A 113002-nucleotide genomic window follows, 5' to 3' on the forward strand; every position below is an offset into this window, starting at 1 on the left:
GGCGCTCGCACCCCCTCCAGCGGCCGCGGCGCGCCTCGCCCGCCCGCGAAGGAGGCGGCGGCGTCGCTCTCGGCGCGCGGGGCCGCCGCGGGGGGCCTCGCGCTCGCCAGGCCCGTGCGCCCCGCACGACGCTCGCGGCCCATCCGGCTGCTCGGTGCGCGCGCCCCGAGGAACGAGTAGCGGCGTGAGCGCCGCAGCACGCAGGGCCGGAAGGGGCTCCGGGGCCCGCTTCGAAGCGGAGCGGACTGGCAGAGCGGCCTGCGGCCCCGCGGGAGAGGGCCTGCGGGGAGGTGCAGGCCCCCGTTTTGCCACCGCGCCGGCCAGGTGGACGTCCTAGGTTGGGCAGACGACACCACAGAGAAGGCTTTCTCCAGCGCGGAGACCAGCACCTTGCCCGTCTCCTTCACCCCGACTGATCTGCTTGCCTTGTTTACCTAGAGAGAAAGCTTATTTAATTACTTGTTAGATGTCAAAAACACCCCCTTCCCAGCCATACGGTTCCCTGGGCAGATTACAGCAGTAAAACCAGGTAACACAATATGAAAGCACAATCACAATTACAAGACATAGAAAGAGAGAGAGTCAGGGGGGACTTCCCAGGCCATCTAGTCAGACCCACAGCTCCAGCCGGATCCACTCATGACATGCCCACCAAGTGCATTACCATGCCTACCTAAAGCAATAAAATAATAAACTAATTAAAAACATACCTTCTGGACTGTATTTTCATAAAAGGCATACCTCATTGTTAAAATACCAATTAAGGCAAGTTCAGAAGTAAAATGCAGTCAAAATAAAAAGGTCTTTGCCTGGTGTCAAAAAGAGTACGAAAGGACTCCAGGCAAAGCTTTCTGGGGAGTTTGTTCCAAACTCTGGGTGCCACTCCCAAGAAGGCCCTTCTTGTTGCTGCCCTCCTTATTTCCTGAGGAGGGGGCTCACTCAGAAGGGCCTCAGATGCAGATCTAAGGTGCCAGGTAGGTTTGCATGGGAAGAGGTGCTCCGTTAGATATCCTGCCCCCAAGCTGTTTATGACTTTAAACACTAGTGTTAGCAAGTTGAATTGTGCCTGGACCTCAATTGGAAGCCAGTGAAGAGAGAGAACTGAGGAGAGACTGAGAGAACTGGGCATGTTCGGCCTTGAGAAGAGAAGACAGAGGGGGGACATGAGATCCCTGTATAGGTACCTCCAAGGCTGTCACAAAGAGGAAGGTCGAGATCTCTTCTTGCTGATGCCAGAGTGTAGGGCATGGAATAATCAATTTAAGTTTTGACAACCCAGTTTCAGGCTGGACATCAGGAAAAGCTTCCTCACTGTCAGAGCAGTACAGCAGTGGAACCAGCTGCCTGGAGAGGTGCTGGGCTCTCCCACACCAGAGGCGTTCAAAAAGAAACTGGCAGCCATCTGAGAGGGATGCTGTGACTTGGCGTCCTGCAACAGCAGGGGGGTGGACCCAAGGGCCTTCATGGCCCCTTCCAATTCTACTCTTCTATGATGCTATGAAGATGATAGTGGACTGGCTTTATATGATTGTATCTGCCAGTCTTCATTAACAATCTGGCCGCCCTGTTTTGAACCAATTGAAGTTTCTGGACCATCTTCAAGGGAAGTCCCATGTAAAATGCATCGAGGTTTTAAGGGCATGGAAAACTGCCAGGTCCTGTCTGTCCAGATAGGGTCATAGCTGCCATCTCAGCTTTAGCTGATAGAAGGTGCTCCTGGCCACCAAATCCACCTAGAATTCCAGGGATAATTCCTGGAGGATAATTATTCAGGGTCCAGGAGCACCCCAAGCTGCAAACCTGGTCCTTTCGGAGGAGTGCGAGCCCATCCAGGACAGGCAAGATGTCACCCATCTGGACAGACGGACTTCCCACCAACAGCATCTCCACCTCGTCTAGATTAAGTCTCAGTTGATTAGCTCTCATCCAGTCCAGTATCCCAGCCAGACCTCAGTGCGGAAGGTCCGCTGTCGCACCTGTGCCTGATGAGAAGGAAAGGTAGAGCATCCTGATGACGTTACTCAACAGTTTCACATATGTGTAGATGTTAAAAAGTGTGGGGGAGAAAATGGAGCCCTGCAGAACTCCATGTCAGAAATGCCTTGGCGCTGAGCAAATAATCTCCTATCACCACCTTCTGGACATGGTCAGCCCAGTAGGAGCAGAACCACTACAGAGCAGTGCCTGCTACTCCCAACTCCCAGAAGGAAACCATGGCTGAGGGTATCCAAAGCCGCTGAGAGGTCCAGGAGAACCAACAGGGTCGTACTCCCCCTCTCTCTCTCCCAGCATAGGGCATCCCACAGGGCAACCAAGGCAGTTTCCATTCCAAATCCAGGTCTGAATCCCAATTGAAATGGGTCATGATGGTCCATTTCATCCAAGAGCGTCTGGAGCTGGCCAGCCACCGCCCGCTCAAACACCTTGCCCAGGAAGGGGCTATTAGACTGGTCTATAATTATTCATGTCCACTGGGTCCAAGTTGGCTCTTTTCAGGGGTGGTCTAATAACGAGGCTGGGACCACTGGCTCTCTTAAAGAGGCATTTACAGTCTCCAGGACCCTGGGACACACCTCCTCACCTTGAACAACCAGCCATGATGGGCAAGAGTCTAGCATACAGGTAGTGGGATGAACCAATCCAAGCACCTTGACCACATCCTCGGGCTTCAACAACTGAAACTCATTCAATAAACTTGGAAGAGATGGTGGACTGGGCACCCCAGCCAAAGGAGCTGCATCAGCCATGGAGTCCAACTCCTGATGGATCCAGGCAATTTTACCCTTAAAGTGCTGTATATATTGCTCATGGCAGGCCACTGTGGGTTCCACCATTTCTTTCACTGGGCCAGTTTGTAAAAGGCCCTGAACCACTCAGAACAGCTCTGCGAGACAACAATGGAGGTGGAAAAGTAAGCTTTCTTTGCTGCTTTCAGCACCACAGCGTAGGTGCAGTAATATGCTCTAAGCTGAGTTCAGTCTCATGAGTGAGTGTCGCTCCATCTGTGCTCAAGCCACCTTCCTGCACATCTCATCATCCCCAGCTCCAGAGTGTACTACGAGGCTGTACGGGCTCCGCGTTGGTGAAGAGGGCGCTTGGATATGATTGTGACAACTGCCTAGGCCATCTTCGTATTCCGAGAGTGACCTGGGGTTTGACAGGCACGCCAGCCATATCGGTCCAAACACCCCCAGAGCCCTCTGGAAACCATCTGGACTCATCAGTCTCTGGGGGGCAGACCATTTTAATAGGTCCCCCACCCTCACAGAGAGGAAAGGGGGCCAAAAGCTTAAACCTCAAACGGAAGTGATCTGACCATGACAAAGGGGTTGCTGTTAGCCCTTCCACTTCCAGATCACCCAGTCCAGGGAGTGTGACCCTTTATGTATGCTGGGCTGATGACATGCTGAGACCGTCCCACAGTGGTCATGGTAGCCATGAAGTCCTGAGCTGCCTCGGACAAAATGGCCTCAACGTGGAAGTCGAGGTCCCCCAGAGCCAACATTCTGGGTCCAAGGTCATCTCCTTCAGCTCAGGCAGGGAGTTTGTTGGTGGCTGGGCAAGCAGCACAACACAAAATCCCTAATCGGTCTCGTAAGAGCAGCACAAGGCGTAAACTCTCAAACCTGCCCACGGCTGATGTGAAGGTGAATCAGAGAGGGGGAGGGGGAGGAGGAGGAGGAGTGTAAGCAGCCTTGAGTTCCTTGAAAGGGAAAAGACATGACATAAATGAATAAAGAGGTGTTTCAACCAACAAATAACCAATTTGGTCCTGAAATACCCCAATAGCCTGATGAGGAAATCTGGAGGACACCTGCAAGAACTCCAAACAGAACCTGGGTCCCATTTGAGAGGGCGCTACACATCTGTTCTAGGCCATAGACGTCTACCTGTGCAAGGCAACCCCCAGACTCCAGATTTCATGATGCTGGATCTTTTGGTTGAGTGCCACTTCTGTCCCAAAGGCTGTGACAGCAGGCTGAGAGCTTGCTCGGGAGAACACGGTATGCTTCGCTGCGCTGAGTTCGCCTTTTACAAGAATGCAACAAGGACCAGCTACTTTTCAGCCAGAGCCTCATGGCTGGTACGAAATAGCAGCAGGGAACAGCTTTGGTGCCTGCTCCAATGCCAACCTGGAGAAAAGGCCTTGGGGACTCACTTCCACCATGTGCCTGCAAGGAAAGGGGGGCCAAGAGCATCTTGCTTTGATGCCTCCTGCTTCAAGAAGCCGTGCTTGCAGTATGAATGCTGGTCACACAGCTTGTGTCTGCCCAGGGATCAGCCTCAGCTTCCAGCATGCCGACTGTTTGAAGCCTGAGCCGACATCAGAGCCTTAACCCTGGCCTTCAACTGGCTCTGTATTTTTAAAGTACCAGATTGCCTGAGCTCTAGCAGTTCAGAAAACAACTTCAAGGTTAGGTTAAAAAAGTGGTCCCACTGGCGGGAGCCATGTTGGTGTGGTGATCAGAGCGGCCCGCCCCAGCCTGCTGGGGCCTCTCACTGTGCTGGCCATTAAGCTGTAGGGCAGGGGTCCTCAAACTTTTTCAACGGGGGCCAGTTGAAAGGTGCCAGGGTGGTGCAGGCCGCCAAGGCGGTGCCGGTGGGGGGGCCTGGGCTGGTGAGGGGGCAGGGCACGCGCACACTCACGCATGGCGAGCAGGGGCGGGGGGCGCACGGGGCGAGGCAGCAGCTTGCTTGCACGGAGATCATTTTCTCCAAGTGAGTCCAAAACGATCTCCCCGCGAGCAAGCCGCCACTTGCTCCCGCATGCGCACGGCGAGTACAAAACCTCTGGGGTGGGCCAGTTAAATGGGCATGGCGGGCTGGATGCGACCCACAGGCCGGAGTTTGAGGACCCATGAGCTAGGACTTGGCTAAAGGACGCTGGGATATTTTTCCAATGGTAGGCGCTAAAAGGGTCCGTTTCATTAATGGCTGCGCATGCCAAGGATTTGATAGTCTGTGTTTTTCGTCCAAGCTCAATGCTTGTCAATGTTCTCATGTTGCAACACGAATTGCAACTTAATTTGGCTCTGAGAGAAACTTGCTTCTCTGGAACTTGTCCACATTCACCTGTCATTCAGCAGGTTGTCTGAATCACCTACAAGCCTTCCTTTGTGCTCCTTCTGTGGCCACAAGGCAGCAGTGCGCCTGCTGGAGTGTGCGTGGGGAGGAGGTCCACGCGCCCGCCTGTCCGTCCAGCCATGGGATGAGCTGGGATCCCGCTGGGCCAGGAGCTTCCCATGGCAGGCTACGCATTGGCCCTTGCAGCTCCCAGCCAGTCCCCACGGGCGGGAGAAGTGGCCCACCAGCCCCCCGGAGGGTTAGGCAGCTGTCACTGGATAGCAGTGAGTCAAAGGACGCTGGGAAACCGGTTCCTGCATTTTGCAAGCACAAACTGGAAGGTCGCCTGGCATCGACCACATTCAGCCCGTCAGCGCTGTGTGTAATCCTCTGCTCTTCTAAGAAAGAAAAAAAGGATAGCTATTGAAAGGTTTTGTGCAGAGGCGAGGAAATGTAGGGCTAGTAAGAAGCAATGCTGCCCAAATAAGTCAGTGTTGATTAATCATGTGAGGGTTTTTTAAATTAACTGGTAGCTTAAATTTATTTAGGAGTTAAAACAGAAGCAGAAAGCAAACTTATTTTGTTAATTAGATTGGGAATAATAGGTGTGATCCTATGCATGTTTAGGCCAAAATAAAGTCTGTAACTCCCAGTATACTCAAGAGCTTGCAGCCCCCTTTTCTATCTAAATGTACGTAAGATCGTGCCGTAAAAATATTTTAAGCCACCCTTCAACTGAGAATGCAAGAGGCGAAAAATCCAAAGTAGGTCACAATACAGTGGTACAGTAAAACAGAACATTACAAGGAAAGCAAAAGGGATGCATAAAAAGAGCCCAGCAAACAGACCAAAGACCACTACAGTCCTTTATGAAACCTGGGCAAATGAGCAGCTTTTAACCTAACGCCGAGACCCAGAAGGGGTGGCGCCCGCTGACACAGCCACTTTTGCGGCACTGTGGCAAAGGAACCCTAATACAGGAGCGAATGAACGAAGTAACACGTAAGAGTGCACAGCCAATAATAGGATTTCTAGAAAGAGCGGCCTGATTAAAAAGCGAAAGCAAGTTGCCAGTCCTCGGGGCGGGGGACCAGAAGGCCGCGCCTTCTAGGCCGCGATGGTCGGGGGCTAGCCCTTCTGGGGCTGGTGAGGGGCCCCGTCCGCCCCGCGGGGGCCTGGCTCTGCAGCCACGGGCTGCAGGTTGCTCCCCGCCCCGAAGCCTCCTTTCCGAACAGGCGAGCGCACGGGCGGAACCCGGGGCTCCGAAAGCGGCCGGCCCCTCGAGAGGCTCCCGGCAGCGCCGCGGCATTCCAGTTCTCCGGACGCGGCGGATGCTCGCTTGCCGTGGGCGCCCGCTCCGCAGCCGCCTGCCCGGTCGGCCTGCCCTTCCTTCCTTGCACTGCTTCTCCCCCGCGCGAGTAGCGCCAGGCGGCTGAGACCACCCCGTTCCGGCCAGTCCGTTTTACAACAACCCTGCGAGGCAGGCCAGAGGCTTTTTCACAGGAAGGACAGGGGCTCTGCTGCGCTCCCTTTCGGCCCGCTTGGCCCGCCGCTCCTCGTTGCCTCAGCAGCAGCTTTGAAACGGGAGCAGCGGGGTCTACGAGCACTGAGGGGGCGCGCAGGACTACGCTGCCAGACATGCCCCGCGCCAAGAGGCGGAGTCAGGAGCCGGCGGCCGTAGCGCCCCGCCGGCGGGAGGACAGTTCAGAAATACACCCACCGACATGCGCGGCACCTCGCAAATAGAACGCATGCGCCTGTCGTACAGAAGCTCGCGCTCAATGCAGAGACCACAATCCCCGGCGTGCCTGGCGCGCCGCGCATGCCCATCGGGAGCGGAGATGGCTGTTGCCAGTCGAGGGGCGGGGCTCTGGGGTCCTCGCCCCGCCCCTCTCCGTTGCCGGTACCAGGAGAGCTGCCGGAGCCGCGCGCGCCATGGACTCGGACTCGCGCGCCTCCCCGCTGCCCCCCGAGGTGAGGCCCCTCCCCTTCCCGCCCTCCCCCCCAGGCTGACACGCGCCCCCCGCGCAGGGCAGCCCCGGAGCCGCCTCGCCTCCGCCGGCGGCTCCGGAGCCCAGGACGCGTCCCGCGCGCAGTCCGCCCCGCCCCCGGGACTCGTGCCCGGCACGCGGAGGGCTGGGCCGGGGGGGCGGCGGCGCGCGGGGGAGGGTGCCCCTCCCCCCTCGGCGCCCCCTCCTCGCCGGGGAGCCCCCGGTGGGCGCCGCCGGTAGCGCCGTACTCGGGAACCGGGGCGGGAAGGAGCGGCCGCGAACCGTCCGGGGGCGCGCCCCCTAGCCCGCCCCCCGGCCTCGCACGGCTCTCTCTCGACAGGCCTGCCGCCCGGGCACTCCGCGGTGCCGCACCGTCGAGGACTTCAATAAGTTCTGCACCTTCGTCCTGGCCTACGCCGGATACGTCCCGCGCCCGCAGGAGGTGAGTATCCGGGGTGGCCGGGGGCGCGGGCCACCCGGCTGGAGGGCGGCGGGCGTGGGAGGGCCTGCCGGGCGGTGCTTCCCGAGAACGAGAAGGCGGGGGGGGGGCGCCGCTCCTGCCCGGGGGGGGCCTTTCCCAGAACCGGCGCGGCGGTCCGTCTGCAAACCGTGTCACTTCTGCCTAAAGTGGCTGCCCACGGCATGAAGGTGCATGTGGCCCCAAATCTTGCAGGGCAGAGGCCTGAAATCGTGTGGGTCACCCGGCCCCCCGTGAAAGCTGCAGCCTCCCCTCCCTTCCCCTCTGCCCCTCCCTATTTTGACAGGAGCCCCCCGTATGGAGCAGCCCCAGTCCGCCAAGCAGCACTGGCAGCACAGCCGACAGTGACAGCGGGGATCCCCGGTTTGGGGACCTCCCCGCTGCGCTCACCCTGCCCGCGGAGCCCCGAAGGAGCTTCAGCCAGCTGAGGCACGGGAAGCCATACTCCTCCGTCTACCAGTGGGCGAGCCCTGGCGGCTTCCTGGCGGACAGGAAGAAGATGAGGAAGAGGAGGAGGCTCCTGAGGAGGGACACACTGCCGCTCACCCCTGAGGTGGAGTACAAGGGGGAGCTGCTGAAGGGCGGCCAGCCTGCGAGCCCCTCTTCTGAAGGCGAGGGGCAGTCTTCCGTGAGACGCTGCTCCGCGTGGGACTCGGACACGCTGTCCAGCCCCTCGTTCCACCCTGCAGTGCCACAGGCGGAGCAGAGCCCGGTGCAGACCGTGGGCAAGCGCACCATCATCCGGCAGGGCAAGCAGGTGGTGTTCCGGGATGAGGACGGCAGCGGCGATGATGAGGACATCATGGTGGATTCAGGTAGCCCCAAGGGGGTGGGCGGTAGTGGTGCAGCCAGCCTGGGCATGGCCTGTGCGTGGAGGGCCTCACGCTGCCTAGCGGCACCCTAATGTTCCAGGCAGATCCTGGGGCTTCCTGGTCCTGGCCCATGAAGCTGGGGAAAGGCATCTTCCTTCATCCCCTGCCGGTCCCAGGCAGGTCACAGAGCATCTGGGGAGGCACGAGTTGGTGTGGCAGGAGGGCCCAGCAGTCCAGGCAGTGAATGCCATGTGGCACAGGCCAGCTGGACTGCTGCCCGCCTTCCCACCCTGAAGTGTATCCCTCAGGCACTCTCATCCACTGTTTGCCAATGAGGGAAGCAGGCTTATTTCACCCGGTTGATAAGCAGCACTTTCTTAATTGGCATTTGGGGGTGGCACACGACTGAACAACAACAGAACAGTAACTGGGATTGTGGGGTGATATTACTGGAAGCGATGAAATGCCAGCCCAGCAAATAATTTCCTTCTAGGGCACTGCTGCTCTTTTCTGCCTCACCTGCTGCAGACAGAAGGCTACATGATCAGGCACTGCAAAGCTATTGAGGTCACACTTTCCCAAGAACTTTCACTGGGACTCCCAGTCCCCGCTGCGCAAAGGGTACCAGGTTGGGGAAGGCCAGTCTGGTCCCACTGCAGGGGCCATTGCTGTAAATGACAGGTTCTCCAGCTGTCTTCCCAGTTGTCTTGCACTCCTCCTCATGTGACTGCCTTTCCCATAACTTGATTTCCAGATGATGATTCCTGGGACCTTGTGACTTGTTTCTGCATGAAGCCCTTTGCTGGACGCCCCATGATCGAGTGTGATGAATGCCACACCTGGATCCACCTCTCCTGTGCCAAAATCCGCAAGTCCAATGTCCCTGAAGTCTTTGTCTGCCAGAAGTGCCGAGACTCCAAGTTTGACATCCGGCGCTCCAACCGGTCCCGGATGGGCTCCCGCCGGTGCTTCCTAGACTAGTGGGAGGGACTGGGATGCAAATAGCCAAGCCCTGCAAGGCAAGGGACTCCAGTCAGTGGGGCAGATGCAGAACTGCCGTTAGAAGGGCTTCCTCTCCGCCGAGGGCTCCACAAGCATTACGGCACACTTGATGTCCTACACTGTGGTTAGAAGCGACTCGGCACCCCAGAGCGAGCTGGGAAAGGCGGGGCGAGGCTAAGGAGGGGAAGCACAGGGCAGCCTGCGGCCCAGCGCCCCGTTCTCTCCTGCCTCCTGCGTTTGCCCTGTGCAAAGGCGTGCAGGGCTTCAGACAGGTCCAGGGAGGAGATGCAGCAGTTTGGGAGTTGGACGTAAGAGTAGCCAAGTTGCATTGCCATTCTGGTATAATGGCAGGTGTGGGAAAGATTCAGGGGATGCGAGGTTCCCCCGCCCCATGCAGCAACTTGGGGGCAATAGGACCACCATCCCCTCACTCCTGAATCCAGGCGGATTTTGGTTTCCTTCTGAAGCAGAGCCTCCAGTGGAGAAAGCCATCCCCTTGTGCAGCCGGGGATAGAAGGGCCACCTACCCTGGCCAGTTTCCATCTGTGTTGCTGCCTTCCGGGATAACTCACAAGACTGGTAGTCCCCAGTGTTGGCTTGCCTGCAATTCTGACAAGCTGAGCTTGGAGGATGGCAAAGACACAATGTCTTTCCAGCAAACGAAAGGAATGAGCCCTCCTATCGCCACCTGCACTGGCAGCAAGAAGAGGCAGGTGAACTAGGAATGGGTGGTGGTGGGGATGCAGACTTTGTGGTTTCACAAGCTCATGGTTTGGTCCCCGGGGGCACTTCCCTTGCAGTGACCAAGCAAGAGCAGAGATCTTAGTCCTTGGTTTGAAGAGATATTTTTCTGTGGGTTTCATAAGGCATTCAGTGCTCAGAGCTACACGGCTGGTAGGTGAAGTAAAGAAAAATGGTTCATGTGGAGCTTGAAGGGTGGAATAGTTTGGTGAAACGGAGTGCAGGCTGCAAGGAGTGCAGCAAGACAGACTGTGCATTCCCTGTGGACGTCTAGACTGAAATGGCACAGGACCTCTCCAGATGACAGGGAGAAGCAGAGTGGTACGAAAAGCTGAAGAGGCAGGAAAACTGCCCCCCAGCCAACTACTTGCAAATGGTTTAGTAGGGCAACCTTGACTGCATTCCTGCAATGTTGCAGTTTGCCCATTTGCAGAAGTTCTATAAGGAGAATGGGATTTCCCAGTACAGAAATGACTGCGTGATCTGGCTGCTGGGCAGGGAATGCTCTGGAATGCCCCTGTGGCTGCTGTCTGAGAGCGCAGCCTTGATGAGCGGGCTGAGGAGCCTTGCAGAGTAGCCAAGTTGTTCTGGGGCTGCTGCCTGTACTGATGATGACGTGAGCAGTGAAGCAAAAGGGCTTCTCTTCATTCGGTGACTCAACTCTGGGACCCAGTTGCTACCCTTCTGTTTTGTCATGCCCAAAGATATCTGTTAAGTCACATTAATTGGAGTTCCAAAACAAAAATAAATGCCTGCATGCCTGTGAGTTTATCTGTGTACAAGCTCAGCGGGAGAACTATACGGGTTTTTTAAATTATTTGTTTAATCCCAGTTATTTGTTTTATGGGATAAGGCTTCTGGTTCACCTCAGTTCTAGAAAACATACTTCAGGTTTAGTCCGTGTACCAGGTTGTGGCACCGGCTTGTAGCGTGGCCCACACAGGACAGCAAAGCCTAAGTGAGAAGCCACCCAAAAGCACGGGGAGAAGGGGAGGCGAAATGTGCACGGAGGGGAGGGGACACAGAGAAGGCGCTCAGGCCAGTGCCGGGCATTTCCCTTGCTGAGCTTGGACAAACAATTCTGTGCTAATGTCAGCACCATTTACAATAAAGCATTTTGTCTTCCCATTGGGGTGAAGGGCTGCTTATACTTCCTTTCCTGGGCAGGATCAGTGGAGCAGCTGGCCTTGCCCACAGCAGGCTGCCCCCCAAATGCCCGGCAGCCTCTGCTCAGCTTTTCTGCCCTTTGACTCAATCCCAGGCCATTCCAGATGCCCCTGGGCACCTAGCAAGTCTGGAGGAAGTAGGGGCAGGCACTAGGAAGAGCCCCAGGCATAGGGGTCCCTCCATCTCCACCATGCCCCACTCCACACTGGGGGTACCTTGGCCTATCTTGGAGCCCCTGTTCTGAGCTCACGTCCTTCCGTCTCTCCCCAGCCGTGCTTGCCAGCCGAGTTATGTTCCTCCCGACACAGCTGTCAAAAAGGTAACGATTGGAGAGTACTTGCAAAGGATTATCTGAATGCTTCGGAGCGTGTGGATGTGCCTGCACGATCAATGCATCCCTTCTGAGGTGGTGGGCGGGATTTTGTCAGGCATGGAAGGAGTGCCTCCTGCCTAAGCTTGCCTCCACCAGGTTGCTTGGCTGCAGTGCCCATTGTTTTCATGACAGAAATTGCTGCTTAGCACCCCTGGATGGGGTCCGTAAGGGTTGCAAGATGAACATCCACGTTCTCCATGACACCCATGAAGGGGAGGAGCCATCCATGGTCTGTCGTCCCTGGGGGAGAAATTGCAGCTGCCCCCCCACCCCGTGCCAGTGGTGCCTGCATCTGGCAGCCTGACTGCTCCTGAAACTCCTCTGAAACGCTTGGCTGAGCCTGCAGCCCAAAATGAGAAGGGCCCTGAGCCTGTGCAAAGTGCAGTCACCAAAGTCACTTCTGTACAAAGGAAGGTCTGCACAAGAGGAAGACACCACCTTGGAGGACTGGAGATGGGAATCAGAAGAGTAGAGCTGAAAGGAGTCCAGCCCCCTGCCGTTGTAGGACACCAAGTCACAGCATCCCACTCAGGTGGCTGCCCCGTTTCTTTTCGAAAGTCTCGTGGGAGAGCCCCCCACCTCTCCAGGCAGCTGGTCCCACTGTCATATTGCTCCAGCTGTGAGGAAGCTTCCTGAAGTCCAGCCTAAAGGAGACCTGCAGCGCCCAAGCTGCATGCCAAAGGTCCTCCTGGGCCAAAGGCAACCAGTCTCCCGCCCACCATCTCTTTTTAGGGCAAGGCTGAACATCAAGCCGCATTCAACTAAAGCTCTCCATACATGTTGGACTGCAACTCCTACCTTTCCAGCCAGCGTTGTCATGATGGGCACTGGAGTCCAACCCACCTGAGTGGCACCAGATGGCAAGGCAGAACTAAAAGGACACCGGTTAAGTTTCACCCCCTTTGGACATGTCCTGCAGGTGGCAGTGTCTGCATGGAAGCAGAAGAGTGCTGTGTCCTTCCGTCCTTTTTCCTAGCTCTGCCTGGTGCACTTGAGTTCCGAGAGGCAGAAAATAAGCAGAAACCTTTCAGCCTCTCACAGGCTCTGCTGTCCCGGTTCCTACCAATGTGTTCATCTGCACCCAGGGAAACGGGTCTGCAAGGCTGGTAGAAATCTGACTTGTGAAGCCTTTAGAGGACTGTCTCCATGGGGGAAATGCTGCATCTGTTGGATTTCTACCAGCCTTGCAGCCTATGCAAAGCTCAGGCTTCCCCCCATCCGTCAAAGAGGAAATGCTTACACAAGCAACCCTCTGCCGTCCGGCTCTGGGGCATGCACAGAGACTCCACAGGCAACACACTTCCAGTCCTCCTCCATATAATGTGTAGTTAAACAATGAAATTCATCATCAGGGGAAAGGGTGATGACCACCAATTTGGAAGGCTTTATTTAACTCATTTAAAGTATCTCGTGCATGTTTGAATTAGTGCAATGCACTCAGAATGGTTTACAGAAGGCCCTTCCTTAAAGGGGGACTGGCCAGACGCCGGGGGCAGCGGGCAGCAGTGGCTACCAGCCTAACTGGTGTCTCCATTGCCAGAGGCGGCAGGCCTGCATTCGCCCACTGCTGAGCAGCTTTACGGGGCGCTTACATGGGGAGTTGCGCTGAGGGGGCCCCTGATCTGAAGCATGGCTTCTCCGACGTTCTTATTTCCTGGCACTGCATTTGACAAGACGGAGGATCTTTTAAAACGCTGCTACAAGCAATTCCCTGCCCACACCCAGTGCACACTGTTCTCCCAAGGATGCCGGCTTCACTCCCCCAGTTTTGGCCCTTAGGAAAAACCCCAAGATCTGAACTGGGCTGCATCAGAAACCTGCTGGGCATGCAGTGCACTGGTGTCTTCACCAGATGTTTCATGCCCTCCCTTTCCCACGTTGACTCTACTACCCCAGCGCCTTTGAATGGGTTGCCAGGACCTGGCTCAGCAGTAAAAAAGACAAGTAGGAAAATCATTTTAAAATGTTCCTTGAAGCTAATGCGCAGCAGGGCATATGGCTCAGGCAGGACAGTCCAGAAGCCGCCCTGCACCAGCCACACGCTTTCCAGTTCCTCCCTCCCAAGGATGGTGTGAGGGCAAAAGTGGGCGGAAGGCCCTGCACATCAGTTTGCCCCCCTTCTTCCTTTTCTAATGGGGGAGGAGAGTGTGGAGCTTTGGCCACACGCCACTGGTTTGGTTTATACTTTGCCAGTCTACGCCAGAGGCAGAGTTTAGGCCAAGGGCCCACTCCGATCACTGCCCCCAGAAGGGGCGATCTGAAGTCCTCTTGCATGAAAGTTGGGAGTTGAGTAGCCACTGCAATGCCAAGGGAATTAATGTGAAGACCCTGCTAAGTTCTGCATGAATTTCTACAGCTATGGGACAGGTGTGACCAAGGGTGTTTATACTGATGCGGTGGTTGGCAAAATCGCAACAGTAACACCTAGTGAATAAACACAGAAACAGAGAAACAGAGCTAGTCAGAAAGAGCCTCCCCGGCCATCTAGTCTGACCCCTGGCTCCAGCCGGTTCCATTCATGACATACCTACCATGTACACGTCCAGCCTATCCCTGAACACCCTCACCGATGGGGCTTCAACTACCTCCCGGGGAAGCCCATTCCACGCCCTCGGGGTCCTGACTGTCAGGAAGTGCTTCCCGGCACTCAAACTGAACCTTGGTTCCCTGAGGTTTGCTCCCCTGGAACTCCTCATGCCCTCATCGGCAGGGGAAAAACGGTCATGACCCACATTGGCGTGACGCAGCCCCATCTACCTCTATGTCACCAACAGATCCTCTCGGAGTCTCCTCTTCTCCAGGCTGAAGAGACCCAGTTCCCGCAGTCTCACCTCATATGGCTTATCCTGCAAATCAGCCACCATCCTGGTGGCCCTTCACTGCACCGATTCCAGCCTTGCTATATCCTTCTTGTAACAAGGGGTCCAGAACTGAACTCAATACTCCAGTTGTGGGCACACCAGAAGAGTGGTAGTAATACCTCTCTTGATCAAGAAGCCACACTTCTGGCTATGCAACCCAGGGTGGTGTTCGCCCTCTCGACCACCGCATTGCACTGCTGACTCATGTTCAGCCTGCAGTCAACCAGCACCCCAAGGTCCCTTTCACAAGTGCTGCTCTCCAGCCACTTGTCCCCTAACCTGTACTTATGACACCCATTCCTATGGCCCAAGTGCAAGACCTTGCAGTTACCCCCATTGAATGCCATCCTGTTGTCCCCTGCCCACTTCCATAGCCTGTCCAGATCCAGAGTACCTGCTCCTCAGCTGAAAGAAGCCCTTTTTGTTGCTCTTGGTATTCTTGCAAGTCTCAAATCATCATCATCAGCCTTAGCCTTGTGAAGAATCCTTCTGCACCGGCCTCCTCCTCCCGGTATACCCTTTTGTCTATTTGCCCCTGCACCCATTTCCTACAGAGGTTCCTCTTTCGTCTAATCCCTCTAACCACCTCCTTTTGCACCCATTGCAGCACTCTCCTTTGCCTCCCTGCATAGAGGTATCATCAAGGCTTAAGTAGAGGTATTGTCAAGGCTTGTGGCTCTAAAACCTCCCTTTTGAGTGCCATCCACCCCTCAACTCCCCTGCCTTCCAGTGACCTATCCCAAGAGACTTCTCAGTCTGGCCTCCAATAGGCCAAAGTTGGCCCTCTTGAAGTCCCAGCTTCTAGTGCTCGACCTGCACGTCCCCAGTCCCGCTCTCAAAGCAAAGGATGGAGTCATCACTCGCATCCAGAGCTCCCCTAATCTGTACTTCATCTATCAGCTCCTCTGTATTGGTCAAGACCAAGTCAAGGATGTTTCCCCCCCTCGTCGCCTCTCGGACCCTGTGTGTGGAAAACCCTCCCTCTGTAGCTTCTAGGAAGCGACGTGACCTGGCTGTCACCGCCAAGTGAGTCTCCCAACTAATATCCGGGAGACTGAAATCTCCCATAATTACAGTGTCTCTCCCCGGAGATATCCTTAGAATCTGGTCTGTCAGGACATCATCCAGGGTCTCAAGTTGACCTGGAGGGTGACAACATACCCCCACTGTCAGGTCTCTTTCCCTGTCCCTTCCCTGATGTATAAAGCCACGCCCCCACCTCTCTTTCCCTTCCTGTCCTTTCTAAACACGTGATACCCTTCTATGTTCACATTCCAGACTTGCCTTTCATCCCACCAGGTTTCTGTGATTCCCACCAGGTCATACCCTCCCATTCTCAGGAGAGCCTCAAGCTCTTCCTGCTTATTACCCATGCTCCTAGCGTTGGTGTACATGCACCTCAGCTCCTTCCCACCACTTCCTGTCCTTGGAGTTCCCAGCCTCCTCCTCCCTCCCATCCTCCCTGATACCTGGCCCCTCTCTGTAGGAGTCCTGTCAGTCCCTGCAGTACCTCTAACATGCCGGATGCAAAAACCTGGTCTCCCCTCACTTGTCCCATCAGGACAAGTTTCTGGGGGGCCTGAACCCTCCCCCCCGGCTCAGTTTAAAGTCTTCCGGACGAAGCTCGCTAGAGCATCTCCAAAGGACCTTTCCCCCATCCTCGTGAGGTGTAACCCGTCCCTTGCCAGAAGTCCATTGGCAAGAAAACGAGTGCCGTGGTCGAGGAACCCGAAGCGTTCCTTCTGGCACCACACCCTGAGCCAGTCGTTCACCTCGGAGACCCTCCTGTCCCTGCCTGACCCAAATCCCCAGACCGGTAAGATCGACGAGAAGGCCACTTGGGCCTTTAGCTCCCCGAGTTTCTTGCCCAGAGCCTCAAAGTCCCTAGTGATCCTGCCTGCCTAGCCGTGTTGTTCGTCCCCACATGGAACACCAGAAGCAGTTGGTGACACCCCAAGGGAAGAAGATGCTCTATTCTGTCTGCCATGAGCTGGATGTGTGTGCCCGGCATGCAGCAGACCTCCCTCACCTCAAGGTCAGGGTGGCGCACCACTGACTCAGTGCCCCTTAGCAGGGAAACAGGGCTGTATTCCACAGCGGAGCTGGCTTAGAGCAATTCTCCATGGGGAGGTCCTTGCCAGTGAATTACTGAGCCCAGTTGGAGTGAAGGAGCCGCTATACATGTTGAAAGCTGGAATGAGAAGGGCTGCCCTCACCGTCCTCCGCTTGCCACACCCAACAGTCCACTTCTGAGGCCTGGCTCATCTGGGAAAGCTACCGGGTTGGTGGGCAGGCAGGGGAGGGGCTGTCTGGGGCAGTGGCCCTCGCCAGAGATCTGTACCAGTGGGGCTTGGCTGGCTCTGAGTGACCCTGGAGAGCTTACGGAGTTACTGCAGCTCTCTCATGATTTTCAGGGCTCGATTGAAGCGGTTGTTGTGCTGGTGTGCTTTGAACTTTCTGCTTAACAGGCTGACTGCTGTTTTAATGTTATTTCTTGCCCTGGCAGCTTGCTTTCATTGTGACAGTGTCCATTCAGCTGCGCTGGACACTCTGATGGACACACTGCTGTCAGACAGCTTCTTGGGCCAGCAGAGGGTTTCTGAGCAGAGCGGAAAATGCAGCTTCCATGGATCCGCATTCCTGCCCAAATCTGTCCTCGCATCCTAGGGGACAGGTGTCTGCAACAGCCAAAGAACAATGTAAAACTCTTCTGCACGTTTTGCTTATGGAAATCTCTGCTGGACCAAAAAAACTTTCATCAGGAGAGGGAAAGCACTGGATGCAACCTTTTTTTCGTAACAGATGTATTTTTCTTTAGAACATGTTGTAAGAAAAGAATCTAAAATGGGTTTTAAAAAATGAGGGAATTCTCCCTATGTTGGTACTTGCAAGAGGCAAACAGAAGTATGCACAGGAGAACCTTATGCTAACCTGTGCTGCTTCCTCCCTGGTGAACTCTTAACTGCACCAAGCCTGGTGGGAGCTGCAGTCTTCTCACAGATCGGGACCAGGGGCTCTGGCAATCTCTGCAGACTGCAGCGCACCTCGGTGCACTCAGACTTTAGTACCCCTGCAGAAGGCCCCTTCTTGCACAAAAACACCCTCCTCCATGAACGTGGGCCATTTTATTGTCCTTTTATTACAGAGGAAAACACAGGCCCCACCCCATCAGCAGCTCATGCACTCTGCAAGATTCCTGCCTGCACGAGGCAGGGGGGGCAGGGGGAGACAGCACGGGCGTGTTGCTTGGGATGGGCCGCATTCAGAAAGCTGCAGGTCCTGGTGGGCCGGCCTTTGTCCGAAGGACGTCCTGCGCGAGGGCTGCTTGCTTTTGGCGCGCTCGCTCCAGCCTGTTTCTGGTTCCAGAAGAAACCAGGCATTTACATATGCTGGAAACAAACGCGATGCTTTGCAAATGGGATCGCTGCCATTATGGCCAAGACTGTGTTCTTCTTCTGCCATCAGGTTTAAAGGAGGCAGTGGCCGCTCCACTCATACAAAAGGAAACAGGATGTGTGTGTGCACATGACCACAGGAACAAGACCCTTTACAGTCAGCTGACTAAGGAAATGCACATGACTGGAACAAAAGTTGGTGCCAAGGTGGAAAGAAAGGCTCTGTGAAACTCAGAAACGGGAAGAGCGCCTGATTCGAAGGAGGGAGCCGCACAGCTGGCAAGGGTCCAGCCATCCCGGCATCTGCGATTGCTTTACTCAGGGCAGAGGCTACTAGGAAGCTGCCTGAGGGACTCCAAACAGCAGCAACACCACAGGATCAGAAGGCAGGCTGCACCAGGGGCCCATGGATGTGCTCCAAGGTTGCCAGAGGCTGCCGGGCTTGCCTTGGCACGCGCGCCAGCTGCATACCTGGGGAACTTGCCTCAGGAAGATGCTCCGAAGGCTGCCCACAGCCAACACAGGTGGAGATGCTGAAGCTCCTGCAAGGGCAGAAGCTGAGCACGGCACGGCAGCACAACAGCCCTGCCGGGAGGGAAGAGCTCGGCCAATGCCAGGCACCGGCGCCGAGTTGTGAGCCACCCTCTGCATCGCCAAGGAACAGCAGGGCTGGAGGAGGCTCCAGATGCAGTGGCTGCCCTCTGCCCGTGACACGCTTTCGCTGAAGCAGCCCTGCGCACTGCGAGAGAGGGGACACGCCTTCCGGCCCCCAGAGCAGCCTGGCTGGTGGTGGCAGCTGCAAGGGGGGTGTCCAGCTGGCAACCCTCCCCTGCCTACTCTGGGCAAGGAGCAGGCAGGACAGGCCAGCGTGTCCCAGCGCACACCCCCAGGGGGTGCCACAGCCTGGCCAAAGCCGTTCCCTTTCATTCTGTCCCACAATGTAATTGGCGTAAAACCACCTTTGGTGTCCATCCCAAAGCAAGCGGCGCCTCCGTCAGGCTGAGGACACAGAGCATCCAGGGAGGAAGGGCTGTTCGCTTTCCGCCGACCCTGCGCTCGATCCAGCAGCAGCCACGCTTCCCCATCCGATTAGCTGTCCATATCAATCCGGTGAGCTGTTGTACCGGGATGCAGAGAGAGGAGGGAAAAGAAAAGAAAGGCTGAAATACTGGCAAATATGCAGACATGCCATTGAGGAAGCCGAGGCCACAGAGCCACTTCTGGGCTCCCACCGAGCAGATCTCCCCCTTCACTCAGCCCCCTGCCTATTCAGGGAAGGAGTGCAGCAGAACCAGACCAAGAAACAGGCCTTCGGAACCACCCAAGGTCCTTGCCCACAAATGGTCCCACGTTCAGGCCGGCAAGGCACTCCGGAGAGCTCTGTGCAAATCATGAAATGAAAGCCGAGGATGCGGACAGCTGCTTGACTGCTCCGACCTGCTCTGAGCTGCCAAACGTGGAAAGGACTGGTGGTGGTGAGTGCAGGAGAGGCCTGCGGAAAGGGAGAGCCACTCCCACCTCTCCCGCTCCCAGGCAGCTCTTCAGACTGCTACTCACACTGCTTTGGTATCCGAAGGGCCTCGTTGTCAGAGGACATCACTTGATGCAGAACTCCACGGAACTGATAGAGCACCTTCAGGCTCTTCTCTTCCCCGACACAAGGGTCATAGAAGCCGGGCAGGCCAGCCTGCACAGGGAGAATGCCACAGGCCATTCAAGTACAGCGAAAATCTAGAGCAGCAAAGGGGGAGAGCGCTGCCCTATGACTCCAGTATGGAAATCCTGCTGATCGGCTGTAAACAGAGAGCAGTTCTCACACAGCACCACAGAAGGCCAAGAGAGGGTTCACACTTTACAATTCTCACATACAAGTACCTCCCGAAGGCCTCACAACGTGGGATGTGAACAAAGCAGGCCCCAAGCCAGTCCTCACCCAGCCCGGAGATGCCCTTACCTTGGATGCTTCCGTGAGGATGAGCTTGGAGTCCTTCACTAGGCACTGCAAGGGCACCGTCACGTCAATGACTTTCACCTTCTCGTTCTTCCTGCTCTGGTCATTGACAAACTTCCCATACCAGGCATTCACCACAATCAGGCCTGCATTGCAACCAAGAGGAGCCATGAGTGGCCAAAGGGCTCAGGGAAACGCCTGCCGTAACCTCTGACGCAGCATCACTGGGTGGCAGCACGGCCTTCCCTCCGCGGCTGAAGCTCAGGAGGCAGCCGCCTCACCCTGCGGGGCCGGCAGCGCATGGAGAAAGCCGAGCTCGCAATCAGTTCTGTGCGCCAGGGAGGGCGTGGAATTCTGCAGGGCACTGCAGCGGGGCTGCCTGCCCACGGAAAAGCGGGCTCATGCTCAGTCTTCCCACTCTGCTTCATCATGTTTTGAGCTATCCTGAGAGCCAGAAACTTGAGTAAGTTTTTTTTAAGATGCTGAATCCTGCAACCAATTCTAATCAGTTGGAGGATTGCTGGTTGGCTGTGGGGTTATGGGAGTCATCTGAAGGCCACCAGAGTTGGCCCTCCTCTTAGAAGCTTCCTACCTCACTTCCTTTGGTGGAAGCTCCTGGGGAAGCATCCTGAGAATGGCCCTAAGAACGATGCAGTTGCCTATGCAAATCACGAGCCATCCCACTGAACTAAAGTGCGTTGTCCACACACATGGACTGCATACTGCCCTGCAGCTAAACTGACAGCCTCATCGCTTGAAAAATCCTGTTTTAAAAAGCCGTGTTTTAAAAATCCAACGCAGAACCCCACAGACCCCTAGCTGGTTCATTCTCCTGCTAGGCCAGACACCTTGAGGCAAGCCCCACCCCCCGTGAACCTTACCCATCCTGGCTTCTTCAGCCTCAATGATCCTCCGAACAGACTCCTGCATCAGCCGCACCTACAAAAAGGCGCCCAAAAGAACTCAGCATCCAAGGGCTCTGCTAATCAGAGGCACAGAAGAAAAGTGTGGCAAAGCGGAGAGGAGCGGCACCGCAAAAGGAGAAGGCCCAGGCTCCTACCTTCCCATGAGTAACCTCGAAAACAGTCATGGTGCTGGTCATGACCAAGAGATGCACTGCTGTGAAGAATATTTTGCTAAGTTCTACATTACCGTGGTTAGTGATCAGATTTGCATCACTGTTCAAGAAACACGTGAAGAAGTATAAATGGGAAAGCAAACCAATAAATAAAATGACACCACAATCTTCAGTTAAAGGCAGGAGATGAGGCAAATAAGCTGAAGCTGATTAGCACAAACTTGGACTGTCAGCTTTTAGGACTGAAGAAAACCCCCCGAGGTGGAGCCTGGGTCAGTGATACTAACAAAACAAGCAAAAGGACACACACAGAACACGCAGCATTCTGAGGGAAAAACAAATGAACCAACAAAGAGACGTACGGCAGCTTCCGCTTCCTGCTTCTTCTGCAAAGTGTCACTGGCAGTGCACTCTCGCTGCTTCTCCAGCTCTCTAGTGTGGGAGAAGAGGTTGGCGCTCAGTGCCGAGCAGCTGCTTCCCCTCTGGCACCTGCCCCCCAAGAGCGTGAACCCCTAAGGACGGGGCAGCAAACGAGGTGGCTTGCATAGCTCAGGCACAGGCCCGGTTCGCAAAGCGCAGCCCGCCTCGGAGAACGACTCCCGCCAGAGGGCCCCCGTCGCGTGGCGGGAGCGGGAAGGGCATCCCCCCACCCCACGGCAGGCACGTTGGTCCCTCAGGCCAGGCTCTTTCTTCTCCTGTCACCGTGCGGGAAGAGCCTTGCTGTTCAAGCTGATATGCCTTCCAGCTGAGCAGCCTGCTTCTCATGCCAGCCGGCCAGAAGAGGGCATGAGGAAAGGCCTCCCCTCGGCCGCCCGGCCCCGCCTCAGCCCTGGGGATTTGGCCGCTGGACCAGGGAGCACCGCACAGCCGCTAGGAGTGGCAGGCCTCTCCTCCCTGGGTGGCACGTGCCTGTGGATTGGCGCTCTTCCCCGCTCCCACCAGCTGCTTGGGAAGGAGGGCACTCACTTCTCCTTCTGGGCCCGGAGGTAGGGCCGGATGACAAGCCGATGGATGGCAAAGTAGATGACGAGAGGCCCTGCGGTCGCATAGAAGACTGCGCTGGGCAGCAGCTGGTCCGTCAAGTGGATGGGAAAGAAATACGTCTGGCTGGCCCTGTTCAGCCTGGGGTGGAGAGAAGGAAAGAGTGCGTGCCGGCTGGGGAAACCACACATGACACACAAAAGGGGCCAGAAAGGCTTGGCAATTTCCAAATTCTCTGGACTGCAGCTCCCATCAACCCCGGCTCACCCGGGCACTGGTCAGAAGCGCTGGCAGTTGTAGTCCAAAATACTGAGGAACGCCTTTCTCTCCAGCCCCCACACTGCTCAGCTGCCAGGCAAACGGCTGTCCGGCACTCCCATGGCGAGGCAGAGAAGCCCCCCGGAGCCTGCGGGAGTGCGCAGCCAGGCCCGCAAGAGCAGCCCGTGAGCCCCACGTGGACTGACGTGCAGCCGGGTGCCAGAAGCCTGGGTGCTCTCTTAGCCAGCCCCCAGGCAGATCTCTGATCTTTTGCAGACAGTTCTGCGGAGTCCCAGAGCCTTCTGCTGGCAAAACCTAAACATGTGCCCCAGACTGGCACGCATCCTGCTAGAGTCACCCAGAAGCCTGCATTACCCAGCCCCCAAGCCAGCATTGACTCAGAACCAGGCGGGGGTCCCATGGAAAGCAATGCAATATTCCCTCCTATACTGGGCCAGCTGCTGTCAGTAAAGAGGGACACAGGCAACCACATGGCATACGACTGCCTTCCGCAAACTGGGGCCCTGCGGATAAGTTGGGGTCAAATGGCCCCCATCTGACCCCAGCCAGCATGGCTATTCACTGAGGATTCTGGGATCTGTAGTCCACTGCACCTGGAAGGTGCTGCACTGTGGAAGGCTGCCATAAAGCAACCAAGCCCTTTTCCTGGCCTTGAGTTCTGGGGGGCCTTTGTGCATGGCCCCTGCTCTGCCGCCACAGTCCCTGTGGGCCCTTCCCCACATGGCTTCTTCCCCTCACTCACTCACTCAGGCAGGTGAACAAGGAGAAAACACCGGGGGGGGGAGACCCACCAGGAAGGCCAGGAGGCTCCAGAGCCTGGACGGGGATGACACTGAAGAGGCAGGGCCTGGGGGGGTCCCAGCTGCAGGCCTTCCCGGGTGTCTCCATGCCTGGGGCCCTGAAGTCTTTGCTAGAGTGGCCCAGCAGGGAGCGAGAGAGAGACAAGCACAGAGGACGAGAGAGACCGGGCTAAGATGGCCAACTCACTTGACTTTCAGAGAGACGCCCTGGGGAATGCCGACGCTGACAGTGGCTCCAAGGATACTGTGCCGAGAGATCTTCCGCTCTGCACCGTATTCCACAATGGTCCCAAAAAAGCCAGCCCTGAAAGCAGAGAACTGGGCACAGTCGGGCGAGGGCAGGCCCCTGGCCTGGGTGTAGGGGCTGCCGTGCCGCAGAGCTGCCTGACCACTCCACGCCATGGCTGGCCTCTGAGCAGCTGGCGGAAGGAGATGCGGAGGCTGCGCCCAGGCTTCCCGAGGCCCCGCAGAGGCCCTGCTGCAGCTGCTCCAGGAAGGCGCTGCCTTCCCTTTTCTTCCCGAGAGCAACCCCTGCACAGAAGCGTGTTCAGGCCCACCGAGCCCAGGCTGGAGCCCTTGTTGGAGCACGTCCAGCAGTGCTTTGGAGCAGACTTACTTGAGAGAACCTTTCACCCGAGTCTGATCCTCATCCTGAAACTTGTGCTGGTAACTGACCATTATGAAGGAGTGAGGGATACCCAGCTGAAAAGCCACAGAAATTCAGAGTCAACCGACCACCAACTTCTCTGTTCCTTTCTCTCAGTCTTTGTCTCCTAAAGCAGTGTTCCACAACCTCGTGCCTTTCAGATGTGTTGGACTGCAACTCCCATAACTCCAGTGGTCATTCTGGCAGGGAATTATGAAAATTACAGTTCAACAAGTCTGGAAGTCACTGGATCGAGATGTCTCCCATAGACATCTTGGCAGTAGCTCAAAGACAGCTGGAAGCAGGGTGGGCCTTCTTCCCTGAATGCGTACCAGAATCATGGGTCTCATTGCCACAGAATTTGGTGAGGAACACAGGCTTAAAGGGCTTTAAATGGACATGGCACAAAGGCATTTCCTACACTACCCCAGTCAAGAGGAACCTCCACATTCAAGTGGTTGCCAGACAACTAGGGCCAATGGCAACTGCAAGAAGCAGGGTGGCCAACTAGTTGGGTAACTCCTGCAGTGTCCTCAGGATAGGGTGGGGAAACGTAACAACAGGTGTGGACTGGTTTTGGGATTGTAACTTTTCTAAACTATCTGTCACCCAGAGAACCTCAGTTACAGGGTGACTAATAGTGTAATTAAAAATAAATAAATAAAAGCACATGAATTAGAAATGAGATGGCCTTGCAAGAGCAGGCTATGGCCCACCTCTTTCAGTAGCACTGGTCACCTGGATCCCGGCATGCAGGGCTAGAAGCAGGTGCCCCCACCTTCCGCTCCTGCTTGCAGCAGCCACTGCTTCATGGCATGCTCCCACCAAATGTACAAATTCCATATAGTCCTTGTGGTGAACAGCCACTCAGCCCCATTTAAAGCCAGCTAACCCAGGGGCTGCTGCTGAATTCTGCACATTAAAGATGCACTGGACACAGTGGTACGGGTTGCTGTTTAGTGCAATTTGCTGCTAATCCATTTTATCGATGCACATGAGTCAGGAGACTGACCTTGGGGCAAAGTGACAGGGCAACCAGACAAAGGAAGAGGAAGGAGTGCTGTTCTTTGGCTTCTACACCTGAAGAAGTCACAGACTCGCCTCCACATCCAGAAAGGTAACTTGGGTGAGTGCATGTGTCCTGAAAAGCCCTCTAAGATTACTGGCAAAATCCCGTCTTAAGCCATGCCCCGCAATCAAGCTGCAGATACCCACTGCAAAAAGATGATGGAGGCAACAGGAGCAGGATCCCACCTGAAACGCCATTGTGAAGTGGCTGGTCTTTGTATCCCGGACAAGGCTTGTGTTCATGGCTGACTGAATGCCCCAGCGCCACTGCAGGTAGCCCATCGTGTTCTTGTCTAGGTTCCGTGCCAAGACAGTGGTCAGGCCAGGCCGGATCCCACGGGAGGAGAACTGCAAGGCGCAGTTTGTTGTGATGAAACTGCAAACGAGGCAAGAATGGTGAGATCCTGAGAACAACTCACTCCGCACGGCCGAGACATCGTTCCTTCCCACCACTTCCGCAGGGGACTGCTGGCTGCAAGAGGCCTCGTCCACATCCCTCGTCCACCTCCAAAGGCCAAGGACGCCCCACGAGTGCCTCCACACCCCTCTACATGCATTCTTCCTGCTGGGCTTGGAAGGGAGAAAAATGGGAAAGCCCTTCCTCTACTCTACTGCTGCTGTTTAGCACCCTGCCAGATTCTGATGCATGTCTGGAGCGCCAAGAAATCCAGACAAGACAGAGGAACTGTGGGTAGGTGGCTTGTCTGTCCAGCTGGAAAATATTCAACCTGTCCTGGGTGGCATTGTGCTCCCCCAAAGGACGGGGTTTGCAGTTTGGGGGTGCACCTACATTGCAAGTTGTCACTGGAATCACAGGTGGCCTTGGTGAGCAGAAGCACCTTTTATCAGCTCAGGGTGATTTCCCAACTGTGACCCTACCTGGACAGGCAGAGGCCAGCCACAGCGATCCGTGCGCCGGGAACCTCTTGTTCGGGCTGCAGTGATGCACTCTGTGTGGCGCTGCCTTTGAAAACAGTCCGGAGACTCCAGCTGGTTCAAAACAGAGCAGCGGGGCTGCTAACAGGGACCAGCCAAGATGGACCCGTCATGCTGGCCCTCGTTCAGCTGCACTGGCTGCCGGTTGAAGTCTGGGCCCAATTCAAAGTGCTAACAAAAACATTTAAAGCCCTAAACACCTCCTTCTGTTATGTGCCTACCTGAACTCTAAGATCACCAGTGGAAGTCCTTCTCAGGGAGCCCCCTCCAAGGGAAGCAAGGAGGGTGACTATTAGGGGAAGGACATTCTGAGCTGGGGTGCCCTATTTTGGGAATCAGCTCCCCAAGCAGATGTGCTCAGTGCCCTCTCTTTATTCCTTTCAGTGCCAGGTGAAAACCTTTTTATGTTCCCAATATTTTAACAAGTAGATTTTTATCCTCCTATTTTATTAAAATATATGTTTACCACTGAGATTGTTTTAGCTGTGGTGGCAGAGGTGGATTATTGTATTATTGCTTTTTGCATTATTCTATTTATTAAGTGCATTGTTATGATTTTATCATGTGTTATTGATTATTGTAATTTTGCTGTGTAAATCATCCAGGGACCCTCTGGGTTGAGCAGAAATATAATAACTGAACAACAATCATGGTCAGGCTCACCCAGGGCAGTCCAACCCACACGGTGTCCAGGCACAACCCTCTCCAGCAGGCATCAGAGCTTGTGCAGGGTTGGAGAGGAATCTGCTCAGAGGGATCTGGCAGCTGCTTCCAGTGTGCCTCATCCTAGTATGTCCTCATTTCCACTGCCTGTTGCAACTGGACATTTGCCCGCAGTCCTCAAAAGCGGAGGAGGCAGGGCCATGACCCCGCTGGGTGGTGGGGCAGGGCCCGCTGCAGAGCGAGGCCATGGCTGCTTTGTCCCAGAAGGCTGAGGTCTGACCCCGGGCATTCCAAGCAAAGGCTCTGCTGGAATCCCTACGGAGTCACAGCCAGGTGATGGGGGCTGGACACTGGGCAGGGTGGGCTCTCACTCAGGGTCAGCTGACTTCAGGGTGGCTTTGCCCCTCCCTCAGCTCAGAGTACTCCTTTGCCATCACATTTTAGTTCCAATCACAAACTGAATTTGAAAAGGCTTGCAAAGTTGCAACTTCCATAGTATTTCTGTTTCAAACTTTTGAAGTGAAAAGTAGATTTGTCCATTTTGAAAGTCAAAACAAACCCTGGTTTATGTGAGAGAAGTGGAGTGGGAGGGCCCTGTGTTTCAGAAAGCTATTGGCAAAGGCAAAAGGTATGCCATCTTCTGGCCACTGAGGAACATGGCATCCTGGTCAAAAAAGTAGGCATGCAAGGATGGGCAATCGCAGATGCCCGACAACAGGGTGTGCAAAAGGCAGATTTAGAATGCATCTTCTGCAGGTCTCTGCCAGCACTGCCAGGGGCCAGAAAGGTGGGAGCTACGTCCAGAACCTTTTGCCCTCCCTTGCTCTACAACTTTCCACATCAAGAATACACCTTCAAGCCCACCTGTACATTTTTTTAAAACTGGGGCATTTTTACTCTTTTGCTCCCCCCTCCTCTTCCACTTTATTTTTTCTGTTTCTTTTTCTTGTCCTTTAAGAGAGAAAGCACTAAAATGATATTATGGAAACAAAATCAAGAAGTTCTTGGTCCTGACCCATGACTTGAAGATGAGTGCCCCCCACCATGCAGATCCCCATTAACTACTGCTATTGTGTTGCATGATTAGAAAAACTGTGGAGTAAAACCTCCCCACCCTCCACTAAAGGCCATGCCTGCCCTGATCTTCTGCCCAAAAGACCCCAGCTGTTCCAAAAACTGCACTTGGAAAAATCCAAGTGGTACAAATATGGAGAAAAGAAACATGGGGCGGATCAGGCACCCATTCTGTTAGCAGTACCTGACAGGTTGCTGCAGGGCATGAGCTGCCAGTGACCCAGGGCCAGTCTTAGCACAACTGACTCAGCAGGTGTCAAGGCTGCCAGAACTGATCAGCTGACTCCTGACACCAGGAAGCAACATGGTAGCTCCAAAGCCCAGAGCAGTTCTATTTCCCAAGGTTGCGGGCTCAATCTGTTACTTGGGGACCTTTCACTTTCAGGAGCTAGGAAAACTGATTTGTCTTCATCAACCATTCTGTGCCTCTCCCTCAAATCTTCTGGAACATCCGAGGAAGGAAGGAAGGAAGGAAGGAAGGAAGGAAGGAAGGAAGGAAGGAAGGAAGGAAGGCAGGCAGGCAGGCAGGCAGGCAGGCAGGCAGGCAGGCAGGCAGGCAGGCAGGCAGGCAGGCAGGCAGGCAGGCAGGCAGGCAGAGAGTGGGAGAGACTCTGGTCCCTTCTTAGGCTCTCCCAAAGCACAGGTTCATGGGAGGCTGAGGGATCTTCACCTCTCCAGAAGACCAGGACTGCTTGTAGGCACCAGTAAAGATTATGTCCTGGTAGCAGCTGAAAAGGACTTCTGTGCCGTGGCACTGCACATGGCAAATCAGTACATTGGACTTGGATCTGCAAACCTGTCTGTCGAGACAATTCCTTAAGGGACTCACAAGAGTTTGTTTCTTGTGGAATCACTCAGTACAAAATAACCCAGCCCGCTTCTTTCCAGGAGGGTATGGAAACCATTCCTTAAATCTCACCATCTTTGTGTGAGATTCCGAAACACCTTTAGACCAAACAACGGCCCCTGAAGGTCTCCAGCTCCGAACTCCAGCTGTGTGCGAGAAGGCATACAACAGTTAGAAGGGAAGAGGAACTGCCCAAGTTCCTACTCAATCAAGTTGTGGGGCTAGCCAGACAGCATTCACTATGTTGTTATCAAAGCCCCACACTGGCACCTCTGGGTGCTGCTACCAGTTAAGCCTTGGCAGGAGAATCTGTCTCCCCATCACCTCATGCTCCCACTTATGGTCATCCAGGAGAACTGGCCCCTCTGCTCAGCGCATCCTCTGCGTCTACTCCACAGGCGCATGGCAGGTCCAGGGAAAGAGCAGATGACTCTGCTCCCTTAGAAGACCTGCAGCACTCACAGCAGGAAATGAGTCATGCAGACCATCACTGCGGGCCGGAATGCCTCTTGTGGACTAAAGCAATGAATGCACCAGGAACATTCTGCATTAGGCATGCTGGGGAAATATGCACCTGATTCAAATGATTCTGATTTGTGCAAATCTGTACTTTGGATTCTACAGCAGACCAACTTTAGTTTTGAGTTATGCGGACTGGTTTGTCACTTTTAAGGGAGATTCTGCAAATTCACAAGCACCAAGACATATATTAAAGCAAATACACTTTAGTACAAGTGGAATAAATTTCTCATATATCCCTTAGAAAAATCCAATTCTGACAATGAATAACAGAACAAAAAATGTCTGACAATTCTTGAAGTGCAGATGTAACGGATTTAACTAAACGCATACATCCCTGCTCTGAACACACCATCACTAAAAGCCCAGGGGATAAGTCCCTTCTCAAACTATTGGAGCACCCCTATGCAAGAGGAAGCAGAGAATGGTGGTCTTGAATCTGCTGGTGACTCTGATGGGGAAGCCTGGAGAACCACTGCTGCCAGCCAGCACTGAGTTAGAGGGACCGAGGGCGTGTCCATCTAGGCTGGACAGTTGAGGCAACTGCCTGTGTTCTTACACAAAGAGAGAGACTTCGCCTTTGCTTCGGCCCATGGCTGGTTTAACAAGAGGGTGGGGCTGGTCAGAGTCTCATCCTGAGACTGGGACCCATGCAAAAAGAGAAAAGGACAGGTAACATTACTGGTCTTAACATTACCTGCCCTTTGGGCATTGTAACAAGTGGGCCTCGGTTGCCTTGAAACAGAATTATTAGAAACCTCCCAGTAGCACAGAAGGTGCAGAAAAAGCGGTGGCAACAGTGGCTTCTAGGAGGTTGGCAGTCAACCCTGGGACAGGTGATGCCTTGGAACAAGTTTGCTTACCTCTCCCCATCCTTTTGCAGATGTCACCCGCCTCAGAGCCAGGTTGACAGAGCCACCTCCATTCCCGTTCTGGGTTGAGAGGTTTCCCGACAGGATGGCCGTGTCTGTGGCGGTCAGTGGAGCCTGTGGGACAGACAGACCATAGCCATGCGCACAAGCCCCACCTACGATAAGCCAAGCAGCCAGTGGGGTCGCAGGCTGGCCCATTTCCACTCCTTTCCAGCAAAAGTCTTTTGTGTTAAAACTGACCAGGTAGGTGGGGTTTTAATACCAAAAAACAGAATTGCAGAAATTGGTAACAAAAGAAACAAGGAAAGTCATAATATGTTGAATGCCTCCCTTCCCCTCCAAGCAAGAGTTCTGGTCCCTCCTGCTGCTTATGGCAGATCCTGCTGCTTATGGGCCAGGCATGGGAGCATCTGATCTTTCTCAGTTGGTCTCCTTCCCTGACACCGTATGTCCGGACAAGATTCACAGCCAGTCACTGTTGTGCGCACATGCTCGGATGAGATTTCCAGGTGCGCATGAGAGACGGCTGGTTTTGGTGGGACTGATAGCTCAGACTCAGAGGATGATGTCGGGATGGCTGAACCAGACCAGGCTAAGAGCTCACACTTCAATGACGGAGTTGTAGTTGTAACAGACAGGTCTGTGTCTGCTCACTGCCTGCACCTTCCCCGCAGCGCCAGTCCAAGCTTACGCTGGATGGAAGTAGCTCAAGGACGGCCAGGGGCCCAGTCTCCCTCCTGCCTGTGGGAATGAGGCAGATGAAGGATGGGAGTGGGGAGAGCTCTCGGATGGAGAATATGAGCCTACTCAAGACGTGGACTCGAGGGCCTGTCGTCACAGCCACAAGCTGGCCCAGTTAGGGGCTCAGAGTGCAGAGCACAGAGAGGCACGTTTTCACAGCGCCCCACCTTCCAGAGACAGGCCCCAAAAGGTTCATAAGCAAAGCTCTGGGTAAAGGGGGGCAGAGAGGGATCAGCGCTTCTCCCTGTGTATGCCCAGAGCTTTGTGAATGCTTGGATTTCCTGTGCAGGATAAAAAACTCTTACAAGAAGAGCTGGAGTGACTGTCTTGCTTGGGAGTGGCCTAGCTCACAACTCATCTCAGTTTGCCCCCAGAATTCCCTCCCACAAACTTGTAACTGATTGGTTCTCAGGTAGGTGGCTTATCTGCAGGTCCAATGGTCTTGGCCTTTCAGCTGGAAATTTCAACGCCACCTCTTTTTCCAGTTCTGAATCAGAATCTAGGACAACTGTGTTGGGCCCACTCCCTACATAATGTTCTTAAGGGGCTTGTACACCAGCATATTTTCCTACAATGGAACTGAGTTTCTTTCGTTTTTCACTGAAATTGACTTGTCATGATTAACCCTGGCTTTCCTGCAGCGGTGTTCTGGTGGAGCTATAAAGAAAGCAGCAGTCATGATCCTGGGTGGCAAGCAAACACCTGGGCAGATGCAGACCCACCTGAACAGGTGATATCCCAGTGTTAGCCTTGTGTAGAGTAGACCCACTGAATGGATGAGACTCAAGTTAGTCACAACTAAATCAAGGTTCATTCATTTCAATGGGTCTGCTCTACATAGGACTTAACTCTACATAGCATACCCCATGTGCACCCCTAGCCCTGCCCTAACCCATTCCATAGAAGTGAATGGTTACCATTTCTTTCAATGCTAAATCATGAACAAAATATCAAATACACACTTAGAATTCATCATATGACTGCTCTTTCAAACAACTGACATGAAAAACCTGCCTCACTCGCTCAAGTTCCATGCATCCAGCCAGCACGAAACATGATGCCAGTTGCCAAATTAAGAAAAGGGTCCTTCCACTCACCACAGGCCAGACTTGGTCCATTCGTGAATGCCCTGTGACATCACACAGCTCAGCCAATAGCTTGGCAAGCAGAGGAACCTCATCCATTATGGAGAGAAGATTCCAAATATTTGCCATCTCCAGCACATGCCCAGCAGGGCAGAGCAAGGAAAACCTGGCCAAGGAACCACCAGAGACAGAAGCCACGTGGCACCACATGGAAAGTGCAAAATGCTTGCGCTTATGTGAGATCCCACAGCACATGGCTCAGCTGAAAAGGAGCTGGCCATGCACCTCAGTCACCATTTCCAAACTGTTAATTCCATCCCGGTGCCATACTTCCTTTTCTGTTGCTCTGTGCTGCCGTGCCTCCATAACACAGAAACGGTTGAAATAAATTCTCTCTCTCTCATGCACACACACACACAGGTTACCTCAATGGACTGGGATATGTGCATTTTGTTAATTTCAATCTGGGGGAAGCCACTCCCTGGTACATCTTCGTATTCCTCATCATACCGATCAAAGAGGTCGGTGGCATCGATTCCAACACTAATCGTCCCCTGTGGAAATAAAACAATTTTTCGGTGGTGAATGATCCTAGCGTGGGCTCTTCTAAAGGTTCCTTTTCTCAAACGATTCCATGAGCTGGAATGCCCTCCCTCACCCACTCCCCACAATGACATTCTGGTGACACCTCTCTCTTTCCTTTGAGTCCCTTCACAAGACCGGGCTTTTCCACAACAGGTTTGTCATAACCCCTTCCAGTTCATTCCCAACTGTAGCCAAGTCTAAGAACACATAATTGCGTAAACTCATCCATCCCTCACTTTCCTCTGACTCTCCCCATCTGCTACTCATGCCCCTGCCCTCCTTCTGTCTCTGCCTTCTACTGATTAAACTCCAGCAGCACACATGGGGGGGTCCTTCCACATAAATAACAGCAATAAGCAGGCCACATCTTGTCCCCTCAGTGACAACCCTACAAATGGTCCGCTTGCTGGTAGCTCACCCACCTCCAAAACAGAAGCACATGTTGATAGCAGCACCCCACATCAGCTGTGAGCCCGAAGGATGGAGAAAGCCAAGTGACACGCGTAGCCCTGGACTGCCTGAAGCACAATCACTGCCTCAGTGAAAGGCCCAAAGTCCTGCTGTCCTTCGGCTCTGCCCAAGGCCTCTCTCCTTCCCCCGCTCGGTCTCGGGGACAGGCGACTGGAGGTGCTGCGCAGTCTTTTCTCTTCCAGAGAATAAAGTGCAGTGTGAAAGAGAGGCTGCTGTGCCCCCTTGTAGGAGTGGGTCTGGGGGCTCAGCGGGTGAAGTGAAATGCCTAGGAAGTCAGCGTGAGATGACGAGTACCGATAATTTATTAGTATGATTAAGGAGCAGCTGAAGCAAGGGGAAATGAGCAAGGAGATGATGCTGTAGAAAAGGTCTATTGTAAAACTCTGTCCTAGCAGAGAGGCCTGAGTGGCAACCACCAATAAGCCCCAACTTCAGAAATGGGTTGAAAAAAATAATGGTTCTATACTGACAAAGGCCACACTGCCAACCTAACAGGTGGGAAAGTCTGCTTATAAACAGAAAATATGCACTTCACGTTCAGCTGAAGCTCAGCATATACTCAATTTAACGTTGAAAGGGTAGCATAGAAGTGAAAGTGCAGGCTGAGGCCTCAGCTCAACTTAAATCTCTTTGTTCAATTTTAAAACCAAAGAGTGCGAGTCTAGAAAAGTGCCAATTGAAGCTGGTTTAGGGAGAGTCGGATGCTTCCACTTCCCATGGAACTCTTCCTGCCCCTGATCTTTGCTCACTGTCCATTTCCCCAGTAAAAGAAAACTCTATTCTCAGGGGGTTCAACAGATGAAACCCCCTTCAACATTCTACTCACAGGAATCTGCTGCAGCTCAACAGTAGATTCACGCTAAGATGCCTAAGGAACAGCTACCTGGCTGCTGCAGACTTGTCTTTCCAGGCACAGGGGGCAGGCCCAGATGATGAAGCATCTCATTCCCAAGGGAGGAAACTTCGAGGGAAACATGGAAAAGGCAACCTCCTTCAAATTGGAGCACCGTCTACACACGTTGGGCTGAAACCAGTCCAAACGCCCTTGGCCATACACCACAACAAGCCGGGAATTATGGTGCTGCACCCAAGTTGTCTAGATTCTTATTGTGTTGAATGTCTGCGCTGCCCACTGGACACAGTCTTGACCGTGCGCTTGGTGCAGGGAGCACTTGGCCCTTGAGACCAAGTCAGCTGATCTGAAGCTGCTGAGAGAGTCCAAGAGGTGTGCAGACCAGCTCCTGAGGGGAAGGGGCGACAGCAGCAACCCATTCCTGGGGCGAGAGCTTGGCAGCTGCTATGGAAAATGAGAGCTGCAGGAAAGAAGGGCCCCCCTGAGGGAGAGCAAATGGTCCCTCAGAAAGGACCCACTCAGGATCTGTAAGTGGAGCTGAACCAACAACCTCCCGCTCTGTGGGCATTCCCCCAGGGGCAGGGAGACCCTGGCAGTGGGCAGCTCAGTCATCAGCATCTGAGAAAGGAGGTTTTATGTGGCGCACGTGGGCCACTCTGTGAGCCGCTTGCCTGGCACAAAGGTAGAGAATGCCACACTCCACCTAGAAGGCTGGTCAATGGTGCCCAGGGGAAATCAGCAGCCACGGTACTCGCTGACGCCAGCAGTGGGGGCAGCTGCAGCTGTCCACTTGTGGAGGCAAACATCCAATTGCTCAGTAGGACGTTCCCTCTGAAACGCCGCCTGCGCCCTGCACAGACCCAGCAGGGCAGGTGGAACTGGCCTGTCCCAAGGAGTGCATGAGCTGCCGGGCTGGCAGGGCAGATTCTGATTTTAGTACAAAGAAGTATTTTCAGACAAACCAGGCCTATGCAAAAGGGATGGGCTCCAGCAGAACCCAAAGAGAACCAGGCAATTCTCTCTTTAAAGAACCTTTTGAAATGACTGGGGCAAAAGTCTGCTGGAACTAGGGAATAACCAGTTCAGGATGGATCATCTTTAGGCAACTGGGGTGCTTTTGATCGTCCAACAATGACCCATGCATGAAAATAATATCTTGATTGCATTTACTGCTGTGCCCATGCAAATTAGTCAATACTGCCCTCTCACTACCACTTTCTCAGGTTAGCCTCTGCACAAAATATGTCCTCCATTCCAAGTTTAAACACCTCCCTGAGCAGAAATGGAAAACCTTCAAGAGATCACAGTCTGCTAACTCAGATAACTATTGGAAGTGCCCCCCGCCCCCACAGCTAATTTCTGCAGCTGCATCCCTTCTGGTAGTTGGCAATCAAGCTTCAAAGAATCTCAGAAAGCAAGCTAGGTTTGATAAAGTTAAACATGGCACACTTCCTCCATCAGGAACAGGAGGAAAGGCACACTTACAGATGACCCTCAAGTCACCCAAAAATAAATAACCCAGCATAAGCATTTCCCTGTCCCTTCCCAGCCAGTGTCTGCACAGATACTGCACTACAAAATGGAGGAAAACAAATTGAGAGAGAAATGCAGGTGAGGACAATTCTATGATGGACCAGGCGGGGGGAGAGCAGCTGTTTCTGTGTGCCTGGAGTCTGTTTGAATTGTCATTCCAGAACATCAGCAACACCAGCATAGAAACACAGAAACAGAGTCAGTCAGAAGGGGCCTCCCAGGCCATCTAGTCTGAGCCCCAGCTCCAGCTGGCTCCACTAATGTAATCTCCAACATGTAGCTGTTTGATTTTTCCTTGAAGGTCCTCACCGATGCAGCCCGCAGCACCTCCAGTGGAAGCCCATTCCATATCCTAGGGATCCAACTGTCAGAAAATACTTCCTATCCAGCGTGAGGCCTGGATCCTTGAGCTTTGCCCCACTGGAACATATCCTGCCCTCCTCCACAGGGGAAAAAAGGTCCCACCGCTGCATGACACCCCCTCACATACCTCTATGTCACCAAAAGATCCTCTCGGAGTCTCCTCTTCTCCAGGCTGAAAAGGCCCAGCTCCCTCAGTCTCTCCTCATATGGCTTACCCTGCAAAGCAGCCACCATCCTAGTGGCCCTTCACCGAACCCTCTGTCTAGCCACCTCGAATCCTTGTCATACAATTCCACACGTTTGTCTGGGAGGACCTGTTTTTGTGGAAACCGTGTTGTGTGACCACCAACCTCCCTTCCCTTTCTAGGGTTATTAGATCTCTCACTATTATGAGCCTTTCTATTGTCTTTCCTACAATGGACGTAAGGCTAACAGGTCTGTAATTCCCCATGCCCCTTCTACTACCCTTTTTGAAAACTGGGACCAGTGACACCAGCCTCCAGTCCCCTGGAACCTCACCTGTTCTCCATGGGGCCTCAAAAGTGGAGGCCACCGGGCATTAGAGAACCCCTGCCAACTCCTGAAGTACTCTTGGGTGTAACCCGTCAGGGCCCGGTGCCTTGAGGAGCTCCTCAACTTCTAGGGGGGTGACTCTAATCTGTGCCCCTAAGTTCCCAGCCTCATCTGATCCCCCATGTGGATCTCCCATGTCCTGCTTTGGGGAGAACACAGAGGCGAAAGTCATTTAGCATCTGTGCCTGTTTCCTTGCATCAGTCACTGGATCCCCTCCCTCCTAATTAAGCAGGCCCACTGCCTGTCTCCCCCTCCACTTGCTATTTACATGCTGATAGAAGCCCTTTTTGTTGATTTTGATGTTCTTTGCAAGTAACAGCTCATAATCAGCCTTAGCCTTGCGAAGAATCCTTCTGCAACGGGCCTCCTCCTCCTGGTATACCCTTTTGTCTATTTGCCCCAGTGCCCATTTCCTACGGAGGTTCTGCTTACGTCTAATCTGTCTCATCACATCTTTTCACATCCATGGGGGTGTTCTCCTTCACCTCCCCACCTTGCTAACTAGCATTATCATCAAAGCTTGAGCCTCCAAGAGCTCCCTATTTATTTATTTAGAGTATTTGTATGCCGTCCCACCGCATAGCCTCAGGACGGCTTACATAAATAAGAAAAATAAAACAAAACATAATAATACAAATAAAATACCAATACAAACAGGCCCTTTTTAGTGCTATCCACCCTTGTAGTTCTGCTACTTCTGCTACCAGTTGTACCAGGGCCTGTGCCAACATTAAAATAAAAACAGAGGCTCTGCCAACAGGATACAAAAGCAGACCGAGAGGCAAGCAAAAGCAGCATATTCAACTTATTTCACCCTGACAACATAAGGCACTACAGACTGCCCTGGCAGAACAACCACCAATGGAAGCCATTCTGGGAAAGGAGGGTGGGCTGATGCAGGGAGCAGTTATATACAGTATATAGATTTTTTACTCCCATCTTCAGCAAAATCAGGCTTTCAAAGATTAATAAAAGGAGAACCCTGACTCAGGTCTCCAATCTAACAGATACAGCACACAAGGAAAAAGGAATTGGGAGGAAGCAAAGTACAGGCACCAGTTCTTAGTTTTAAAGTTCCTACAGCTACATGAAAGTGCTCCCAATGAAGACAGCTTCAAATGGGAAGAAGCTCCAAAGCATTCTGACCACACAAACACGACCAACAAGCTCAAGGCACTGAAGATGAACAACAAACCTTTAGCGAGAGCCTTAGAAAAGGGGAAAGAACCCAAAACTGCCTTATGAGGACAGCAGGTGAAGGATGCTGGATGGAGGGAATAGGAAGCAAGCTGGGACAGTGTGGGGGAATGGAATGAGGGCCATGGAACAGGCCACCGCTCTCTTAGCTGGAACCCTAAATAGAAGAGTTCAACGCCACAACTTCTTGCTGCAGCTCTCACTGGTATTTTGCCTTTCTGCAGCACTTAAAAACTAAATATTGTGCAAAAGTTTAATTGAGAGAAACTTCACCCACAGGCGGACAATAATAGTGAGAAAGGAATATAAAGAAGGGAATAGGCAAGGAACTTGTGGAAGGGTACAAGGGCCCATGGACCCTGCCACAGACCTCTTGCGGAGCCAAGTCCAAATCTTACTGAACTATCCACGGCAGCCATTGGCCATGCTGGCTGGGAATGCTAGGAGTTGCAGTCTAATATGTCTGAATGACATGAGGTGGGGGGGGGGTGGAACCAAGGGCCCTGTGGGTGGGTGTTCCTTTCAGCTGACTAGGAATGCACATTCTCTCAGAGACCATGCCAGAACATCGGCAATTTTGGAACACACTGGAAAGGGAAGAGAGAGCCAACATAGCTCAATACCTGTTGTAAGGTACAAAAGAAACAGGGAGGAAAAAGGAATTCCAAAACAACCCTGGAGACTTACCAATGAAGTTAACACAGTGGCCCAATTCTTTTAAGCAGAGACGAACCCCTCCAGCTTGCCAACACGAGCAATCTCTTTGTTGCTTGCCACAATCCTGTAGGAGCAGGGTTCAATGGGACTGTGCAAGCCAAGGATCTCCACTTTGGTTTTATTTAAATAAAGCACATTTCTAGTCCTTACGGTTGTGAAGGAACACTTGAAAGTGTTTCTAAATTCTCAGGACTTGGTGGGGGATGGTCCAAGAATCTCCAGCAGCTGAGAGAGGTGGGCTTTCTGGCCCCTGCACAGGCTCCTCGTCTTTCCCTTTAAAGTGAACAAGTTCTGAAAAAGTTCTGCAAACCGAAGTGCAAAAGAAAAGGCCTGCACAGAATTCAGTGTGTCTTGGCACTGCTGATCGCTTGTGCGGGCACAGCCTGCAGCAGAACTGGCCGATTCCGCCCGACCATCCAAGCCCAACGGAGCACCTTCATGTGGGGATAAGAGTAACTCTCCTCTTCTGCTAAGAACACTTTGAAAACAGTTCAAGGAGGAAAACATACCATGCCAGTGGACCTACCAAATTCTAGCCATGAGCAAGAAGAAACCACCTTGGCTTTTGACTGGGAATTGGGGCTAATGTTGCAGCTGCTCTCAAAGAAATTATGGAGAGAAATGTCATAAACTGAGCCAAGAGCTTGCCAAGCAAAGCATTTTTGTCTCCTCAGACATGTCTGCCACTCAGGTTACTAAGCATTCAGACCCCTGGTGGAGCCTAAATCCCAGCTGCTCCTCCAGGGTGCTTCAGAATGCCACCTGTCAAGTCAGCACAGCTGGAAGCATGAGAAGGAAGGAAGGAAGGAAGGAAGGAAGGAAGGAAGGAAGGAAGGAAGGAAGGGCACCCTGCTTCCTGAACATCTTTTGCTTTCTCCCTGTTAAGGAAAAGAGGAAAAGGGGAGAATTCACAAACTCCTTTTAAGGGAAAAACAAAGTCATCCTTGCACCCCAGCAATCACCAGCAGTCCATTCATCTGAAGGTTTAATGCCCCCTCCGCTTCTGGATGTTAGCAGGCTCCAGGTGGCTCTGTCCAACCCCGTGAAAAAAGCAAAGCAACACCTTTTTTGTGAGCTTCTGCAAGACGTCTCTCACACTTTCTCATCTGGCCACCCAGGCATCTCTTCCTCCCCTCATTCACAATGACTTGGCGCAAGCACATGCGGTGAGGGTTCACCAAGCCCGTGATGCAAAAGGCAACGGTGAGCCGTTCTCTTGTGGGAGATAACCAGAGTTTCACACCCCCCCCCCCGAGTTATGCAACGCTCTTTTCTGGAGGAGACAAAGATCTTTTAAAAATTGTCGAGGGGGTCTGCTGCACCCATTCCCTGGGCCTTCATTCAACATGGACAAGAAAATGGAGAAAAGCTAGAGGAACTGAGCACAAGTCAAGCCCAGTCTTTCTGTTTCCTCCAGAGGTTCACATGGTGTCTCCAGGAAGCACCTGAGGCAGCTGGACTACTGCTAGGGAGGAGGGAATGAGAGAAAGGGTATGTCCAGGATTCACAAGTGCCCCGGAAAGGCCTCCCGAGTCCCCAGAAAGGAGCTGTGTGGGAAGACATGTGATGCTGTCCTTCCCAGCTGTCTGTAGCTCTGTGCACACACTGCTTTCTCTTGATCTAAATGTTTCCAGGCCAGGACAAGGCCCTTGCTTGACTCCGAGGGCCTGGATGCAATTTCCAGTTGTAAAGACCTGCTGGCTGCTGACTTCTCCTCTCCTGCCTTCCTTTCCGTGTATGAACAGCCTCTCCACCTGCCTGCCATTACCACTTCTTCTGACCTTGGTTTTGGTGCACCTCAATCTTGTGTGACTTTGGTCAGAATGCAAAACAGCCCTTTTGCATCTGACTTGCTGCTGACTGGGCTTTGGGCCCCTTTTTGCTGGGATTCTGCTTCAGCACTTGCAAGGTAGCCTTCAAGATACCCAGAGAGGCTACCTGCTTCTTGGGCGGGAGTTCAAGTAATTCTTTTCCCAGTGAGTCATTGGCAGAAGGAAGCAGTCCAGCATATCTATGTATGTTGATACAGAACTCTTCACATCCGAGACAGCAAACAAATCATTCAACTGCCAGGGTGTAAACACTTAAGTCACCTCCTTCCAACAGCACACACACCCATCTGTCACCAAGCTAGCCCAACAAACCTATCTCTAAAAAATTAGAGGCCAACTCACATTTTTTCCCAAGCTTGCTCGCCCAGATGTTTTATCTGACAGTCTGGAATGAAAAAGAAACTGATTCTCCTTCTGTTGACAAGATCCCCTGCCTGATGTTTTGGAAGCAATCTTCACTCATCTCAAGCTCCTAGGCGGATGGCTATTAACAAGCTTTCCTGAGGCCTTGAGTACTGACAGTTTTTAAGCATCTGAGCTGTCGGAATGTTCATTATTATTTTGTGATACTGCAGCAGCTGAGCCAACAGCTAGGAGGTGCTTGTTTCAGTCCATGAAAGCCAAACACCACAGAGGGTTTTGAAAACTGCAGTGTGCTTTTACTTCAGTGTTTTCTTCTGTTGAGTATTTCTGATTTACGGACTAGCCTGACAAAAACACTACTTTCCTATCAACATGGCATATGTTTTGATTTGATGCCTCACCTGTCGGTGACAGCATGCACCGACTTGACTATGTGGCTAGCATGGCACCTAAAAGCCAAAGCTAAAACATGAAAGTGACATTTAATTTCTTTCTGGGTACAATTCAAGGTAATTAGAGCTAATCAGGCAGTATATCTATCTATCAATCAAACAAACAAACAAGGTACTGGTGCTTACCTGTAAAGCTCTATTTGGCTCAGGGCCAGGGTATTTGAAGCATATGGACCTTCCCTGGGAGTTCTATGGGGTTTTTTGGAAAAAAAAAAAAGAACTGGGACGTATTCCAGTGTAAATTAGTTCATTTGCATAGGGACATTTTCACAAGGAAATTTTCATCTTGCATCAGGAAATGCTCTGGTGCCTGTGGCAGGGCAACCTGCCATCACCACAGGTTCTGGCCTACAACTCCAATCATCTCTCACCCTCTGGGCTGTGCTGACTGGAGCAGATGGGAACCATAGGCCAAAACATCAGTAAGTCACCTCGGGCAGATCTGATTTAGCATGTTTATTATGCCTCTATTAAGTAAACAACTAAGCTAGAAAAAGTGCCCTATGCTAGTTTTTTTGTCCCAAGTATTTGACCTGAAGGATGTGAGGGAAAAAATAAGACACAGTGTGACTTAAGTGTTACCCTACCTCAAATTCTTGTTTAAACTAGAATACCTGTAGCAAGTTAAAGGAAGTAATATGCACACTGGACAGATTCATACAACATGCTAAGTCACCTTACAAATAACCCATGGTGGGCTAGTTATTCATGGAGTAACCCACAGAATAACTGGCAATAATCAGGCTTGTTTTCCCCTTCACTTCCCCTTCAGCTCTCCAGCTGGTATCCTAGTATCTTCTGCGGCAGAATACATCTTGCCTTGCCTGCTCCAAACCCTTTCTGCTTGCTGCTGGGCTTTTTTTTTTTTTTTTTTTGAGAGCCTGAAAAAAACGTGCAATTGGAATAGTTTTTAAACTATTTTTTTTAATTAAATTTATCCGCCTTCTAGAAGTATGCAAATATGTGCTTGTAACTTTCTAATAGGTGCAGCATTGCCCAGACAACGTCCTTGTAAATTTCAGCAGTGACAAACAGCAAAGTGCAGTTCGTAGCAAAGATGGAAATTAGCAAGGCAAGAAACTATATAGGCCAGGATGCACACAGTCGCCAAGCTGTCATTTGAAAATCACAGGTAAAGGGGGGAAAGCAAGTGTACTGCAACAGGATGGCTACAAGACTTCCCTCTCCGCACTGCAATCCCCTGGATTTCAGGTGATGAAACGACAGGGTAGGGGGCGGGGCGGAGGGGAGGCAAGTGCTGCTGGGACCAGTGCTGCTTTTGCTCTGCCCTGTTCTGCTACCTCTGAGGGAGCGTGTGTGAACTGTCAAATTTGCACTCTTTTTTTCAAAACTGGGAAATAGATGCAAATTTCATAGCTGGGAACTAAATGGAGGGGAAACTTTCATCTATTTCTCTGGCATGGGAAGTAGGTGATACTGCTACCACCCCTTTTTAGCAGACCTATATTCTCTGCTTTTTTCCCATTTACCAGTACCTTCCAACTGACAACGAGACAAATGACAGCTAATAACAGAGCACAAATTAGCCTGTATCAGGGGTCCTCAAACTTTTTCACCAGAGGGCCAGCTGAAAGGGGCCAGAGCTGGGTGCGGGCCGGAAAGGTGGTGTCGGCGGTGCATGTGGGCCGGCGCAGGGGTGGTGCATGCGGGTGCGTGCGCTGATACGAGGTGGGGCGAGGTGTGCACTGCAAGGGGAGGGGAGGTGGGCCAGGCAAGGTGGGAGTGGGCACGCACGAGGCAGCGGCTTGCTCACTTGGAGATCATTTTCTCCAAGCGAGCAAACCGCTGCCTCCTGCATGCGGGGCGAGGTGGGCAGCGGCGGGCGGGCGCGCGGCAGGACCAAATGGGCATGGTGGGCCGTAGTTTGAGAACCCATGGCCTATAGGCAGTCTTGCCTCCTCCTTCCTTTGAAAGCAAGGCTGCAAATATCTGATGGCCTTGGAGCACCTGTTAAGGAAAAACAACAACTTTTTAAATGAACAATTTTCAGGTGCAACAATAAGACCCTCCAATTCCAATTGTACTTTATTGAGGGTCTGGGGAAAAACATGGCGCTTGGTTGGTACTTGATGCCATCTGTCCTTGCCCAGGCTCAGCCAAAGAGAATGGCTTCTCTTTATCCAAAACAAGATGAAGGTGCACTGGCTGACCCCATGACGGTGTTTGCTACTCCTAACCAGAGGGAGCTCCTTATTGTTTCCGGGGTCAAGCAACCCCACAGCCTCAGAATGCTGGCAGAAGCTCAGGAGGGATACAGAGCTTCACTGATCTCAGTTTCACCAGCTCCACTGGAACAAGAAGGAAATTGCCTGGGGACAGGCAGTTTTCCTGTACTGTTCCATTTCCCTTGCTTTCCTCCAAAATGATGCACTTTGCCAGATAGGCCCAAGTGTCCTGGTCTACCAGAGAGGCGAGGTGCTGATCAAGCTGGTGAGGTCACCCTTCAGAGCCTACATGAATCCTGGCTGAAACTTCAAGGAGAGGAAAAATGACAGATGGCAGGCATATAAAAATAATTTCATGGAATGAGAACAACCTTTCCGCCACCGGATGGTAAGAAGGCCCCTCTGGTCTTGCTGTCCACTTGGCTACCTGTTCTAGGCAGAGCAAATGGAAGCCCCAAATTGGGGGATGGAGCAGGCAAATCGGAGGTCCTAGCAATACAAACAAAACCCTTAAAGCTAGCTTGACACAGCTCCCGTGCAATACAATTGCCCGGGGGGGAGGGGGTGCCCTCTTGAAGCAGGACAATTGCAACACTCACACACCCCTCCCCTTTTAATGTAAACCAAGTGGCTCTGAGTTTATTAAAATTGGCTTTCCTAAATTCCAGAGCACATGTCTGGTTACACTTGGCTTTTGCTTCCTTATCAAGAGTTCAGTTATGACATTGTTACTTTCCCCCAGAGTTCCTGCACCTGTCCTTTTATCCACGAGGTCTTCCCTGTTGGTTAGAATGAAGTCAGGGACAGCTATTTCTCTAGTTTCTTCCACCACTTTCTATAGGAAGAAGTTATGAATGACACACTAGAGTGGGCCATGTTTGGCAGAATTTATCCTCCCAACAGGTACCAGGAAAATTCCATCCCATGGAACAGGGAGCCTCCCAAAACGAACACTCGTCTTGTCCTTGCAAGCCTTGGTAGTGGTAACATTGCCACTCCTTGGCTGACCTTCAGTGCTGCACACTTGACGTGTGGCTTTTCCACAGCAGGCTGCCCTCCAGTCTCATTCTCGAATCACTGAGAGTGGTTCAAGAATTCTTCCACAGCTTCTTCCACTGGTGTGCAGCGTCTTCTAGTTCTTCTGCACCTGTCACCCTTTTCCAGGGAGTTTCCTCCTCGTTTTCTGTTCCTTCAGGAGTCTCCTTTTCTGCCCCAGCTTGCTCGTGTGTTTCTAGCTCCTGTACTACTCTTAGCTGCTGCAGTTCATGACTCTATTTAAAAACTCTTCATCTTCTTAGCTGCTCTAGTGCTCGCACCTTTTCTTCCCACAAGGTTAATAGCTTGCATTTGCTGCACATGCAGGTCATGTTGACCTCAGGCAAGAATACAAACTTAGCAAAGAACTTGCAGGTCGCCATCACTGCAGCGGTCTTCTCGGTTCACACTTTCTGCTACCTCCTTTTTGATTCTACCTTGCTGGTTGTGTTATAACACAGGAGTGCATCCTCTAAAAGGTTAACAACACAACCCTAGCAGTAAATGTGTTGCAAGGGAAAAAACTAAGGGGGAAAAACTAAGTGGAAAAAAGAAAAAAAAGAGGAACTTCCCATGCTGAACTCCAAACCAAACTCTTGTTAGCTCTCCCAATTATTTATATTTATTTATTTGTGATATTTATATGCTGTCCTATTGCAAAAGCCTCAGGATGGCTTACATAATAAAATACAAATATCAATATAAACTATAACAAAATGTAACATAAAAATCAACATAAACAAATCGACCCACTCTGGCTGCAGTTAAAAATATAATATTAAAAATATATTAAAACTTATTAAAATATTGATGAAATAAAAAGGTCTTAACCTGGTGCCAAAAAAATATAATGACAGCACCAGGCAAACCTCTCTGGGGAGCGCATTCCATAGATGGGGCACCACTGCAGAGAAGGCCCTCTTCCAGGTGCTCTGCCTCCTAATACCTTTCACGGAGGGTTCCTGGAGGAGGGCTTCTGCTGCCGATCTCAAGGGGTGGGAGGGCAAATAGGGAAGAAGGCATTCCTTTAGGTGTCCAGGTCCCAAACTGTTTAGGGCTTTATAGGTAATAACCAGCACCTTGAATTGAGCCCGGAGTTTGATGGGAAGCCAGTGAAGCTGGCAGAGGACTGGGGTTATATGCGAATAACGCCCAGTCCCCGTCAGCATCCTGGCAGCTCTATTTTGCACCATCTGAAGTGTCCAGACTGTCTTCAAGGGCAGCCCCACGTAAAGCGCGTTACAGAAATCCAACTGGGAAGTAACCAATGCATGTGTCACTGTCGCTACGCAATTGTTCTCCAGGTAGGGACGCAGCTGATGGGTTAGCTGAAGCTGAAGATAAGCGCTCCTCGCCACCGCAGTCATTTGAGCTTCCAATGACAGCTCCGGGCCGAGGAGCACACCCAACCTGCGGACCTTGTCCTTCAGAGGGAGTGCAACCCCGTCCAGGACAAGGCTCAAGTCACCTACCCAGGAGCTCGAATCACCCACCAACAGGACCTCCATCTTGTCTGGACTGAGTTTCAGTTTATTGGCCCTCATCCAGCCCATTACCTCAGCGAGGCACTGGTTCAGTACAGCCACTGCCTCACCTGGATCGGTTGAAAAAGAGAGGTAGAGCTGGGTATCATCAGCATACTGATGATTCCACAGCCCACACCTCCTGATGACCTCTCCCAGCGGTTTCATGTAGATGTTGAAGAGCAAGGGGGAAAGAATGGACCCCTGCGGTACTCCATGGCATAGCTGCCATGGCACAGAGGTAAAGTCCCCCAGCACCACCTTCTGGAATCAGCCGTCGAGGTAGGAGCGGAACCACAGCCAAGCAGCCCCTCCTACTCCCAGTCCCGCCAGCCTATCCAGGAGGATACCATGGTCGATGGTATCGAAAGCCACTGAGAAGTCCAGGAGGACCAACAGGAACGCACTCCCCCTGTCTCTCCCTGCACAGGTCATCATACAGGGCGATGAAGGCAGATTCAGTACCATACCCGGGTCTGAAGCCGGACTGAAATGGGTCCAGATAGTCAGTCTCATCCAAGAGTGCTTGGAGTTGTCCCGCCACCACCCGTTCCAACACCTTGCCCAAAAACAGGATGTTGGCCACCAGTCTATAATTGGCAGCTATCTCTGGATCCAGGGACGCCTTCTTTAGGACAGGCCTGATTACCGCTTCCTTTAAAGGAGCGGGCACCCAGCTGTCCCTCAGAGAGGCATTAATAACCTCCAGGATCCAGAAACCAATCCCATGTTAGGCTTTGGTCAGCAGCCAAGAAGGGCAAGGGTCAAGTAAGCAGGTGGTAGGACGTACTTGTCCAAGCACCTTGTCCACATCATCAGGCTGCAATAACTGAAACTCATCCATTAATACCTGACCAGATGGAGTCACTGGCATCTCCCCTAAAGGATGTGAATCACTTGTAGAGTCCAGCTCATGACAAATCTGAGCGATTTTCTCCTTAAAGTGCTGGGCAAAGTCATCACAATGGGCCATCGATGGTGGTACAGGATCTTTCTTAGGGCCAGGATGTATCAGTCCATGTATCACTCAGAACAGTTCTGCTGGACGGCACTGTGAGGAGGCAATGGAAGTGGAGAAGAATTTCTTCTTCGCCGCCCTGACTGCCACAGCATAGGCTCGATAATGAGCTTGTAGGTGTGTTTGGTCAGATTCATCCCGTGATTTCCTCCACCTACACTCTAGATGTCTCCCAACCTGCTTCATCACCCGTAATTCAGGTGTGTACCAAGGGGATGGATGGGGTCTGCCCGGCAGGAGAAGACGCTTAGGGGTGATCATGTCAATTGCTCTGGCCATTTCCCCATTCCACAGTTCGACCAGAGCATCAACAGGAGTGCCAGCTTATCAACCGGAAAATTCCCCAGAGCTTTCAGGAATCCATCCGGATCCATCCGGCTCCGAGGGTGGACCATCACAACCTGGTCCGCACCCTTACAGAGGGAAGGGCCAGCTCGAGCTCAAACCTCACGAGGAAGTGATCTGACCATGTCAAGGGAGTCAGACACAAATTCCTCACCCTCAAATCACCCTCTTCCCGCCCCGTCGAGAAAACCAGGCCCAGCGTGTGACCACGTTCATAGGTTGGGCCTATGACATGTTGAGACAGCCCCATGGCTGTCAGGGAGGCCATGAAGTCCTGAGCCGTCCCGGTCAGAACAGTCTCGGCATGGAGATTGAAGTCCCCCAGGACCAACATCCTGGGGGTCCTCAACAACAGGTCCGAGACAATCTCCGTCAGCTCAGGCAAGGAGTCTGATGGGCAGAAGGGTGCACGGTACACCAACAGAATCCCCAGTCTGTCTCAGTCACCCAGCGCCAGGTATAAGCACTCTAGACCTGGTCTCGAGAGAACAGGAAGCCCCGTGAGGGAAATAGAAGCTCGGTAAATTAAAGTGACCCCCGCTCCCCTCCCCTCCGGACGTGGTTGGTGCCGAACTAAATACCCAGGCGGGCACAGCTGAGAGAGGGCTACATCCACCTCTCCCACCCAGGTCTCTGTAATACAAGCCAGGTCGGCCCTCTCATCCACAATTAAGTCGCGGATGAGGAATGTTTTATTATGGACCGACCTGGCATTAAGCAGCAGCACCGTCAGGCCCGAGGGGTGGTTGATGAGCTTACCCGGAGCCTTCTGGTTGGGGGAATAACCAGGAGGAGGAACAGGTGTCAACCATCTGTCCCTCCTTCTTCTATGCCGACATGTTAATCCCCCAATGCCATATCGATCCTTGCCCAACACCACCCCAATGGTGGCGCCCACACGCTCCCCAGGCAATCCCATAAAAGCAGCAGCCAGAAATGGAGTCACTAAAACAAATCCAGTAAAATACAGTTTAAAACCCTCCCACCCACCCACCCACTACAAAACACGCACACGCACAAAGTTCCTGGCCCGGCCCAGCCCCGCACGGCCCCAAACGGCGATGCCGCCCATGGGCCGTTGCCCTTCGGCCACCAGCCTTGGGCCGCGGCAGGCAAATTAATCCCGCAGCCCCTCCCTGCGCCCTGCCCCCAATCCGGCGCAGCTGCCACCCACGCCGGGGGGGGAGGGGGCAAGGGCGGGGCCCATGGAGAACTCGCTGGCCAAGATGGAGGGCCCGCAGGCCAGCAGTGCCCCCGGTCCCGCTGTGACCGCCGTCCGTCCCTCAGGCAGCGTCAGCAGGCGGGTCGGCATGTGCGGGTGGCGGTGGTGTGCGGCCCATTTGAGTTATAGCCTGCCTTTTTCTTAGAAAGAACTCAAAGCAACTTATATAATTTTCCTCCTGCTCTCAATCGTATCCCCACAACAACAACCCTGTGAGGTAGGCTGGGCTGAGAGTCTGCAGCTGGCCCCAGGTCACGCAGCTCCATGGCTGAGCGGGGACTGGAACCCGGATCGCCTGAGTCCCCGACCCACGCTCTTAGTCACCATTCTACGCTGGCTCGCTCCAATCTCTCGCTCCCTGGGGGCTTGGCTGCTTGTATCCCAGAGGCCCAAGACCAGCTGGGGCAGCTTCCTCTGATCTGCTCGGCTAGGAGTCAGGAACCAGAATGAATCACCCCACCCCATACAGTTGCTGCCAGCTGATCGGCCACTCCCCTGAAGCTGCAGCTCCCAGGAGCACAGTCACTTGGAAGAGACAGTTGCTGGGCTCCCCCAGGCCACTCAGCCTTTTGTCCTGCCTCTGTCTCCTCTTCCACGGCATCTTCACCGCCTGCCAGCACTCCCCACTCCCTCTGATCTCCTCCCCCGCCCCCGCCACTGCCAAAAGGCTTCCCTTTGGGGAGTGCAGTCAGCACAGTGTTGGTATCACTTCCTCCTAGTCCTAACCTTCACTGCAGTGATGCTCACACCTCCTGCCACTGCCTCTAAGACTGGCAGGATGCCTCCCACTACAAATATCCCCCACAGAACTGAGGGGGCAAGTTCTCACAAGCACGTGATTCACTTGATGACTGCAAAGCTGAAGATAGCTGGAGTGAGTGGACCATCGTGGAGCAAAGGCCACTTGTGTGCCTCCACAGAGCTGTTTTTCAAGGGAATCAAGTTCAGGCATTCAGCTGGAAGACACCCTGTGAGGAACTTTTTCCTGCATTGGCAAAGTTCAGATTCAGCTACAGCAGGGCCTTTGCCTAGGTACACATGCAAGCAGGGGCACACCAAACACATGTGCACCTGCACACACACACACACACACACACACAGAATTTCTACAGGGCTTGAATGAGAGCAGAGCCCAATGAAGTACAGAGAGAAAGAAATACCAGACTGGCACCGCTAGGAAATGTAATTGAGAAGCAGCACAGCTTTCTGCTAAACTAAATCCACCATTTATGGCAAAGGTGATATGAGAAAGGCAGGTCAAACATATTTTTCACACTGATACAGAAGAAGGTCAGTGTGCAACCTCTGTGGCTTCGAGGTGGCAGTGTGAGATGCACTTTGAATATTCCTGGAACAACCTTTTGGCATGCAGCTGGCAATCTTACTTTAGAACTCTCTCTTTCAGGTAATATAGCTCTGCCCACCAAAGCTCCCCTTTCATTAGCACTAGACTGAAAATTAGAATCTAAGTGTTATCCAAGACAGGTTCTCGTAAACAGCAAGGAAAGAAAAGAGAACCTATGCATATTTCGAACAAGAGACCACAGGATGCAAGTGTGAGAGAGGCACACAACTGAACGTGGTTCTTGCTCACCAACTGCGGAATGGCAATAATAAGGCTAATTTTTCCTCACAAGTAAGGCTGGTGTGACTTAGAATGTGTATATTTTACCCAATGAGGGTATCTGTAGCTGCCCCAGTACAACCAGAAAACTGGGAAATGGTGTGAGTAATTACATTCAAAGCATGTCAGCCTTCCAGGACCTCATGAGATTTTCATCAGTGAGCACTTTGAGCAAAGAAAAAATAATGCAGCAAGACAGAGAGGTCAAATTCATACTTGCTAAGGTGACAACCCTCTGCATTTCAAGAGCAAAGGTGCAATTTTGGCGACTGATGTCAGTGGAACTGGAGATGCCACAACTGGAAGGATGCCTACTGCTGCTCCAGATGTCTCCTTTTAAGTGAGAGTTGAGGGGTCTCTTCTACGTATGACCAAAAAGATGGTTGCAAGCACATGTCCCAATTCTGCTCCCCAGTTCTCAGAGCACTGCTGATGCCATGCAGCTTATCCCAGATATTCAAACATCTGGGGAAGGCCTTATGCCAGCCTTCCCAAACGGGTGCCCGCTAGATGGGCTGCAGTATAGCTCCCATCATCCTAAAGCTGGCAGGGCCAATGACCCATGATAGGACATGTGCTCCCACATGACTGAAGGCACCAGGCTGGGGTGGGCTGCCTTACAACATTTTGTTCAGAAAGTTCATGCCTGATCGCAACCCAGTCTGCATTTCGTTTTTATCTTTTCTCCTAAATCAGGTTCCCACACAGGTGCTGCCAACACTCAGTTGTTATCGTCACTACTTAGATTTATATCCCACTGTTTTTCTTACAAAGAATTCAAAGCGGCTTACATTATTCTCTTCCTGTTTTCAATCTTATCCCACAACAAACCTGTGAGGCAGGTTAGGCTGAGTGTTTGTGACTAGCCCATATTCACCCAGGTGGCTCCATGGCTGAGCAGCAACTAGAACTCAGACCGCCCGAGTCCAGTCCTGAGCTCTCAGCCACAACACCACCCTGGCTTTCTGTTTAGCTTTGGATGGCTGCAGCACTGTGCGCCTCTTCAGGCAAGGCCCTAAATAACGCCGTATTACTGCAAGTCAGGCCAGGAGGCAAACACTGGCCCTTCTGGGTTTCCAGGGACTACTAAAAGCATACCTTTTCCAACAGGCTTTCCCAGAAAGGAAATTCTGTTGTCTTCTCTACGAAGGCTTGTTTGCTTAGAAATTGTTGTTGATTACTACATTATATTTTAATATCCTGCCCATCTTCTTCTTGCAGGTTCTCTCTCCTGAAAGGTAAACTCCAGTGCTAGGTTGTGTGAAACTGTCAGATGTCTGTGTACTGAGCTGAGGGGGAAAGGATGCAGAGGCTTGTTTCACATATCACAGCTTCCATGGCTTGTCTCGTGACTGTGCGGGAGTGAGAGAGGGTGCTGCCTCTTGCCATTTTACCTGCCTTCTGCTTCGCATACAACCCTGGAATGCCTTGATACTGGGCTATTTGCCATGACATCCAATCCCAGGACTCTGCATGCTGCAGGAGAAACGACCCATGGGTTTAGCTGAAAAACAAACCAAGGCTTAAACCTCTGTGCTGTTTCTTCCTCAACAGCTGAGTGGCAGGTTTGGATGTCGGGGCAAGGAACCAGGAAACAGGCCTGCAGAAGCTGGAAAGAAGTTGAGAAACAGAAAGTCCCCACTGCCCAAACCATTCATTATACTATTGTTCTGCTCCCCTTCATGTATTCCCCTTTGTCCAAGCCTGCAGCCTCACCCCGTCCCACAGCAGAGCTGGCTGGCCCTTCTGCACCACCCATGCTCCAATCCTGATCTGTTGCCTTCAGCTCCGTTAAAAGGATAACACAGCTGCCGTCATCAAGAAACTGATGTGTACAAAACTGCCAGGAGGCCTCCAAACCCTCTGTCTTCTGGGATCCCAACCACGCTACTACTTGCAAACCTTTCCTTATTCTGGAATTATTATTCATCTCACAGTGGGTTACTTACTCCCTCCAACCTTCCATTGCAGCATCTCAAAACAGGAGGGAGAGAAAGCTTTTTTGGAAGGGGGGGGGGAGAGAGGGAGAGGGAGAGGGAGAGGGAGAGAACGAGCAAGCAACACGAGTTACTGCCTGCCAAGTTGCCTGCATCTGCTCATCGCTCCCGATTTCTGGTTAGAAATGCTTACTTATCTGGAGCCCATTTCATAGAACTAATAAACCATTGGAAATTTTAAAATAACTTGTGTTCTTGTATGAAACGATCACAGCTGTGCTACCTAATTCCACAGGACACTGCCTGGAGAGACATTCCCATAGAATGCCAATAAGCAATTGCTGTAAACACCCAGATGGCTGATTTTTATCACCGGATGCAGCGGCTCGCACTCACAATGTGGCTCTCCTCATCATTGCTCAGCAGTCATGGCAAAATGCAGCCATGCCAAAAATGGCAAACTCAAGATGCCAAGGTGAAGTGGGGTGGTGGGGCATGTACTCATTCATTCACCCACCCTCTCTTATAACAGCCAGATCTCCTTGCACCTCCCAAAGACAGAGCCATTTCCTATGTTACAAAATGCCTGGGTTTTCACATGCCATGATCCAAGACATGTATAAATTGCTGCACATATCCCCATATAGAAAGCAACAACAGGAAGTCCGGTGGCCATCTCAAGCCAGGCTTTCTCAAGCCGGTGCCCTGCAGATGCATTGAACTACAACTCCCAGAAACTTCCAGCTGGGGAAACATGCCAGCTTGGTCCAAACACAGCAGAGGAGTCATGACATCCCTGTCTCTGCCTGCCTGGCCTTGGTGTGCCCTGCCCTCCTTTCTGTCTTTTCCAGATCAACATCCATGCAAGAGAGTCGCTGGGAAGATATTTCATCACACGTAACCATCCTGGCTTGTGCGTGGTTAGGCTCCACAAAGCGCTTGGAAAAGAGGACGACATTTTGGCACTGCCCCATTAGCTATGGTGTTCCATGCAAAATTACTGATTTAAAGGTCATGCATACATTTGCATTCTTTAATTATGGAGCAACATGCACACAACATATGAACTCTTCCACTCTGCTTCTGCTTACAAAACTGTGGTCAATTGTACACATACTAAGATTTGACAATGATTCCAGGAGCCAGGATTGGCCCATGACAGAATTCATGCAGCCAAGCTGCCTGCATCTGCTCATCATTCCTAATTTCTGGTTAAAAATGCCTACTTATTTGGAACCCATTTTCAAGAATTAGTTCCAACCCATACCTTGCCTGTGAGGGTCCAAGAGAAAACGGCCGTTGTGGTCCCTTTCACCTCATTAACACAGAAATTGCAAGCCAAGGACTAGGTGAAGCAGCTAGTAACACCAAGGGGATGATCCCCCAAGCTCAGCACCTTCCCAACTGCCCTTCCTTTCAGTAGCACTCCTGCCTCAGCAGTGCTTGGTGGATTGCACCGTTAAATATTTTAATTTGATTTTCCAGTGGTAACACTGCTGGAGTTGAAGAGGAAAAGGCTGCCATAACAGAAATGAATTAAATTATATACTGTAAAACCATTTGCATCCCAAGGGACTGAGCAGGGAGCAAACAGTTGTTCAGAAGACAGAGAATATCAATAGGTAAGCTTTTTATTCTTAAATCGAGTCACCTTTTCTTACCATTTCTGCGTTTTGGACACTGGAAGCATTCATTTTATCTCACATACTGGGGAAAGGCTACGCTCTACACACACAAGCCAGCCACAGCTCACTGATTTATCCTAACTGGCAAACGGGTTTGAACTTGCCCTGCAAGCCAAGATGAAAATAACAATGGTTTCATTAACTGGCTTTGTACAACACACTATATTTTGAAGCCACAGTGGCTTAAGTGTGTTACCTGAATCTGGTGCCCTGCCCCCCTGACGGGGGGCTTGAAGCCATAAAATATTAGAGTGGGAATGGGCCCATGAGGCCTCCAAGGGCAGCCTCCTGCTCAAGGCAGGACTCCGAGTTAAAGCATTTCTCTCAGGTGGCTGCTCAGCTGCCTCTTCAGTGCCTCTTCCAAGTCCCTGGCTCACTGGATCCATCATAATCAGTTTGTGATCTACAACAATTCCAAGAGCCACTTGTAGTTTTGTTGAGCCAAGGATCCCCATCTTGTAATTTTGCAGTTGCTTCCCATTTTCTAGGTGGGGACTTTTGCATTTTTTTCTTTTAATTTTTCGTTCTATTGCTTTCGGTCTAGCACTCCAACCTATCAAAATCACCTTGAATGTTGTTTCTGTCTTCCAGGGTATTAGCTATTCCACCCAGTTTTGTGTCATATGCATATCTGATCAGTATTTCTTGCACCTCCTCATCCAAGTCATTAATAAAAACATTTAAGAACACTGAGCCCAGGACGGAACCCTGCAGTTATTCCATCTAGTTCACTTTTAGCTACTTTGATGATCAGACAAAGTATAATAGGACACTTTACCAAAAGCTTTGCTAAAGCCAAGATACATCACATTCACAGTATTCCCATAGTCCACTGGGGATGTTATCCAATTAAAAATGAGATCAGATTAGTTTGGCAAGGCTTGTTCTTGATAAATACGAGCTGGCTTCTAGCAATTCTTTCATTGTCTTGACAGTGTGTACAGACTGATTTCTTTATGATCTGCTCCAGAATTTTCCAAGAGATTGATGACAGACTAGCAGGTATGTACTGCCCTCCTTTTTGCCCTTTTTCAAAGACAGGGACAACATTAGACATCGTCCGGTCATCCATCCTCCATGTTTCTCAAAAATAATGGACAGTGGTTCTGCCACTTTATTTATTACTTTAGGACACAGTTCACCAGACCCTAGAGATGCGAACTCATTTAAAGAAAGTAGGTGTTCCTTGACCATTTGTTCCTCACTCTCACACCTCAATCAGTTTATTCTTCATTTCTGTCACAGACTGGCTTTTGGGGAAAGACAGAGCTAAAGCAGGGATTGAGCTCCTTGGCTTTTTGTCATCAGTTATCAAATTGCTCTCGTCACTGAGAAGTTGAACCACCCTTTCCTTTCTCTGTCCTTTACTGTGCATGTACTGGAAAAAGGGCTTTTTTGTCACTTTTAGTATTCCATGTTAGCTTCAGCTCATTCTCAGCTTTAGCCTTCCTGATTATATTCCTGTACTTCTCTGCCACCTGTCTGTATTCTTTTGTTGCCTGGCCTTCCCTCCACTTTCTAAATGTGTCCTATTATTATTTTTATTACTACATTACATTTCTATATCACCCACAGCCAAAGCTATCTGGACAGTTCACAACATTTAACCAGATTTTAGCCAAGCCCACCCCTGCTTAGCTTCCAAGATTAGGCAAGGTCAGGCACTTTGTTTTCAGGTCAACTCAAGCTTTTTGTGAAGATTCACTGAGTCCTTCTGTTGCATCCAATCTTCTGTTTTTGTTTGAATTGCATATAATTATGCCTTTAGAATTTTTTTTACAAAAAAAAAAAAACCTCCCACCCATCTTGGATTCCTTGCCATGAAACCTTACTTATCATTTCCTTGAGTTTGTTAAATTGGCTTTCCCAGAATCCAGAGTATATATATGGCCATACTGAGTTTCTGCTTCCTTTAAAATCAAGAGTTCTTGTAATTTCCATTAAACCCACTAAGTCATCCTTGTTAGTATTAAGTCAAGGACAGCCAGTCCTTTAGTTCCTTCCTTCACCTTCTGTAGAAGAAAGTTATCAGAGCTGTGCTGATCATTTCTTGGAGAAGCCAATTTGGGAAGAATTTGCCTCCCAACAGATACCAGGAAAATTGACACCCCCCATCACAACCAAAAGCATTATCTTCATCTTCTTGACAGTCAGGAGGAATCAACTAACATGTTCCTTTTATTCACCGACACATTTATTTTGACCCAGATGCTCTCAGTGGGGCTACCAGGCTCCTCTTCCTCTATTTCTATGCAGGGATAAATATTTTTAACATATAATGCAACTCCACCTCCCTTATTTCTTCTCTGCACGATAGATCTGATCAGTCCCATGATCATTCTACGATTTGGCAAAACACATGGAATATTTTAAGGTACACTTTTCAGCTACCAGAGGACCTTACAATTTATCTTCAGAAATGTAAGTTTCTGGTCCTTACAGTTTCAAAGGCAGGCTATATTTGCAACCATGGTTAATATGGTATCATTTGTTGCTTTAGACATAAGTTCTGTTGCAGACAAGTAAACCATGGCTCATTTTCCCCATTTCTGGTTTCATGCTCATCATTTTCAGATTGCTCTTGCTGGGTGCCTCTGTTTCAGAGAAGCCAGAGATAAACCACAGTTTAAGAGTCAGACAACACAACAAATCATGTTTAAATAACCAGAGTTTGTAAGCTAACAACAAACCATGGCTTCTATTTGTGGTTTAAGGTGGTTAAAGTAATGGTAGTTTATTTGCAGGAATAGGTTCACTCAAAGCCTTCAATAAAGCACAGAGTGGCTTGGTATTACATACAAGGTGGGCCACAATCTTGAAAGTCTGGTAAAACTTCAAATGCCAGAGAACAGTGGCAGAATATGGTGTTGCGGGGTCAGAGGAGATCTGAACTATGGCTCTGTTACCAGAGCATGACACTCTCCCAAGGTTGCCAATTTCCATCTCCTTGGGAAACTTCTCATGGGCTGATCCTGTTCACAGAGGAGGAGGAGTATTCATTAACACTGACTAGAAACAGATGACCCATGCACATATATAGTTTACAACAGCTACCACCAGGTGGCCTGGAGATGGAAGAGGAAGGGAAATGGACCAAGAGACTATCCACATTCATTTATTTATTTAGGAGACTTCTATGCCGCCCCATTCGCCGAAGCCTCGGGGCGGCTCACAATGTCCCGTTCAGCCAGAAATGCAGGAAAGGGCAAGAACATTTCCCTCAGCTACAGTCTTGGTAGCAACAGGATTTCCAGGGGTTCAACAATTCATTCTTGGCCCCTGATGGAAAGACTACCCTATTCCCTTAAGAGCTGTAAGGAGCAAGGTAATCTCTGAGCTGGTACCCAATGGAGCACATCTGGACTTATGTTAACATTTAGAAAAGAACCTACTGTATTGTTCAAATTTGCATGAAACACTATATGAGAGATTCATGGCAAGTTTACCACACCACAAGTGGAAAAAAAAGAGGGAAACACTGCAACGATGGATAAAATGCAGCAGCTGTGGGAGTGAAGTGGGGAGGGAAGATCATAAAAAGAAAAGCAAAACTGAATTTGAAAGAAATGTTTATTTGTGCAAACTTTTAGGCTCCTGGGGATCTGCATTAGTGCTGTGTAATTTCAGCCACATGTTTCTACGTATAATATATTTGGTATTTTATATGAGCATTATCTTTGAAGATGCTGTAAGAGCTCTGACTCAGAGACAGGATTGAGTATGAATGTGAAAATAAATATATTCCAGAGACTGAGGGAGCACTTTAACAAGAGAAGAGGATGCTGAGTTCTCCATGCCAGGCTAACTTGGTCCCAGCCTAACTCGAATCCTCTGCACCATCCCGGTGCTCCGAGCACATCACGCCCACTGGAAATGCCAGACAGCTTTTGATGCCTGAGTAGGCTAGCCATGAAAGTCTCTGGATCAACCAGGCCTGATGTAACTATGCGGAGTGTGAGACCTCTTATGTGCTTCCGCTCAGCAGGACCCATCCTGAGCCGGGGTACACAAGCAGCTAAGATCCTGGAACATCCACTGCTCCAGCCAACCCCTGTGCAGAGCCAGGGGTCAAGCGCTCCAGAGGTGAGCACTGGAAGCGTCCTTCTATCAGCGGACCTTCTAGCCCAGGACTGCGCACTTTGATTGGCAGCTGTTCTCTAGGGTTTCAGGCAAAGCTCTAATCCCTTTGGCCAGAGATACCAGGGAACACACACAGGACCCTCTGCATGCTTTTGGCTTAAATGTTACCCTTAATCACCAATCAAAACGCAGCGTGAATTGCTTCCATTCAGCCTTGGCTCTACCAATTGCTTCCATTCAGCTCTTGGCTCTACTTTGAAGTTTTCCCTTACTATCTTACCTTGGACTGCTTGAACCCTCTAGCTTCTTGAGGTCTGTAAACCCACATATACATTGATAGTGCTCAAAAAACAAGAAAAAGAAGAACAGTAAGATAAAGGGGAGAAGTCCTGGTGCTGCTCTGAAGTACCAGGGAACACTTCCATCTGCAGCCAGCATTGGAATACTCACTGAAACAAACCTAAGTTGATTCCCCTAACTTTAAGGCTGTGTCATAGTTCCATATGCAAAATGCTTCAGGTTGTAAGATTCACAGCTGTACAACTTTGTTGCACCAGAACCCTAACCAGTAGGTCCACAAGGCAAGCTTAATGTAAGAACACCAAAAAAGCTGTCCGGATGACACTAACGGTTTGTCTGGCCCAGAGTTCTGTTGACCCAGTGACCAACCAGCTGTCTGGGCAACAGCACTCCCTACCCTGCCCTTCCACAACTTCCATATGAAGGCAGATTGCTTTGTTAGTGGAAGTAGCACATGGCACAGAAGTCCACAGAGAAGGACACACACAAGTTCACTGTATTTCTTCCCTGTGGGTCATGGTTCCCCCGCCAGTTGTGCCCTCTGGCTTCTTACCTTGGGGTTTGTCCGTTGCTGAAGCCTCCTCTCTTCCCTTTCCCTCTGCAAACGTTCAAATTCCTCCCTGATCTCAGCAGGGGTTCTCCTCCTCTCCACCACCTGTGGCAGAAGGAATCAGGCATTAGAGTTTACTCAGCAGCAGGAAGGCCAGCAAGCAACAGCAAAGAATTTAATCACAGATGAGAGCAGAGGTGCTGGAAAGTTCCAATACTTTCTTCCTATCGCAACATTCTCTCTCTAAAGCAAGACCAAGAGCTTTGCTTATTTCCCTGAGAGTCAGTTTCAGTGCCTCCTCCTCCTCCCTCAATCAGGGCCTTTATGCTTTTACACAACACAGAAGCACACAATATGATCATAAAGGACTACGTGGCCTAGTAAGCCTAGTGGGCAGCCCACACAAAACATGGCACTCTCGTGCTTTATTTATTTATTAAACTAATATTCCACTAAATCAGCCCAAGGGCCCTCTTGGGACTGCTCTCAAGAGTAGTTCACATCGGCTTACCAATCCTTACAACCTTGCAATTTAAGTCAATATTTTTGTTTTCATATGCAAATATGGGCCTGAGGTTGTGGGGTGGGGCAGTTGGAGCTGGTGGGTTCTTGGCAAAGGTGATGCATGAACCAGGAGCTTCTGGGCTCGTTCTTAAAAAGTTACCACACCAGAGTGACGGTGCATCAGTCAGGTGCCCTGCTGGGCCCCTGCAGCAGTCCCACTCTCTGTGGCCTGTTTTCATGGTGAAAGAAAGAACTGTCTTCCCCAGGAAAGTGATTCAAGAAACAGCAAAATACAGTTTGGCCCAGAACTGAAACGTTTCCTTTGGTTGCAGAGATCTGTGATCAGTTAACTGCAGAGTTCACCAAGTCTGCAAACAGGTTGCAGTTAAAACTTAAAGGAATGAGTTTGAGAAAGAAACACATACCACCCCCATGCCAAACTCTAAAATGACTTGATGGAAACGAGGGGATTAAATCAGCAAGGTCTGGCAAGGCCAGAAAAGGTGAGATTTGTTGTGGCAAACCTGAGCCGCTTAACCTCTCCAAGTCTGAATTAATGACTTTAAATTACTTTATCTCTAACATTCCTCGTGGCAGAAGGAAGCGAAAATGGTTCCAAGGGTCTCAATTCACTCAATTTCTAGTCATCAGATTATAAAGCAAGTTACACATTCCAAACACATCCGACAGGTCTAACTGCAAGGTTAAGCATGCTGGTCTGCTGGCATCCCAATGAGGCCAAAAACAGCCCAGTCTATCTTTCATGCTCATGCTGGTATTTTTTACTGGAGATTTTCCAGAGGCGCCCATCTGTTCTTCCTTGTCACATGCTGTACCTGCCCCATTCTCCAAAGGGAGCACCTAAGCCTCCCAACAAAGGTACGAGGATGACTATCAGAGGCTTGTGAGGACTGTAAGTTCCATAAGCCAAGCAGAGGCACAAACTGGATTTTCTGCATCAAAATTCTCTATTATTATTACTATTGTTACTTTGTAGTGCCTCCAGGCTAGGTTCTCTATCCATCCAATGGACCTTTCTCCTGTCAACCCACCACCCCATTTAATGGTGGTGCTGGATAACACTAGACCAGTCCATGACAAAACATCAGCCATTATGGATGAGGCAGCTGACCTGATAGGTAAGATGATAAGAAATGCCATGCTGAATCAGATCAATGATCCATCTGGTGCAGTACACACAGTGGCAACCCAGCTGCTCCCAGGATTCCTCAAGCAGGATGGGTGCAAGACCTTCACCTGCTCAAGGTCCTCAGGAACCAGTATATGCAGGCATGCCACCTCTAGTACTAACAGAGACCGCACAAAGAAATATAGAAACAGAGAAACAAAGTGAGTCAGAAGGGGCTTCCTGGGCCATCTAGTCTGACCCGCAGCTCCAGCCAGCCCCACTATGACATGCCTACCATGTGCATGTTCATTGCCAGGAGGCTAGTAGCCACTGAAAGCCTCCTCCTCAGTGAATCTGTCCCATCCCTTTTAAAGCCATCCAAATCGGTGGCCATCACCACTTGCCATGGCAGCAAATGCCATAGCTTAGTATACACTGTGTGAAGATGTCCTTCGTTTTAGCTGTCCTGCATCTCCACCCATCAGCTTCATGGGATGCCCCCTTTGGGTTGTAGTATTATAGGAGAGGGAATGAAATCCACTCCAAGCGTGATGCTGCTGCTGCAACTGTTCCTACGGAGGCAGGTGGAGCACTACTTAGTATGGTCTTACAGAATCAGTCTCATTTTTGTGGTCTGCGGATGCAGACAAGGTGCTTAGGCAGGTTCAGCCAGAAGCCTGTGCGATTCACAACCATGGGAACACTTCAGAGGAAGCATCCTGCGAACAGGGAGTGCTATGACTTGGTAGAGGAACTCTCTTTACACCCTGCTGCATTTGGCCACAGCATGGATGAGTCCATCAGTGCACCTGGGCACTGGTGGTGCAGCCTATTGGCTCTATTGGGTAGTGGCAGAGTTCCATCCCAGCTGCAAGTCTGAATTAGCCAAAATGCTAATATTCTGGGTAGATGCCCTATCCCAAAAGATCAAGTCTTGCAGAACGTGCACACATTTGGACAAGCGCCTTGCTTCCTGGGCCAGGGGTACTCTCCAAGGAAAGAAATAAAGGCACAATGGCAGCCATACTAAACCAGACATCTGCTCAATCTGAGCAATAATGTTTACAGAAGGCACCAGATTATTTATCTACCCAGCTAGACAAATCTTTGCTCCTGGCAACCATGTGACACTGAAGTCAAAGCAACTGTCTCTGGTCTGAGAGATCTATTTGAGAACAGCAGACCGAGGATGTCCTATTGAAGATGAGCAGTAGTCTCAAATGCAACTCCTGAAGGAAGAGTCCTCCAACCCCCCCTGTCTACATCATGTCAAGGCACAGTGTAAGCCTCAGCATGTTTGTGACATCAGCAGACAGGCATCCAATCTATTCCCTCTACTGACACACAAATTTAGAAAAAAAGGAAGGCGTGATGCTCATTGTGGAGAAGCCTTTGGATTGTGGTGCTGGAGGAGACTCCTGCGAGTCCCTTGGACTGCAAGGCGATCAAACCAGTCAGTCCTAGAGGAGATCAACCCCGACTGCTCTTTAGAAGGCCAGATACTGAAGATGATGCTCAAATACTTTGGCCACCTAATGGGAAGGAAGGACTCACTGGAGAAGACCCTGATGCTAGGAACCATAGATGGCAAAAGAAGAAGGAGACGGCAGAGGATGAGGTGGCTGGATGGGGTCACTGAAGCAGTCGGCGTGAGCTTGGGTGGACTCCGGGGGATGGAGGAGGACAGGAGGGCCTGGAGGAATATTATCCATGGGGTCGCGATGGGTCGGACATGACTTCGCAACTAACAACAGCAAGCATAACTTGATGTCAGGGCAAGGTAGACCAGTGTTTAATCCTCAGGTGCTCTGATGTTGACTCCAGAAAGAAATGGTGTTCTCCACTCCCAAACACAGCAATATTATGAAACTTTCTAGGATCTATTCTCAATGGACTAAAACTAGAATGGCTGCTATGTGTTAGAGCCAAGGAACATGGTAAGCTGCATTATATGGACATTGTCACTTCAGACTGCAGGTGGGGAACAGAACCTTGGAGTGAGTTCCCATCAGGATTTGGAAAAAGTTCACCAGAATTTGTCCCTCTAGAATTCACAGACTTCTTCTCATGCTCGGCCTAGTTTTGCAAAGGGAGCCAAGCAGAAAGTAAGCCCATAAATACTTATAGAATACAGGCTGTGCAAGCGGCAGTCTTTTTTCTGATCAGGTGTGGCAACAGGAACAAAGGCTGGTGCATTTGCTGCAGAAGAGAGATGCTGCTTGTGCAGCACATGGGTTTTGATTCCTGGAGAGTATCCACAAATGCTGGGTATGCTGACTAGGAACTCAGATCCAAGGCTGCAACAAAGCAGGCCATAGTCTGGGGAACTATGCCCAGAGAATTCATTTGATTTCCTGGTTCAGTACAGATTCCTCCACATTCCTAGTCCTCAAGCTTTCTGTACAGCCTGAAGTGCCTAATCTTGGAAGTTAGCAGAGTCAAGTGAGGTTGAAATGTGGATGGGTGACTTAATGTTGTGAACTGTCCAGAGCACTTTGGCTATGGGCGGAATAGATATAATGCATAACAACAACAGCAACAATTCCATGTTAACTAGAGCCAGCTTGTCAGGGAGCACGCTCAGGCAGGTTTCATTTTTGGTTTCGTTTTAAACTGTTCAGACATGTAACTCTCCTGGTTCTGTCTGAATTAGTACCATCTAAGACAAGAGAGTAAAAACAAGAGTGCCCCCAGGTGTACTATTACCCATGTTTAGATAGAAAAAAGGCCTACAGCCCCAAAGGTCTAGAACTTTCCATCTAAACTTGCACAGAATTGCCCGTCAGTTGCATATAGCAACTCCCAACAGACAATTCGTCTGTCTGTAAAGATACCCACCAAAGAAAACAGCATCTTGGAGGAGACCGTCACTCATACTCAATTGTAAGATGCCTCCCTGTGTGGCAACACAATCCTCTGTTGGGGACTCTTAAGCTTCCAGAGCTACTGCACAGCATGAAAGTTTAAAATGAGCCTGAATTCAGAACATTCACGACTAGCAAGTGGCTCTTCTGAGTTGACAGATGTCTTTTCTTTCTGCTCCTTAAACACTGTGACATGGACACACTACAGACATGCGTATGTTGTATGATCATGTAAGGTTTATTGCTTACCTACGTAACATTGAATAGCACTGATGTCCAAGTTGGAAGACAGGAAAGAATTTCCTACTGGGTAAAAAGGGCCACTCACTACTGGGAGGGCAGCAGGAGGGGAGAGCAGTGGATTATCCTGGGCGGCATGGGAGGGGCCTCAGTTCCACCTCTCAGTTTGTCCCAAAGAACCTGGATTACACCAATGAAAGCAGCTAGGAAGGGCACCCCACCATATGATTCTCTACGCACTGCCACTGGTGATGACCACCAATCCGGATGCCTTGAAAAAGGACAGATCGATGAGAAGACTATCTAAGGCTACTAGCCTTGCTGGCTATGGGTCACCTCCTTTACCAGAGATGACAGGCCCGCATACACCACATGCTGAGGAGCTTGGGCAGGAGGAGTTTGGCACCCATCCAGCTTGAGGGATTCTGTGGGCAGCTGGTTGCCACTGTGGGTACAGTGCTGGACTAGATGGACCTTGGGTCTGATCCAGCATGGCTTTTCTTATGTTCTGTCCAAAATCTTCTTGAGGAGACTCCGAGGGGATCTGTTGGCGACATGCAGGTACATGAGGGGGTGCCACATGGAGGTGAGCAGAGACCTGTTCTCCCCTGCAGAGGAAGGCAGGACGCGCTCCAATGGAGCAAAGCTCAGGGAGCCAAGCTTCCATTTGGATGCCAGGAAGCACTTCCTGATGGTTAGGACCCCGAGGGTGTGGAATGGGCTTCCACGGGAGGTCGTTGAGGCCCCATCGGTGCGGGTGTTCAAAGATAGGCTGGACGTCCACATGGTGGGCATGTCATGAGCGGAGCCGGCTGGAGCCGGGGGTCAGACTAGATAGCCCAGGAGACCCCTTCTGACTCGCTCAGTTTCTATGTTTCTTACCTCCCATCCTTCCATATCAAGGCCTCTTTTTCCATAGATGTCATAGATAGCTCTTGTCTGTGGGTCACTGAGCACTGAAAATTAAAACCGGAACAGGTTTAGAGCCTGTAGCATTTGAGGCAGAGTTGAAACAAACAAATTTATACTCTTGCTTTCTCTCTCTCCCGCCCGTCCCAACTATATTTTTAGAAGGCAAGAACCAGGCCATGGAGCAGATGCTCAGAAATGCTACACTGTCAATCAAGAGTACCTGTATGATATACCTATTTGAAAATCTAGATTTACGTTAAGTGTATCCTCATAATCTCTTAAGGGAGGCCAGTTTACAGGGGAATGTTATTTTTAGAGTCAATTTTTCAAAAGCACAGCTCTTGGAAAATGAATGCTGTAGAGTTTCACTTTCACAAACATCACTTCCCCCTCACTGCCATTAAGAGCGTATTCCCATATATCCAGAGGCCTAAATAAGAATGTTGTAAATGATCCCACCCACTTCTCAGTCTAATGGGAGAAAAAGAAATGCTGACCATTCAAAAAATGCCAGAGTCAAAGTTCTTTAGTTAATCTCTGGGATTTAATAAGAAATCATTTAGTCATCATCTCACTTTAGTCTCCCTCTTAGCCAAAACTTCTGGACGACAAGCTCTATTGGTGCTGCAGTTTTTCTACAGGGGGAAAAAAATCTGGCAAGCTCCTAATTCACTTATGTTTCAGTTACTTCTCCCCAAATTTCCAAATAAGCTGCAAACTATCAATAATTCAGATGCATGCAAAACTCAACCAAATGTAGATAACCAACTATAAACAAAAGGACTAGAGTTTTGATGAAAATTGGAGCAGAAACATACACAGTGATGGCAGAACTACAAATCTGACAAGCATATGTAATCTTCACTGTACAGAATCCTCACCCAGGATACTCCAGAGTTTCCCAGTGGCTGATAACATCAAATTTTCCAGCAACTCTTCCCCCATCACAAACCAAGATAAGAGATAAGCTTTTATAGGAGATTGGAAAGTCTTTATTTCAGAGAGAAACATCTACTGTGATACTTAGTTAAGTCTAATTATAGGAAAATTGCATGCCAAGTTTAGCAAAGAGTATCTCAAATGAATTATAGCCCATACTTTCTGCAGCGGAAGAAATTCTCATCTTGACTGTAATATTTCACGGGAAGCAAAACCAGCCTGATGAGAAACACTTATACTTATGACTGCTTTGGATGACTATTGCAGTGCTGACACAGTTGGATTTTTTAAAATTTCCTTTCCAGATCATGAAGTTCTATCTGCTTGGTGCAGAGAAAAAAAAGTAGTACCCTAGCCTATGATGACACATAATCCCTGCATTTCATGCCAAACCGTCCAGCACAGGTTCTGGGATTCACAAGGCTCTGGTTGGGGGGCAGGAGGGGGGGACTTGGTTCTTGACCAGGCGTCAACCTGGATAATCCAGGAGACCTCTCCCCTACCCACCCACCACAGCCTGCAGCCTGGCTATGTTGCCTTTCTAAATGCTTATGTGGCACGGAGAGTGATAGCATTTGGTTAACAAAGGTAGATAAGTTTTTGCAGATGACCTGGAGATCTTTCTGAGCAGGTTCAGGTGACTGCTTACAACAATTTCTAGAAAGAGTTTCTGTGTCACTTGTAGCCAACAGAAAAGTGAATCTATGATGCCTTGAAGGCTAAGAGACTTGAAACATACTTTTGCGGACTGGAGCCCACTTCATCAGATGCTTCCCAACACTGTGCTGCCTGTGAGAGGCTACCCACATCCATCAGACCTAGCAGGCACCAAGTTATGGAGATGTGTAAAAGAATAACTCATGTGTTGCACCAGACAAGTTGCTGGCCTGTGATCCTTTAAAAAATTCTAAAGCAGCTGGGTATTCAGATCTTTGCAAGAGGAGAAGGACATGAGAGACATATCAGAATGCCGTTGTCTGCCTCTATTCTTCCAGGTCTGGCTTGATTTGGCTTTAATGTTTCCTGTAACTCAAAGAACAGCTCCAAACACATTAAAAAGGGAAGTGGGACTAGAAGCCAATATCAGACCCAAGAGATATGTACAGTTCTGGCCAAAAACCAAACCAAAACAAAGCAGGATGCTGGTAGAATGAAATGCTAATGAGGGGGAGAGCAGTCCATTCTCCAGATGTTTTGACCTACAACTCTTATCAGCTCTGCCCAGCACAGACAATGGTGAGGGATCCTGGGAGCAGGAGACCAAACCACAGATTGCCCAGCCCTTTCCTAAGGAACCTGCCAAGCAACTATGCCCTTGAGACAGCCTGCCCCAACCTGGAGTCCTTCGGTTGTGCTGCATTCTCAGCTCAAGTTGTTTCCATCCAGTCTGGATGCAGCTTCCCTCAAGCTGGGGAAGTATAAACTAGGCTCAAGAAAGAGAAGAGAGATTCTGAATCTGAGGGTCTTCCACCTTAAGACAGATCAGCAGGTGGCAATCCCCCCTTCTGTGCACCTCTGCCTAACAGACTTTCAGAAACAAAGGTTTTGTAATGCACAGCTAGATGGTTTTAAGCAAACATGGGTGCAGAAGTCAAAGGAAAATCACCTTTCCTTTCCCAGAGCCCTTCTTTTACATCAATACCCAAAGTTGTTACCCATTGGTATTCCTGGCCCAGAATCACAGAACTGGAAGGGGCTAACTGGGGCCAGAGTCCAATCCCTTGCTCAGTAAAGGAATTCAGTTTAAAGCAGCCCTGCAGACAGCCATCCAGTCTCTGCTTGAAGACCTCCAGAGATGGAGTGCCCGCCACCTTCCTAAAGCAGAAGACTCCATGGTTTGGCTGCTCTGGCCTTCAGGAAGTTTTCCCTCATCTTCAGCTGCAATTTACAACTTCAACCCATTATTTCATGTCTTGGATGAGAGAGAACAGGCTGCAGTGCTCTCCTGAAGAGAGTAGCCTTCTGTTCTCCAGCTAAACATAGGCAGTTCCTTCTACCTCTCTGCATGTTACTTAGCTTGTAGTCCCGATCATCTTTGCTATACCTTCTCCTAACACATTCCTTATCTGATGGCAGGGCTGAGCAGAGCAAAGGGGAACTTTTGTTCCCCACAGCTGAGAAACTCTGCATCTGTTGATGCAGCTAACATTGTATTTGCCTTTTCTGAAACCATGTTGCTCTGCTGACTGCTCTTCCGCTTGCGTCCAGCTACAGGTGCAAACCCTTTTCACATACAATGTTGTCAATCCAGGCAGAGCCCATCTTACACATGGCTCTTACTCAACACCCCCTCATCCAGTCGGAGAGACCACACACCAACAGCATCTCAGTCTTGTCTGGATTTGACTTCAAGTTTGCTAGCCTTCATCCGGTCCATTGTGGCAGCCAGACATCATCCAAACCTCTGGATGACCCCGCTCATTGGTTTCATGTAAATGTTGAATAGCATAGCAGACAGAACAGACCCCAGAGGAACTCCATACTGGAGAAACTATGGGGCTGAACAATATTCTCCAAGCACCAGCTTCTGGAGATGCCCCTCTATGCAGGAGCTGAACCACTGCAGTGCAGTGCCCCCTACTCCCAACTCAGAAAATCATCTAAGAAGGATACTATGGCTGACGGCATTGAAAGCCACTGAGAGACCAGCAACATCAACAGGAACACACTGTCTCACTCCTGGCACAGGTCATCATACAGGCAACCAAGGCTGCTTCTGTGCCAGAAGCAGGCCTGACACCTGACTGAAATGGGTCTGGCTGATCAGTTCCATCCGAGAGCACCCGGAGTTGCCTGGCAACCCTCCTCTCAAGAACCTTGCCGAGAACAGGAACATTTGCTACTGGCCTAAAGGTATTCAAATCTTCTGGGTCACGGGAGGATTAGTTCAAAAGTTGACCCACCACTTCCCTTAAGGCAGCATGGGACCCCCTGCTCTTGGCAGGAGGCATTAACCCCTGGCCCAGCCGGTTATTCCTTGCTGGCTTTTGTAAGCCAAGAGGGGCAAGGATCTGGTACAGAGATGGTCACATGAATCTGACCAAGCTCCCTGTCCACTTCCCTCAAGCTGCACCAATGGAAACTCATCCAATAAACCTGGACCAGAGTCCAAGTCCTGGTGGATGCAACAGATTTTTTTTTCCTTCAAGTGCCCCGAGAATAAATTACAATAGTCAATGGTCCTTGAGGAGACAACAAAGATTTGTAAAAAAAAGTCTGGTTTGGAAGGGCTGAGTTCCCATGTGCGCATGCATGTTTAAAAAACAATGGACTCTCAAACTTCGGGTGACTCTATTTCTGAGCTTTAACTTGTGAGCTTCTTTATAAACCCTAAAAACTTGAGCATATACTGAGCCCAAACTGAAGCCAGCAGTCACTTTGTGTTTATGAGCAGATTCTTCCACTATCAAGGCCTACATAAAGGCTCTTTTCAGTACAGAGCTATATAATATTTTTATGTCCCCCTTTAAGTTTGAGTCAGATGTGGGTTCTCCAGCTGGAGGTTGCAGGTTCTTCTATGACTTCAAACATGCACATTTTCCACTAATGGGACAACACTAAGAATACTGCCCAACTACCGATGCTCTAAAATCAAACGTGCAAAAGCAACTTTATAAAGTGCAGAAGAGGATCGCTCTCTGGATACCAGCAATGTACCTGCTGGGAAAATGCAACACAGGCTACTGAAGCAAGCGCAGCTGCAGTTCCACAACATCCACTGACCTTCATAAGCCTGATGGAGAAGGTTGAAGAGCTGCTCTGCCTGTCTCTTGAGCTCTGGATCCCTGTGCTTGTCCGGATGGTACAACATACACAGCCTGCGATAGGCAGCTTTCAGCTCTTCCTGAGAGGCCTATGAGAAGAAAAGAAATCCAATTATAGCACAATCAATGCAGTTAAGCTGCTATCATCTTCAAAATCTGCTCAGAAATGGGAAACCATCAGACACACTCCAGCACATTCTGCCCCACAAAATGGGTAGCATAATGAAACCAAGCTTTGTTAGAACCTGTTGGTGGGGGGGAGGCAAAACCCATCTATTTAGTACATCAGTAATAGTAATAACAATACCACCACCACACTTTCCAAGCACTGAAATGCCTGAGAAGTATCCCAGCTTCCCTTAAATGCCCCCCTCCCCCAGTCGGCCAGCATTAGCATTTATAGAGCACTGGTCCAGGGCTAGGGGCTGCACAAGCACCAGAGGGCAGGGCTCTGCCCCTAGGAGCTCACCAACTAAAATATTGCATCTCACTATAATGCCATGCTGTTTCTGTCTGTTAACCTGCTTTATATATGACTTGCCGTGGGAGAGCAGATTAATTTAATACATATTGTTGGACAAGCAAGGGGAATGGGGGGGGGAGAGATGAAATTGGGGTAAATGAGGCAAGTCCTTGGCTAGAGACATTGACTCAAGCATACTTACAAGCTGATATGGAGACAAAGGAGCCTCACAGCTCTTGTGATCGTTCATTTCACAAGAGCTTTCATGTTGTGAGCCGCCCCGAGGCTTCGTTGCAATGGGGGCGGCACAGAAATGTTTTAAATAAATAAATAAATAAATCTCAGGGACAACCAGCTTGTCCAAGGCAGGCTCTGGCCTGCGGCAAGCAAGATGCATCTCCAAGGAACCAACCAGGGAAAACAGAAGCTAGTTGTGTTTTTAAGGCAACAGTCATGCCCAGCAGAGTCAAGGCTGTTGCACTTATGTCCTACTCGGGGATTTTGCACTGGGGCCTCTGGCTGGGCACTATATGAGCAGACTGCTGAACCCTTGACCCAATCCACTATGGCTCTTCTCATCTTCTTCAACTATCCATCTAAGACATGGGCAGAAAAGCAAGCCCAGAAGAGTGTACAGACTTCTTGACAATGGTGATGCAATGAGGGGAGATGAGACCCTGCTCAACTTCTCCAATGTTTTCACGCAGCTGCAAAGAGCACCAAGGCACAGGCCATTTCACTAGCTACTTTCCAGGGACTTATTGGCTAAATTTGCCCAGAGAGAAACTTGATAAGGCTCCTACCCATCCAGTTGCACGAATTCTGTATTAATGGGGATGATCAGCAACAGATTCAGGAGAGGCAAAAGCGGTCTTTACTTCATATGGTGCATAATCAATTTATTCACTGCCAAAACTTGAGGCAGGTTAAATGGATGTAAGATGGAAAGATGATGAAGACAATTCTCCTTTTCTACCCACAGAGTATTAAAAGGGGCTTACATAAACTGAAGAACTCACAAGTAAAATGACAATTAGCAAACTGCAGCTTGATCAAGAGCAAGGCCCTAAAGCCAGGCAGGAGCAGGAAACTGGGATGGAAAAAGCCATTTTCCATCCCACAGACCCTCTACAATTTAGCAGTCACTTTACCAACATTTTGCAACACAGTGGTGACTATCTGCTGCAGAGGTTTTGAGAAGAGAACATTCCATTTGTCCTTTACACCTACATAATCGTTTGCTGCCAAAATAAAGCAGCAATATGATTCTTATGCCACCAGCGGAGCACATAGGCCCACGTGCTCCGCACTCCTGCTTCAAAGCCTTGGTAGGTCTGTATGGGAACAGATGGTCCACAAGGTAACCATGCCCAAGACCGTCTCTTCAGATATAAAGACCAAGAAAAGCACTTTAAACTGATCCTGGTTACAGGCAGGTAAACAATGCAGCTGAAATACGTGCACCAACCTTCAAGTCCATCTGCTCCATTTGAGGCCATCTGAACTTTTTTAAGCTGCTGTGGAAGGCAATTGCAGTAATCTAATCTGGAAATAACACTTCCTGCTGTTAGGCCCACGTGCTCTAAAAGGACAGTTGACATGTAAAAGAAACTACTGAGAGCATTTGCTACTGCAGCACCCAAAGAAAGAGTTAGGTGAAAGAATACCTCCCAGGTGCATGCTTCCTTCCACAGAAGGAGCAGAGAGCTGTCTGAAATGGGTTGCCAGCTCTCTCCCAGATGATCAAAATACCCTAACCAGAAGCACTTCCATTTTATATGGACCAAGTTTTAGCTTTTTCACATGCAGTCCATTCCTACACTGAAGTCCATTCCTATCACTTCCACTGCCTGCCCAGCATCAGCGGACTGGAACAAGAAGTAGTTGTGTTGTGTGCATACTGGTAACACCTCTGCCCAAACCTCCAGATGTTCTTTCCTATGAGTTTCATAGATACCTCAAATAGTGTGGAAGACAAGACGCAATCCACAGCTCAAAGGCTTCATGATGCCACCTGCATTTATGGTGCTTCACACAAGCCAATGCAAAACATAACACAAACCAGCTTGTTGCCACAAAGAGCTTGTCATCTAAATTTAGGCAGGGATAGGGGAAGAAAGAGGAAGACATCTGGGTAGCAAAAGATGATGTCACAAAGTGACACACACCTTGGCTTCATAGAAAAGGTGAATTTTGAGAGGATTTTGTACAACAATGGAAATAGTACAGGTAACAGACAGCACACTTGCTTTGCACGCTCGACCCCCTGCACATCCAAATTAAAGGATCTGGAGTAGCAGGGCTGAGCAAGACTCCTAGAATGGAGCTGCTCCAGTAGGGCTAGAAAAGCTTTCAGCCTGAGACAAGGGCACACAATCCAGAGCTAAATCAGTGGTGGGGAAGTTCTGTTAGCCCAAGGATCAAGTTGCATTTCAGAAAACCTCTCTGGCCTGCATTCCACAGCACTGTATGGCAGAAGCCAAAAGGACAAGGCAAAGCTGTAAGCCTACCATAGCTTAAGGGTCTCTTACTAGCAGTTAAGCTTAAGAGAGGCATTTCAACCTTTTCAGAATGGGAAAAGAGAACAAAAGTCAGGAAACAACCCCACAATCAACAGCAGCGGTAACAGGTATGGCCTTCAGGAGAACCCCAAAGACCCAGATTTGTTCACATGTCTGAAGGTCCTGTACCCTTCAGCTAGCTGCACCCTCTGAATGGCAGGGAAAGCCAGATGAGGTGAGACTGAGGGAGCTGGGTCTCTTCAGCCTGGAGAAGAGGAGACTCCGAGGGGATCTGTTGGTGACATACAGATATGTGAGGGGGTGTCACATGGAGGTGGGTAGAGAGCTGTTTTCCCCTGCAGAAGTGGGCAACATGTGTTCCAATGGAGAAAAGCTCAGGGAACCGAGGTTCCATTTAGGTGCCAGGAAGCACTTCCTGACAGTTAGGACCCTGAGGGTGTGGAATGGGCTTCCACGAGAGGTGGTTGAGGCCCCATCGGTGCGGGTGTTCAAGGATAGGCTGGACATGCACATGGTGGGCATGTCATGAGCGGAGCCAGCTGGAGCTGGGGATCAGACTAGATGGCCCGGGAGGACCCTTCTGTTTCTATGTTTCTAGCTGAGCCAATTGTCTGACTGCATAAAAAAACTTCACACAGACGTTCTGCAAGGGAGTGTTTAGCATAAGGAGGCAGGCAGGGAGAATGAAGGGAACCTCTTAAGATCAATGGACCATTTTAAAATTTGTTTCAGCACAACTAAAGAAATTTCCACTGGCTAGAGACTGGAAATGGCAGGATATTGAACGCCAAGCTAGAAGGAACCTCTACTGGCTACAGTAGTCTCAGGGAGTTCTAGCCATGTTTCTTGGGATTTTCCAGGGCCACCCAACAGAGAGTTGGAATATAAAGATACTTAAGAAATAAAATGATTAAGACTTGCAATGACAGATTTTTTTTAAAAAAACAAAAAGCAATATACAAATGCATTCTAGTAATATACTTTAAATGCCATGTACCTGTAGGTCTTAATTCCTTTTGATTATTGCAGAAATTGGCCACGCTGCTTATATCTTAGAAATAAAAGGTCAGGTTGCTGCATATATAAGATTATCCTCTTTCTCATGAACGTATCAGCAGAAAACTGCATTAGGTGAGAATGGAGCCATTTCTGGTAAAAAGCTGGAATTTAAAAAGTTTTTTTCTCTTTCTTATTCATACTTCTTATTTCAATGACAAGGGAATCAGATAGACCTGCCCAGATTCTGAAAGCCCACTAGCCAGTAAAGAAGTCATCCTTTCTTACCTTCTGCTATTTCTTTTCACTCTCTTGGTTATTAAAATTAAAGTAGATGAGAAGGGAGTGGAATTTCCAGCTCGGCAATGACCTTCTCTAATCAAATTAGTGATAAATGGGTAAATGTGCTATTGATTAAGTAATAGAAATGAACAGTTCCATTTTTCACAAATATCATGTTCAATAAAATGTTAGATTGGGCCTTTCATCATAAGTAAATCACTAAGGTCATTGGTTCAATATTTCATGAGTGATAACCTCTCTCTAGCCACTCCAGAAAATACTGACAACATTTCAAAATGTAATGAGATACATAAGTCACTAATAATGATATTTTAGGTTACATTGTTATTACTCAAATTCAGGGCAAAATTAAGAGGCACCCATCTAGCTATTCAGGGATTAAGATCATCTATTTAAAATCTCAATCATCCAGTTACATCATGCAGGATGTAAATATGTGACAGATTAAATAGCCATATACTAACAAATTGCTAGGGACAGGTTTTCGCTGTCCTCATCTTCCTCCTCTCAAGCCCACAAAATTTATGACCTATTATTCCCAGATCAGGGAGCTCTCTGGAGAATTAAGTCTGCCCTATGCAGAACTGAAAAAGCAAAAGTGGCTCTCAGAGTTGCAGAGTTTCTGAAATTAAGTCCTGATGCAAACTTAATAATCTGATAGAATTCACTTTTTATGTCTCCTAAGAGCTTTGCTGTATTGCATGACTGAGGAAGAGGAAGGGACGGCCACACTAACTCTGGCTATTTTCTTTCAATGCTAACAGGGTCTGGCGAATCCTGGTGAAAGCACGGGAGAGCAGCTGCAGACGTGTGCCAGCCCCACTGGGGCTCCGTCACAACCTTTAATTCCCCCGTTCGACTGAGTTGCAGTTCAACACGTCAGGAGGGCACCAGTGTGTAGGAGGCTATTCTATAACCAGACTAGGGTCAGAGGAAGAACGGGAAGCGCAAGGCTATGTGGATGGGAACAGTCAAATGGCTGCCACTGAGATCGGCAGAGAAAACGCTTGCAAGCTGAACATGAGCGAGCAGGTATGGAGCACCAGGCAAATTTAGCAGGGACTGCACTAGCATCCCCGAGTGGCTATGAAAGCCTCGGCACTCAAACCCAAGTGGCACTTCTCTTTTCAAGCTGGTGTGGCCAACAGTAGACTCCCTCCGTTCCTAAGTCCACCTAGTTAACTTCAGGCTTCTAAGTTACTTGCCTGGTCACCTACAACTGTTAAATTCCAGCTCAGAGAGCTCTAACGAAAGCTTGCCTCTTCCTGCCTTAGGCTACGAAGGGGAAGACAGACTACTAAATGGAGGCCTGGTAAGGCCACAGAAGCTATTCACAAGGCTGCTATTCTATGACACAGCTACAGAACATATTATGGATTAACAAAAGAATAACTTGGGACATTGTTTTTAAGTATTTTAGGAAAGGGAAAAGCATTTTTTTTAAATTCCTTCCCCAAAGCCCACAATCTGAGCTGGACTTGCCTGGAACGGGCACCTTGATTCAGTCTTGATTTATGAGCTACCCAATTAAATGAGTTGTCATAATGCTCTTCCATTTTGAAAGGACATTGACAAGCCCCATTTCTCAGTTCCCACGTATTTCAAGTTTTCATCGTTGCTGGCAAATTACCTGGGAATCATGGAAATAAGCACACCCAGCCTCTGTGCCAACAACATCCAGCTTTCCATTTAAAGAACATATTTCTGTGTTTTCATGTTCTAGACGGAACCAAAATAAATAACCATAAAGAATATCACTGTGATAAAACATTTTGCCTGTAAATCCCTGTGAATATAGTGCTCTGTAAACAGGCATCTTGTTTGTTTACTCATCTTTCAGGACACAATCTTCTCAAGGGAGCTTCTACAGGATTTAAAAAAACATACATAGAACAAATTTACCAAATAATCCCCCGAGTCAACAATACATAAAGTGGAAGAAACACTATATCAGCCATACATGGCTGAGGATATGCAATGCTATGCTAGTCACAAAGTTGTGCCCGACCCACCACGACCCGATGGACAACCTTACTCCAGGCCTTCCTGTCCTCCATCATCCCCTGGAGTCCACCTAAGCTCACGCTCACTGCTTCAGTGACTCCATCCAGCCACCTCATCCTCTGCCGTCTCCTTCTTCTTTTGCCATCTATTGTTCTCAGCATTAGACTCTTCTCCAGGGAGTCCTTCCTTCTCATTAGGTGGCCAAAATATTTGAGCTTCATCTTCAGTATCTGGCCTTCTAAAGAGCAGTCAGGGTTGATCTCCTCTAGGCCTGACTCGTTTGATCGCCTTGCAGTCCAAGGGACTTGCAGGAGTCTCCTCCAGCACCACAATTCAAAGGCCTCAATTCTTCGGCGCTCAGCCTTCCTTATGGTCCAGCTTTCACAGTCATACATTGCAACTGGGAAAACCATCGCCTTGACTATACGCACTTTTGTTGGCAGGGTGATGTCTCTGCTTTTTAGTATGCTGTCTAGATTTGCCATAGCTTTCCTCCCCAGAAGCAAGCATCTGCAGTCACCATCTGTGGTGATCTTGGAGCCCAGGAAAATAAAATCTGTCACTACCTCCATTTCTTCCCCATCTATCTGCTAGGAAGTGATAGGACCAGATGTCATGATCTTAGTTTTCTTAATGTTGAGTTTCAAGCCAACTTTTGTGCTCTCCTCCTTCACCTGCATCAAGAGGCTCTTTAGTTCCTCTTCACTTTCTGCCATAAGAGTGGTATCATCTGCATATCTGAGGTTGCTTATTTCTCCCGGCAATCTTAATTCCAACTGGTGATTCATCTAGTCCCGCCTTTCTCATGATGTGCTCTGCATATAAGTTAAATAGGCAGGGTGACAGTATACAGCCTTGCCGAACTCCTGTCTCAATTTTGAACCAATCAGTGGTTCTGTGTTCAGTTTTCACTGCTGCTTCTTGACCCGCATACAGGTTTCTCAAGAGACAAATAAGATGGTCTGGTACTCCCATCTCTTTAAGAACTTGCCACAATTTGTTGTGATCCACACAATCAAAGGCTTTAGCATAGTCAATGAAGCAGAAGTTGATGCTTTTCCGGAACTCTCTAGCTTTCTCCATGTCCCAGCATATGTTGGCAATTTGATCTCTCGTTCCTCTGCCTCTTCAAAACCCTGCGTGTACTTCTAGTAGTTCTCGGTCCACATACTGCTGGAGCCTAGCTTGTAGGATTCTGAACATAACTTTGCTAGCATGTGAAATGAGTGCAATGATGCGGTAGTTTGAACATTCTTTGGCATTGACCTTCTTTGGAATCGGAATGTAAACTGACCTTTTCCGATCCTGTGGCCACTCTCGAGTTTTCCATATTTGCTGGCATATCGAGTGTAGCACTTCTACTGCATCGTCTTTTAAGATTTTGAATAGCTCAGCTGGAATACTGTCACCTCCACTAGCTTTGTTGTTGCTCAGACTTCCTAAGGCCCATTTGACTTCACATTCCAGGATGTCTGGCTCGAGGTCAGTGACCACCCCATCATGGTTATCAGGGATGTTAAGCTCTTTCTTGTATAGTTCTTCCATGTAATCTTGCCACCTCTTCTTAATCTCTTCTGCCTCTGTTAGGTCCCTGCCATTTTGGTCCTTTATCATGCCCATCTTTGCATGAAATGTTCCCTTCTTATCTCCAATTTTCTTGAAGTGATCTCTGGTCCTCCCTATTCTACTGTTTTCTTCTATTTCTTTGCACTGTTCATTTAAGGCCTTCTTATCTCTTCTAACTGTTCTCTGGAATTCTGCATTCAATTGGGTGTATCTCTCCCTTTCTCCCTTGCCTTTTGCTTCCCTTCTTTCCTCAGCTATTTATAAAGTTTCCTCAGACAGCCATTTTGCTTTCTTGCAATTCTTTTCTTTTTTTTAGGGATGGTTTTAGTTGCTACCTCTTGTACAATGTCGCGAACTTCCATCCATAGTTTTTCAGGCACTCTATCTGATCTAATTCCTTAAATCTATTTGTCACTCCTACTGTATATTCATCAGGAATATGATTCAGGTCATACCTGAGTGGCCTAGTGCTTTTCCCTACTTTCTTCAATTTAAGCCTAAATTTTGCAACACGAAGCTCATGATCTGAGCCACAGTCAGCTCCTGGTCTTGTTTTTACTGACTGTACAGAGCAGGGGTCCTCAAACTTTTTCAACAGGGGGCCAGTTGAAAGGTGTGGGTGATGGGCGCAGGCGACAAGGTGGTGTAGGCGGGGGGGGGGCACGGAGCAGGCACACACAGAGATCCTTTTCTCCGAGCGAGTCCCAAGCGATCTCTGTGCAAACAAGCTGTCGCCTCGCCCCGTGCGCAGCAAGCCCAAAACCTCTGAGGCGGTTGGATAAATGGGCATGGCGGGCTGGATATGGTCCATGGGCCATAGTTTGAGACCCCCATGGTATACAGCTTCTCCATCTTTGACTGCAGAGCACATACACAATCTGATTTCTGTGTTGACCATCTGGTGAGGTCCATGTGTAGAGTCGTCTCTTGGGTTGTTGGAAAAGAGTGTTTGCTATGACCATCGTATTCTCTCGACAAAATTCTGCCAGGGTTTACCCTACTTCATTTTGTACTCCAAGGCCAAACTTGCCTGTTATTCTGTTTATCTTTTGGCCTCCTACTTTGGCATTCCAATCCCCCATGATGGTAAGGACAACATTTTTGGTGTTATTTCTAGAAGGTGTTATAGGCCTTCATAGAACCGGGCAACTTCAGCCTCTTCAGTATCAGTGGTTGGGCCGCAGACTTGGATTGCTGTGATGTTGAATGGTTTTGCCTTGGATTCGAACTGAGATCATTCTGTCATTTTGGAGATTGTATCCCAGTACTGCTTTTCCTACTCTTTTATTGACTATGAAGGCTACTCCATTTCTTCTGAGGGATTCTTGCCCGCAGTAGTATACCTGATGGTCATCTGAATTAAATTCACCCATTCCTGTCCATTTTAGTTTGCTGATTCCCAAGATGTCGATGTTCAGTCTTGTCATCTCTTGTTTGACCACGTCCAGCTTACCTTGATTCATAGATCTTACATTCCAGGTTCCTATGGAGTATAGATCTTTACAGCATCGGACTCTCCTTTCACCACCAGATACATCTGCAACTGTGTGTCCTTTCGGCTTTGACCCAGTCGCTTCATTCTTTCTGGCACTACTAGTACTAGCCCTCAGCTCTTCCCCAGTAGCATATTGGACACCTTCCGACCTGAGGGGCTCATCTTCCGGCGTCATATCTTTTTGCCTTTTGGTATTGTCCATGGGGTTTTCATGGCAAGGGTACTGGAGTGGGTTTCCATTTCCTTCTCCAGTGGATCACGTTTTGTCAGAGCTCTCTGCTATGGCCTGTCCGTCTTGGGTGGCCCTGCACGGCAGAGCTCATAGCCTCATTGCGCTATGCAAGCCCCTTCACCATGGCAAGGCAGTGATCCATGAAGAGGGGCTGAGGTTAAGATGTGCACATTCAGCACACATCCCCTCTGCTGCTTGCAAACAGAGCAAGTCAGAAGAGGGTTCCAGGGCCATCTAGTCTGACCCTCAGCTCTAGCCAGTTCCACTCATGACATACCTACCAGGTGCATGTCTAGACTATCCTTGAACACCCTCACAGGTGGGGCTTTAACCACCTCCCATGGAAGCTCATTCCATACACATGGGGTCTTAACAGGAATTACTTCTTGGCATCCAAATCAAACCTTGGTTCCCAGAGATGAATAGTTTCATCTCCACTTCTAATGTTGTAATCTATTTGATTTTTGTAACTCTGCCAAACATGGCCCCTCTAAAAGATTCCTAATGTGTCTCCAGCAGAAAGCAGAAGTAGGAATGAGAGTAATGGCTTTACTCAACCTGATCCTAGCCAACAAGGAAGAAACAGTGGACCAAGTAACAGCTATGGGAACTCTGGGGGAAAGTGACCATGCCTTACTTGAATTCTCAATAATAAAGGAAGCTAAAACTAAATGTAGCCAGACATATACTCTGGATTTCAGAAAAGCTAACTTTAATAAATTCATGTGATGAGAAACCAAGTCCATGACAACCCACCTCAAAAGAGAAAAGGAGCCCAAGAAGGGTAGGTTATTTTTTACGGCACCAGTACAAACATTTTCAACAAGGAAAAAAGGCAGCAGACAAGAGGGAAAGCCCCATGCAGCTTCACAAAAAGCTAAGAGGTAAACTGAAAACAGAAGGGGCATGCACAGGAGCTGGAAGGAGGACCAGGCTCCAAAGGAAGAATACCAGCAAGTAGCAAGGAACTGCAGGGACGACGTCAGCAAGGCTAAAGCGATAAAGAGCTGAGGCTAGCGCAAAACAACAAAGAAGCCTTCTTCAAATACGTCCAAAGCAATAGAGAGGAAAAAGAAGGGAATTCAGCTTCACACCACAAATGGAGCAATGATAAGAGAGCCAAAGAAAAGGCAGGAGTGCTCAGCTCCTACTCTGGCCCGGTCTTCTCCCAGAAGAACAACGAACCTCCTGATGCAGGTGTAGTACAAGCCGAAGGGGCAGGAGGGCAGCCCAAGACTGGCAGGCACATGGTCCAGGATCTTCCAATTGGGCTACATGAGTTCAAATCTCCAGGGACCAATGAACTTCATCCCTGAGTCATATAAGAGCCAGTGGAAGAACTCTCAGAACCACATCTGTCATCTTTGAGAAATCATGGAAGACAGGAGAAGTGCCCAGTGACTAGGGAAGGGCTAATGTCGGCCCCTTCTACAAGGAAAAAAACATGAACCTGGAAACCATAGGCCAGTTAGTCTGACATCAATCCCTGGAAAAATTATAGAGCAAATTATAAAACAGTAGATTATTGGCCAGCACTCTTACTGTCAAAAGCAGTCACAGGACCAAACCAACAGGTCAGAGCTTGCTAAACATATTTAGGTTTTTTGTAAACGAGCTTTTGGTTAAACTTTACAATTGATTCACTGAAACCTACAAAGCCACATTATCACAATTTGTTAGTTTTTAAGGCGTTATATTCTGTGGTAGGATGCAAGTTGAAGAGGGTTGCTGAAATAGTGGACATTGCAGATCACTTTGTACTACAGAAAGAAAAGGAGGATGTAGAAACCATACACAATGGTACAAAGCAATTCTTTCCAAAGAATGGAAAAAAAAATATTTAACATGTGTGTCCTTTTTTTTTCCTCCTGAAACATGGCCGCCTTCTCTGAAATTAATAGAAAATGTTTCCATTGGGCTGCTTAGTTAGGCATGGTAAGAATAATTAGTATAAAACAAATAACTGCCTTTGCTCAATTTAGAACAGTTCCAATACATAAAACACAATCAACAATAAACAAGATCCAGGACAACTTGACTAAAATGCTACTGATGAGAGAAAAGGGCATTTTACAAAATAAAATTAAGTGGAAGCAAGCACAGCAGAGGAGAATGAGATGAGCCACCTTGGGTTATTTGCAAGAGGAGTAAAGCAGAATATAAATATGATGTACTAATAAAGTAATAGTGAACAGCCTGCCCCAGTGGATTAGAACATCAGATGAAAGATTAACTGATTCTTGTCTTTCTCATTCCATGCACCTGGTGCCTACTTCGTATTCTTTTCAGTGCCAGGTAAAGACTCCCCTCCTCACAATATTCTAACAGTTTAACTTTTAAAATTTGTTTTTAAGTATTCCATTTTATTCTGTATTGTTGCTATGTCTGTGCTGAATCACAGAAACTGCAATGGCTGGTATAGCTTTATTTATTTTCTAATTATTTTAAATTAATGTATATGCCTTTTTTTACCATGTGTTTAATTTTAACTTTAGGTAACTGCCCAGAGAGCCTTGGCTATCGAGCAGTGAAAAATAAATAAATAATCCTAGCTCCCACTCAGGGCAGGATCCCACACACTGTAGAGAAAACGCGGCATTCCCAGTTGGAGAGTTCAGACTTGAAAGATGAACTAGACAGAGGAGACGGGTTGGAATGTGGCATGGAAATGTCAAGGATAACAAGTGCGATTTGTAAGACAGCCTCCGAGGACCCAAATGCCTTGGGTTCAGGGGGAGACAGCGCACACCAGGGTGGGCCTGAGCATGTGTGATGTGAATCTATCGAACCAGCGAGCTGGCACCAAGCCAAATGAATGGCCGATTAAGTGTTGCTTAATCCAGTGCTACTGCCACCTGGCCCACAAGCAGCAGGAAACTCCTTAAGGATGGAGTCACGCCTTCGCTGAAAGGAGGGGAGGAAGCAGGCTCCAGTTTGGAACCAACTCTTCACACGGGCAAGAGCGGCTCCCACTGGGAGGCATATTACAATGATTACTTTGGTATATAACCTTCTTTTGAAGTGCCCCGTGCCACAAAACCCACTTCTAGCTCATATAAAGGACTGTGTTTCAAAAGGCTTCTGATTAGATCCACTGGAAAGGGAAAAGGGGAGAGATGTGTTCACAACACATACAACTTCCCCTGCACAGGCTCTCATCCTGGGTCAGGTCAGAGGCCTGCCTTTCACACAGAAGTCTGATAACTTTCCTATCCCCAGCCAATGTGGAGGAGATGCCTCTGCCCCAAGGAGGAAACCCTGAGGGGAAACTTTTAAGAAGAAAGCTTACAATGTTTGGGAAAAGGATGAGTAAGGTGAGACTTGACAGAGGCATGCAAAATTATACCTGATGTGGAGAAAGTAGGTAAGGAGGCATTATTCTCTTTTTAGTGACACTAAAATTCAGTGGGGATATCCCATGAAACTGGCTAGTAGGAGATTCAAGAAAGACAGATCAAAGTTCTTTTCACAACACAGAGAATTAAAACTATGGGATTGGCTATCACAAGATGTAATGATGGCAACCAACTTCAAAGACTTTACAGGGAATTAGATAAATTCATGGCGAGAAGGCTATTGATGGCTACTAGCCCTGATACTAGTCCAGTATTGAAGGTAGCATGTTTCTCAGTACCATTTGTTGAAGGGCATATGTACGAGCACGCTTTTGCATTCTATCCTTCTGTGGACTTAGAATCATAACACAGTAGAGCTGGAAGGGACCACTGCAGCCATTGGGTTCAATCTCCTGCTTAGCACATGATGCCAAAGCAACCCACAGAGAGCTGGTCAGCAACTGCTTGAACAAAATGCTGGATCCTTGCTTTGTACTTGTTTCCTTGTTTCCAAGCATCTGGTATTTTTGCAGCTGCAATTTCAAGCAATTCTGCAGTACTGTGGGATAGAAATGCACTGCAAAGGTTCAGCTGAGATTTTCAGCATCTGAAGAGGTGACCACAGGCCACACAGAAGTGATGTGATCATCTTAGCTAACACCACGTGTTCTGAGGGAATAAATGAGAGAGTAGCCTAGTGTCACTCCACTTTTTCCCCCCAGGAGGAATAGATTTTAAATACTCCAGGTTTGGGGAGCCATGCAATAGAACAGACATACCAGATCAATTCACCCCAAGTTCCCTGTGCAGCTATGATTTCTTTTCATTTACATACTGCGTTCATTTTTGAGAATGAATGTTTGTTTCTGAAAACAAACAGGTTTTCAATTGCACGCATGCATGCAATTTTTAAATGCAGTAGAAAAAAACATGAGAAATTTAAAACCAGGCTGCAGGTGACAGAAGGCCTGGGTAACAGGCAGCAATTTTCACTGGTTGAAAAAGCTCAGCCAATGAATTTAAAGTTCTCTGCATATAAGTTGGCTATTGCCTCTAGTTTCCACTGTACTGCTATCTTATAGCTATCATGGAAGGGATGAATGTAAAGGTTTTGCACATTCAATTATGTCATGATCTTCCCCTATGCCCTTATTAAGGTCTAGAAAGCCAGTGGCACAACCATCAGGTTCTACACCTAGTCTCAACCATGTCATGTATTATTTACCTAATCCTACTCTATTGCATAAAGCAAGGGCATCAGAAGTCAGCAGGAGGACTGTGGAGCTTGATTAGGCACACAACTGAACGTCACAGGCATAGCCTTGGACTGTCTACTGAACAAGAAAATCTACTTCTTCCACTGATGGGAGAAACAGGGTTGAATCCCTCAGCTCACCTATTACTAACTGCCATTTAGTTCCTTGTGTTCCAACAGGTTACATTAGAGGGAATTAGGAAACAGCAAAGCTTGTTTCACTGACTCAGCTGGGAAAAGATACCCCCCAAAAAGTCTCCTGCAAGGTCCACAGTTCTTGAGGTATTTATTTCCTATATCTTTTTCTTTATATCTATTAAAGGCCCAAAGCTGTGAAACCTTAGTTTAAAAGGTGGACTACTTTGGGTTCAGTGACAGAAAGGGTAATCAACAGCTAGATTTTATCTGTATATTAAAGAGCTCACAAAGGACTACTAGATGGCAATGACAGAATGTCCCACAGTTACTGCAAATAGTCCATGTTTGTCTCATAGTTATGCCCCTTTCTTGCTTCCCCCAACCATCTCCATTTCCCCCCACCCACACCTCTGTAATGGCCAATTCTCACATCACTGTAGAACAAGTACTGGAAGCAGACACTTTAGCTCTTAATGATCGGGGAGTGGGGTTCTAGTTGTATGAGGGGATGAAAATTTTCTTTCTAGGTGTGCTCTGTGGATGATCCCTAGTTTATAAACATTGATGAAGGAATTCAGCATTTTATGGACCAAATGCCTAAAATATAAACACTCCATCAATCTTGCTATTGATGAAGTGATGAATTCCCCCTGTGACAGGCCTCTGCATTATGGAAATACTGGGTCTTTGTGGTTAGAAAGTAAAAATCACCTACAAATTAGGACATATTCACAAGCGTTTAACCAGAGTTTATCTTATCACTATTACTTTTGCCTAATCAAAGCCTGACTCCCCAGTGGAAGCACTCCACATGTGACCTCAATTCTTCCATAGCACCTCCTTTTCATCTTTGCCTCCCTCCTGCACCCCACTTTTCTTTTGCTCTCCTTGTCTTTCTCATTATGCACTGCTGCTTGCCCGGAAACCTCCTGTCTATTTAATATCCCCTCGCTTTCCCTCAGGCCAAGTGGGCTAGAATGGACTGTCATACAATTCTTTATTTAAACAGGCTGAAAATTAAAATATTAATGGAGCCAAACAGGTTAGTTTTTAATTGTCTGTGATATCTGTGCTGGCAATTCTTGTATACAAAGCAGGTGAGAAATCTCTCCCTTACCCATGTTTGCCAATAAACATAACATGCATACATTTCGTTCCAGATCTGCCTTCTCCAGCGTGGTGCTCTCGTAACTTCAATTAGGCCGAGCCGACATGCCCAATGGCCAGGAATGTTGGCATTCATAATCCAAAACATCTGGAGGACAACAGGTGGTGGGAAAGTGGAGCAAACAGCCCTCCCCTGCTCTCCCGTACAGAGATCTCAAAATGTGTTAATTACAACTCCCAGCATCCCCCACTCAGGAATGATGAGAGTTGTAGTCCAGCACATCGGGAGGACCCCAGGAAAGGGAAAGGGGAGACACGCAAGCTCAATCTTGTAACACGTTAGACTGTCCGTAAAAGAGGCCTCTTCACGCTCCACCTCGGCGGCCGGCCAGGTCCGCGCTCACTCCCGCCCCCACCTCCCTCCCTGCTCGTTCCCCAAGCGGCCCAGGTCCAGCCGCGCCTCACCTCCCGCCGCACGTTCAGCAACGAGTAATAGTCCTCGTTGTCCGGTGCCTCATCCCCCGAGGAGGCCGCCGCCATCTTGTCGACCTTTCACCCTCGTGCGCGCATGCGGCGGAATGGCGGCGGCGAGCTGCTGCCGCTCTAGGAAGCTGAGGGGAGGAGGAGATCGCCGCCTTCAGCGCCCCCTGCAGGCAAGAAGCAAGACTCGTCTCGGGAAAGGCTACGGAAGAAAGCGGAGCGAGGAAGAAGAAGGCGCCTGCGCGAGAGCGGGGCGGTCGCGGGCGAGAGAGAAGCATGCGCGCCGCCCCTCTTCCCCCGCCCTCTGTTGCTAAGGGGGACGCCAAGCCCCACCCACTCCTGGGAGGAGGCATTTGTAGATCAGCCCCTCCAAAGCAGGAGGCTGCAGGAGGTGGGCTGACGTGTGGCGCTGCTTGGGACGTAATATTATTAACCCCATATTAATTGAGGCCTTTGAATTGTGGTGCTGGAGAAGACTCTTGCGCGTCCCTTGGACTGCAAGGAGATCAACCCTGACTGCTCTTTAGAAGGCCAGATACTGAAGCTGAAACTCAAATACTCCGGCCACCTAATGAGAAGGAAGGGCTCCCTGGAGAAGAGCTTAATGCTGGGAACGAATGAGGGCAAAAGAAGAAGGGGACGGCAGAGGATGAGGTGGCTAGATGGAGTCACTGAAGCAGTTGGTGTGAGCTTGAGTGGACTCCGGGGGATGGTGGAGGACAGGGAGGCCTGGAGAAATGTTGTCCGTGGGGTTGTGATGAGTCAGACACGACTTCACTTCGAGATTACCAACAACAACAAGAACAATATGCATTATTGTGATGCCATAGACTTAGTTTGCATATGCAAACATAAACAAAGCCACACACCTCCTAACATCATCATCAGGAGCACCAGCAATTAACAGTGAGACATCCCACAAGCTGATGTAAAACCTGCCAAATGCCTCAGTGCAGAGGAAGGTCAACCTGGCACAGAAAGGAGAGCAGTGGTGGTGCCAGGCAGGCCTCCCTGGGAGGACAATTCCATAATCGGGGGCTGCCACCAAGAGGGCCCTCTCCCTTGTTGCCATGTTCCAAGCCTCCTTAGGTGGAGGACCTTTGGGAGCAAACAGGGCAGTAGCAGCCTTAAACTGGGGGAAGCAGTCGCTGAGTTTGCAGTCCAAATCCGTGCAAGGTTTTATCGTTTACCAGCTTGGCTCAGGTACAGAAGATGCAGGCAGTGGTTCAGCCTGTTCAGAATTTCTGGTCCTGCTTCTCCATCTTGGCTGCCGCATCTTGCACCACACTTCTGTGGTGTCTGCAAAGGCACCTTGCAGGTGTGATTCAGGCCACACAGCCAGGTATAAATGAATGAACAAGACAAATGAGATCTGGAGGTAATCATCCTTCTGATCTTAGCGAGTGATCTAAGCATTTGTAATGAGGACATGTATCTGAAGCACTTTAGGGTGTGGTCCTGTGTGTGTTCAGGAAGACCAAAGTCCTACAACTTTCAGCTGGGAAGTGCAGGGCATTTTTCTGCCTAAACACACTCAGGACTGCACTGTCAAGCATGTGCGAAATGCCGTAAAGGGCATAGGATGTCTGTCCGCATCCTTTGCGGTGATCTCTCCTGGCAGAGGGTCTGTGCAGGCAGAGGTGGTGCATTGGCTGCCATGACCTTTGCCTGCCCTGGGTCAGGGCAAGCAGTTTAGCTATTTGAACCTGGGGTCAAAACAACAGTCTGGTCCATGGGTTGCTGGGAAACTTTGCCAGGAGCTTTCTGGCTGGGAGGTGAGGGTGAATTAGTGCTGCTTATCAGACCGGAGCTGTGGCTCGAGGGCTTGTTTTCTATCTCTCCAGGAGTGTAGTGGATTCAAGGTCACAGGTATCCAAACACTGGGGACCTCTGATGAGCAGGTGACTTCCACTGCCGCTTGCTCTGAGCTTAGCTGCAGGGTTCTCAGGAACTGAGATGCGGGGAAATGAATTTTCTCCACTAAAATGGGTTGCTGTGAGGTGTCTCTGTGGTAATGCGAAGTATTCTGGGGTCTTTGGGTCTCCAGTGACAGGGTTCAAACAATGCAGTACACCATATTCAAGGGTGGTGTGGGTAGTTATCATGTTGTTTGAACCTGGTCATGCTAACGAATCATGACTTGTTAACCACACCCCAACCACAAACTATGGGTTCTTGTCCTGAGAAAGTTGTTTGTGTTTAACAAACCATGCTTTGTTGGTATGACTGGAATCCCATGACCTTAATTCAGCAGCAACCGTGCAGGACGCTTACGTGTGGGCTTTCTGTTGGCCCAGCCCAGTCATTTCCATTACAAAAGATGCCCCTGCCTGGGCTGAAGACTGCCAGTGTGCTGAGCTGGATCAGTGCCACTGCTGGCAGCATCAGCCTCTCCCTGGCCCGCCGTGTGCCGTTGCCAACAGGCACCTGCCACAAGGCAGAGGGGCTCCCCGGGGGTGGGAATGGGGGAGCCGAGGGTCAGTGTCCTGCCCCCTCCAGCATGGAGGCCGGGCTGGAGTGTCCTGGGGCCAAGGAGGCCAGGCGCAGTTCCACCCTCTGGTCCCTTTGGGCGAGTCAGTCCTACCCAGCCTGGTCTGTTGCGTGGAGTCTCTGTTGGGGTGAGGTAGGAGCAGCAGAAAGCTGGCCACACAGTCTCCTGTTTCTTGCAGAAAATGTGGGAGAAAATGTCTGGAGCAGACCCTCTCCAAGGCTGGCCTGCGGCTGTTGGGAGTCACCCTTGGGGCAGCCGGAGCGTCACGAATTGGAAAAAGGGGGGCTGGTGAGCCTCCTTTCTCCTCTGGAGAAAGGGCTCCGTGGTGCGGTGCCTGCAGGATCATTAAACAAGTGTGGGGGAAGGAGGGTCCACAGGCAATTTTGATGCACCTCTTTGAGGGCCAGGTTTGTCCACAAAGGCAGCTTTTTATTTCAGCCCCTCTTGCCTGGCCAGCTTTTTTGATGTGTGCAATTTTTCCTCTCCAAAAGCCAAGTGGCAAAACAATTTATGCTGCTGCAGCCGAGCGAGGTCTGAAATCCATTACTCCCGCTGCTTATCTTCAAAACAGAAGCCCATTTATCCTGGCTGCTCCCCACTTCACAGGCATCCAGGGCCACGCGCTCGTCTAGGGCAGGCGGAGGGGTGGGTGGGGTTGCGGGCAGCATCTGCCCCGTTTTGCGGCAGAGAAGGTGTGCCCCACGCTGTCGGCAGACCCCATTTGCGGGAGGACCGGCCGGCCAGGCACGGCTGCAGATGGCTCTCTGTGTCACCGATGAAGTCTAAGCCCTCCTCTATAATTCATAAGGAGAAATTACCTATAATCTTTTTATTATTCTCCTGTCATGGAGGCGGGATGGGGATTTAAGGCTATTTTTGCCATTTTCCTGACTGCTTCATCCCCTGCATGCTTGGAAAGCATGCTGAGCTGGGCGGGCGGGCAGGAAACTGCTGAGCAGGGAGGTTTCCAGTTCGCCCCCGTCAGGGGGGTCCAGGACTGGTGCCACTGGGAGGGCCAGTCGTGCCTCCACACACGTGTGTGTGTGAAGGCTGCCATGGGTCACAGCAGCCTTCCCCATAAGCTGGACTGGGGGAGCAAATGCCGCATCTACTAATGGACATTTGGGCAGGGGCAGCCAAGATTCACTGCACAGTTTAATCAGGGATTGGTGCTTGGATTTATCTGAGATTCAGTCATAAGTGGGACAAGTCTCGGCTCAGCAACAGAGTCCCTGCTTTGCATGCAGACAATGGGGAAATTCTCGCCTGCCGCCCCGGAGATCCTGCTGCTGCTGGTGCTGGCAGCCGGACCACATCGATGGCACGGGCTCGGGCAGGCCAAGGACTGGCTCAGTGCCAGCCATGTCCCACAGCGCTGCCCCTCAGGGCTGTCCTAGGGGAGCCCTGTCTGGGGGGATTGCCCTGCACCCCAAAGCAGGCATTATCGGCATTAGGGCCACGGGCAAAGTACCGTGTTGGCCTGGATGTGGCCTGCCTGCTCAGGGCATGCTGTGCTGGAGCTGGCGGCCGGAGCCGGGATGCTGGGCTATCAGGACAGCAGCCTGCGGCGTTTCCCCGGCACGGGGTGTCCAGGCTCCGAACCGGCTGTGCCACCCAGGCCTACCCTGGGAAGGACAGTGAAGGACTCTCGGTTTGGGCTGCTGGCTGCGCTGCCCAGCTTATTTGCCTGTACCCGAGTGCACAGCCTGTTTGGCTGGACAGCCAAATCCCACTCTGGCAGAGCTCGGGGGGGAGGGGGGCTCATCCCAGAGCTGGGCTGGGCAGGGCCAAAGGCAAAAGGCCTTCCCCAACCCAGTGCTCTCTGTATTTACCAGACCATAAATCCCATTATGTGCAGCTAGCTGGGCTCGGGGGGCACAACACCAGCTGTCCATAACTTCTGTGGATGGTTTGTATTTCAGTTCTCCAGATGCCCAGGTAGTCCTTGTACAATGTGCCAAAATGCTGCCTTTTCTCTCTTTAGAGTGACTTGATCTTTGCAAAATAACGGAAGAATGAGGCAGAGATTAAAGTTCAGAGGTTTAGAATTGCCATGACAATGCCCTAGTTTCCTCACAAAGCCTTTATTTCTCACAAGTAGAGATGCTTCTCTTTGGCAGGGGAGCAGAAGGAATAGTATCGTCTTGATAGGAAGGGGCAAGATGCTCCTACTCGCCTTCAGAGGCATCCTCCAATACTCCCTTGATGAAACGGCTTGATTACTTCCGGAAACTGGGGGGTTCAAGGCTGCAAATCTTGGTTTGCTTTTGAACTATTAGCTGCAAGAAATGGCAGGAAATGTAATCAACCTTGGAACAGCAGAGGAGGTGGGCAGGGTGGGCTGGAGCCTTTTCCTGCCCGGACCTGCACAGGGTCATGCCCTAAACACTTGGATCCGTGGGCAGGTATTGCAGCAGCTGTTGTGGGGCTTACCTTTCCAGCCTAGAATTCTCAGCCTTGAGTTCTAGAAGCAAATTATTTTGATCCATGGACACGTCATCCTGCCAATGCCCATTTCTGCATTCTGCCCTTTGGCTCAGAAGTCTTGCTTGGCTCTGCTCCTTGCTGAAGCAGATCCACTCTGGATCTGGGGCCAGGCCGTCATGCTGCCTGCCAGAGAAAAGCAGGTGGCAGAAACAGTGAGAATGCACACAGTGTGGAGTCTGGTTTTGCACCCCTCACAGCTGGGGATACTGATAAGACTCTCGCTCCTTCCCTTCTGCTCTGTGCCTGATTATCAGCCAAGGGCTTGGGCACAGAGGTCCGTACTCCGTCCTCATTCCAGCTGGAAAAATGGAGGCCCTTCCCACGGTGCTGGTGCCCTGGGCCAGCTATTCCCGAGGGGCCTGCTTGGGCCATTCCCCTCCAGGTAGGCCGCAAGGGAGGAAGGGCAGGGGAGAGCAGGCGGTACCCCAGCCCCTTGCTCCTGGCTGCCGGGGAAGCAACGGGGGGCCGCTGTGCAAAGGAGGGCAGGGAGCCAGTGCGCCAGTGGCCATGGGGAGCAGGGGCCATGGACAGGTGCAAAGGCCAAAGGATGGGACGGTGGCTTCAGGAGGATGCCAAGGAGCTGCCAGGCGTGACGAAGGGTTTCCGCCGGAGGCTTCAGGGCTCCTTTCAAGTGCTGTTGTATTGCCCTTAGACAAGGCTGCAGCTTGAGTCAGGGCCAGCCTTGGGGCAGGCCTGGCTGGGCAGCAGCGAGGAGCGCTCATGCCCGGCGAAGGTGCATCGGCCAGCGCCTCGGCTTGCTCCGCCACTTCGCTGCGGTCCCATGTCGGCAGTGGCAGGGGGATCCGCGGCGGGTGCCGCAGCTCTTGCTCCCCGCTTGCTGCATCTCCAGCAAGTCAGCGGCTGCCGTGGAGAGCGGGCACAGCAGCAGCATGAGCGACTGGGGAGGAAGTGGGGCAGAGGGCCGTGGAGGCGGTCCTGGGAAGGCCCCGAAGAGGAGGAAGCCCTTGGCCCGCTGCCCCATCTCCCGCAGGGTTTGCAGCCAGGTGGGACGCCACCAGGGCACCGGGTGCCTCACCCCACCTGGCGTGCCCCGTAGGGGGTTTCTCGGTCCTGCCTGTGCAGGAGGACCTCTTGGCTCCAGCAGCATCCTCCGCTGTGCCGAAGGCGAATGGGATGATGCCGCAGTCAGATTCCCCACGGCCCTCAGATGGACAATCCGGCTTCAGTTATAAAGATTATTTCTCTGAATGAAACTGCCAATAAGAAATGCGTCCCCTGGGCAACTGCAAAGTGTTTATGCAAAGTGTTGTTAAACGGGGGGATGTGGCTGGGGGGTGGGGGGAGCTAGAGAGCTTGCCAGGGCAGCCCTGGCAGGATGTGGCCAGAGGCAGCCGGAGCGCTTGCCTCGCGCCTCCAGGCACCAACATGCCCGCCAGACCTCCTGGACCAGGCGCTGGCAGGCGGAGCGTCTGGGACTCCGGGCACTTAGGGCCTTTGGGGGCCGGAGGGCGCATCCCTCAGCCTCCTCCGGGTGCTTGGCCCTCCGGCTCCCATCGGCCCCAGCGGGCACGGCCAGTGGCCTGAAGCCCGGAGCACGCCGGGCGAGGGCGGGGAGGGGGGCGGGGGCGGTCCTGGGGGTTGTCGTGGGGCTGCACCTCCCGTGTCCCGTTCTGAATGAATCAAATCACTCAAAGGATTTCTGAGGCGGCTTTTAGGCCAGAGCTCCTGGAGGCGATGTGCCACAGTGAGCCAATGAGGCCGTGAACAGGATGGAAGCACCGCAAAAGCTGCAATAAAACCCCAGCAGCAATCCTGCTAGGGAAAGTAGGATTAACAAGTGCTTGATAAGACTGTGCTGGAATCAGCAGGGCAGATCCTGGAGGCATCTTATTCCAGCAGCCCCCCCAGTGCTTGCTGTGCCAGCAACAGTGGAGAGGCAGTGTAGTCCGCCAAGATCAAGGGGGCCTCCCCGGGCAGCAGGCGGGCCGCTTGAGGTGCCCTGGTCGTCCAGACACGGCTCCAGAACTCGGAGACTGGAGGGCCTGCCCGGCAAGCAGAGCCGAGGTGCTTTGTCCTGCCGGCCCCTCAAGCTCACGCTCTGCCCACCTCCTGCCACAAGGGCCTCGCCATGGCACGGGCTGCTTTTATTCCAGAAATCTTGTGGTAAAGCTCAACAGCTACGCTCTTTGAAAATCCTGCCGTTCCAAAAGCAATTCTGTAACCCACACAGCCAATTATTACACCTGTGGCAGCGATTCAGACAACCCGGGTCCTCCGGTGCAGTCTCTGTGTCTCAGAGCACAGGGTCCAGGGACTTGAATGGTTTCTGCAGAATCTACCCCATGCAATCCAGGGTGAGTATTCTAGAAAACAGACCTAAACAACTGACACAGAGAGGGACCTTCTGTGGAGCCAGCTGGGTTTCCTGGGCCAGGACACACAACCAGGAGTCAAAGGTGTTCTGTGGGTAAATGCAGAGCCACCCCTTGCACACAGCAGCCGCAGCCGGCCCCCCACACTCTGCGGGCTCAGCCACAGAAAGTCTGAGCGTAAGCGCAAGTCCAGGCCATCTGCTAGCTCTGGGTTGATGGCAATGAAGATCCATAGTCCATGGCAAACAAGTTTTCAGATTCTGTGAAAGTGTAGCAGGACCTTTTCTGGCAGTTTCTGAGCAACATGACGTTCAAGAAACAACAGATTGGATGGTGGGGGGGCATGTTGAGCAGAGCCTCAGACCCTCAGCTTGAGCTTTCCTGGGAACATCATCCTCGCTTGTGTCCCAAACCCTTCGGGATGCACGTTCTGCCACTGGAGGTTCTTGAGCCCTTCACATGCCCCTTCCCATCCAATTCTGCCAAGCATGGCCCCTCAAGAGATAGACAACTTTCTCCAGCAGAAAGTAGAGGAAGGGACGAGCGTATCAGCTATCTTCAATTTAACACTAACAGGGATGGCCTGGTGGACAAAATAACAACCATGGGAACTGGGGCGTAGTGACCATGTGAAACTTGAATTCTCAGTTATGAAGGAGACAAAGGGTAACTGGAGCCAAACACGCATCCTGGACTTCAGGAAAGCCAGCTTTATAAGCAAAGTGTCATGGTAACACACCCTTGAGGGGAAAGGTGTCCAAGAGGGGTGGGAAATCTTGAAAAAGAAGATTCTTGAAGCACAACTTTGAACAATTCCATCAAGAGAAAAGTGTGGAAGACAGCAGAGGAAGCCCATGTGGCTCCACAAACGGTTAAGTGACAGCCTGAAAGAAAAAAAAAAAGAACATGTACGGGAAGTGGAAGCAGGGCCAGGCCACAAAAGAAGGATATAAACATATAGCAAGGAATTGCAGGAATTGCAGCATCAGGAAGGCTAAAGCAGGTAATGAACTGAGAGTAGCAAGGGAAGCTAAGCACAAGAAAGCCTTCTTCAGATGCATCCAGAACAGAAGACATGAGAAAGAGAAGGGTGTCCAGCGACTTAAAAGTGGATGGCAGAGTGATAACAGATGACAAGGAAAAGGCAGAAGCACTCAATTCCTAGTTTGCTTCAGTCTTCTCCCACAAGGAAATTTGCAATCAAGAGGAAGAGAGCTGGAAGTGAGAGCTGGCAGCCCAGGATTGGCAGACAAATGATCGAGGAATGCCCAGATGGAATAAACACTTGCAAATCTCCAGGGCCTGGTGAACTCCATCCAAGACTCATAAAAGAGCTAGTGGAGGAACTCTCAGAACCACTGGCTGTTAACATCAATAAATCTTGGAAAACAGGAGACGTGTCAGACGACTGGAGAATGGTTAACATTGTCCCTATCTTCAAAGTGGGGGTGGGTGGGGAGATGAACGTGGGAACTATAGACCAGTTAGTCTGACATCAATCCCTGGAAAACTTCTGGAGCAAACTATTAAAAAATGATTAATAGTGATTAATAGAAGCCAGCATGGATTTATCAAAAATAAATTGTGTCAGACTAATTTAATCTCATTTTCTGACTGGGTGGCCTCCCAAATGGACAAAGGGAACACTGTGGACATACTGTAATCTACCTAGACTTTAGCACAGCTTTCAACATAGTGCCACATGACATTCTGATAAGCAAATTAGCAAAACCTGGACTAGAGGAGAAACTAGTAGATGGATCCAAACTTGGCTGCTAAATCAGACACAAAGAGTGCTCATCAGTGGCACCTTCTCACATTGGAGGCAGGTAACTAGTGGGGTGCCACAGGGTCCAGTCCTGGGCCCAGAGCTCTTCCACATCTTTATTAATGATTTAGATGAGGAAGTACCAGGAAAGAGAATCAAATTTGCAGGTGATATAAAACTGGGCGGAATAGCAAACACCCTAGAGGACAGTATGAAGATCCAGGGTGATCTTGGTAAACTTGAACACTGGGCTGAACCCAACAGAATGAGATTCAATAGGGACAAGTGCCAAGTCCTCCACCTAGGAAAAAGAAACCAAGGGCATCAGTTTGGTTGATGGAGAATATGTGGCTCAACAGAACTGAAAAAGAAAAAGATATTGGAGTAATTCTGGACAATAGGCTAAACATGAGACAACAGTGTGTTGCAGCTGCCAAAAGGGCAAATGCCATTTTGAGATGCATTAACAGAAGATGCATTAACAGAATATTACTTCCAGGTCATGAGAAGTAGTAGTTCCCCTATACTCCTCACTAGTCAGACCTCACCTGGAATGTGTGTCCAGTTCTGGGCACCAAGATTGAAGAAAGATGCAGGTAAATTAGAAAGGGTCCAGCGGAGGGCAACAAAAATGATCCAGGGTTTGGAAACACTGCCCTGTGAGGAGAGACTGAGAGAACTGGGCATGTTCAGCCTTGAGAAGAGAAGACGGAGCGGGGGCATGGTGTCCCTCTATAAGTACCTCAAAGGCTGTCACAAAGAGAAAGGTCAAGATCTCTTCTTGCTGATGCCAGAGTGTAGGGCATGGAATAATCAAGCCGCGGCAATCCAGATTCAGGCTGGACATCAGGAAAAGCTTCCTCAATGTCAGAGCAATATGGCAGTGGAACCAGCTGCCTAGAGAGGTGCTGGGCTCTCCCATACTAGAGAAATGATTCTATGAGATCTTGGGGTATTTGCTGACAGCAGGCTGAACATGAGCCAGCAATGTGACATGGTGGTTAAGAAGGCAAATGCCAGCCTTGGATGTAGTCAGAGGTTTGGCTTCCAGATTGGGAGAGGTGTTAGTACCACTCTGTAAGATGCTGGTACACCCACAACTGGAGTACTATGTCCAGTTCTGGGCTCCACATTATAGGAGAGACATAGCTAGGTTAGAATTGGTCCAGCGCAGAGTCACAAGAATAGTAGTTGGGTTGGGAGGGATGATATACGAGGAGAGAGAGAGAGAACTGGGTCTTTTCAGCCTGGAGAAGAGGAGACTCAGAGGAGACTCTGAGGGGATCTTTGAGCGACTTGTGAGGGGGTGTCATGTGGAAGAGGGGCATCACCTGTTCACCTCTGTGGTGGAGGAAAAGATGCATTCCAATGGGGCAAAGCTCAAGGAACCAGGCTTCAGGTTGGACTTGCACCCCTTGGATATGGAACGGGCTTCCAAGGGAGGTGGTGGGGGCCCCATCAGTGAGGGTGTTCAAGGGAAGGTTGGACAACCACATGTTGGGGATTATGTGAGTGGAGCCTGCCGGAGGTGGGGGTCAGACTAGATGGCCTGGGAGGCCCCTTCTGACTTGCTTTTTTCCCTATTTTTCTATGTTTCTAAATGGCTTGGAGTATATGGGGGAGGACTGCCTTTTCCAATGTACTCCTACATACCCGTTGAGATCTTAGAATGAGCCATCCCTCCCCCCCCCACCTCTCCCCATAAATTGGATTTGTAATGTGGGCTATATTTTTTTGTTGTTCACCACTTAGAGAGCCTTGTCAGGTTATTCAGCAGCCTATAACTTGATAGATAGACAGGCTGAGCCGAGAGACTGTGCCTGCCCAAAGTCACCCAGGTGGCTCCATGGCTGAGGGAACCAGAACCCGGTTCACCGGAGTCCAGCACTGGCTCCTCTTGAAAACTTTTAACAGCTTTCCTTCCTTATCTCTGGTTTTATAAAGTTGCCCAACCATTTTATGGCTTTCCATCGCTAAAACATAAAATGGGAAAGGGAGTTGTCAAATACAAGCTCTCCAACCTTTTTGGGTTTTGTGGACACATTAGGAATTTTGGGAGACAGTCGTGGGCACACTCACAAAATAGTCGCTGTAGGGAGCCTGGCTTTTTGTAAAATGGCTGCCACGGTGGGCGTGGCCCACAAAGCACTTACTCCCAAGATGGCAGCTGGCAGGGCTGAAGGGAAAGTCCCATGTCAAAGAGGCTCAGCTCCAGAACACCAGCGCTCCCCTTTGAACCCGTTCGAGAGTTGGTGCTCGAAGGGGAAACTTCCTTTTCCAGGATGCTGTTTTATTTATGCTTTTATTTAAAGGAATAAAACGCAGACCAGGAGGGGCAGGTGGCTGGGCAGCGGCCAAGAGTTTGTGCACAGATGCAGCGTGCGCCCGCCCCATCCCAGAGACCCAGCCACTGGGCCTTCCCCAGGGACGTGTCAGGCTTGTACGCAAGCTGTACAGCCACAGCACTCATGGGATCCGCAGCCCCCAGGATCACCCTGGAAAGAGAGACCCTGCCCTCAGGGCTCATGATTCATGCCATGCAATGCAATGCAATGGCAACAGGACTCATCCGATTTTTTAAAAAATGTCCTAAAATGTGAAAATCACCTCTTTATTTTTAACTAAGGCTGGTCTCTAATAATAACTCAGAAAGCCAGACTTAAAAGTGAGAAAAGAGTCAACGGCTCAGTATGGATGAGAAGCAATTAAAAAAAGGAAAGTTAAAATAAACTCATGAAGGGAAAAAATAGATGAGCAAAAAGTAGAAAAACCATTTTACTCAAGGAGATCTAATGTGGGAGTTTCCCAGGAGGCTTGACAAATTTTTAGAAGAGAAAAGGAGATTATATTTTATAGGAGAGGATTCAATAACCAATGCTTTCTCCATAAAGCCAGTGATGGAGGTTTGTCATTGCTCTGTCAAAATACAGTGCACGGCTCCAGATAACCATAACAGGAAATCAATAGTTTCTTTTATGTGGGAAGAGACATTATCTCCATGGACTTCTAATGCCAGCAAATATGACCAGATCAGAGCTTCACAAAAATTAAGCGCTCAACATTCGTCTTAGAGATAGGGTAGTGGGGCAGCAGAGAATTTATGAGCTCGCTACCACCCTGCCTGCACTAACACAAACAGCCGTGCAGGGCCTTGACTGGTTGCGAGGAGCCCCAGGTGCAGTGTGCCCGGAATCCCAGTCGCACGCCCTGTCTTTTTGGGAAAGCCGTGTAGCGCCCCGCCCCACGCCGGCCCCCAGAGCCCTTTCAGCAGCCAGGGTGGCAGGTCTTTCTGCATGTTACAGACCCATGATGCACAGCCTCGCCCTCGCCCCCAAGGGCGTAATGCTGCAGTAGCATCGCAGTAGCATCACGGCTGGCCGTGGACCTCATGCTGAGAGAAACGGTTGCGCGTGTGCCTCATGGGGCCAAGGGAGCCTCGTGGACACGGGCCGCTGCTCCGGTGGAGAAGGCCAGCGGAGGCTGAAGCATCGCGAGGTGCTTGTCCAGAGGGTGTGTCTGCCAGGGCGGAGATTCTGGAAAGCTCATCCGGGCAGCTGCTGGGGCACATGGCCCAGGGACAGGACCCCTTGGAGTGGTTCCTCCCTTGCAGCGGCGGTGAGAGGAGGAGCAGGAGAGGCTGTGGCCACCTGGCTCTCTGCGCGTCCAGCCAGCCAGTGGGTTCAGTGGCGCAAAGAGGAGGAGCATGTCAGCTGCTGACGTGGCGTGAAGAAGGAAGGGCCCGTGGCCAGGACTTGCCTGCCGGACCTGCAGCCACCGTGAAGAGAAAGGAGCTCGCCGTGAGCGTTCTGAGGAGCCTCCAAATGCAACTGCCAGGACACTCACGCACCCACCTGGCTGCTCTGCACCAGTCAGAACTCCACACTTGCTTTGGGTACACCCTGGATGCAAGGCGAGAGCATCTGGGGGCAAAACTCACATATTTCTAAGCTTGCATTTGCAAATTGCTTCCGTTTGAAAACGTGTGCTGAGATCAAGGATTGTACAAAAGCTGGCTGGCTTGGAGAGGGCAGTGGCAGCAGGCGATTCATCAGGGCTGCCTTTTTATCCAAGAGCCAGAAATAGTCCGAACCTCCCTGCAAGAGTGTGAAAGGGCTGGGTCAGATTTAAGAGAGAAGCTGGAGCTGCTCAGTCTGCAGCAGCAGCAGCTTCCTGGTTGCAAGACTGGGGGTTCCGAGTGATCCAGAGAAGCTCCAGCGTGCTCAGTGGGAAATGGTGAACCAAAAAGGTCGCCAAAAGTGAGAAGAAGCGATTCCTTTTCATGGATTCATTGCTGCTCTGCATTCGAGCTACTATTGGCAAGCAGAAAGCCATCCCAGGCAGGCGAAATCACCGACAGCTCAGGACTGCCCGCCCAGAGCCCGCAGGATCTCTCTGGAAGGGCCATTTCATCTCCCTGCTCTTGAGCGGGGAGAGCCCTTTCCAGGTCCGCTTCCTCAGCCCATTTTCAGCCCAGGGCTTGGAGGTCCGGCCTGCCCCGCACTAAAGTCCTGGTCTGAAAGGAGCTCCTGCTACCTGCACAAGCGCTCCGAGGAGGGAGCTCGCTAAGGCTGGAGCCCCAGATCTCTGGGAAGCCCTCTGGCTCCAGGGGCACTGGCTGAAAGAAAGGCCCAGAGCCCTGCGGGTCTCGGAGGCGTCGGACTCCCCTGTGGTGGCCCACACGTGCTTCCCCTCCTGCTTCCCACCAGGCTTCCTTTCCCTGCAGCCCGATGCCCTCTTCGCCCCACCTGTAGGGCCTGTTCTGGAAAAAGGGGTGCCTCACAGCCAGGGCCCTTGAAAGACCCGTGCAGAGGCTTCAGCGCATGGGTGCACCAGCGCAGGCGGGTTGGTACTTTCTTGTCCTGTGGGCAAAACCCACCACCTGGGGCTCGCTTCCCTTTGGGCTGAGCTGTGGTGCAGGAATGGAAGCCCCAGGATTCCCAGTTCAGTGGCACCCATCTCACATGGGATGGCATCCGGCTGCAGCCCAGGGAAATCCCAGAGAGGTGCTGCCCACAGAGCAGACCGAGTGGACCGACCCTCAGGCGTGGGGTCCAGCCCAGCCCTCAGGCCGCTGACTGGTCCCCTTCCACAGTCATGCCCCTTTCGGCCTCCTGCCTCCTGGCCTTTGGTGGCTTCCCAGTTCTTTGGTAGGCTCTTCCTCCTCCTGACAGGTTGGCGTCCCTTCCTTCGGGCTTAGGGACTGGTGCTAAGGCTCTGGAGTGGAAACGTGGGCGCTTGGCCACCTCTGCCAATCCCAGCCCGGGACTGTGGGCATGAAATTCAGCCCCACCCGAGCAGGTGTGGTACCCCGGGCAAGACAGCCCTTGCCACCCGTCCTGGGCTGCAGCTCCCTCCCCGCATGCCAACCAGCTGCCGTACAGCCGGGGCCGGTGGGGGCTGCACTCTGGCACACCTGAAGGGCACCGGGGGCAGCCTGGATTGGGGAGCTCTTTCCAGGCTGCAGACTGAAGACGCTGGCGGATCATAAACTTGTTTTGGCTGTGGGGGGAGGTGACACAGATCCCACTTGCAGCTGCACAGAGAACAAAAAGCCAAGCGTGGCCCACTGCCCTTGCCGCCTCGTGGGACTGGCAGGCTCCTGCCTCAGTACTTGTGGGTCTGTGACCCGCTTTGCTCGCCCAAGGGGAGCCTGGGGCCACAGAAAGCATCCTTGCATCTTGCGTGTGGGCTGGAGGTGGCCTTGGGAACCAGCGTGGAGCGCCGTCAGTGCACCATCCAGGCAGGGGCCGGCCTGCCATTCTGCACAGCGGGACCCCAAAGGCAGGCGGAGGCCGCCCGGCGACATCACAGACGCCGGGCGGCTTCATTGCAGTGGAAGGTTCGGGGAGGATCCGTGGCCAGCAGAAAGCAGCCCGAGGACCCTGCTGGGACCTGGGCCCAACGAGCGAGTGAGCACGCACGCATCCTGCGTGGGAGGCTATGCGCAGGTGCTCAGCCTAACCTGCCTCACCCTGCTGCTGTCAGGACAAAGGTGAGGGGAAGCCATGCCCGCGGGCCACGGCCTTCCCCACGTGCAGGAGCTGCAGACCTGATCATGAGCAGCCTGCTGCCAGAGGCGCCCAGCGGGGCACGTGACGGCCCCAGACAGGAGGCTGCTGGGGGGCTCGGATTCCCAGTGCTGGATGGAAAAGAGCCCCCCCCCCGAACTGCGTGCCGGTTGCATGGAAAGGGCGGTGTCTCCAAGGCCCTAGGAGCAACCTTGAAGGGGTCTTGAGGGGAAGAAAGGAGAGGAGCCCATGGGCCCCTGTCATCTCCCATCCAAGGCCCTGCAGCTGGGTGGCCGAACTGGGCCCTCTGGCTGACCCGGCAGGGTGGCATAGTGAGCGCAGCTGCTGGCCACACTGGCAGGCCTCCCACGGCCACCGTGACCTGGACTCTGAGGCAGAAGGAGGCCCCGAGGGCTTGGCGGGGTGGGGGGACCCCTTGCTCAACACTGCATATTCGCGTTAACAGTCGCAGTGTTCGTGTTCGGAAGAGACTGTTCTAGGCTAATAATAGTAACAATAATAATACTGGTCCCACAATAAGTGCAATCAACTAATAAATAAGCTAATAGAAATCCAGCACAGCTAAGGCACAACAGCAGCCTCATGTCGGGTATGCGGGGAGCTGTAGGCTTTTTTTCTGTCCAAATTTGCTCAGGCTTCTCCCTTAAAAGATATAAAAGCTGGGGGAACAGCCGTGGCCCAGTGCCAAGAAGCTGCAGCACGTGTGCCAGGCAAGGGGCGCCTCATGGCCACACCACTCCCCCCACAGACCGAACCAGTAAGCAGAAGAAAAGGAGAGCAAGCGGCTCGGGCAGGCCTCTTCTTGATAGCCATGCCTCCTTATCCAGACGTTCTGTCGGAGACCTTTTCCAGGTATCAGCATCAAGCTAGCCATTCTGCACTCTCCCCAAACCCACCCTTTCGCACATAAGGCACCACTGCCACATGCCCAGGAGCTGAGGGAGATCTTGCGCTGCTGCTAAAATCATGCCAAAGGAAGGAAGGCTCCCTCCTACCTTCTCTGTTTCCCTCAGAGGACGCGCTTGGAGGGGGCCTCGGATGCTGAATGCACTCACTCTGGGAACTGCTCGCTTCCCCAGGCCTTGACTGTGCCAGTGGTTTCCCTCTGGGGGAGGCCTGAGCCTGGCTGGCATGATATTTTGGTGCCTCAAGTGGACCGTGCAGGCGCTGTGTTCTTTCATGTATGCCATGTGAACTCGTGCAAGGGAGCCTTCCTGTGCCTTGAACTTGGCTCCCTCACTCCACTTGCCTTGGCACTGGCCAAAATCCGCTCCACCGGCTTTGCTCCAAGGCCAAGTCAGACCCTCCTGGTCTTGTCTTCGCCTCCAGGGCATAACACACCTCTCTTTGCTGTTCCAAAGGAAAGCACACGGGGTCGGAGGCCGGTGGATGTATTTCCACCCCTGCTCTCATGCAGCCAGGGCGAGCAAAGAGGCGGGGTGCCAGGTGCCTGGAGAAGGCGAGCGTGGCATTTCCCAGCAAATCCTCTGGTCCCAATTACTCCTGCCAAGGGCCGATCTGCCGTCTCAGCGTTCGTTAATCATGGCTCCCTGTGTGGAGCTTGCTTTTAATGGGACTGCCCGCAAGAGCACTGGAGACAGAGGAGTCCCCGAGAAAAGGTAACCCCCCCTTCAGCGGAGGCATAATGGCTCCACGGATCTAGCTCAATAAACAGGGGGTCCTGGTTGCCATGCGCCTCCCAATGAAGCGCACGCTCTGGGATTAATTAAACCCTCTGCTTTCCACTCGGCAGCGTAACCTTTCTTTTATGCATTTTAGTGGGTGTGCAGCGGAAAAGTCAAGTCTATTATCTACATGACTCCAAGGAGAAGAGTTCGGCGCATACTTGACATAAAGGAGACCGTTAACGTGGCAGGAGCCCTCACTGCAGCTGCTGCCGGCAGCCTCTCCCGGGCCGGAGCCAGGTTGGGAGCCAGGCGGAGAACGGCGCCCACCCAGCCCCAGCAGGCAAGGGAGGGGCCCCCACCCCCACCGGCCAGACCCATTCTACTGAGCCAGGGTCATGCCTCCCCCTTCCCCGTTTTTTGCTGGACCACCAAAATAACTTGAACCCCTTCCTCCAGATTGTGGGGCAGTGCAAGCGAAGCGGCAGAAGGCTGGGTCAGAGGGTCCGTCCCCCGGCACACGGACGTCCTCCTCCTTCCCGGGTGGCAGTGGCAGAAGGAGCCTAAGCAGGCCCACTAACCTGTTCTCCTGGCGGTCAGGCAGGTGCCCCGCGGGGAAACCCAGGCTGGATGTGCCCACGTCCCCCACCAGCTAGCGCAAGTGGGAGGCCGCCGCTGCTCCTGGAGGGCACAGGCAGGCATGAGGACTAGGAGCCACGGAGAGCCTTTTCTTCCGCCAAAACGCCTCTCGGTGCCTTCCGCATTGCTGCATCACTGCACCTGGAAGCGGCCAGCTCTGGAGTGCCACCATGCACAGTGTGAAGGGCTCTGGTTCTCTGCCCTGCCTCTCCGCCGTCCAGGGTTGGCGGTTCTCCACGCCCTCGCAGAGACGGAGGCCAAGCTGAGGTCGGGCGCAGGAAGGGTGCCCAGAGAAGGCGAAGTCCGAGGAGCAGGTCTTGGCAGTGCCCCGGGCCAGAAGCGCGGGAGAGCTGTCCAGGCGGGGCCGGAAGGCTCTGCTGTAGGCCACGAGAGGCGGCCGGTGGGGGCTCTGAAGGCACTGCCTGGAGGTTTCAACTGGCAAGCGGGCATTTGCGCATGAGGAGCCTTCCTTGCCAGCGGCACCGTTTCCTGCTTTGGCGAGCTTCCTGGGGCAAGGTTGCATCTGGGCCAGGTCCACCGAGCCTGTGCCCTGGCGGTGGGCCCCCGCTCAGCCTGTGACTGACAGACCTCTCCCCCACGGGCCTGGCCACTCCCTGGTGCAGCTGGCCGCAGGAAATGCCGCTTCTCCTTCAGGGGGCACGATATGCGGCTCCCAGGACCTCTTCCAGAAGGGACCTGGCCCTTCCCTTCCAGCAGAGCAGCTTTGCTGCCCCTGCCAGGTGGCGGTGCAGCTCGGACAGGCTGGTGGCGCCGATGGACGAGGAGCCGGAGGAGGAAGTGCTTGGGCGAGCCTGGGGCGCACACGGGTGCTTGCGGGAGCACGGCGAGGAGCAGCGCCCTGCCTTCCTCCCGCTCAGCCCAGCTCCCTGCTCTCGCTTTCAGGGGGCCGCCCTCCCTTCGCGGGGCGGTTGCTGACTGGCTACCCCGCTCCAGCCCAGGTTCAGGGCAACAAAGCGCAGCGATGAGGAGAGGGCCGTGCTGGCGAGAGAACACTCTGGGGGACGCATCAGGTGCCTTGCCCACCCCCTGCCCACATTGCGGCTGGACTTACACTAGCCGGCACTGTGCTGCGCATCTCCAGTAAATACGGCGCTCCCTCTGCAAGGCGAGGTTCAGGCAGAGGAAGTCGGCCCAGCTGCCTGGGTGTGGCGGGCACTGCTGGACGTCTTCCACCTAAACAGGCATAGGGTTGTGCCCTGAGATTACCTATTCATCCGTAAATTGTTTGTCAGTGCTACTTAGCTGATATAAACCACTTTTTCATCCTTATGTATAAAGTTGCTGTGACATTTCCTTTTCTCCCTTGGCAGATGGATCCATCAGTCTGCAAAAAAGAAGACACTGTAGTTAATTGATTGCAGCCCCTCAAATGCCTCTGCAGTTTGGTTCTAGTGAGGAGCGGGGAGACCTCCTTGCCTGGACTCATGAAATAGAGAGATGATCTGTTCTTGTCATCAGGTTTTTTGTCAACATCTGGAAAATACCTGGTCCTTATGCATATCTAAAAACCTACAACTTCTTTTTCCTGGGCAAAGAAAGGAGGGACGCTGATATGTGAAGTATGCAATTAGTAGGAGAGAACCACTCCGGCTTTTGCTTGCCTCTCTCGGTGGAGAAGGGATCTAAAAACTCACCTTTCAAAGAAAGATGTTTTCTAAAAAGGACTCTCTTTACTCTCCTCCTATCAATATTTCATCAGAATGTATTTTCCCCTGAACTGGACCTCTGAACTCACTGGAGAGTAAAGGAGCTGGTCCTTCCTTCCTTGGAGGGAAGAAGGACCAAAGAGCCCACCGGTTCCCTGAAGGCTGGATAGAGGAGACCTCACTGCTTTGAAGCTGCCTGGGACCCAGATCAGCTCTCGCAGGAAGAGAAAGATCCAGCAGAAAGGAGGAAGGTGCTTTCCCCTCCTCTGCCCTCCTGAAACGGAGAAACAGAAACAGAGCGAGTCAGAAGGAGACTCCCGGGCCATCTAGCCTGACCCCTGGCTCCAGCTGGCTCTGCTCACGACATGCCCACCATGGCATGTCTAGCTTATCCTTGAAACACCCTCACCGAAGGGGCCTCAACGGCCTCTCGTGGAAGCCCATTCCACACCCTCGGGGTCCCAACTGTCAGGAAGTGCTTCCTGGCATCCAAATGGAACCTTTGCTCCATTGGAGCGTGTCCTCCTTTCTCTGCAGGGGAGAACAGGTCTCTACCCACCTCCGTGTGACATCCCCTCACATGCCTGCATGTCGCCAACAGATCCCCTCTGAGTCTCCTCTTCTCCAGGCTGAAGAGACCCAGCTCCCTCAGTCTCACCTCATATCCCATCCCCTGCAAACCGGCCACCAACCTTGTGGCCCTGCGCTGCACTGACTCCAACCTGGCTATATCCATCCTGTAATGAGGGACCCCAAACTGAGCACAATAAAAGGCTGAAGGCTGAGTGCCACTATGTCCTGGCTCCTCACTAAACCAGCATGCTAGAAATGGCACCCAGGATTCATTTCCAGCCCTGCTGCACCAGCGCACCCAAGGAGCAGCCAGCCAGGGATGCTGGGACTTGTATTTCAGCCCATCTGGAAGGCTGCCATGTGGGAGAGTTGTCCTACAGCATCTGTCCTTAGCTCCTGGTTCTTTTAGGGGTGTCCTTGGGATACGGAGAGTGAATAAAGGGAAATGGCTCTCAGTTTGTCTTGCCCCAGAACTGATCCTGCAACTGATGCGGGAGCTCCGTAAAACGTGGATGGAGCTGAGGCAACAGGCCTCCCTGCTACCCTGCGCATCCCAGCAGGTCACTGTGCGAGGCACTTGGAAGCCCTCCCAAGGCGGCAGTCCTCACGGAGCCCCCTCCCCCACCAGCATCCCTGGCGGCTCCTGCTCCTCCTCCTCTTCCTCCCCCGCCACAGCAAGAGGCAGGCAGGAGGCTGCAGGGGAAGATGAGGGGCCGCCGGGGCCTTGGCCTGCCCCCTGGCCCTGACCTGGCTTACAGGAGCGGGTACAGCCGGACTGCGAAGCTGCTGTCTGGGCACTGGGCGGGTGCTTTTGAACCCACAGAAGGTGTGGCCCTCCTCCTGTTGCCAGGGGCTCGGGCAGAACCGGCGGCCTGCACGGCCTCTGAGCCTGTGGGCCACGACCGGTGTGGCTTCCCTTTGCCTGCCGTTGGGCCTCTGCCCGAGCCTCTGCTCCGGACGCCCCTCTTGCTGGCTCGTGTGGAACAGCAGCGGAGGCCCGTGGGGTGGAGCAGCCCTCGGGCGCCCCAAGCACGCGCTCGCTCTGCATGCTTTGGAGGGGGCAAGGGGAGCAGAGTCCCGGGAAGACACGCAGCTCGGGGTGAGGGGCGGAGGAAGGCCTCTGCTGGGGGCCACCAGAGGAAGGACCGTGCTCCAACTGGCCGGCATCACTCTCGCCCCGCACGTTTGCCCCATGCGTGGGTGTGGCCAGCAGGGGGAAGCTGGCCCCCCCAGCCACATCTGCATGCACAGGAGCTGGGGTGGGAACGGGTCAGCCTTGGCCAAGGAAGGAGTCCCCCGTCTCTGAGCCACGTCTTTCCGCCCCTCGCGGCCCCAGGCACCTGCCTCCGTGGCCCCTGCTCAGCCACTCAGCCCAGCCAGTGCCCTTCTGCAGCCACGCGTCTTCCTGCTCCACGCAACGTGGTCCATGACAGGTGTTGCTGTGGTGCCTTTCCTCGGAGCCCATCGCAGCTTGCAGCCTCTCCTAATGGGCCGGCATTTATCTTAAATAAAAAATGTACAAGAGTGCCAGGACCTGCCAGACTTGCAATCTGAGAGCACTCAGGAAAAGTGGGAGAGAAAGTGTGTGCGAGAGGGAGAGGGAGAGAGGGAGAAGCCGCTTGGTACGGCTGGTGCATAAATAAGGTATTCCTCATAACAGCCTTTGTTTTCAAAGTCTTTTAGCATCCTGGGAAAGAAATAATCTTCTTTCCATCTTTCTCTCCCTCTCTTCCTTGTTATGTGTCCCTAAGGGGATGAATTGCACCACAGACCTGGACAATAACCTCAAAACACTTTATCAGTAGGGAAGAAGGAAGTAATACTGGTACTGTTGGGAAAATTTGGATAAATCCTGTCAGAAAAATATTGCTTCTGTGTACTTTTGCATTGTGGAATCAAGCCTGTACTCCTCAAACCAAGCTAAGTCACTGTTTAAAATGGCCTTCCTCCCCTGCTTCTTTCTCTCACCTTTAGCTGTAAGCTACAGTAGACAGGCCATTTAGTCCAAATATACATTGCATACCTTCACAGTTATTAAATAATCCTCATTGGAATTTGCAGTTTACCAGGAAGTATCTTTTGCTAGGCCAGAGGGCTCCATGTGCCCTGGCCATTCAGAATGGTGCGGATGCATTACTTAGGGTCTGAGTCTAGATGAGCTTATGAGTTCATGAATAGTTTCTCAGTAGTTTGAATTTACATGTCTAAGCAGACCTGGAGATGGGTTCAAGTTACTCAACTAAAGTGTCAATACACTGCAATTAGAAATATTGTAATCTCATTGTCACTGTATGATTGGCTGATCTTCCTTTATCTGTTCTGTATGTGATGACCTCAGAATCTTATTGTAATGTCTGCATTCTGTCATCAATTGCCCTGTACCTGCGTACGTGACCAAGAGGGTATAAAATACCCTGTAGTTGTATTGAAACTTTGCAGTGAGTTTACCTCTGCCTGCCCGGTAATGCATTATTGTGAGTCTACCACGGGAACCTGGGCCAAGCAATAAAGCCACAGATGGTCTGGGCGCTTGCTCTTTCCCACGAACCCGAGTTTTATTTCCTCCTCATGAATAGTACACATTTCTGCTCAAACACAAGGCACTTTTGCCATCTTTCCCCCATTCCTGCTTCCCATGTTTGCTGGCTGGCTTGCTGCGTGCTCATGCCACCTTTCTGCCAAGGTCTTCGAAGTGTGCTTTTGTTTCCTTGGCTTCTTTCCAGTCCCACGTGCTAAAAAGGAAGAGAAAAGGTACAAAAGACTATACAATCATATGTTTAAAATTGGCTCCAGCCAGTGGTGGTCTTGTCAAGAATATCTCCCGGAATTCCCTTTTCAAGAGTAGCTATAAAAATAGGGAGCGGGAAACTGGAGGCGCAACTCTGCACGTTTCAGCAGAACTGCGCCCGCAACCGCAGGCCTTGCCCAGCCAGAATGAACGGTAGGCCTTATTCCAGCCTAAACAGGTGCAGCATCATGCCATGAGTAAGTCAGGTGACTGGGGCACTGTGGGACTCGTAGTCCGATACACCTGGGATGGCTTCTCAGATGGGGGAGGAGGAGCAGGGTGGCAGCTGCCCTGCGTATGACGCTCCTGCAAAGACATTCCAGCTTTGGACGGGAGCGGGAAGGAACCAGGGATCTATCTGCAGACTGACATGCTCTGTTTCTGCTGTGACAGATCCTATGAAGCAGGAACCCATCCATTCATTTCTTAGATTTGCAGTCTGTTCCTGGTCCAAGCCTGTGAAATGGCTCACAATCAAATCACATGCAAAATAGGATGCATTCCTCCAAGCGGTCTTTGAAAGCAATCGGGCAATCCTGAAAGCAGGAAGAGTCCTCAAGCAAGATTTGCCCAGCTGGTGCCCTCCACAGGTCGTGGACTTCAACTCCCCGCAGTCCCAGTCGCCATGGGCAAGGGCCAGGCATGCTGGGAGACGCAGTCCCCACGTCTGGAGAGCACCAGATGGAAAGGGCTCCTTCACTGGAGGAACTGCCTGCTGCTGGAGGAAGCCAGTGGCATTTCCTCCCCAGGGAAGTGCAGGGAGCCCTGCAGTGGAGCGTCCGGGCAAAGCCAGCTTTGTTCACCTGGGCCGCAGGATGCCGTACTTTGGGATTGGCTCAGTGGTGCCAGGGAGGGTGGGTGGGTTAGAGGAGCCATCCATCATGCACAGATGTGTGTTATGCGCAGACGCCGTGTGCCGCCCCGAGCCCCTTGTGCCACGCACTGCCCCAGGCTCCCATGGTGGAAGCACAAGCTGCCCTATGAGGTGGAAGTATTTAAGCAACAGCCAGGTGCCGGTGATGCCAACTCTTTTCCATGGCATCGTCCAACACCACAGCATCTGACAATCTGAGATAATAAAGCCCTAGTTAAAATGAATTAAATATTAAAATGACGGGAAAATAAAAAGGCCTGATGCCAAAAAGAATATAACGTCGGTGCCAAGTGAAGCTCTCTGGGGAGCATTTTCCACAGTTGGGGCACCACCACAGAGAAGGCCCTCCCCCGGGTAGCCCCCCTCCTGATCTCCTTCAAGGAGGGCTTCTAGAGCAGAGCCTCCACCTCAGATCCCAAGGGGCAGGAGGGCACATAGGAAAGAAGGCGCTCCTTCAGGTATCCCGGATCCAAGCCATTTAGGGCTTTATAGGACCAGCACCTTAAATTGGGCCCAGACTTCCATTGGCTGCCAGTGTAACTGATAGAGGACTGGTGTTCTATGTGAGTATCTGCTGGTCCCTGTGAACATCCTGGCAGCTGTGTTCTGAACCAACTGAAGTATCCAGACCATCTTCAAGGGCAGCTCCGCATAGAGCGTGTTGCAGGAATCCAGCTGGGAAGTTATCAGAGCATGGGTCACTGCTGCAGGGCAATGCCATCCAGGTGAGGGTGCATTTGGGGGACTGGCTGAAGCTGAAGGAAAGCGCTCCTCACCACTGCCATAACCTGAGACTCCAGGGGCAGCTCTGGGTCGAGAAGTACTCCCAAATGCCCACACACTTGGCTTGGAGGACTCCCATGCCTTGCGGAATGAACAGAATACAGGGGCCAGAGCCCCACGAGAGGCAAAAGGCTGCCCGGTGGGAGGGAGGAGACGTGCCTCTTGCTTCATGCTGCAGCACGTGTTGCCATACTGGCTCAGCACCATGTGCCATGGAGGCCCCTGCAAGGGGATTGCCTCCCCACTGTGCTGATCGGCTCACACAGCTGCCCCACGCAACCGCCACTCACATGGCAAAGCGTCTCGCCCTGTCCTGCTGCAATGAGGTGTTCATCTGTGCACACCCCTGGCTGAAGGGCCGCATATTTAACCTCCCTGCAGAATCCATGTGCTTGCGCAGCAGCCCAAGACCAGCAGCCGGCTATGCTGTTGGTGGGTGAACTCCTTGGCCGGCCGCTGCCCCACACACGCAAACAGTGGCTCTGATCCCAGCTGAAAGGAGCACTGCCTTCCCATCCCGGGCCTGCGCCTGCCCGGACCTGCTCCCTGCGAGGCGGAGGAGCCGCCGCATGAGGCAAGCAGGAGGCAGGTGGGCGGCTGCCACCCCTCTGCCTCGAAGGCCCCATGGGGCAGGGAAGCAGGCACTGTGCCTGCCCCGGACTCCAGACCCCGAGGACCTTCCAGCGAGAGGTCGCAGGCAAAGGGGCGCAGAGCACTCAGGCTGGTCACCAGCTGGGCTGCAGGCCAGTCTTGGACACCTGAAGCAGCAACTCCAGCGTCCCACTTGGAGCCAGTGCTGAGTGCTCAACGCCCTCACCCCACCCACCCCTCCCCGCAAATCAGCCCTGGAGGGCCCAGAGTGGCCCCTATGTGCCCAGGCAATGCGGAGCCCGAGCCAGACCCAGCCTCCGCCCCAGGAGAGGGCGGGCGCGCGAGCATCGCCATCGCCCGCCACAGGATGAGACCACCAGGCAGAACAGGGGCTGCCTTGCTCAGCCCCTGCCCCTGCAGTGCCCGCCAGATACCTGTGGGGGCCCGCAAGCCAGGTGGGAGCGCAGCAGCACCCATGTGCCCCAGCAACGTGCCCTCCAGGCATCTTGCTGCACCAGCCAGAGGCAAAGCTGGTCAGGACTGGTGCTCAGAAGAGGGCTTCCCCCACCAACATTCGTTTCAGCCCTGTCAGTCTGACGGAAAACAAACGGCTGTCAGAAAAGAAATCGAAAGGAGAAGGCTGTTGTGGAGACGTTCTTGTGGCTGGTGGTGCTTCCTTTCCTTGGGGGAAGGCAAGGTGTGCGGAGGCTGCCTCACTCGGCTCTTCCTTCCCTTCCCAGGAAGCTAAGCGGCTTGGCCGTTCCCCTGAGCTCTCCGCCTGCTCCCCCCAGCAAACGACAGCCCTGTGAGCAGGTTGGGCTGAGAGGCCGCGACTGGTCCAAAGTCCCCCATGGGCCCCATGGCTGAGCTGAGCAGGGACGCGACCCGGATTGCCTGAGTCCCAGCCGGGGCTCTTAGCCATGACTCCCCCTGTGGGGCCCCCATGCAGTCCTCCCGGCTCAGGCCTTTTCCAGGCCAGGACATGCCGGGCACCTGCGAGACTGAGGAGCCACAGGGAGACCGGCAAAGACAGGGGATACCTGCAGAGCCTCACAGTGAACAGGGAAGCAGAAAAGGCCACCGAAGGGAAGGGCCAACCACCCCGAATGAACAGAGCCACTCTCGGGGCATCAGAGGGCAGGTCCTGGCAGTATGCAGCCCCCTCCTCCCCAGAGCCCGACACAGCCCGGACCCCCTTGTCCCCGCATCGCGGGGGAAGCAAACTGGGGCCAGGCTGCCAACACCGGGGGCCGGGGTACCGCGACAAATTGAGAAGTGGGGGTCCCTTCCTGACACCTCAAGGCCACGCCTACTTCCAAGATCACGCAACCCATGACGACAGGGCAAAATTAGTTCTGTCCCTTTGCGTGAATTGCTGTTGAGTAATGAATGCAAGCGGAGGGCATCTCTTTCTGAGGTGAAACAATGGCGTCTTCTAGAAGTTACGTCTAGTTACCTTATTTATTATGAGTGAATGGTTTCTTTTTTATCATGCTCACATTCTTGCCCTGCTGTGCAGCCAAAAAGCTCCCGGAGTGGCTTCTGTGGAATTGATAAGGCAGTTCTGCCCACAGGCTGACTATCAAAGACACGGCATATGAGGGGAAGGGACAGGGAGGGAAGAGGAAAAAGGAACCTCGGCACGGTTTCTAGAGGCCTCTTCCCAAGGGCAGCGGTCCGCACTGACAGTTGCTGTCTGGCCCCCCCGAGGCTTCGGTGCCTCTGCCATCGCTGGCTCGGTGTGTGCACGCACGTGTGCGGGAGATCCTCCATGTCTCCAGAAAGCGTCCACAGTTCAGGGGTTCCAGGCTCTTAAAATGTCCCGTGCCTTTGTGTGTGGTGCCCCCGTTGCATCCACGCCGAATCATGTGTGAAGTAGCCTGACTGGAGGAAGGGGAAACAACCGGTACTGTGGGAGCTGGTGGGGAGGGGAGGCTGCTTCTGGCGTGGCGAAGGCAAGCAGGCCACGTGTTGCGGAGGCGCGGCGGCTGGCCACGCGGGGAAGTGTCACAGGAAACACGCGTGCGTTCCTGGCGCAGCTCCGCAGAGAAGGCGTTCCCCGGAACTGTTGGGAACTGTTGACAGACTCCCCTGTTCTTGACCCGTTAAATTTGGGACTCCAACACGGGCACTGCCAGCAACATTAAGTCTCTCGAAAGGCAGCGGGGGCAGGCCAGTGACCCTGGTCCCAGGGATCTGGAACCCCCCCGAGGATCCCCTCCAAAATAAGTGGGGGTGCTCCGACCCCCCAAGCACCCCGTGCTGCACCCTTGCCGGAGGCACTGTTTCCACCTGCTGGAGCAGCCACAATCGCCCGAACCCTCCGGAAGCCAGTGCCAGCCATCCTGGGAATTTCTCCACCTCCTGGAGAAAGGTGGGGACATTCTCCCCACGGGGCTCCTGCCACAAACGGGCAGGGGGGGTCGGGAGAGGCCCTTTCCGCGCGGATCTTGCCGCGGCTGCTGCAGCGCACAACCTGCCCGTCACCAAGTGTGTCAGCCCCTTTAGAACCGCCAGACTGGTGGCCGCGGCCGCAGCTCCGGGGCATCCACAGTGTGCCCACGACTTGCCCCTGGCTCCACCGCTGTGACTTCCGGGGGGGGGGGGGCTGGCGCACCTCTGCTTGGGGCCTCAGGGGAAAGCAGCTGCTGCCGGCCAATGCCAGCAGTAGTGGCCAAGGCAGAGCACTCGCTGCAGCTGACGCATGCGTGTCCCTGCGTGTGTCCTGCGTGGGGTGTGGGCACGTCCGACTCGTGGCAGGTGGAGCAGCGGGAGGCCCGGGTGCCAGACCCTGTGGTGGGGGGCACCCTTGACGCGCCCCCAAGACTGCCCTGTGGAGCCTCTCATGCCAGGCAGGGAGCCTGCCTGTTTTGGAGGAGGCGGAATAGTTTTTGGGAGGCGCGTGCGAGACCCAGTCCTCAGCCCACAGGGGGCGTGGGAGAGAGGGGCTGCCCCCTGGAGGGATGGCTGCTCCACCCAGCCGCAGGAGCCCTCCGGGAGCGGGCCAGCAGCCCCCTGCAAGAGAGGAGCGCAGGGAGGCTTCCGGCTTGGGCACGGCTCTTCGCCTGAGCGGAGGCGTCCCCTTCCGGCGCTGGCAAAAGGCTGCCTCGAGTTCAGCTGCTCTGCCCACCAGTGCGCTGGGGGAACCGAGGGCCGGCAGGGAGGGGCAGCTCACCGCAGCCTCTCCTGCCCGGAGAGCTTCGGCTGCAGGGTGATGAAGAAATGAAACCTATAAAAAAACCCCTCCTGAATCCCCAGCATGGGACAAGCGGATTCTGGCATTGCAGAAGAGAGGGAAAGGGCATTGCGTTGCGTCTCCCGGCAGCTGCGCCGCTGCAGCCCGAGTGGGGCCCGCAGGCGGAGAACTGCGCTGGGCACCTGTGCCCTCTCCCTGCCCGGCAGCGAAGGGCATTGGCAGGCTGCATGCCGCCTCCTCCAGCCCAGAGTGCGCTTCAGGTACGCCAGGCTGCAGTTCCCAGCATCCCTGGCCAGCTGCGTCACTGCGGGCAGCGGTCTGGGCTGGGGGTGCGGGGGCGGGATGTGTGCCCCACCCACACCCCGCCGGGGGAAGGTATTGCCAGGCGGGCTCTGCCCTCCCTTGTTGCTCCAGCGCGGGTGGGGGGAGCCGGATGGTGAGCGAGACGCCAGCAGAGCGAACGCGACAACCCTGCAGGGAACCTCTTGCAGCCCGCAGGCCAGAGTGAGGCTGCAGGAAGGCCTGGCTCCTCCCAAGGCTCCTTTTTTTCTGAACTTTCATAGATTAGTGAATGATACACAGATATTTCCAGCCTCTTTGAAATCTGTGGGCTTGATCGTATTGGTTATACTTGTTCAAAATCTCTCTCTCTCTCTCTCTCTCTCTGTATGTATGTACTATATGTATGTATGTACACGAGGTGTGACATGAAAATAACCGGATTAGTAACAAAAAAATATAGTGATGAATTACAGCGCTCTGAACATGGCTGCCTTCTCTCTCCTCCGCCTCCTGGACTCTGCACGGCTCTGTGCATGTTCTCCCTTGATGGAAGCAGTGCTGGGAGTCTCCTTGCGTGCGGCTCTTCCGCAGCCTTGCCCCCTTTGCCTTCACTTCACCCACTGATGCAAAATGTGCTCCCTTCAGGTCACTTTTGATTTTTGGGAACAAGTAAAAATCACAGGGAACGAAATCGGGTGAGGAAGGAGGATGATCGAGGACAGGAATGTTTTTTCCACTCAAAAACCGCTTTACGGAAAA

The 113002-nt window shown here is 51.4% G+C and overlaps 2 protein-coding genes across 5 annotated transcripts; one reads left to right on the top strand and one right to left on the bottom strand.

Moving 5' to 3' along the window:
• The first annotated feature begins 6999 nt into the window (after window positions 1-6999).
• PHF13 (PHD finger protein 13) lies at window positions 7000-10889 on the top strand. Its single transcript, XM_044419676.1, has 4 exons — window positions 7000-7038; window positions 7396-7497; window positions 7820-8348; window positions 9100-10889. The coding sequence occupies exons 1-4, from the start codon at window positions 7000-7002 to the stop codon at window positions 9324-9326; spliced, it is 897 nt and encodes a 298-aa protein (XP_044275611.1). The 3' UTR covers window positions 9327-10889.
• Window positions 10890-17597: 6708 nt separating this feature from the next.
• Window positions 17598-84213, bottom strand: DNAJC11 (DnaJ heat shock protein family (Hsp40) member C11). Of its 4 annotated transcripts, none has more exons than XM_044419664.1 (16): window positions 84103-84213; window positions 68181-68310; window positions 63489-63562; window positions 57873-57974; window positions 31850-31978; window positions 29590-29712; window positions 28280-28353; window positions 24874-25063; window positions 23590-23675; window positions 23161-23277; window positions 21880-22035; window positions 21276-21345; window positions 20717-20774; window positions 19839-19981; window positions 19442-19571; window positions 17598-18999 (listed from the first exon to the last, which is right to left on the bottom strand). In XM_044419664.1, the coding sequence occupies exons 1-16, from the start codon at window positions 84175-84177 to the stop codon at window positions 18974-18976; spliced, it is 1683 nt and encodes a 560-aa protein (XP_044275599.1). In that variant the 5' UTR covers window positions 84178-84213; the 3' UTR covers window positions 17598-18973. The 4 variants fall into 4 exon arrangements, with proteins under 4 accessions (XP_044275599.1, XP_044275598.1, XP_044275600.1 ...); XM_044419663.1 differs by lacking the exon at window positions 84103-84213 and adding an exon at window positions 83648-83893; XM_044419665.1 differs by lacking the exon at window positions 84103-84213 and adding an exon at window positions 83679-83892.
• Between the last annotated feature and the right edge of the window lie 28789 nt (window positions 84214-113002).

Source organism: Varanus komodoensis, unplaced genomic scaffold (assembly GCF_004798865.1).
Source record: "Varanus komodoensis strain SLA01 unplaced genomic scaffold, ASM479886v1 scaffold106, whole genome shotgun sequence".
In the NCBI taxonomy this organism is placed as follows: Eukaryota; Metazoa; Chordata; class Lepidosauria; order Squamata; family Varanidae; genus Varanus; species Varanus komodoensis.

Bases quoted from the DNA above. Each gene is read 5' to 3' on its own strand.
- DNAJC11 (XM_044419663.1), bottom strand. From the start codon at position 83,785: ATGTTTTGGATTATGAATGCCAACATTCCTGGCCATTGGGCATGTCGG. The intron at 63,563-68,180 runs GTCAGTGGATGT...TTTAATTTTCAG, and splicing joins TCTCCATCAGGCTTATGAAG to TGCTCAGTGACCCACAGACA. The intron at 23,676-24,873 runs GTGGGATCCTGC...GTGGCTTTTCAG, and splicing joins ACTTCACAATGGCGTTTCAG to CTGGGTATCCCTCACTCCTT.
- PHF13 (XM_044419676.1), top strand. From the start codon at position 7,000: ATGGACTCGGACTCGCGCGCCTCCCCGCTGCCCCCCGAG. The intron at 7,039-7,395 runs GTGAGGCCCCTC...CTCTCTCGACAG, and splicing joins CCTCCCCGCTGCCCCCCGAG to GCCTGCCGCCCGGGCACTCC. The intron at 8,349-9,099 runs GTAGCCCCAAGG...CTTGATTTCCAG, and splicing joins GGACATCATGGTGGATTCAG to ATGATGATTCCTGGGACCTT.